This window comes from Gallinula chloropus, assembly GCF_964237585.1.
Source record: "Gallinula chloropus genome assembly, chromosome: 10".
Classification (NCBI taxonomy): domain Eukaryota; kingdom Metazoa; phylum Chordata; class Aves; order Gruiformes; family Rallidae; genus Gallinula; species Gallinula chloropus.
The window spans coordinates 13,887,933-14,028,069 of record NC_140095.1 but is presented as its reverse complement, the minus strand read 5'-3'; the positions used below and the strand labels follow the sequence as shown (position 1 = coordinate 14,028,069).

Genomic DNA, 140,137 nt, shown 5'->3' with positions numbered 1-140,137 from the left:
GAAGAGATGCCTGTTGCCTTCATCTACTTCCCATGCATGGCTGCACTGCACACATCTTTCACAGATCAGAGGTAAACCAGGAAAGCTGGGTGTAGTGTGGATGCTGAAGAGACATCGTATTTGCTGCCCAGTAATATATCCAGCCTTAGTCTCAAATGGCTGAGTGGATTCCTCATGCCCAGCTCACTGGGGAGGGATGTGCTTGCTGGACAGGGTGACAAGGGAAGGACCTTCACCAACCCTGACAAAATAGAAGGTTTGGCTCTGCAAAGGAGGCTGGGCAGATGCGTCACCCAAGGCAGCCCTTGGGTAGCCTGTATCTCCTGGTCCCACCAAACCTCCTAGTCCTCAGGCCCCTTCTCCATGCCTCTGCCCGCCTTCCACCACCTAATCCCTGTTTGGGATTAAATATTTCAAAGCACAGTCATACATATATGTGCCTCAGTTTCCCCACCAATGAGAAGGAGGCTGGCAGATTCCCTTCCTTCCCTTGCTTCCCTTGGAGGATGCAGGCACCAGAAGATGACAAACATCTGGGAGATGTCACAGGCCCAGGTCAACACCTTGAAGCTCTGCCTCTCCTGCTCTCTCTCACAAGCATTTCACCCTTCAACAAGGAGCCTGTCAGCCCCACAGATGTCCTCATGTCCCCACCCCAGCAACGATGGGAAGGAGCCTGGGACTGATAAAAACCAGCAGCACAAGTCCAAGGGGAAACCACTGGGACATTTCTCCAAACGCTTGGGCAAAGTTTCAAAGATGGGCACAGTCTTACCTGTAACTCCCACGGGCAGTTAGGAAACACTGCTCACCTGAAAGCAGGCAGTGGGTCACCAGTGAATCCCAAACACACCGTCCCGTCCCCGCTGGGCTGGATGTATCCCTCAGCACTCAGATTTGCTGCTGGGGCTGGGGAAATGCCTCTGCAATCCACAGTCCACTCACTTCTCGCTCTTTTTTTAAATTTTAACTTCTTCCTGTTTTGATCAAAATGCATTTCCTGACACAAAAAGGTCTTAGTAAATGTTCTCTGACTCAAACTGCCCAAACAGATCTTCTGCCTCCACGGAAACTGGACCATCCTGTTTGTGGGTGCAAAAGCCGCCCCCAGCTGTCTGCTGAGGGCTGAGAAAGGCTGTTCTCACTGGGAAACACCCCCTGCCAGATGTGGGCAAGCCTTCCCCCACATCTGGACAATAGTCAACCACTTTGATTTTCTCTCTCAGTTGTTTGTTGCCTTGTCCCAGAGCAGGACAAGCCTTGGAGATGACATTCTCGATCCATTTCTGCAGAGCAGTCTACTGTTTCTTTGTCTGTAGGACCAGTTTTGTAAACCCAGAAGGAAGGTAATAGCAGCCCCAGAAAAGTAGGTTCATTGTTGTGAAAGAAGTTTCTATCCCTTCCTGTGATACACCATGAGGAATCAGTGGGAGTTTGGACAGTGGATTTGTTCAGTAGCACAAGTTCACAGAGATTTGGGCTACTGGCACAGTGTCCATTGGTGGTCACCACCCTTAACAACACAGCTGAGATCCAACCTTTCTCCAAATCAAAGCACAAAGAGTGCTGCATAGGTTGCAAAACCTGCAGTGATCATGGCCAAGCTTAACAGTCAAAGCTGATGACCCTTCCTTGATTGCCCATTTCAGCCAAAGCAAACACTTTTCCCCTTGGGCTGCTGTGCAAGATACTTCAGAAATGAGGGAAACTGCTCCAACAATGTCCCTGGGAAATCTCAGGGACACACTATCCATCACTATTTAGCAGTCTGAGACAATAGCAACATCTCCTGCTACACTGGTACAAGCCCAGACACTGTGCCCTGGTTTCCTGTAAACAACAGTTGTTTAGCTCTAAATTCTTCTTTTGGCTCAGGCTCCTCTGGTTCAGTGAGGATGGTATCAAGATAATCATCATGGAGACTGTATTCCTGGTAGAAGGTTCCATTGCACAACGGCACCTCTTTATAAAGCCCTTGGAGCAAGGAAGTTCCAAACAGGCTTCTCTGCCAGGAGTGACTGGTCATCGGGTCTAGCACCAAGCAGAAGCAGAAGCAGCAGGCAGTGAGGACCTAAAAGGGGAGCAGGAAAATCTGGGGTGAGGCAACTGATTAATAGAGAAACATTTACAGGCTGCTGTATGCAAGGAAGAGGGGACAAAGAACCTGGGCTGGAGTAGAACAGAGCAGGTTTTTCCCCAAGGCAGGAGAGGAGTGGTCTTTCCTAGAGAAAAGTGTTGGAGGGGCCAGAATTTTTCAGGCCAGGCCAGCACAAACATGAGTTATTTCCCAACTGGAAAATTAACCTCCATTTTGAAAGGGTGTCTGCTTGAGCTGGACAAAGTGGAGACCTCTGAGTGAAGCAAGAGAGAGGGCAGTGTCCTGCTCTGCCCGTGCCTGACCTCCCAGTGCCTGTGCGATCCCCAGCATGTGCTCCAGTGCGCTGAACTAAAAGTTAAACATCCTGTCTAAGCTGGGTGTGATGGGGCAGTGAGGGACAGAGACATCTTCTGGGAACAGCTCATTGCCCTGGAACATACACATGAATTTACAGGGTTGTACTTAAACCTCTTTCCCCTAATCTACCCTTCAGATAAATTGCTGTCCTCTTTCCCCACCCCACAGTGAAGACCCAACCATTTCCCATGGTCTTCCTTCCACCCTTCTTCACAGCCACCCCCACCAACCTCTTTCTTCTGGTGATCCTTCCCCTCTACTCTGCCCTGGTCAGGCCCCACCTGAAGTGTTGTGTCCAGTTCTGGGTGCCGTGGTATAAAAAAGACAGGGATGTCCTGGAAAGAGTCCAGAGGAGGCTAAAAAGATGATTAAGGGCCTGGAGCATCTCCCTTACATGGAAAGGCTAAGTGAGCTGGGACTGTTCAGCCTAGAGAAAAGAAGACTGAGAGGGGATCTGATCAATGGTTATCAATATCTGAAGTGTGGGACACAAGGGGAGATAGCCAGGCTCTTTTCAGTGGTCTGTGGGGACAGGACAAGGGGCGATGGCTTCAAGTTGGAGCACAGGGAGTTCTGCACCAATATGTGTAAGAACTTCACGGTGAGGGTGACAGAACCCTGGGACAGGCTGCCCAGGGGGGTGTGGAGTCTCCTTCTCTGGAGATATTCAAGACCCATCTGGACGCCGACCTGTGAGACCTGTCCTAGGGACCCTGCTTTGGCAGGGGGGTTGGTCCCGATGATCTCTGGAGGTCCCTTCCAACCCCTACAATTCTGTGAAAGTTACCTGTGAAAGTTTCTCAGCCAGGACGATGGAAAGGCATGGCTGCATCCACCACAGCCCCAGTTCCTTCCTGAGCAACAGGGCCATGAGGAGGGACCCGCTGGCCCCTCCCTTGGTTGGAAGCCGCCATGCCTTGCATTGCACGGTGGGGAGAAGAGGTTCTTGTACAGCAATTTCAGAAAGACTTGTGCTGGCCTGGGACAGTCCTGGTGGCTGATAGCACAACCCAGTGAAGAGCACCACCTCCTTACCTAATTGAGCTGGGAGGGTCAAGGAGTCTGCGATACAGAGAGTGGCTGTGTAGCAGTCTGGGAATGTAAGGGAAGTGATACTGCCTCCAAAACTGAGAGGGAAACCTGCCAGATCTGGAAGTGAGAGGCTGTTCCCTGGTCACGCCAGCAAGGACTTCACCTCATTCCCCAGCACGCTGTGATGAAATCACCCGCTCAGGTCTGGTGGGCAGTTTTGCGTGAGGTCACTTCCCCGTGCCTCGCAGGGACGTGGTGGCTGCTCTCCCCACGCTGCCCCGCAGAGACTGCAGGCACACGCTGCTCCGGATTCAGCCACCGACGCCCCAGCCAACGATGAGATCAGCCATCCGGCACGCGGTGCAGACCGATTGGCTTGGGATGAGCTAATGCCTGCTCGGCGCAGACGGATGGGGGGGAGGAGGAGACATGCTGACTCGCTAGCTCATCCCATGACGAGAGCTGTGGTCCAGCCCGTGCTCTCCTAGAAGGACGGTGCGCAGGTCCTGCCTCCCAGTGGGGCTCCACTCCACACAAATGATGGAAGCAGGGCCATGGCACATCCTGGTACTCTCCGCCAGCAGGTCTTTGTGCTGTCCCTGCAACACCAAACCTTCTCCTGGGGTCTTGTACAGCATCTCACCCCGTCCCATCAGGATCCCATCTGTCTGTAGAGTGATGACATCCCCTCTGTGGGCTGGCATCCCAGCCTTCTGTTGTGCTGAGCTTCTGACTCTATGTCCTGGTGCCAGATGGCTTTGATGGCAGATGACTTCATCTCTTTTAAAGGGGCAAGGGATCTGTCAGCAACACACTGTAGGAATCAGTGTACATCATCCTTGGGGGGAAAGCCAATAGGGGGGAGCATGGCACAGCAGTGGTTATGAGCCCACAAAAGGCCCAAGAGAATTGGAGTCCAGTCCAACACTGTCAACAACCTCATGTCCTTCACTCTTAGAAATCCATTGTGTTTGATCCATGCAGCAGCCCTGTGGAACACCATAAAGAAAAGGGGCCTGATTCCTCTGTGGTGATGCTCTCCAGTGCATGTAAGGGCAGGTACTACCCAGAATTCAGCTTCAAAAGCCAAAGATGTCTTAGTGGAGCCTGCACTGGATGCTGGGGAGACCAGAGGGGGTGGTTTGCATTGCACCAGCTCCAAAACCACCCATCAACAGGTTCCTCTTGGACCTAAGGCCAGGATAGCCTTGAGCTGCTCTAAAGAAATCCCAGTTCAAATTTGTATTGGGGAAAAAAGGGTGAACCTCAGAATAAGAATCAGGTTTGCACACAGAGATGTGGTTCAGGGGCTTTGGTTACCACTCAGAGGGTCCACTGCAAAGGGAGAGATGGATCCACCCTGTGCAGCTCAGGAGGCTTCAAGAAGATGAGAGAGATGCAACCCACCTGTCCCTCTCTGCAGACAGCACCCACCAGCACCTCGCACGCCCCATGCTCTGCCTGGCTGGGAGCTGCACAGCGCTTTGCAGCTCCACAGGAATGACCCTGCCTCCTTGGAGCAGCTTGATGGAGGGTTGTTATCAGCGCTGGTCAACGAGGCTGCAGTGCACACACAAGCCCAGGGAGCCAATTCCTGCACAGGGCTGGATCCTCCCCTCCCCCAGCGCACACGCTCCCGCTTGTTGGGGAAAATGCTGCTGTTGTTCCAGGGAGATAATCGCCCCTTCCCTTGCAAGTCCCTGCACGCTGCCGTGCAAACATACCCACAGAGCAGTTGAGAGCAGCAGATGCTGCAGCTCAAAGGGCAGACCCACAGACCCGCTCTCCTTTTTGCAAAGGGGGAACAGAAGTCGTTTGTCCCTCTGGGAGGTAACACTGTCTGCCCCGACTCTGCCTTGGGGCCGTCAGAGCCCAGCACACCAGTGAGCGGGCGTTTGCTGCAGATTTGGAGGTGCTCTGATATATCTGGTCAGGCACCATGGGAGAGCAAGTGGAGCTGGGACTGCTTAAGGAAGTACCCACCATGAGACTGGCTGCCCACCCTCACTGCAACAGCCCAGGCATTTGAGTCCTCAGCTCACTTAAAGAGTGCCAGACCCCCAGCTGTGATGATAAAGGGTCTTGCACCATCGTGTCTGTTTCTGAGGGCAGGAGGGTTTGGGCAAACACCCCAGTGCCACATCTCAACAGCACTGCCCTGACCTCCAGGTCCACAGAGCAATGCTCCAGTGGGGACAGTTGCAAGTGTTGGCCAAGAAGGGAATGTGTTTGGGAGGATGAACAGCAAGACAGGCCTGCAGGCATGTGTTCAGGAGGCAGGCAGAGCTGGTCCCCAGGGCAGTGAGTAGGTATAGCCATTGGCAGTGAGGCCCCTGTTAAGTGTTTCTTGTCTGTCCAGAGAGGCTCGTGGTGATTTCCCTACCCGAGCCTGAACATGCTGCTTCTCTACAAAACTCCTTGTGTCTAGCTAACCCACAGCAGAACCTCAGCTTTATCAAATGGAGATCTTGGGCGGAACCGGGAAATGAAATCTCTCCCCATGATTAGGGAGAAAGGAGCGTCCTTGCCAGGCAAGTGATGGAGCTCTGACATTCCCCACGCCCTGAAAAAGGGCCCATTGCATCTGACAGGGTAAGATCCCAGCACGTGGCAGCATGAAATGTTGACACCAGCTTATGGAGCTTTTGTTGGCTTGCTTGATTGACTGAGTGGTGTGAAGCAGCACTCAGGGCAAAGCCAGGCATCGTGCACAGCTCCATCTTCTTTCTTTCCTTCTGGCTCCCCTCAGCCAAGCCAATCCCCTCTGCTTGCAACCACAGCTGATTCTGCAACTCACCCCTTTCTGCAGGAGTGAGAGTTGCTCCTTGGGACAAACATGACATTTTTCTTCTCAACCCAGCCTGACTTCAAGGTGAGTAGGAGATCTGAGAGGGCAGAGCCAGACAGTTCTCACCAGGCCCAGGCTCTCACCCACCCCTAAGAGAGAACTAACAGCCGGGCCTCAGGAAAAGTTCTCCCATGCTTCTTTCCACTCCTGATCACGGGGATAGTGACCAATCCAAATGGGCTCTAACAGCCCACTTTTGCCTTTGTATGGAAGGCAAGAGTCCATCTTAGTGTGCTAGCTAACTATAATCTGAGGGTTTGGGGGGTATCTTCTCCACAGCTAGAGTGCTGCTCACCCCAATGCCACGATTTAACTAGGAAAAGCAGTATTTCTTGTTTAACCATCTGGTGCATTTTGAAAGACAGACAGAGCTTTGGACAACCAAGTCCTCCTTCACTTGTGTCCCCAAAAAGCTTATTTGTTTTTTCCCCAACTACACCTGTTTGGCTACTATGTTCCTCTGCTCCATATCTAGGAAGAAAAGTCTTCTCTGAGACCTGAAACTAATTTCCCTGCAGCCAACAAGACCAGTACCATGCTCTGCCACTGCTATGGAAAGGAAGACCCAGTGTGGTGCCACCAATCTGCTGGCAACAAGGTGCCAAATTATCAGCAGCTTTTGTACTCACTGGGCAAGTGTATGTGATTTTTAAGGGGGACAGGTAATAACCACTCCTAGCTTACCTTTCTGCAGGCTCTGCCTGATACATGGCTCTTCCATGAGCACCAGCTTCCTCAAACGACAAAGCACTGCAAGGAAAACGGACTGAAGGATGGTCTGTGGCACCACCTGGAACAGCAATGAGACAATACAGAAGGACATCAGCACTGCTGGCCTTTCTAGCTGAGGGTTCACACCTTGCTGCTCTGGGTGAGACCAAGTCCCCAAGTCCCCACTGCTCCAGATGCAGGCAAAAGGAGCAAGGCACCTGGCCGGCTGTGAGAAGCTCCAAACACAGGGAAATGCTGGTTCTTGTAGCAATCAGCTGATGCCCTGAAGCCAGAGGTTTGCTCACTTGTACCTTGGTATGTCTAAATATAATACAAGCATTGTTCTGAGCCCTGCCTCAGCCCCATTGAAACCCAGCCACCAATACCTGATTTTCTCGCCTTCCGCGGCTGCGAGATGCAGCTGCGTGAAGGAACTTTTCCTTTCATTCCTCCCATTGCCATTACTGACTCATCACCTGGCCTCCTCTCATGAGGCGTCTTAAATAGGACCCAGTTTGCAATTTCAAGGTACTATTACTTCTACTATCACTTTTATATTCCTCAAAACTTCCCTGCAAGTTCCCTTACAAACAATCTCACTGGACCAGCTGGAAAAATGGACAAGCTGCACAAGCTGCACGTGTAAGTCCAACTGGTTGCACACCATCTCATTCAGTAACAATTATTTCTGAAAGGCCATGACAAGCTTGAAATCAAAGCAATTATCCAAGTGGATGCTGTGAGGAGAGCATCCAACATGAACATTTGCAGTTCCTAACTCATCACTGTCTGAAGGTCACCCTGGGGAGACAACTCAGTCTCACCACGCCAAGCAAACTTCTTCTCTCATACTTCAGTTGATCCATGATCCAAATTTGGTCTAGATTTAGCCTAAAATGCTGAACAATTTTGATTCCCTCAAAACTTCATTTTCTGATGAATTTACCAGTTTACTCTCAATCACCTCCACTGACAACCCCAAATAGTCCAATATATATCATGGGTCAACCTCCTCACATCTTTTTAGATTTGCACCATGAAATCACAGGGATTTTTCCATGGACTACTGTCTTGTGATTTAATTCATCAGCAACTAGTTTGAGAGACAAGGTGCAGTCAAAGCTGGCTAGAGGATTCATAACCCGCTGTCCTGGAGCAGTTGCTGGTGACTAGTTAGGTACCAGTTTGCACCAACCACTCCTCCTCAAATGGGATGTTAATAGGGTCTGTCTCTCTCCTCTACCCACTTCTATGCTCACTTCCATCACTGTCCCCTATGGAACCTTAAAAGAAGCAGGGAGGTACCTAGTTAGACTGTTTCAATTTAAAATTGTCCAGCTTATGTATTCTTCACTTGGTTTTGTTTTCCTAAAAACACACAGAAAGATTTCTGGTAATTTCCTCTGCAAAAACACACCACAGGAGGAAAAAAAAACCCAAACACCCAACATTCATCTAAACCTGAACATGCATCTCCCTCACTGAGAATCATAGAATGGTCTAGGTTGGAAGGCACCTCAAGGATCATAGAGATCCAACCCCCTGTCACAGTTAGAGAACTACCCCTGTTCAAACCTCACTGCAATTTAAAGGGAGTGTGTTAGTACTTACTGAGGTTTGGGGGGGAAGGAGGAGGAAGGGGCAAAGAGGACTGAAGCTACCCACAGACCACCCAAGCTCTAGCCAACATGACAAGGAACACCCACAGAAGGGTCTGTGCCCCATCCCCTCAGTTCAACCCTGAACAACATCCCCAGATTTGGGATGCTGCTTCTTTAGCAAGAGAAATCCCCCAAAGCTCTGGTGCGACATTTAGTCTCCCTGTACTGCTGCATCTACTCACTACCTCCTTCTTCTTCTTTTCCCCACCTCCTGCCTTTTCAGGACAAGGACCACCTTTTCATCCTCTGCCTATACAGCACCGAGCACCCCAGGGCTTTTTGGCTGCAGCTGGGGTTTCTGGGGGCTCCCCCAACACAAACAACAACAACCTTCAAAGTGCCTCTCCGCACGCAGCTGCTCTGAGGGCAGATTCAGGTTTCCCCCACCCTCTTCTCCCCATCTCTCCTTGCAACACCCACCTGGCAGCTAGTTAAAAACAATCTTTGGGTTTCTCAGGTGTGTTGGAGGGACTTACCTGGCATATTCTGCACACACTACCCCCACCCCCTTTCCCCCTGCAGTGAGGACCTGGATTTCATGGCACTACTAGTTAATCTAACAGTAAAAAGCTCTGCAATTATTTGGCTCTAAGGCTTGGGTCCTTGCCCAGCTCTGACACACGCACAAGTTCACTTCTTCAGTGAGGGAGCGGGCGATGCCTCTCCTCTTCCTCCTCCTCCAGCCCGTCACGGAAGGGCTGGCTCTTCAGCGAGGGAGTTCCACCTCCTCCAACTTTCTCCCTCGCTGCTCTCAACCTGTGCTGCCGGAGTTTCAGCCAGCAAAATCCCTTCTTGCAGGAATTTGTCTGAGCCCTCTCATCTGATTTGCAAGCGCCATGGACACCCGGCAGCCAGCGAGGGGCTGCTGCTGGAGAGGATTCCTCGCAAGGAGAGCGGAGAGGCAGTAAACTTCAGGAGAGGTCTCTCTCCTGTTGCAACAGGTAAGGCACGCTGCTGGCTGGTGTGGGGAGCTGAAATGAGTCAGGGAGCAGCCTGTAGAGCATGGATGGAAGAAGGTGTGGAGGATGGAGAGATTTAGCCATGAAACTGCTTTTGCATGTGAGTAGCTTTTACTGGAAACAGCCTTATCCCAAAGGTAGGGTTTGGGGATGCCTTTTGTCTTTTCCTCCCTTCTGGCAGCCCTAGCTTGGTGGGATGGGGGGGTGTTATGCAAGGAGAAGCTTCAGCTGTGTTTGTTTGGAGTTTGTATCTGGTCTTAGCAAAGAAACTTAATCGCTCTGCAGCCAGTGTGAGCAGGTGGGCTCTGCGTAGCAAATGCTGATGCCAGCGTGCTGAGCTCGGCTGGTGAGGAGGGACTGAGCAGAGAAGCGCTCCAGGTGTCTGCATGGGGCAGGGTTCCCGCGAGGAGCACGCCTGTGCTGGAATAAATGGATGTGCTGCTGCAGGAGCAGTGATGGCGTCTGGCTGTAGGCTCACTTGTTGGCTGTATTTAACCTCAATAACCGGGACAAGGTGGTACCGTACCGATCACTGCCTGCGTGTTGCCCATTAAACCGCTCCCATTGTCAGCTCAAACTCAGCAGTGCCTTGGGGATCCCTGTATGTAGATGCAGCGCTGGTGTTTCCCAGCTCCTTACCTGCCCTGGTCCTTCTCATGGCAGGCAGCAGAGCTGGGGCGTTGAATTGGGAGCCACCATCCCCACTTCACACCAGAGCAGGTATGTGAGTCTATGCGTGTTCCCTCCGATGCAGCTTTGTTCATTATCAGGTGCCGATGGCAAAACTAATATCAAATCCCAGAGCAAATCCAGTTCAGGGCACGCAGGAATTATTTCTCCTGTACAGAAGCAGTGCTGAGAAAAAGAGGCAAAAATACAGGGAGGGGGGCCTGGGCACTAGAAGCAAACGGGCCCTTCCAAACAGCAGTTATCAGCTAATCAGCCTCCCCGGGGGAATTAAAGGCGATGCTGAGAAGGGCAAAGATCAGCTGTCACAAGACAGGGGTTGCTTTGGACAAAACTCTTTTAAAAAGCTGGTGCTCAGTGGGGTTTGCTGCTGTGAAGGGCTGTGGGCTTCCAGGACTCATGGAAACTCAGGCGGTGCGGTGGCGGAGCCGGGCAGGCTTTGCCAGGGCAGGCAGGGCTGCGGGCGATGGGCTCCTGCTTCACCCAGGGTGCCCTGGATCCGGGCAGGAGGGCACGGAGCCCACTGCATCCTCTGCCCTAGCACTTGATGGGGACAAAGAGCGGGCATGGGACACCGCAGGGAGCAGCCGCGGCTCTCCAGGCTGTCGGCTAGAGAGACCCAAGAGGTTATCGGAGCCTCAGAACGGAAAGCAAATAGTCTGTATCGGGCTCCTGAGGAAGGTTGGGCTGTCTTGGTATTCGGGGAAGGCAAAATCACTGGGCTTGGCATTGTGTGCCCTTATCATCTCCTAATATGCAGCACACCTCACCTTATCGGGACCAGTTCAGAGACATCCGCCAGCCTGATAAGTGGTTGGGGTTCCTGAGGGCCTGAGCAGGCTAGAGGCTTCTGACCCAGCCAGGGGCTTCAGTCTGGGCTTCTCCCTGTCTGCTTGCCGTGCTCTAACGTGCTCCAAGCCCATCTGCCCTGCCCGCAGAGAGGAGAGCGCAGAGGGTTTGCTCCTCTCCTGAGCCTTCCCCTTAGCTGCAGCTTGCACCATAGATGCATTTCAAATCCCAGTGCTCTCAGAAACCAGTGTGTCTCCCAGCTCTCCAAACAAACAAGCATCATTCATGTACGAAGGGAGAGTTCAAAGGAGGCGTAACACCTGGAATCAAACATCTGTTAGAAATTAACGCATTTTGCATCCTACGCTCCTGCCAACTGCTCCAAGGCAAGTCCTAGAGGATGGTTCCAGCTCCCTCCATGCTACAGGAACAGCGTTCCCTGCTCCACACACCTCGCTTTGGTTTTTGCCACGTGTGGAGTATGCAAGTGCAGCTGCACCACGAAGCAGTGGGCTTTCTTCTGTATCATGCATAGGCATAAGAGGATTAAATACCCTCAGCCTTTTTCTTTTTTAAACTGGGTTGGCAGCCCCGATGTTCTATTGTCTATTAGCAAGGTGATTTGCTGAGCAAGTGATTTTTCCTCTCAACCACGCTTTTTTCCTTGGCAGTGGGGCAGGTACTGGTTTATTATAGCAAAGAAACTTTATTTCCTAATTCTTGGTTTGCAGCTCAGAACTGAGCAAGCAGCAGGTTTGAAACAAACCAAAGGAAGTAGTATTTCTTTTTTCCCCCCTGCACAGAAGTCCTAATGAAATTCTGGAACACATTGCCACAGGATATTGCAGAGGCCAACAGTGTGCTTGGCTTTAAACAAGGTTTCGATCCATTTGGGATGGATGGCTGTAGTGGAGGCTGTTAAATGCAACAGCCCAAAGAGAACTATGTCCTTGCACTGATGCTGGGAAGAGGGAAAAGGAGCATGCTACATGCATCTTCTTATGCTCCTTCACTAAGCAATCAAATCTAGCCATTTTGGGACAGATGGCTCTCTAGATGTTTTTATGTTGTGGGACTGTATCAGACTGACCAGGTTGTACCTTGGGTCAGTGCTGTGACTGCAGCAGCCCAGGATGGGCTGGTTATGCCATGTATAGATGCTCCATATGGCTCAGGATGACAGGGACACTGTGTGCCCAGCCTGTTCTCTGGTTGTCACAGGTGCTGTGAGCAGTGTCTGTGCAGGGCTGCCTGTCCCATGGAGGTGTTGCAATGGCAAGAGCTGTCAGAAACGTGTTCCCAGCACAGTCCAGAACGGGAGGTAGTGCCCTGTCAAGGACACACTGTGGCAATGAGAATAGCCTGGGCAAACAGGCCTGTCTCAGGGGTTAATCTTTTCTCTACTAAAACCCTGAGCTCCCCAGGCTGGGGTAGGCTTTGCATCAGCTTGTGCAGCTCTGTGGATACAGGAGAGGAGGTGGGCTGCTGCAGGCAGGTTTCCCCGAGGGCAGGCAGGTCTGGGAGCTGAAAGTTTTCTATCAGCATGCAGGTAATCTCCTTGGAATCAATAAATGTCTGCTGCAGGGAATTTCTGTGGCACAGCTACTGGCATCCCAGCCAGCCATCCTTTTAAGAGGGAAGATCATGCCCCGATCATCTCGTTCGTTCTCTGTCCTCTGTGTCCTCACCTGTCTCGGAACACAGGAGAGGGGTGGGAAGGAGCAGCGCAAGGCAGACAGATGGCAACAGAGTGGAAGAGGCTGCAGGCAGAGCAGAAAGCTGCTCTCCATGCTCATCTTCAGGCACCAGAAGGGAAAGAGCAGCAGGGTTCTGGGCAAGGAAATGAGAGGATCTTCATATCAGTGCAGGCACAGGTCTGTGGGTGAATGAGAGTTGCCTGGCAGGAGAGGGAAGGTGAGGCAGGGTGGCCAGGGCTGTGCTGCAGGGCGGAGAAGTCCAGCGGTCCATGTCCTGCTGAGCACCGGGTCTCCTCACCTGCATCCAGCAGGACATGGGATGCCTTGCCTAGCTCTTCATACCAAGATGCTCTTGGAGTCCTTTCCTACAAATTTTACTGCTCATCAGATGTATGTTCCCCACAGGGAACCCCAGAAAGGGCACTGCAGAGCTACCAGCACTCGGGTGATGCAGCCAGCATCCTTGTTGCATATATCCAGGTAGAGCTGAGGTGTGGATGAGGACTAGGAGGTTGTAACAGCTCAGGGTTAGAGCCCCCTAAAACACTGGGCAGAGCTGCTCCTCTCTCCAGGCTGGGGTGGGAGCTGAGCCCAGTCCTGGTTTACAGCTCTGGTGGGTCAGATGGGTTTTGTGTGCTGGGATCCCAGGAAGGATCTCACAGCTCTGCAGCACCTAAATAAACAGCTGTTTTGTGAGCAGCAGAATTCATGAAGCTTGGTTGCCCGGGGCACTCTCTCTTGTGTGGATTCTCTGATGTCTAATAATCAGGTTGGGCTCACATTAGAGCCTTTTCTTCCAGCTGGGAGTCGTAATTTGGATTTCTCTCCTCTCTCCTGCTGCTCTTCACAAGCTTGTGCAAACTTAAAGCATTTCAGATCTTTACCTATCTGATTAAATGTGGCTGAAATGGGCCAGTGAATCCAAAAGGTAGCAGTGAGGACTGACAGCGTGGTCCCACACAGCAGCTTCCCCCAGTGGTCTGGAGACACATGAGTGATTATCAGTGGAAGATAACTTGCATCCCAAGCATGAAGAAAATGTGAAGGGCTCAAGTATGAGCTTTGGCAGGACACAGGAATCAAGAAAGAGCCTGGGATCCCCCATGGGCTCTGGCAGCCTGTGCTGATGGCCATGGCATGGCTGCTGGGCCAGCAAGTCTGCAGCCCTTGGAACTAACAGCATCCATGGGACCTAAATCCCAGGGAGGGAGGTGCACACTCCCAGCAGCAGGGTTGGGACACTCTAGCGTGAGCAGCTGGCTCATGTGCCCACAAATTTGGGCTGCTGCACCATGGTGCCCAACCCCTGGGCCCCTTGCACCCTGCCTGATGAGCAGCTCCCACCCAGTCCCATTCCCACTGGCACTACCCATTGCCAGCCGCAGGCAACAGGTACCACACTCCCATCAGAGCCACCACTGGGATCTGCTGCTTCCTCCCTGTCTCCTGGCTGTCCTAGCTGCCATTCTTGTCCAAGGGGACAGGCACCATCATCCCCAACACCTGATTATCTGGGCCATGGCAGCTTCTGGACCACAGGCAGGAGTTACCCACTGCTGCCAATAACTGGGGAAGGCAGGAAGCGAGCAGGAAAGAGCAAAAAGCAGCTGATCTTTTCAGGGGAGAGGAGAGGGATTAGGAATAATGCATAAGGATACTTCCCCCTGCCCTTGGCACAAGCAAGTCATCTTCCCTGATGTGACACTTTCTCTGGGACAGGAGCCAGCAGCAAGGCAGTTGTCACTGCAAGGCTCCTTCCCCACCGGCTCCTCCAGTGACCCCAGGCTCCTACTGAGGGTCTCACAGCTATGGAACTGCATGATTAACTCTTGCTCTAGAATGATGCTGCAATGCCAAGACAGATAAAGATCACTGACCCTTGTAACTCTGTGGGGAGCTCAAATCTGCTCAAGTTTTTCTGTGCCATAACAGAGAAAGCTCAGCTCTGTGAGGGGGCTCTCTGAGCCAGGTTTAGGTGTTGGCAGCAGGACAAAACCAGGCTGCCCCTTGGTTCCTCACAGAGCATTGGACAGAAGTGTTCAGAGGTGGAAAGGCAACAAGAGAAAGCCTTCAGCTTCATGCACAGGGTGATGCTTTGCCCATGGACAGAGGATGGTTTGGAGGCCAATTCACATAGTCATCCATTGGAGAAGGGGATAGGGAGCAGGGCACAGACAAAGCCATGGGGACAGGGCAATGGGTGAGATGTCTGAGGGGGGAGAGGGTGAGTGGCTGGCTGGAGAAGGTCACAGTAAGGTATCGTGGAGGAAGGTGTCTTTAGAGCCAGTCTGGATCTGAGCATCCAACTTGTCAACAACTGGCACAGTGACACTGGCAGCAAAAGCATCCAGCTTTATGGGGGAAAGGAGGAGTCAGGCATCAGAGTAACCAAACACTTCCCAGGCACCCTTCCCACGTGGAAGACCATCCTAGACTCTCCTCTCCTGCACAGCTACCCCATGCCTTGCACATCTGCCTTTACTGCTCTAGGGACAGCATCCCACCAAGCTCCCACTGTCAGCCCTGAACAATGGTCCTAGACCCCTCACAGGCTCACTGGCTACAGCAGACTAGACTCAGGGAAGTCAGCACTGTCCCAGATCAAAGCACATTTCACCAACCCCTGCAGCAATACAGCTTGGCTAGAGGAAAAGGGTGCCCAGCACCATGCTGGGTTTACCGACCTGGGGCCCAGATTGACCCACACAAGTCAATGATTCATACTCCTAAGTTCCTTCAAGAGAGTCTCTGTTCCCTTAGAGGCTTCCCACTTGAGAGTCCCCAGGCTCCCCAGGGTGCAAGCCCCTGCCTGGCCCAGCTGGCAGACAATGGGAGGAACATCTGCATGGTGCTTGCAGGACTATACTGTCCTGCTCAGCAGAGCAGTCCAAGCAAGAGTCACTGCTCCACACTCCCTAATCCCATGGCTTTCCATGGCTCTGCAGCAGAGGAGTTGCTGGTACAGCCCACCCTGTCAGCATGCAGCCACTTTACTGCCAGGAACAGAGCTGAACCCTGACATTGTTACAGCACAGGGTCTCAGCACTGCCCACGGGCCACTCGCTGTGCAAGAACAGCATTTCACAGGTCACTCTGAGCAAGGGCAGACCTCACCTGTGAAAGGTTTTAAACACTGCCTTGCTCCAGCCTGTCTAGCAATCTGGAAACAACTTCCAAAGTTCTATCCAAACTATTCAGAGATGGGAAAGTTGGGATGGGGAAGGAACAGTCCGACTGTGCCCTGGTGGAATCTGCAAGTCCAGCAAAAAGCTGTACCCACGCTAACACAACCCCCAAACAGGCTGTGCAAAACAGCTCTGCAAACATCAGCCCTAAGAAAACCATCCACAGGCACTGGAAAACCCCGAGATATGTTGAGGAAGGAAACACCATAACTTCAGGGGCTCTTTTCATTAGTTTTCTGGCTTGGTGCAGTACCTCCAGGATGTATTTCTTCTGCTTCGCTGCAAAACCAAGCAGAGACTGCACAACTGAATGCAGAAGCAGGCTCTCCAAAGACAGCACCAGCCACTAGCCTGGATTCAGCATCCCATTCAGAGAACCACTGACAAGATCATGGCTCCACGCCATGGCTTGGGATAGGGATGGGTTGGTTTGTTTTCAAAGTCCAAGACAACAGTTTGAAACATACCTGTCTCCTCACAGAATTCAAACCCCACAGGCCCAGCTTCGCAAGCTAACTCACCAAAACCCAGCAAGGCACCACATGGAAAAGGATCTAATTCCCACCAGCATCGCTGCAGCAGAGGAGAGGGCAAACATGAACCAAGCAGCCTATCCCCTGTGCAGGGAATAAAGGGATCTCACAGACACAGCTCAATACCTGTACAAGAAGCACAGCTTTTAAACTGTGACCTTCCAATGTTAAAAATCCAGGGACTGCTTTCTGGTTGATCCTATTTGGCAAGCAGCTGTGAGGACACTGCCCCAACTGTAGCTGAACCTCATTAGCTCAGCTACCATTCAATCCGGGAGAAGAGTCCCAACTCCTATTCACTTTCCCAAAGCCTTGTGCTCACCATCTCACATGATTTATTTACTTGCTGTTTCCCAATGACCACTGAATTTCAGAGCCACTGTTAAACAGCCCTATTATTGATTAATTGAAAAACCAAGTGCATCTCCCTTCTTCCCTCCGCTCCCTAGTGCTTGTAGCCTCCAACAAAGACCCTGATGTGACTGGGGATGGTTTTGATCAGTACCTATCCTGAGGGAGAGAGAGTTTCCTTTAGTGAAGAAAAGAAAAGGGAACTGGGGGGGAAGACAAAGTAAAAGAAAGTGAGTTTGGGATGTGTGCTGGTAGAAGACATGAAAGAGTTTTCCCCCTTTTTCCCATAAAAAAGATGATTTTCCTCTAATCTTCTGATCTCAAAACCGTGGGCCAAGCCCCCACCGCAGCGAGCAGGGGGAATGCTGCTCCTGGTGCACTCAGCACTCACCCTGTTTGGTGTTTTGGGTCTTTATAGCTTTTAAATGCTTCTCTTGAAGGGAATCAAAAGGTGGGGCTGGGGCCACACCTGCTTCCTAGCAGTCTGCAGCACTTCTCTGCAGTACAGCCAACAGACACAGCAGCCTGCACACCGCAGGAGACCCCCAGCAGGACCCCTCAGAGGACCTCCCCCAGGCCATGCCCCAACCGCTCACCCCAGCCATCCAGAGTAGCCATGCCCTACACACATCCCCCCCAAACACCCATCCCCACAGCCTCCCCACGCACACACTTTGAACCTTAGTGCTGTGTTTGTTCCTTCGCTCTGAACCAACAGATTTGGGCATGCCTTTGAGAGAGCATCACAATTTGGATGGTAAATTTAGACGCGCGCTGAGGCTCTGATTAGAGATACACCGAGTGTTTACTGGCTCTGCTGGCAGTTTGCATCTAGAGGGCTGAGGGCGAAGCCCCTCAAGGCTCCCTGATCCTCATCTGCTGATTAGGAAAAGAGGCTGAATCACTACATAATGAAGCCTTGGTATTTCCCTCAGTCAGGGGTACACTTTACCTTCCTCACTCTGTCCCATCCATGGGGTTTCTCCAACACATTCGCTCTCTCATGTGCAACCAGCTCCAGGGGGGCATCTGTGCCTAGGGAAAGCCATGAAGGAGAGAAACAGAGCTTTCAGGAGTAGAAATAACTGAGCCCATGAGATGAGGGACCAGGGGCAGGTGAGGTGATTTAAGCATTTAGTGCTTGCAGCTGATCTGGCAGCCCTGAACTGGATATGGCTCTTGCTGCAGGCCCATGGGTCACAGAATCCTAGGAGCTGGAAGGGACCTCAAGAGCTCATCGAGTCCAACCCCCCTGCCAAAGCAGGGTCCCTAGGACAGGTCGGTGTCCAGACAGGTCTTGAATATCTCCAGAGAAGGAGACTCCACACGCCCCTGGGTCACACACTAATTACTGTCAGTACAAGGACATTGTATGACACAAGGACATGGTGTGTCACAGCTCAGAAAAACAGGAAAAATATTTATCCCAATCTACAGGAAAACCTGCCACAGGCACAGTTGATTTCACCCAGTTCCAACATGGACATCCTTGAGCTCTGTTGCAGGGACCCTTGAGCTTGGCAGTGCTGCCCTCTTTGGCAGCCACCAAGGGTTTTTAAGGCTAGTAAATCGACTTTATGGCACTTACACATTATGCACAGCTCCCCCACCCACAGAATGAGAGTCACAGAGACCCACATCTCTGCTAGTTCATTACCAACACTGTCCAGGGGTGGTTCCAGGGGGCCTTTCCCCAGAGCTGAGACAAGGCAGTAGTTAGCCAGACTGGCCCTCTATTCAGAGCACTGTGCCACATTTTTTCTGTTGAGCTTCACCATGGCCTTTGGAAATGTCCCAGCCCTGCTTCTGGATGGTCTTGCATTGTGAATGGGGTGTAAATGATCCCAGAAGCAAGAGACAGTGCAGGGTCTGCACATTTATCTCCTGGGAGATCTATTCCTCTTCAAATGATATTATAACCATGCCAGAGAAACAGGACATCCAGTGCACTAGTGTTTCCCTTAGTTTCTACTAAGGAAGAAACAAGGATACCAGTAGTAGGTGATGGTTTCCAGTGCCAGGGTGGGAAGTTGCAAGCACTCCTGGAAGCTCCAGGACACTCATCTGGAAAAGGCCAACTCTTGAAGGACACTAGGTTCACCAACCCTCTCCATCTCATTCTTTTACCAAGGGATAAACTAAGAGGGAAAACACAGGCTTGTGTGAACTGCATCAACAGTGGTGAGAATTCCCAGTAGTACTGATAGAGAGATTGTCCAAGCAGATGCACATGAACTAATAAAGGGGATAAAACAGCACAGCTCAGAGCACAGACGTTTGCTGTCAGGGGACACAACAGGGTCTCTGTGTTAATGTTGGGGCTTTGGATATGGGTCCTGCAACAAAGAGCATATATTAGAGTTCAAAAGCTGATAGTGATGCTGCCTACAAAATTATCCCCAAATTTTAGCTGTGCCTTTCAATGTTTCAGATCGTTTCCAGTGGAAATGAGGCTTCTGCCTCATGGCCCACGTGGTTAGTCACTCTCCAACCCTCATAATAACTGCTGAAGCCATTGATTGCTTTCAGCCCAGCTTGTAATTGAGACCAAAGCTCTCAGAAATATGAGGTCATGACAGGTTTTGCAAAATAATTAGCTGGACAGAGGAGTAAAACCCTGCTAATGCCCCCACAGAGGAAAAAACATCAATCTAAGTGAAGCTCTTAGATGTCAGGAAATCTACAGGCAAGAGTGAGGTTAAGGACATTCCAGGAGAGATTCAGAAGAAAGTTTGCATCTTGCTAAGTGCCAGAAAACCGACTCCTTGCTCAAGGTTATCCTCACATATTGAGTTGCTGGTGCCCGAGAAGGCATGTGCTCTAGCTCCAGCTTTTCTTGTGGTTGTGGAGTTCATAACGTCTCCGACTTGTGGGTTCTCTGATGTCTTATAAGAGATGAGTTCACATTGCCATTTCAGTACAATTCAATTAAAAAGTCAATTAGCCCAGATACAAAGCGATTGTCTTCATTAATCCTGCTGTTCATGGAGCAGCTCTGGTGTTTGCTGCTGTTTCATTCTGCTGTCTTACTCTATCCTGAATTGTATGTGACTTTTCCTGCTCCGCAGTCCTCGCAGACACACGGCACGCCGCATGCATACATCTCGCCAGGTTCAGCAGTTGAAACTGTTGGAAGGGAGCAGCTCCAGGCAAGCCCTTACATGCTGCAGAACTCTTAAACGCTGTTAAGTAACAAGCAGAGCTTTTAAGAACATGGTTTTCAACTTCTGAGAAGGAACCGCGTGCCTTTCTGGATCACCTAGCCCTGTCCTTCAAGGTTTTCTTTCATTTGCTCTGCATTTAAGACTACATTTGACTTCCTAGAAGTGAAATGACATCATAAAAAATGAGTCTGAATTTCATCAGTTATGGGAAATTCACACTGTGCTTTGCTTCTCTGCAAATTCTGGTGGTTTCACTTCCCAGTGACTTAGGCTGCAATTCTGCTTCGGACCATGTGTTTCAAAAGAGAATGACCAGAGCAGGCAGGTTCCTGGTTTAGTGGCATCTGTTTACCAAGGAAAATGGATTTGAAGGAACTATCAATTTTACAGCTTTGTATTTATCAGTAATTAAGCATCTCAGTGAGACAATATGACACATGTTGTTAGCTAGGCTCCAATAATTTGTTCCTAACATTCAACTTGACTTATAAATTGAACTACTTCTGGCTTTTAAAGAGATGAGTCTTGAAAAAGTGTCTGGAAAAACAAGTCTTCCCTGTTTAAATTAGGAATGTGCCAAATGACTGGCAGGTACTTGATATATAATTTAAATTTAAAAGAGGAAGAAACAGTTCTAGATAAAGATCTCCAGGGATATCTAGGGGAAATATATGCACCTATATTTAGCTTATCCCTGGTTTCAACCCCTAAATGCACACACAGCAGCACGCACCTAGCTTTTGAAAAGAACAGGCCTTGATCCTTTAACAAGCTCCACAAAGCTCACTAATAAAGCTACATCCTTGAAGTTACATCCTTGTTAATCACATACATGCTCCCCAGTTCCTTCTTTGATACACCAGGCTCGCACAGGTACATCATTGAGCTGCAAATGTTCAGGAGTCCTTCGAGAAGGAAGCCAATGGCGGGTGGTCAGTGGCAGATCCTCCACAAGAATCATGACCCTGGGGCTTTGTGGTGAGAAGGGAGGAACCAGAGATGTTACTCAATGGCTGAGGGTGACATGGTCAAAGTGTCTTGCTAGAAATGTGCTCTTTCAAGCAACACAGAAGAGGCAGACAGGGTCGGACCTGTGAGTTAGAAGAATGTCACGGTAACTGGTATACAACTTGACTAGGACCTGGACTAAAGCTGTCACAGAGCATCTGTGGTGGGGACAAACAGATTGTTGTAGGAGGGGGCAAGGAAAGTCATGGGGAGAGACATCAAATTCCAGTTTGCATACTGACTCTTAAAAATGCTTTGCAAGAACTTGTGTGGAGAGAGAGGTTAAGATGGAGAAGGGAGGATGGAGAAACAAAACAGAAGTGAGGTTTGTCTTGGAGGTGGAGAGTCCATATATGCTGTTTGACTAGGGAGAAGGTGGAATAAAGGGAGGGAGAGATTGCTTGAAGAATAGGAAGTCAGCCTGATCAGAGCACTTTTCATGGCTTTTCACATTTTGCCCTCTGTGAGGGCAAAAGCTGAAGGCGTGAAAATGAATGGATCTGAGCCACATGTGGATGTGGGAGGACAGGTCTCTCGCTGGGACAGAAGGAAGAAGACCTGAGCTAACACCCCCATTAGCAAAGGTTGGGGTAGAGAGAACAGGGGGGTGAGGCTGTGCCTATGGGGATTCTTTTTTAAACACACTGGCCTTAATAAAAATGTCTTCCTTTGACTCCTGTAGGACCCAAGGAGACACCACACCATGGAAGTCACTATCAAGAGGCAATTCCTAAGTTTTGCTGTTTTCCTGATGCACTGTGTGGTCCACAAGGCAAGCTGTGAGAAAAGCAATGCCTCCCCCCTGCACTTCACTCACTACTTCTACAATGCCACCATCTACGAGAATTCAGCCCCCAAGACCTACGTGGAGAGCTACGTCAAAATGGGTATTTACAAGACAGACCCTGAGTGGGACATCAGGTACAGAATAGCCTCTGGAGACAACACTGGTCTCTTTAAAACAGAGGAACATGTGGTTGGGGATTTCTGCTTCTTGAGGATAAGAACCAGGAGCAGCAACACAGCACTTTTAAACCGGGAGGTCAAAGACAGTTATATGTTAATAATCAAGGCCACAGAGAGCACATTTGCCTATGAAGCCTGGGCCAAAGTCTTGATCCATATTCTGGATAGAAATGACTTGAAACCTCTCTTTTCACCCCCTTCCTACAAAGTCTCCATCAAAGAAGACACTCCTCTGAAAACAGTGGTCAGCACACTCAGTGCCACTGATGCTGATGCTGGACAAAACGCTGAGTTCTACTACACCCTCAACACCAAGTCCGACCTATTCACCGTCCACCCCACCACAGGAGCAGTTATGACAAAGAGTAGGCTGAACAGTACCCATCGAGGCAGGCACCACCTCCAGGTTTTGGCTATGGACAGAGTAGGAAAGATCACGGAGAGGAACGACTTTGGGAACCTGGCTGATCTCGTGATCCAAGTGGAGTCATCTGCTAGGAAACCCCCCTCTATCTCCTCCGTGAAAGTGACACCGCCTGACTCAGCTGAAGACTTTCTCTATGCAACTCTCTCTGTAGAAAGTGGTGACTCAGAAGCAGGGATAGATTTGATTGACATTGTGGATGGAGATCCGGGAAGGCATTTCAAAGCCATCAATTCCTACTTTGGGAGCACTGAGTTCATGATTGTGTCAACCAAAGAGATCAACTGGCTTCTTTATCCCTTTGGTTTCAACCTCAGTCTGCAAGCCAAGGACAAGAGCAAGCCACCACTGTTCTCTCCTATTAGAGTTATCCATATACCTCCCTCCAAGTATGTCTCTGCCAAGTTTGAAAAAGAAGTGTATTGGGTCCAGATCAGTGAATTTTCCCCAGCTGGAAGCCAAGTTGTTATGGTGAAGCTCACACCAGCCTTCCCAAAGCTTAAATACATTTTGCGACCTACTTCTGACAGCACAAGCTTTAAAATCAATCCTCACACCGGACTGATAACTACAGCCAGAGCAATGGACTTCCGTGAGCAGTCTCGTTTTGAGCTTGAAGTTACAACCAACAAGAGTCACACATTCACCACTGTTGTCATTGAAATCACTGACTGCAACAACCACGCTCCGAGTTTTAGTCACACTTCATACCGTGGGGCCTTTGATGAAAATGTTCCTCCTGGTACCAGTGTCTTAACAGTAAGGGCTACAGATGAAGATGTAGGAGACAATGGCTTTGTCACCTACACCATAGCCAACCAGAAATCGGTTCCCTTTGTCATTGACCCCTATTCTGGTGTCATTTCCACCTCCAAGTCAATGGACTACGAGTTGATGCAGAGATGGTACCATCTACGAGTGTGGGCATCAGACTGGGGCTCACCTTTCCGTCATGAAACGGAGGTGTACGTCTCCCTCATGCTGAGCAATGTCAATGACAACGCTCCTGTGTTTGAAAAGGCAAGCTGCAGTGGCACCATCCCACGGGACTTCCCTGTTGGGAACCCCGTGGCCACAGTCTCTGCAATCGACAGCGACGAGCTGCAGCGGATCAAATACGAAATGGTGTCTGGCAATGAGTTACGGCACTTTGAACTGAACCCCATCTCTGGAGTTATATCCCTCAGGATATCCCTGAGAGATCTTCCTTCTGAGCAGCCTCTTTTCTACTCTTTGAAAATAACTGCAACAGATGGAGAGAACTACGCTTTGCCAACATCTGTGAACATCACCGTGGTCGGGCCAGGTCTCCCCATCAAAATGCAGTGTGAGGAAACAGGAGTCTTGAAGCAGCTGACAGAAACTATCATACACTCCATGGAATCTCAGTCTCAAGGCATCGGGCAGGATGCTGAAACATCTCTGAACTTGCACCTAATAAACCATAACACTCCAAAGTTTGATGACAGCTTTCCACGATCTATTGATATCATAGAGACTGTTCCCATCAACTCAACTGTTGCTGACCTTTCAGCTATTGATCCTGATACCGGTTTTAATGGAAAACTGGTCTATGTGATCTCAAATGGAAATGACGACAGTTGCTTTACCATTGACATGGAACTGGGTCTCCTTCAAATCCTTTCTCCTCTAGATCATGAACGAACCAGCTTCTACATTCTTAACATTACTGTGTACGACCTTGGCACACCACAAAAATCATCTTGGAAACTCTTGGCTGTGAATGTGTTGGATACCAATGATAACACTCCTAAATTCCCACAAGGTGCCTACTGGGTGGCAATACCGGAATATGTAGCAATAGGGACAACAATAGCTCAACTGAAAGCAGAAGATGCTGATACAGATGACAACGGGAGAGTAAAATATTCCCTCCTAACCCCAACCGATAAGTTTGTCATTAACAGTGTCACTGGAGAAGTGACAGTTACAGGTCCCCTGGATAGAGAATTGTGGCCTTGCTATGTGCTGAAAATAGAAGCTAGGGACCAGCCCAAAACAGGCTACCAGCTGTTCTCTGTAACAGATCTCATTGTCACTCTGGAGGATGCAAATGACAACACCCCACAATGCCTCCCAGCCCTTAACAGCGTGAAGGTCCCAGAGGACCTGCCCGTGGGGACCATTCTCCTGTTTCTAGAGGCTTTTGACCCAGACTCTGGCTCTGGAGGTGAGGTGAGATACAGCCTCATTAATGATGAGGAGCTGATGTTTCATGTGGATAAGCTGACCGGGGCACTCCGGTTGGAAAAGGAGCTGGACTATGAGAAGAAGGACTCTTACAATCTAACCGTGCAGGTCAGTGACGGTGGGAAGCCCTTGTCTCGCTCCTCCCTCTGCCACCTAGAAGTGAACATCCTTGATGTCAACGAGAACTTGCACCCACCACGCTTTGCCTCCTTTGTCTTCAAAGGCTGGGTGCAGGAGAACAGCCCTGAGGGCACATCAGTGATGATGGTGACAGCAAAAGATACCGACAAGGGGAAAGACGGAGAGGTTCAATATTTCCTCCGAGAGGGCACTGGCCTGTCTGTCTTCCGCATTGAAAAGGACACAGGTAATGACAGCTTAGTTCTGTGGGGTACAGTAAAGGCTTAAACTACATGGTGTGTTTGGCCTGATTTTAGAGCCAACAGGACATTTCTATGTTGTCTCTGTTTACCAAGTTCCACGCATCCAAATCTTTCTTGCTTGTGCAGTGATATGCAATGTGCATCCCTGTATCTGTGGTAGAGCAAGCAGGGTTTGTCCCCTTAAAATAATGGAAAATCAATGTCTCACTCCCCGCCCTCCCAAAGTCTTCCCTTTCACTTGTTTACCTAGGTCTTCCCTTTCACTTTTGTACCAAATTACCCTCAGCACAAGCAAGCCCTCACCTTCCACACAGTCTCACAGGCATACAAGGTTGGTGCCAGAGTTTATATCTGCAGCAAAGACCAGAACACAGACCAGAGGCACAAACTGGTCTGGCATTAAGGACAAAGTGGTTTGAGTTCCTTAAATCCCTCACAAGCACTTTCTGTCACTCTTCTAGGCACCATCAGAACTATAGGACCACTGGACCGGGAAGGAACGTCTCACTACTGGCTGACAGTGCTAGCTCTTGACCTGGGAACAATTCCACTGTCTTCTGTGACTGAAATTTATATTGAAGTCACCGACACCAATGACAACCCACCTCAGATGTCCAGACCTGTCTTCTATGCCTCTGTGATAGAGAATTCCCCACCAAACACGTCTGTCCTTCAGCTTGATGCCTTGGATCCAGACTCCAGCTCAGAGGGAAAACTTACTTTTCACATCCTAACCGGAAATCCTCAAGGGCTCTTCACCATCAACCTCATTACAGGTAAGAAAGACTGACCCGACTCAGCATCTGTTTTTGAGGCTTCCAAGCGCCCAGAGGTTGTTACATATTCAATAGGAACAGCCCACACAGCTGCCTTTGTCACACCTCCCTCCTGCAGAAGTCCCAGTCTCCATACGGACTCTGCAGGGAGGGTAAGGATTGAAACCCTCAACCTGAGGGCTGCTATTTGCATCCAGGCAGCTCTCAGAATGACACAAATGTTCTCCTTTCAAACCCCTGAACAGAAGCAAGCAGTTGCTTCTAATCTTCCCCCTTATAAGTACCTGCCTGGTTGCAGAGCCTGAGCCAGGAAACACCCTTCTGGAGGTGACTATCTGTTCACAGACCAAGGAAGGATTAATGAAAATGAATCCCTCTGCATTTAAAGGCTCCACCCATTCTCCAGCACTGTTAATGTAGTAAGTGTAGTAAGCCTCTTCTGCCATCTTCCTGGACTGTATCTTTCATCTGAGGATTAATTACCAGATCTTTTAGAGCCATCAAAAACCTGCTGATGTTTTGTGTAAACAGCTTCCTCAAACTATCCCAGCAGAGCTGACATTGGGCCAGTCTGGCAAGGAAAGTGGTGCCGAGCCCTTCACACCATCAGCTCCTGGGAGAAGAGGGAAGGGAGGGCACAGAGCCCGAGTATGGGAGAGGATTAATTGCATGACTTTGATCTCCTGCAGATGATAAAAGCAGTTCACCTACTGCAGTGGGATAGAAGCCTGCTCTCAGCTAAGAAGGGAGCTGGATGCAATGCAAAGGCTAGTGCAGCCCTCACTTACATGTTACTGCTGATGTGATGGCTCTCTGGCAGTCCTCTACAGCTGGCTAGGAGGGGAGTGTTTAGAAAGAAATCCTTATGCTGGAACACTGAAATCCTTCTGGTTGCAACAGATTCATAGGGTGCCTCTACATGGTACTACAGAGATACACCTGGAGATGTCAGCTAGCTGTAACCACTGCTACCTCCAGTTGTACCTGTTGCCACTGTCAGGAGCTTTTCTGGCAGGTCAGGGCATTGCTCTGCGTCCAACTTTCCCACCGAATCCAAACATCCATGCACAACTCAGCCACATAGGGAGCTTGCACAAATGACAGCTTCCATGGAGAGGTGCCCTCAGAGACCCTATTTGAGAAGACCCCTGTCTTTTCAGTGAGATGTGGACCAGAATTGGCTATTGGGACACCAGGCTAGCTCCCCTCAATCTGCTGAGCTCCACCTTGCACCCATGTACCCTGTGGCAAACTCAGCCTTCCCTGTGCTGCAGGCAGCAGGCAAAACTTCCACCCCAGTGTGGCTGCAGCCCTACAAAGCCACTGCTGGCTGCCCTGTTTTAAGGTAAAATAAGCCACACTGATCATTCTATAAGGAGCCACCTCTAAGCCAACCCTTTAATTCTCATCTTAGACAAAAAAAACCTCCCTGAGGTCTGAGTCATGTCCTACCCACCTCTCTGCAGTCAGGGGATTTGCATGTGAGGAGTGATAAGTTTGTCAGTCCCATAAGAAACCCATGAGCCGATCTTATCTCTTGGACAGTTGCTTGAGGTCTCTTCTTTAAACCCTGAGCTTGGAGGTCATTTAAGGACCTGTTTCCAAGCCTGGTGAGAATTCAGTTATCTAATGCTTTACTTGCATGTAACTCAAAAGAGCAAATAATTACCCACAAACATTGGCAAAAACTGGGCAGTTTATATCCTCCTGATTCCAGTATCCAGAGAGAATTAATCTGCTACTACTGCCAGAGAGAATATCACAGCCTGTCCAAACTTCAGTGCTGTAGGCAGCTTATTGCAAACCCTGTGGTGTTTTCACTCTGCAGACAAGGGCATGCTAGTTGCTCCGTTAAGTAGAATAAAAAATACAATCTTTGGTCTCAGCCTGGTAGTGCAGCATTGGAAGATGAACTTCTTGTCTTTCAGTTCCTGGTCATTCACATCAGTGCAAGGTTGTATGCAAAAAAATAGGGCAGTGTAAATCAAATTCCTTATATCTGAAGAGAGGAAACACTGCAAGTATCTGAGCTCCACAGTACTACTAGACCACTAATAATTATTCTGGATTTTTAGTTAGGACATATCCTTTGGTTTTCAAGTGCAATAATTGCATCTTTTCTCTCACTACCCAGAGAAAATGATCACAAAAAGACCCTGAAACAATTCAGTTCTTGAAGTGTGGGGGTCTGTGAGTTCCAGATTGCCAATACTCCTTCTGTGGTCAATCCCAAATCCTACAACAGCAAAAGAGTTTGATTAGGCAGAACTGCTTATCAGTGATGCAGCTGAATATCTGACACATTATTCGTTATTCTCATGATTTGAGCATGGATAATCTGTGTGTGCCAGGAGGTCCTGGATCAGGAGGCTTCTACACGTAGAGAAGACTGTGAGCAAGACCTCATCCCCTATCCCATGCTGTCGTAGAAGGACAAATAAGCCACATCAGAACCAAAATAAGGCACAGCACAAAAGGGCCAGAGGTCTGTGACAAGCTCCCCGGGTCTCTCCTAGGCAGGGAACTCCTGGTAGGAGCCCCTTGGCAGAGGGAGAAGAGGAAGAAGCTTGTTCTCATCCTGTGTTTTAATAGAAATGAAGGTCCTGATTTACTGTTACAACAGGCACATCTACACAGGATAACCCTGCAGAGTAGCCCTGGATAATTATTCAGGGCACAGTGCCACACTATTGCAGGTAACCTGTTTCTGATTCTGCAGTGAGCTTGTTCTACTATCTTGACACAAGGGTGGGTTGGCCAGTGGAGACATACCCAGCAAGGCCCCTTGACTTCTCCTGCAGCTTTGCAAGGAGACAGGAACGGCCATCCTAAGTGTCCCTCAGCAGAGCTTGGCTCCTCCAGCATCCCTGAACTACCACAGAAGGGCTCTAAGCTTTTCCAGCTCTCAGTTCCCTAAAGAGGGTGGAGAAAAAGAGAGGGAAAATAAATGAAAGACTAATGAGAAGAGGGAGTAAAACTGTGCAGTGAGATGAAAGCTTTCTGCCATTGGCGATGGAATCTCTCCAGCCCAGCTTGGCAGCTGGTGCAGAGCAGTGTTTGTGGGAGACAGAGAGGAGGTAGGTACGTAAGGAGGCAGATAGAAAGGGAGAGAGACAAATAGTGTTTGGGGTATTCTTTCTTTCACTGGAAAGATTTTGGGCTTGTTTTGTACAGGGTTCACAGTCCCTGGTGTAAAGTGGGTTCCAGTCCAGAAAGGACTCGGAGAAATGGGGAGGCTGTGGCAAGAAGAGTCAGGATGAAGCCATTCATCCTGGTGGAAGGGAGAATCCTTGGACTATTCATCTCCAGCTCTTATCTAGTGCTTGTTTTCCTGGAGCTTCTGTCCACGGGCTTCCCCAGGATGCCTGTGGTCCCCTGTGTTTCTGTGCACGGAAGGATGTCCAGCCTCAGCCTTCTCTTTACATGTGAAGGATTGTTGCACTGCTGCTCCCTAGGCCAGTGTACCACCACCTCCAGCTGAGCACGGAGTAGCGCAAAGCAGGGTCAGAACAAGAGGGGAGGAGGTAGGAGAAGAAAAGAGAAGATGAAATGGAAGCAACAATAGAAAAACAGAAAGAGGACTCCAAGAGAGCAATCTTTCCCCTTCTCAGGTTCTTTTGAAAGCCCCAGTGCCAGCAAACCTGATTCTGGCTATTTTAACTATCTTAGATTTTCCTCCCCGCAGCAAGGGCAGGGGGCCAGCAACCTCCACCCCAGCCCTGCTCTTGCCAGCAGAAGTTATTATTATTTTTTTGTTCCCTGACAACAATGCACTGTTAATTTTGCTGCTCCTGTTCCAACACGACCAGCTTTCCTCTCTCCCTTCTCCAGGCAGAGAGCGGGAGAATTGCAGGCAATCCTTTCCCATTGCCGCGTGTAGACAGGCTGCAGGAGCAGAGCTTGTGCCTGTCTGCATGCAAAGAGCAGAAGGGATCATTTCTGGACCTTCAGGGGAGTGCAGAGCTTGGCTAATAGGCCACGTGCAATTAGGATCTTCAACAGTTTTGTTCAGTCTCTGTAGGGCTCAGCAGAAGACTTCAGGGCCACATACAAGTAGGCAAATAAAAGACACCCACTCAATCACAGGTCCTGGGAGATGGGGTTTTCCAAAGAGATGGGGACTGCGCTGATGATTGGCACACACAAAACACTCCAGTTAAAAAAAGAAAAGCTGAACATGAACTTCACAGGTCCCTGTTGGGGGGCAGCAAAAAGAACCGAGGAACTGTTTCCCTAGGCCACGAAAGTTGATGGCAGTTCCCCTTTAATAAGAGCTTCCACTTCCATTTTAGCCCTCTGGCTTCACAGGGTGTATAACCAAGTAGCAACAAATACCAACACGCATTAATTCCAGCTGGCTTCTCCCGAGCACCGCGTCCGATCCCCGTCTCCCTGTCTCTGGGTGCTCAGCCGCCGTGTGAACACTGCTGGCAGCCTGTGCACCTTGGCAGCCACTCAGCACCCCGGCTCCGTATGGGAATTACAGTCATTAACCGTTAACCACAGGAGTTTTCTGATCTCAAGGCAGAGCGGTAACTGGCTTCGGAGAGGGGAGTTGTGGGAGCTGTGATTGAGCCCAGGGTGAGGGACAGAGGGAGTTTGGCTGGGGTCAGGAGGAGAAGCCAACCCTTTGACTTGTGACTCACAGGTATGGAGCTAAACCCAAAAATGCCATCTGTTAAGCCTCCCAGCTGGAGCCTGGTACAGGGCTGTGACAGAGAGTCGAGTCAGCTCTTGCTGCACAGGAGATCTGAGCATCTTCACTGGTGCGGACATTCAAGATAGGCATTAAGTTCCAGTTCACCTGCTTTCACTGCAGTCCCTCTTCTCCACCTCTAGAAAGCTCAGCTGTGGTCAAGTTTTCTTACATTTTTATCATTAGGTCATGAAAGAATTTGAGGGTGTGGCTGGGCAAATCCAAATAATCACTGCAGGGTGGTTTAGGTTACCTTCCATCAGCTGGCAGGCAGTAACCAAGTACAAAGAAGGTACTGGTCTGTGGTAACTGAATTTTGCAATCCAATAGCCTAGGAATATCCCCAGTGTGCACAGAGGTATTGGGTGGCTCCACTGTCAATATCTAAACTATGTGTCCTATGGGCTTGTTAGACCAAAATTATCAATCATCCCCTGGAGCTTTAGGCTTTGTCTCCTGTCCCATCCAGCCTGTTGGCAATGAGGACAGGAGCATTGGAAACCTCAGTGAACCACAGCTGCGATTCCTTCCTCAGACCCCCATTGAGAGAGCATTTCCATGAACACCAAGAGTTCTGCTGCTCCTGGAGCCCTACAGCTCCCCATGAGCCAGGGAGGGATTCAAAAGCTCCTCAGCCGGTGTGCTCTCAGGCCACTGCTGAGATCTCTTCACCAGCTGAGAGGGGCAAGAGGAAGATTTGGGAGAAAGAAAAGAAACCCCCATGACTTACATGCAGAGTCTTTCAAATCTACTTGTCATAACACATTAAGGACCATTAATTTACGATTGTAAAGGCATCAAATAAATGTTTAGCGCAGCAGCTGATGCCAAATATGAATAATCCCAGAGAACAAGTGGAAACAATTAACAATAGGCTTGTTTCAAGCAGCTGCTCTGTGCTCCCTCCTTCAGCTGCCCAATGTTTCCTGCAGACATTTCAAATTTTCTCCTGCCTATCATGCTCAGGCAGCAATAAACCAAGGTAGTATGATACAACTGAAAACAATACAATTAATTAAAACTTTCTGGCTTAGGACCAGAAGTGAGAGTTGAGATGGGTTCATGCAAAACTGATTGAGAAATCTATCAGGATGCACAAGAACTCACAGAACTGCAAGTGTATCCTGCCTCCCATGCAAAGCGTTTCCCAGAGTGGCACGAGCTTGTGGTGGTCAGGAAAATTCACCCTGCCTTTCATTCATGTGAGGAAGCAGGAGTTCCCTTCACAAGGAATAAACACCATGGTAATGGTGACCACTGGGAGGAGGAGATGGGGGGGAATGGGCAAAAACACAATGTCAAGCTGGAGATTGACAAAATCGTGCATCATATTACAATTTCCATCATCTGTTAAGCAGTTGTGAAAATGGATGAGAGCTGTTTTATCCCCAAAGGTGAAGGGTCAAGGTGCCTGATGAGGACTATTATCAAACCAGACATGGAAACAAAGGTCTCAGCTCCATCCTTTCCACACTTGCACATCAGCTTAGTCATTGACCAGCCAAAAAGAGGCAATTATGATGATTTTGTTTAAATTAGTTTATTATAACCATAATTCCTCCCTCCTGCATCCAACCTATTCCCTGTGGTTAAACTAGTGTGTATTTTTTAGAAATCCCTGAAATCCTGCATTAGTTAGAGGCTTCACCCTGTCTCTCAGCAAGCCAACATCATTATCAACTGTGTACCTTGCTTTTAGCCTGAATGTGCTTGTTCTAGCAGCAGAGGGTATTTCCCAAGACAGGAGACAAACCCTTTGTCAAAACACTGTACATTACAAAGAGCAAGGTTCAATAGGAGTCCAAACTTCTGCCAGCACACCCAGAATGTTTCTTACTTAGATACATAAGGAAAGTTTTGTGTTTGAGGCCCTGCAGCCTTCCTCATCAAATGCCTTGCCACATGGCTCAGACAACCCCCAGCTGAGGTAGGCGGCTGGTAAGGGTCTCCCCCTCTTCCTCCATGGTCCCTGCAATCAGAGGAGCGAGAACAGCACCTCTGCACAGGGATTCACGCTGGAAGTGGACAACTTGCCCTCTGGAGGTATCTGTCTTTCTCCTCTGATCACAAAAGGATCCTGAAACCAGGCAGGCAGGCTGGCATGGGGCACACAGGGATGTGATCTGCCCGCGCTTTGGACACCCAGTCTCAGAGCTCAAGTTTCTTTCTTGGCAGGTCTGATTTCTACAACTTCACGGCAGCTGGATCGAGAATACAAGGCTGAACATATCCTAGAGGTGGGTAATGATTGCAATTAGCTTTATTTACCTACAAGTGTATTAAGTCCTCAAAGAGCTTTCCTTGCAAGTTGGAGCACAGAGAAAGAATCTCATCCCATCAGCTCCCAACTTCTGGGAAACTTAATTAAACAGTGTGCGTTGCCCTAAGAGACAGCTGCAGCAGCACTGCGGGGTTTATTATTTCCTTACTGAAGACTGAGCAAAAGGCCATTCTGGAAGCTGTGGGAATGCAGGAAGAGGACTGGAATTGTCCTCTAACAGGACAATTATGGGGGGATAGCAGGACAGTTATGGGGGAAAGAACAAGCCAGGGAAATCCACCCTCGCTTATCTCGTTGTATCAGACATCGCTGTGTAGCTGTTACCTGCCCCCATCCTCAGCTGCTCCGAGCTATGTGTGTTTGTGTCAGAGGGTTCTCGATGTGCTGCAGTCTGCTCAGGTGTTTGAGGGTAATATGTTTCTTTCTGCAACACAACATGCTGGGAGCATGCATGGGCAGAGCAAGGGGAGGATGGGTGAGAACTTGCTGAGCCACTGCAGTACAAACGTTTTCAGTTGTGTGACCCCATAGACCAACAGTCTGACCTAGTAGTGGGGTCTGACCCACTGCCCGGGGCAACTGCAAGCAGGAGCCCTGCAGACACATCTCCCTGTGCCTGCACCAGCCTTGCACAATGCCAGCTACAGCCCCCACGTTTTACCCTACAGAGAGATGCAATGTCTCTAAAGATGTTTTTTACAGGGAGAGTGGTGAGGGGCTGGAACAGGCTGCCCAGAGAGGTGGTGGATGCCCCATCCCTGGGGATGTTCAAGGCCAGGTTGGATGGAGCCCTGGGCAACCTTGTGTAGCTCCAGGCCTGGAGGTTGGTGGCCCTGCCTGTGGCAGGGGGGCTGGACCTCAATGATCCTTGGGGTCCCTTCCAACCCAGACCAGTCTGTGATTCTATGGTTCTATGATTCCATGTTGAGCTACAAACACAGATCCACATGAAGACCCAAGTTTAGTCATTGCCCATCAGGATGAACGCTGGCTGCTCCTGTCCCAGGCCACAAGCTCTGTCACCTACTCCCTTTGCTTGCTGGCAGGTGGCTGTTTCTGACAATGGAGACCCAGCCCTGAAGTCTACCAGCAGAGTCGTGATACAAGTCCTGGATGCCAACGACAGTCCTCCTAGTTTCCCCCACAAGCTCTTCATGGTGCAGCTCCCCGAGAGAGAGGCCTCGGAGATGCCGCTGCCAGTCTACAGGCTGATCGCTTCAGACCGTGACCAGGGTCAGAACAGCCAGATCACCTACACCATTGAGGAGGAGGAGGAAGGAATATTCACCATCAACCCCACAACTGGCATGGTGTTCTCAAGGAAAGCTTTTCCTGCCTCTGAATACAACATACTTACGGTGAGATGAGAGAGCAACTGAGAGCACCAATGGGAAGAGATGGGTGGAGAGGGAAAGAGAGGAAAGGCTGCAGAAACAGAAAATATAAAAGCAGTAAAGAGATGGAGAAAATGCAGCAGGGGGAGGGGAGATTGAACAAGACAGACTTGGGTTACAGGGGACAAACTGGGAGGGAATGATGGGAAAGGCAGAAGGTAAGAAGTTATTAAAAATAGAGGATAAATTTCAATTCAACTGTCCAGCCCACTCTCAGAGACGAACACAGTGATCCACAATCCCACATGGATGTGGACCTGAACCTATCCAGTCTTTGGGTTTCTTTGGTTTTGGCACTTTGATCAGGCCATGGTGCTTGGATACAGATTTAAAGGGCCTCCATGCTATGTGGGTCCTTGCAACAAGGCTTGTGATCCAGCTCTCTGCTGTGGATTGATCCTGGCAGATTTACTTGATGATCATGGGGAATTTGGGTTGCACACCTCTACCTCAGAAGCAGCCTGAGCATGTGCCTCTGGGTCAAGATGTGTTTTGTGGGATTATGGGCACACTCGGACCCGAAACTCCTGTTGGGTGGGAGAAGTGGCTTCCCATTGGGGCTCCCATGGGGCTAACCCAGCCTTCTCCCTGACTGTATGTGCATTTCCTGGCAGGTCAAGGCAACAGATGGCGGCAGCCCACCACTTTCCTCCCATGTGCGGCTTCACATCAGCTGGGTCACCCGGCCCGGCCCTTCCTCGGAGCCACTAGCTTTTGATGAACCCCATTTTAACTTTGCCGTGATGGAAACAGATCCTGTAAACCACATGGTGGGAGTGATCGGCATCGAGATGGGCCCCAGCCAAGTGTGGTTTAATATCACAGGTGAGACACAGAAATTAAAGCAGGGCAGTGGTGTCTGGGAGCACTTGCCCCAGCTCCTTCGGCTTTCATCACCCGCATGCCCGAGCTAATGAAGTTGTTTGCTTTAGGTGTAGGTGAGCTACAGGCAAAGCTTTCTCACAGACACTGAAAGGCTCAAACAGCAACAGGCAAAGCTGCCAGTCCAAGGGCTCCGGTGCCAAGTGCAATTATCTAACACGCTTTTTTAATGACATTCTGAGACTTGCCAGTGTTTGAGGAGTTCTCCGATGTCGCGTGAAAGGCAGGGCATGCCAACACCAGCTCCTCCTGGGAATCCAGTTTCACTGTCAGTTGTGGTAAAACAGCCTGAGAGGATCCAGGTGCCTGGCTGTGTCTTGCAGACACCCGCTGTCTCCCGTCTCTGCCGAGCCCATAGTCCCCACAGGGAGCAGAGAGGGAAGGAATCCTCATGGAGCTGGTCTGACCTAACTGGTGAGGCATCTGTGACATCCCAGGGATGACTTAGACATGAAACGTGAAGAAGATCTAGGGCCTCCTCTGAGACACATGATGTTAGGGCAGAGGGGATGTGGGCTGTCACCCCAGGGGACTCGCCAGCCAGCGCGTGTGCAGAACTGGTACTACACAGGAGGGCCAATTGTGCTCATGTAATTTGTTGTTTTGAAGTGGTGCTCCAATCTGCCTTGCACAGCCTTTCCCTGACACTGCCTGCAGGGCTTGCCCTCGTCAGACAAAGCCTTAATTGGGAGAGTGAAGAGTTTTTCCTGTTACTACGTTAGGGCAGGGATAATGGTGTATAAATACAATTAAGCAACAAGGGATACAACGCTACAAGGAGCAGACAACATCAGTGCAAGGCTTTTCTGCCATTAGCAGTGTCATTAGCAGTGCCTGCTTGGGTTTGCAGAGTTAAGGGTATATTCCTCCAAATGGTATCCCATCATTTCCCTGCCAAGAGCTTGCCCGCATCCTTGACCTCATCTTTACCAGGTTCCAGTGCACCAAGTTCTACTCAGGGCTTCCTTGGTTTCTATACTGGTGGAAGAGGACAGGATTTCATTTTCACTGCTAGGGAAGCAAAGCATCACAGTAGCTGGCAACCAAGCAGGTGATGCAGAGATCCAGGAGCCTTCAGCACCTCATTCAAAAACCTGCCTTTCCCAGTTCATAAAGGCTCCATCACTGGGGTTGATGGTGTCTGCAAAAACTCTGACAAAGCAGCATCTTTCTTCATCTCTTCCCTTTCCTGGGCTTCCTCTTTCCCTCTGGTACTATGCAAAGCAAGCCCTTCTGTCTTTTCTTAGGGAAAAGGCATCCATGGATCTCTCTTTGTCTCTGCTTCTCTCTCCTTCCCAGCAGGAAAGTGGTGGTCCAGATGGCTGGTGGCCACTACATTTCTGGCACAAAGCACGATGTGTAATTTAGCCACCAGCCAAGATTTTCCCAGCTGCTAAGAGAGCAAAGCAGAACCCAGAGTATTCAGTACCTGGGAAGGGAGAAGTTGAGACAAATCACAGAAAACTGCTTCTCCCTGTCCATGTCTCAGAACAACACGTGGAACCAACAGGCCACCAGCAAGTGAAGCATGAGAAAGGAGCAGCCATGCCAGGGCTGAACATCAATAGCATGAGGGACAGCCTTCTGCTGCTGAGCTGCTCAGGCCTGCGGTTCCCTGCGCTACGCAGCCATCTGGGTTGGAGGCAACAGGCTCTGCTCACCCTGGAAGCGCCGTCTGCCTCCCCAACTGTTCAAGCATTGGGCTTCTTCAGGTAGCTCACAGGCTCCCAACTGTGGCAACGAAGCCCATCACTGATATGCCCACAGTGCGACCTTGAATTGGAAGCCATCAGGAACATTGTCCAGCCCTGCAGGTCCCTGAGCCATGCTAAGCCTATGATGCTGCATAGCTGGAGACCTTTTGCAAACAGATGAATGCTCACATGTGACTGCATATGTGCATCCTTTCCCCTTCTCCCCTCCCTCTCATTTTCTCTAACTCTCTTGCCTCTTGCACTCCCTTGTCGCCATCTGTGACTACCTTTTTGTCCAACATTTCCATGTCCTCCCGGTCTCCTCTCTCCATCTACTACATTTTGTATTTAGTTTCCAGATTGAGGGGAAGCCTAACCTATGGCACTGTCCCCACCCTAGCTGTGGCCACAGAGGTACAGCTAGAGTGTGTGCCTGCATGTCCCCATTCAAGGTACGTTGCCTGGCAGGCCACATATCTGTGGCTGGGCATGTGCCCCTTGCATGGTTTGTGTATGGTATCTGGACAGGAGATCCTCAGGATCTCCAGGCAGCTCCTAGAGTTGTTTGCCCTGCAGAGGCTGCCAGCACCTTCAGCTTGCTGCAGACACAAATCTAACCATAACTGCCCCTTCATTTCCTCCTCCCATCTGCCCCTTATCCCAGGTGGTGACGATGACATGGATTTTGACATTGAAAAGAGCACAGGCAGCATGGTCATTGCAAGACCCCTTGACGCAAGGAAGAAGTCAAGTTATAACCTGACAGTAGAAGTCACCGACGGGTCCACTACCATCAAAACCCAGGTAATGCTTTTTTCTTTAGTAGAGACCTCATCTAGAGTGGGTACATGCCAAGGGGAATCTTTCTTCTGACTCCACTGAGCTCTGGATCAGGTGCCAGGCACAAGAATCTCCTTACACTGTGATCTTACATCACACAGTGACTCAGGGCTCTACAAAGTACCAACCTAAGATTTCATCTTATGTTGTTGGAAACGTAAATGGCCTTGGAAAGCCCGGGCCTTTCCTGTGGATCACAGCCAGCACACAAGGACACCTCTACATCACCAGCCAAGCTGTGGCAGTAGTTCACACTCTCAGACTCAACTTGCTCTCAGCTGCTCAGGCTGAACTACAGCATGGCTGGGACAACAAGCTAAGAGGTGAAGGAAATGCATACGCTGTGAGATCTATCTTGGGACCATGGAACCATGCCAAGGGGTGTCAGCACTGAGGTCCAGGGGGCTGAGTGGGGCAGCTGCAGACATGCTCTGTCCTCTGAGTTGCCACATGAAAAGCAAGTGCTGGCAAAAGGAGGCCCTTTGCACTCAGGCATGTCCCTGAGCCTCAGTTAAACTAGCTGCTGAGACTTTCCCATCTTTACCTACCCTCAGGAGGGGTATTCAGGCCTTGGTCTTTCACCAACTGTTTTCTCTGCACATAAGAAGCAGGCAAAAATCCAGCCATCACTACACAAGAAGACCTGGGATGTGAGTCACCCGGCAGTGATGCTTATGGTGGGGCAATTCACTGCGGAGGTTTGCAGGGGGTGATGAGTGAGGAACACTACCGTTCCTGTGAAGCAGAATGCTAACAGACAGCTAGCTCAACTGTCTCCCAGTATTGTTCCAAATAAACAAACAGAGCCCCACCTTGCCTGGTGTGCATTCTCTGCCACCTCGCATCTCATCCCTACATTTATTTTGGCACCCAAGCCTGCTAGCAGATGTCAAAAAGAACCTGCTTGTACAAAACACCCGTGGCATGTTCAGGTTTGCTAGAGGAAGCAAATCATTACACTTGGTTGGGACTTCCTAAGATTCAGTCAACACATCAGCAGGGGGGTCAGGACAGTAGAGACCAAACAGAACCAGGTGACTTTGCAGGCAGGGTTCAGGCAGGCCATTCACAGGGGAGTTGCCTTTAAATGCAGAGAAGAGCTGTCTGAATAGTGTAGACCAGCAGCTTTACTTCTGCATACCTTCTCCATACACGTGCTGCTCTTGGACAGACCTGCCCTTCCCTCCCTTTACCAAACATCTCCCCTCTCCCTCAGCTTTCTGGTGTGTAATTAATGAGTGCTGCTTGGGAGGCATCAGCCAGCAAAGCTGGCACCACAGCTGAGAGACTGCTACTTCTCACAGCAGACCGTGGCGGTTCCCCCTGTGCCAAGTGCAGGCACGCTCAGCCTGAGCAGCTTGCCAGGCTGGAGAGATTTAAAAGGATGGAAGGAAGCAAAGTGACAGTCACTAAGGGAAGATTGTTCCTTGTGGAGAAGGACAAAGGGTTCCCAGTCACCATGGATGGCAAAGCCTCTGGAGCTGGAGAGCTGTCACAGGGCTCAGCTACCATCCCTCTAAGAGGGGATGGTAGCTGGGACTTTACGTGGCTGCAGAAGGCAGGTTGTTCCCACAACTCTGCTGCCCTCACTGTGCTGTCTCTTCCACAGGCCTTTATCCATGTGATTGATATCAACCAGCACCGTCCCCAGTTCCTGGAGAGCCATTATGAGGTGGTGATTCCTGAAGATACTCCCTCGGGGAGGGAAATCCTTCGAGTCAGTGCAACAGACAAAGACAAAGGCAAGGGACTCATCTACACCATCCATGGCAGCATGGACCCCAAAAGCACAAGACTTTTCCAGTTGGATCCAAGCAGCGGGGCGCTCACAACAGCAGAAGGCTTCAGCTCCCAGCCCATGCCACAACACATCCTAACAGTGATGGTGAGTCCTAGCCAGACCCTGCTGAGTCCATCAGCTTCTCGGGGATATATGGGTCACTGGAGAAATTCAGACTGGTTCTAGTCTTTGAGGGAGGATTTGTCTAGAACAGGGAAGAGGAAAGTAGGGTCTTAACCTTTACTCTGTAAGCGTCCCGGAGAAATCTAGATAACAGTCTGCTTTCCTGTAACCATGTGCTGAGCTCATCACCTGCTCGTTTCATTGGGAGGCCACAGTGTATAATTATTGATGTTTGGTTTCAAGTCCAAGGCTGAGCTTTGGCACTGAAACTTGCAGGCTCAAACCCACCTGAGGAGCTGGTACCACAGATTCTGTAAGGCTCCTGAAGGGCTCCCTGCTGAAAGCCTGGTGCAGGAAAGGCTGCATACTCCCTGATGTGACCATACCTGTTCTTCCTCTGTCATTCAGGTACGGGACCAGGAGGTCCCCATCAAGAGGAATTTCGTTCGGGTCATCATTCATGTGGAGAGCTGCAACCTGCACCCTCCACAGTTCAGCAGCATCCATTACGATGCAGAAGTACTGGACTCAGCAGCAGTGAGCACAGAGGTTCTACAAGTCCGAGCCCTTGATCAGGACCAAGGAGCCAATGCTGAAATCCACTATTCCCTTCAGGCAGGTGAGAGCCATGCAACAAGGCAGTTTTGGCTGTGAACATGCCTGCATTTCATCCTCTAGCTGCTGGCCAAAGAGTTGACTAGCTTTCTCCAGCTGTTGCAAAGAACAATAAAAGCTGCACATTGCTAAAATGGGGAGTGTGGGGGTGGTGTTTATCCAGAGAAAATCTAGAGCAAGCAGCTAAGGTCTGTATTGTGAAATTTTCCATATTATTGAAGAAGCATGCTTCCCAAAGAAGATACTATATTATCAGCTGTAAGAAAAAAATGTGACTGGACAAGTTAGATCAACTTCAAATCTGCTCTTCCCATTTATGGCAAATGGGGGGGGGGGGGATCCCTGTCCAGATGTTAGGCAAAAATTCTCCCATTCCTACAGCAATCCATATCACTTCCACCAGTTCTACTGAGAAATGCATCCTTGGGGAGAGGTGAGCACCCTCTCAGCACTGGTTAATGGGTTTTTTTGGGTCATACGAGCTCAGTGGGCAAATATTTTATAGTTCACTTTAAAGGGTAGAACTTAAAATATTTATGGCTGTGCCATGGCCTATTAAGCAGGTAAATACTTTGCAGGAGACAAGCCATCCTTTGCTCCATCTTTCTCACTGCAATTTAGATCAAGGACTAAGGAATTTAATTGCTTCTGAAGTATTGGTAATTATAAGCATGACAGGGCTTGAAGCAAATAGTACAGTCTGTGCTACCGTGCTCTGGGCACGGGGCAAAAGCTTCCAGCAGATGCTCTGCCACCACTAAATATGCTCAAATTAGAAGGGTATTTATCTCTAATTTAAATTTTAATTGATTTGAAAGTTAGCTTGCAGATCTCAATGAGTTCATTGTTCGCAGAATGAAAATTATTTAGAAATAAATGAAGATTGCTGTCTCCCAGAGAAAGAAATAGATGTTAATTGGGCCTGAAATCAAGAGCATCTGTGGAAAAGAGGATCAGAAAACCAAAATTAAGAGGGTGTCTGCATTCTTCACACTGTAATTTTTCTCCTTGCAGGTAATGGGGAAGGTTTCTTCAGCATCGACCCATATTCTGGAATCATTACAGTTGCCCAGAAACTGGACCCATCGAGGCAGGAGCGGTTTACTCTTATTGTAAAGGCAGAAGATCAGGGGTTCCCCCAGCTTAAAGATTCTGCTACAGTACATGTTCGCATTAGACCCTCTGATCGAACACCTCCAAAATTTCCAGAGGCTGAATACATCACAGAGATCAGTGAATCCACTGCTGTTGGCTCTCCTCTGATCCAGGTTTCAGCCACAAGCTTGTCACCAGTCAGCTATGAAATAAAATATGGAAATGGAGATGGAGTGTTCTCCATGAATTATCAATCAGGCCTTATTTCCACCCAGAAGAGCTTAGATTTTGAGCAGGTATCTTTTTACCAGCTGAAAGTCCGTGCCACCAACATGGCTGGAGCGTTTATGGACACAATGGTGCTTATCTATGTCATAGATGAGAATGACAATGCACCCATCTTCATTAAACCTTCCTTCGTTGGCTGGATCATGGAGAATGCTCCATCACAAAGCATGGTTCTGGATGACAGCAATGCTCCCCTCGTGACCCACGCAACAGATGCTGATCAAGACTCCAATGGTCTGCTGGTCTATGAGATTTTAGAAACAGAGGCACTGAAATATTTTGCAGTAGATCCCAGCACAGGGACACTTACCAGTCGTGCTGATATAGACTATGAGCTCACCCCAGTTTTCCACTTCAGTGTACACGTGCACGACAGTGGAAGCCCCAGCTTATTTGCACCCAAGCCAGCCAAGGTCACAATCCACGTTAAAGATGTGAATGATTCCCCTCCAGTCTTTCTCAAAGACACTTACGAGCTTTCTGTCTTGCTACCTGCCCACCCAGGGATGGAGCTTGTGTCAGTGCAGGCAAAAGATGCAGATTCAGAGGTGACCTACAGCATCGTGGAAGGGAACCTTGATAATGCTTTCTATATTCATCCTCTCACAGGTCTCATCTCCATTCTAAATGCTACCGGCCTGGGAAGCTATCGTGAACTCACAGTCCGAGCTGGTGATGGCTTATATAAGAGTACTGCTCTGGTTAAGCTAAATTTAACTCAAGCACGAGGTACTGGCTTAAAATTTGATCAAGATTTGTATACAGCAACTGTGATTGAGAATTCCACAGATGAGAAGACTCTCACTGTTCTTGGGGTGAAGGGGTACCAGCTAAATGAACCGCTTTTCTATTCACTTCTGAATGGGAAGGAAAGGTTCAAAATGATCCAGGCATCTGGAGTACTCCAGACCAAGGGTGTGAAATTTGACCGTGAAACACAAGACGTGCACGAGGTAGCTGTGGAAGTGAAGGACAGTAGGAAACCACCACGAGTGTCTCAAGCCACGGTCAGGGTTTATGTTGAGGATGTCAATGACAATCCTCCACAGTTTGAGAACCTGCCGTATTACACCTCGGTGCAGGATGGCACAGAGCCTGGTGATGTACTTTTCCAGGTGTCAGCCACAGACAAAGACATAGGGGATAACGGAGCTGTTACCTACTCCTTTGCAGAGGACTACAAATATTTTTGGATTGACCCCTACTTAGGAGACATCTCACTTAAGAAGCCTCTTGATCACGAAGCTTTAAATAAATACAACCTCCGAGTCATTGCTAAGGACAAAGGTGAGCCTCCCCTCAGTGCTGAAGAGGAGGTTGTGATCAGTGTGAGGAACAAATCCAACCCTCTGTTCCAAAATCTGTATTACCGAGTGAAGGTGCCAGAAAACATCCCCCTGTACACATCTATCCTCCACATACAGGCACGCAGCCCTGAGGGCTTGCGCCTCATCTACAACGTCGTGGAAGAAGACTCCCTGAAGCTGTTCAACACTGACTTCAAAACTGGTGTCCTCACTGTCACGGGCCAGCTGGACTATGAGGTAGAGACAAAACACACGTTCACCGTTCGAGCCACAGACACAGCACTAGGATCCTTTTCAGAAGCCAGAGTAGAGGTGGAGGTAGAGGACATTAATGACAACCCCCCCATATTTTCTCAGATGATCTACACGGCATCTGTCTCAGAGAGTTTGCCAGCGCAGACCCCTGTTGTCCAGCTCTCTGCTTCTGATAAGGATTCAGGCAGAAACAAAGTGGTCTCCTATCAAATCTTGGATGACGGTTCAGATGCTACCAAGTTCTTTAGCATTGATGCCAGCACGGGGCAAATAACAACAGCTCAGGCACTTGATTATGAAAAAACTCAACAGTTCCGCATGAAAGTAAGAGCTGCAGATCATGGGATACCCCCGCTTAGCAGCGATGCCCTGGTGATTGTGGATGTGACAGACATCAATGACAACCCCCCTGAGTTCAGCCAGCTTCAGTATGAAGCCAAGATAAGTGAAATGGCTACATGTGGGCACATCGTGATCAAAGTCCAAGCCCTGGACCCCGACAGCGGAGACACCACCCGACTGGAATACGTGATACTCTCAGGCAATGACAACAGGCATTTCACTATCAACAGCACTTCTGGAATAATCTCCATGTTCAACCGCTGCCAGAAGGACCTGGAGTCATCTTACAATCTCAGAGTTTCTGCTTCAGATGGGGTTTTCCAGAGCACAGTGCCTGTGTATATCAATACCACCAATGCCAACAAATACAGCCCCGCTTTTGAGCAGAACGTGTACGAGGCGGAGCTGGCAGAAAATGCTGAGGTAGGTACCAAAGTGATTGAGCTACTGGCTATTGACCCAGATGGTGGTCCATATGGTACCATAGACTATACCATCATAAACAAACTTGCCCATGAGAAGTTCTCCATAGACAATAAAGGCCGTATTGCCACCCTGCAAAAACTGGACAGGGAAAATTCAACAGAGAGAGTCATTGCCATTAAAGTCATGGCCAAGGATGGTGGTGGGAAGGTGGCATTCTGCACTGTCAAAATAATCCTTACAGATGAGAATGACAACCCACCTCAGTTCAAAGCCTCTGAATATACACTGTCCATACAGTCCAACGTAAGCAAAGGCTCCCCCGTCATCCAGGTACTGGCTTATGATGCTGATGAAGGTGCAAATGCAGATGTCATTTACTCTGTTGACTCTGTGGAAGATGTAACAGAAGATCTTGTCGAGATCAATGCTGCCACTGGGGTTGTTAAGGTCAAAGAGAGCCTTGTTGGTTTAGAAAACAGAGCCTTTAACTTCAAGGTGAAAGCTGAAGATGGCAGACCCCCTCATTGGAACTCCCTTGTCCCAGTGAATCTTCAGATTGTTCCCAGAGAGGTGACATTGCCGAGATTTTCTGAGCCCCTTTATACTTTCTCTGCATCTGAGGATCTTCCAGAGGGATCAGAAATAGGGTCAGTCAAAGCTTTTGCAGAGGATCCCATCATATACAGCCTGGTGAAGGGAACCACTACAGAAAGTAACAAGGACGAGGTGTTCACACTGGATGAACAAACAGGGGCTTTGAAAATCAAAAAGGCTGTGGATCATGAGACCACCAAGTGGTACCAGATTGATGTTATGGCTCTCTGCTCACATCAGGAGACTGAGCTGGTCTCCCTGGTCTCTGTGAACATACAAGTGCAGGATGTCAATGACAACAGACCTGTTTTTGAGGCAGATCCCTACAAAGCTTTTGTCATGGAGAACATGCCATCAGGAACCACTGTCATTCAAGTGACAGCAAATGACCAGGACACGGGAAGTGACGGGCAGGTGACCTACAGCCTGGAAGCAGAATCTGGCAATCTCCGAGGACTCTTCACCATTGATGGTGAGAGTGGGTGGATCACCACATTAAAAGAGCTGGACTGTGAAGCTCAGGAGACTTACAGGTTTTATGTGGTAGCCACTGACCATGGCAGGAAAGTCCAGCTCTCTTCCCAAACACTGGTGGAGGTCACTGTCTCTGATGAAAACGATAATGCTCCACAGTTCACCTCGGATTTCTATAAAGGATCAGTAATTGAGAACGCAGAGCCAGGGCAGGTTGTTGTCACACTGAGCACCATCGATGCAGACATCTCTGAGCAGAACCGGCGGGTCACCTGCTACATAACTGGTGAGTTTTTCCTGACTTTAAATCTCCTGTGGGCAAGAGCAGACTCTCATCTCAAAGGGAGGATTTGATACCTTGTCTCATAGAAGATTAATCCAGACATAGAGCTATCCTGACAGTCCTATCAGAGGCAGGAGATGAATGCTGAGCTCTGTCATGAGCTGGATTCTCCAGTTAAATGAGTCTGGGGTGTCTAAAACTCTCCAGTAACTAACTGCAGGAGTTGGAATTATTATAATAATTATCCCACCACTTACTCATCCAATTTATTTGGAAATAAATAAATATTATATACATATAAGTAATCACACAGTACTTTAGATATATTTATTTACACCTTCTTAATAGAGAAATAATTAAGATGGTGTAATTGTAATATTGGAAGGAGAGAAAATTATGTACAGAGGGAAGGAAAGGTTTTCTCATGTAGATAGTGTGATCTGTATTTAAGGCCTTTGACCCATTTTTTTTTCCCTGTGAAGTGTGGTCCGTTTACACATCACACAATGAGTAGCCTGCCTGTATTTTTTAATAACTATATATATGCACATAGGATCCATGTAACTTTCCAGTGTTCAATGTGTTTCCTACCACCTTGAGTTAAATCATTAGACCTCACAAGGCTGCAGTTGACCACCCTGGTGTGTATTTGAGACTGTCATATCCAAACTTAGTGAGGCTTTTGGCTAACAACAGGTACTAAAGGTGACTCCTGCATCCCTGAAACATCAGTTGTGCCAACTAAAATGAGCCACGTCTGCAAAACAACAAAAAGTTACACAGGAATGTTTGTTGTGCATCTGCACAAGTAGAGGCTTGATTGTAAAGGTTCTTTTTGACCCCAAAGGGTCTTTCTCAGACCAGATATGTCAAATTAAAATGTTTGTTCATACTCAAATAAGGACCCTTCAGGGCCAAAACATTTAGCTGGCTCATGCTGCAGCCTGCTAACTATTACTGCAACCATCCAAAACAGGGGAGGAATGCAAGTACTATCAACTGGTTTATGGCATGCCTGGGTATTTGCAAGCCTTTGGGAGCAAAGATTAAATCCATTTATGTATTGGCATTTCTGCCATATTGAAGGTAGTAGTAACTTCCAACTGCATTAAACCTGAGGGAATACACACTTATGTTAGTGGGGAACACATATGTTCTCTCTGCTTGTACTTAACAAATACAGGTCCAACTCTACCCATAAACATCTAAACAGAGCTGCAGTATGATGCTGCAGTGGGAGAAGGGAGGAGGTGAATGCAGAGCCAAGCTTCCTGCTGTCCATGTTCAATCTGATTTCAAACACACCTGAACACAGGCTGGAGTCTTCCAGCATCAGAAGAAGGGCTACAGGTCTCATCATGACTACAGATTCACAACTGCATCCACCACAGAATGAAAAGAGAAGGAGAGTGAATTTCATTTGCCTGGCTGTGCAATGCCCTTCAGAGCCCAACACAAACAAGCCCTATATCCAGCTCTCTCCATGGCCTCCCATTTCCTAAAGTTCTCCCTCCTCCTGCCCAACAGCATGGGTCCAGCAGAGGACACCAGCCAGGAGAGAGGGGTTCTCCACGGACAGGCTTTTTAATGTTAAGAAAAGGAGGCTGGGAACTTATCGCTCTCTCCAGCTACCTTCAAGGAGGGTGTGGAGAGGTGGGGGTTGGTCTCTTCTCTCAGGTAGCAAACAATAGGATGAGAGGAAATGGTTTCAAATCACACCAGGGGAGATTCAGGTCGGATACCAGGAAGAATTTCTCTACTGAAAGGTTTGTCAGGCATTGGAACAGGCTGCCCAGGGAGGTGGTGGAGTCACCATCTCTGGAAGTATTTTAAAGGCATGTAGATATTGTGCTTAAGGACATGATCTAGAGGTGGACTAGGCAGGGTTATGCTGTGGTTGGACTGAGTGATCTTGAAGGTCTCTTCCAACCCAAGTGATTCTACGACCTGCCCCATTTAAAATCTGTACAGCATCAGCAGGAGTGGCATGAATCTGGTGGAGCAGAGAGCCTACCTGGTCTGAATTTACCCAGGTCTCACTGTTTGACTCCACAGAATCAAAAAGCAGCCCCAGAAAGCATAGTTATATGTTAAATACATCTAGAGTCTAAAAGGAAATACAACTGTAAGAACCAACCAATGTCTGCAGGGTATTTGCAGCTCTGGGAGCCCTTTAGGAACATGCACCAAGACAGACTGACAGGCTTTAGGAAGGTGAGAAAATGTGGTTTTGAGGCAATGAATATGCACATCGCAGAGCATTACCCAGACATTTTTGCAATCAGGAGTTGTTTCCTCCTCCCAGGGTAATACACAGGCAGTGAGTAAGAGAAACAGGCAGGGTACTCCCCAGCTGTGCAGTGAGGCAGACCCAATGCTTCTCACTGGCCTGATAGGACACCAATGTCCTCTCTGCATCACCACAGCACGTCCTTCAGCCTTCCTAAGGGACTGGCACTGGACAAACCTATATCCCCACCCCTTCTCATTTCTTACTTTCAGAACTCAGTAAATGCCATTTTTCCTTCCCTTTTTTCCTTGCCTCCTGCCCCCTTCTAGAAGGGGACGTACTAGGACAGTTCACAGTTAACCAAATTGAAGGAGAATGGACCATTTCCTCCAAGAAGCCTCTGGACAGAGAAGATACAGAGAAATATCTCCTCAAGGTTATGGCCTCCGATGGGAAATTTCAGGCTACCACTGAAGTGGAAATCTTTGTTCTGGATATCAATGACAACAGCCCTGAGTGCGGCCAGGTAAGAAGTCTGTCCTGGGACACCAGGGGCATGAGGGGAGTGTCTGGGAAGAAGAACACAATAGCAAGGAAGAAAGAACAGAAAGAGCATGTTAAGAGGGTTTGGCTTGTCATAATTCTTCTCACACGATCCTGTTGCTTTGATTGTGCTTAGCAATTTTAATTAAGCTGCATGTCAAACAAGAACATTAAATCTAGCCTCCAAGCATGTTTGCCAGCAGTAAGTGAGAACCTAAGCGTTATGAAGGGTAATTTTTGGAGATAAACAATGCCAGGAAGCCTCCTGGGTAGGGGCATGTAAATTCCCAAGTTTTATATCCTGCTAAGATGAGAGATTCCCATCGGGAGGTTTGTTGCTGTGAAGAGCTGATCGCTGGTATGGATGTTACCCGGGGTGAGAAAGAACAGAGTTGGCTGCTTCCCAAACAAGAAATTTGTGTGAATCGTGTGAAATGAGCTCACTGGTCCCAGTCCACACTCCAGCACCCAGCAACATGAGGCATGCTGTTTTCCCCTGTAAACCATGTGGTTTAACCTTCTCCACAAGGCTTCTGCTAGACCATTCCTCCCCAAACAAGGTGAAGGTATTTTGGAGACAGCTCAGTTGCCAATGACACCTTCTGTCCTTGCCAGATATTCTACACTGGGAGAGTGTCTGAAGATGCTCTGCCGGGTCTTTTCATTCTGAAAATAACAGCAACTGACCCTGATGTTGGCAGCAACGCCCAGATAACCTACAGCCTGCACGGCCCTGGGGCAGAGGAGTTCCGTCTGGGCCCACACACAGGTGAGAGCTGGGCAATGGGATGCTTTTATCCTCTTCCTCACCCACTCCTGAGAAATGCCAGCTCCTGGCATGACTCAGCACTTATCTCCTCTTGAGCAAATGAAAGGACTCTTCATTCCAGCTCTCCCAAGCTAGGAGGGAACGTCAAACAGGCAGGTTTATTGCAGTCTGGTACAGAGGAGAGTGAGCCCTGCATCTTCCTGCTATAAATCACAAATATCCCTTTACAAATATTGGCATTAGTGTTGTTAAAATGAAGGGCAGACACTATTGCAAACAGCCAAGTCTCAAGGAGGAGACATCAGCAAGTATTTGGTTTGAGCCAAAGATCCAAGTTCTAAACTCTAAAAATTGTCTTATGAGGTCTTGGGCAGTAGTTTTGCCCAGACAGACAGAGTGATCATTCTAGAGATCACTTGGGGTTCGTTACATCACAGAAAGCTTAATGCAGCAGGGTTTCCAAAGCTGTTTAGAAGTACAATGAGCATGTCTGTCCATGACAGCACCCCTCACGTGAGGTTCAGCCCGACCCGCAGGACTCCCCATGCCAAGCCCTGCCAGAACAGCCCTGAGCAATGTGGCGTGGACACATCACCACCATTAGCTGGATTACAAAGGGTGTTGAGACCCAGTCTGTTGTCTCCCACGGTCCATCCAGGAAGGCAGGGTGCTTGAATCCCTCTGAGCTCTCCTAGTCTGCAGACGACAAGACCATCCCCTGTTCTTTCCAACAGGGGAACTGACCACATCCGCACCTCTGGACCGCGAGCAGAAACCCACGTACCATCTCGTTGCCAAAGCAACTGATGGTGGAGGCCGTTCCTGCCAGGCAGACATAACCCTGATCGTAGAGGACACGAATGACAACGCACCACGGTTCTTCCCTAGTCACTGCGCCGTGGCCGTTTTTGACAACACCACAACAAAGACACCCATTGCCGTGGTTGCTGCCAGGGACCTTGATGAAGGTGAGTCAGAATGGGATTTAGTCTTTAGCAGAGTTCATCTTTCATCCTGAATAGAAACCTTTGAAACCCAGGGAAGGGCTGCAGCAATGGGCATAGATGACTGAATCTTGGCGGAGATGTGCCTGGATCTCATCGCTGACGTGTTTCTGACTAGCAGGCTGGCATCAGCAGTTTTGTGACCCAGCAGGAAGCGCAGTATCTTTAGAAACATGCAGAGACAGACTTTGAGGATGCACTCAGTAACTGTAACCATGATGCCCAGCACAAACTGTGACACATGGCTTGTCTGAGATCCAAACTGGGCAGAAATCTTACTAAAGATAGAGATCAAGAATGAGCATAATAAGGAAGCAAGGATCTCCAGCTCTGGATGGGGTACATCCTTTGGATGGAGAGGTCCTTCTGGAGACAAAAAGATTCTCAAAAATACTTTTGCAAGGCTGCTTAGAAAAGAGCTTTCAATAAACCTCTCCAGCAAAGACTGAATTTACAGAGACAGAGGGGCAAGCCCACATTTGTTTGCCTTGGAAACACATACGAAGGGAAATTATGTTTAAAAACCAGGGAATTAAAAATGGGAAGCCCTGGTCAATACAGACAGGTGATGCTGATGGATGATAGTGAAGGTGGCTAGATGTCTGAGGCTGCAGATGGAAAGGGGCACACCTGATGTTCATACAGCCTCATTTTCCCTGGAAATTTAAGGTCATTTAGGGACACATAATCCTAATGGATTAAAAATGGAATGAAATAAAATCAGCAGCATTCCTACCCATGAATTAATGCAGCCTGTACCTTGTCCTTCCAGGTCTCAACGCTGAGGTGGTCTATTCTCTCTCTGACTCTGCCAATGGACACTTTTCAATTGAGGAAACCACGGGGGTGATCCGCCTGGAGAAGCCTCTGAAGGATTCACAGCATTCAGCCTTTGAGCTGACAGTCTGTGCTTCAGACCGGGGCACCCCAGAGTCCCTCTCTGCCCTTGGCACTGTCACTGTCTCTGTTGTGGATCTCAGTGAGTATCTGCCTGTTTTCCTGGCCCCTGAATATGTGGCCATGGTAAAAGAAGATGTGGCTGTGGGTACAGAGGTCCTCAACTTGTCAGCCCTGACAAGGGATAATGCAGAAAACACAGAGATCAAGTATGAAATTGTGAATGGCAACGACCACGGGAAATTCCAGCTCAACTCAAACACAGGTAAGACAGTCTTGTGCCCAAATAGGTCCACGTTGACCCAGCATCAAAGGCTGTCCTTGTAGGCTGCTTCTCCAGTTCTTCATTTGGCTTGCACTTCTGCTCTCCTCTGGCTTTAGCCAGCACAAGGGCAGGCAATACAGTCTTCTCTTCCACTCTGAATTTTGACAGCCAAACCACGTAAAGAGTGATCCAAATCTCACTGAAATTAATGGGAAGATTTATGGGACCTGGGACAGGTCCATGGAATAAGGTATACATGAAGAATATAACGGGGAAATTTTTTCCACTTCAAAACACAGGAATTAGTTTCATTTTAAAAAAGCATTTTCATCCTTAGCCCGGGGTAGCAGACAGCTTTATTCAGTAGCACTCAATGGATGCAGGGGTAATACCAGTCTATTAACCACAAGCAGGGCTTGAGCCAGGTTTACTGGCCAAATAAAGCACTGCTCTGTTTGCACAGCAATCTGATAAGAGCTGTTATTGGATGGTCAATGTTCACTCCCTGAAATGAGCTTTGGCTGCATCTGCCCTTGGTTGTAAACTCTTCATTCACAGTTCCTTCCACAGCTTCTCTGTCCCTAAGGCTAATTTTTCTGCACCAATCTGAGTTTGTATGTCTTAAAAGACACAGAGCAGTGCCATTTCCAGCGAATAATTTTGTGACAGTCCCAGAGCTGAACCCAGGAAAGCGCTGAAGCACACAGGCACATTCTGTCCTTTTTTTCCCGCCCTTCCTTTCATTTTATGTCCTCAGTCCCTGTTCCTCCAGTGTTTGTTTGAGATGAACAGCCTCCTCTTTCTTTATATCCCAAGCCTCACTTACAGATTGCAAATGAGAGTTTATTTCATCTCTTCAAGCCCTTGGCACCAGAATGAGGCAGGTTATGGCAAAATCAGTTCCATTTGGTTTTATTTTGTGTAATGCCATGACTTTCAATATTCTGATTTAACCAGAGCTGGTCAAAGCTAGGTCAGCAGCACCTTCTCAGGGAGGAGTTTGGCAATCATCTCAACATACCTCCAGTACTGCAAGAACCATCATGTGGCAGTCATGCAAAGTGTCTCCTCTCTATCCATCTGCCAATGCAGGTGCCTTATACATAAACGGCAGCTTGGACTTCGAAGCAAGCCATGAGTATTACCTATCCATCGAGGGCACACGAAAGGGCTCGGCCTCTCTCAGCGATGTCACCATGGTGGTGATCAACATAACCGACATCAATGACCACGCACCAGAGTTCATTCAAGACCCTTACTTCGCTGACATCCGGGAGGATGCCGCGGTCGGAGAAATCATCCTCACGGTATGAGCATGAGCTGGCAAGCTGGCTTTATTCCCTTACTTGGGATACACATTATTTACTCTTCCTTTGCACATTACTCTTCCTTGGACATAGCCACCTCAGTGACATTCAACACCTAAGACTTAAAAACACCCACGGCTTAAAAAAAGAATGATTGCCAGAATTCCTGACAGTCCATAGACAGGGAGAACACTTTGTCTTAGAAGACATCTTTGAGTGAGAGCTTGAGGTACCTAAGAGGGGCTCAGAAGATTTGAGGACCTCCCAAAAGGGTTAAAATGCCTGCAGAAGGCCAAAACCCTTGTGACCTGGGAAAGGCAGAGGCTTCCCTGGGCAAAATAGTGGATCCTAAGGTATACCCATGTGGAATTTCCTGCCCAGACAGTGCTATCCTCCCAGGGGTGGTAAACTCAGGAAAGAGATAAGGAGAAAGCCATTCTTGTAGATTTGTTGAGTTTTATCTTGAGAGAAATAATGGGTAACACTGATGAAAACCACCTCTCTTGTTTTTCATTTGAGCCATGCTCAAAGCAATGTTGTTAAATGACAAGGAGGTCCTGCTCCCGTTTCTCCATGGTAAGGCCTCCTTGGGCCAGGGGTCCTAGCTTTTCTTTTCTCCTAACAGGTGTCAGCTGATGATCTGGATGGAGCAATGAACAATCAGATCACTTATTCAATTGTGGGTGGGAACCCACTGGGACACTTCACCATTCAGCCCAAAAGTGGGCAGATCAGCATCGCCAAGCATCTGGACAGGGAGGAGGTGAGTGCAAGAAAATGGGAACAGGAAGGCTAAAACAGTTATGCCCCAAAAGACTGAATGAGAGTAGTATATTCCGCTACCTCCTGTTTTCTGAGTGATCTACTCATAATACTGTAAGCAGAAGGCAAGTCCTTCATTCATTCACTCTCTAGACTCACAGGTACTGCTGTGGAAAGGCTGGGCTTTGAGCAGGGCAATACAACATTCAGTGGTCCCAGCTCTGGGCTGTGTTTTGCTCCACTGGTGCTTCAAGCAGGAAGAGAGCCAGCCCCAAACTGGTGACCAACATGGTTGGTTTCTGCTTCTCTTCACTACAGCATTATAGAAAACAGGTACAGGGAAGAGATGGAAAGATTGTCTGGACAATCTCTCATTCATGAAGCAGTAGCAGCTCAAACCATGATTGACTGATGTTTGCCCAGCTTGGTCTCCTTCACAAGTTATTTCCCTTCTCTTCAACTGTTGTGAGGCCAATTTTCTTCAGCAATGTGATTTGAGATTTATGGATGGAGAGCCTTAGCCAACAGCAAAGCTGCTGTTGTGGTGCAATGCATGGCCTCCAGCATTTTAACAAGCTGCAGCAGAGCAACACATCAATGTGAAACAGCCCCCATTCCCCTATGTCTCCAAGTAATCTTGCACCATAAATCCTGCAGATCCCCAGCTATTCCCTGACAGTTCGAGCCACAGACAATGGTCACCCTGCCCAGTTCAATGATGTTGCTGTGCGTGTCTACGTGTCTGATGTCAATGACAACCCTCCTCGGTTCTTCCAGCTCAACTACAGCGTGGTGGTGCAGGTAAGCCAGGATGCTGTTTGCTCTGCCACTCTGTCTAGGGTGTTAAGGTAGTCATGCATGGGTTGTTGTTGGAGCAGAGGGGTGAGACAGCGATGAAGCATGCTGTTGCTTCATGCTCATTGCCCCAAAGAGCTGGTAGCATCTGCAGGGGCAGATATTCTGCCAACAATTGCCATTTCCTCCTTCCACTAGCTTCAGGCACCTCCTGCCCTTTCAGTACAGAGACTTCACACTTCCCAAGCCTGACTTGCAGCCCTTTTCTCCCTTGCAATTGTCCACGTCCACACCACAATCTAAAGAGCAGACCCAAGCACATGGTCAAGCATAATGTCTGCTGGACTCAACCCAGTTATGACTTGGACTCACAACACCTGTAGGTACTCAGAAAGAAACACAAAACATGCTTTAACCTGCTCTACTGCTGACACGACAAGGGGGAAGCAACAGCATCAGCTCAACTGTCTGCACTCACCTGTCACTCATGTAATGCCACGAAAGGGAATCCCTTGCTGGCCCAGGAGTCCATCATCGCTAGCAAGAGCCTTGGTCTGTGTCTACCAGAGAGATGCATGTGGGGTGTGGGATTTGTTTCCCTGTTCCTGGCTGAGCAGCTCCAGGGTCAGCATGGGTTCCCCTGCGCCTTTTCTCTTTGCTTGCCTTTCTCCACTAGCATCTTTCCCCATTTCAGGAGAACGCTCCCGTGGGTACGAGTGTCCTGGAGCTGATCATGAGCGACAGAGACTCCCCAGAAAACGGACCTCCATATTCATTCCACATCATCCAGGGCAACGATGGGAATGCTTTTGATGTCACCCAAAATGGTCTGCTGGTGACATCATCCATCCTGAACAGAAGAATGAAAGAACAGTACCTATTACAAGTCCAGGTAGAGCCTGCCTTACTGTCCCGCTATCTGACCTCCCCATCCAGGCTAAGTAGCAACAAGACGAGATAAGGATGGCACAGCTGATTAGAAACATCTCTGCCTTTGGAGAAATCCAATCCAGACACAAACTGTGGATATTGGAGCCAGCTGCAGAGCTCACTTCTCTGCACTGTGTGCTCACAAGAAGCTGGGGTCCAGCTTCCACATTGGTAAAATCAGAGAAGGTGATAATCAGAAACACAAATGCTTTTCCCCAACATCATTCTAGTGACTTCCAGTTAAAAATGAGACCTGGATCTGGTCCTACAAACTCCTCCAAGTATGTCTGTCATTTTTGAAGTGGTTTAAACTCCTCTTCAAAGAGGATTTCTACTGCTGTAGAGTGAATTCACTTTCAATGTTATCAGTAAGGATAGTCCTTCACAAAGAACAGGATAACAACATGCAAAGTACATACCTCTTCAGTAATAACAGTTGTTATAAAAGCTAGGTACTTATAAACTTATGAGGTTATAAACCTCAATCACAACTGCCTAAGCCTGGGGAGAAATTTCCAGTGTAATCTGATTATTCACATTTTTCTATTTTGACTCATGCTAGACAGACTTTATCAGAGGTGGCACATGGGCTCAAACAGTCCGGAAGGGGAGCAAAGGGGTTGATGTGTGTAACTGCTTTGTATCTTTGTACACTCGGTTACACATGGAACCACAAAGATTGGCAACATCTCTGAAGATGCTTAATCCTCAGGAAATCAGAGCTGCTCAGATGCGCCTCAGCTGCTGATGAGAGCACACGGAAATGAGCACAAACCCCACGGCTAACAGGAGGTCTCAATCAGTCCCCGTGCTGGAAGGCATGCTGCCATTGCCCTGAGGCCATCTCCAGGCAGAGATCCAGCACTGCTGCTATTTTTTTCCCATTCCTTCTTCACTCCCAACCCGCTGCCTGAGAGCTTCCACCGATTGCTACCTGCAAGGCACTCTCCATCTCTAGTCCTTATCAGCCCATCCAGTCAGGTGAGGTTATAGTAAGCCAACACGTGCCTATAACAGATCTTTCTGTTTTCCTTGACAGGTCTCTGACAGTGGGATCCCTCCCCTGTCCTCATCTGCATTTATAAATATCCAAGTGACTGAGCAGAGCCAGTATGCCCCCTCGGCCCTCCCCCTGGAAATATTCATCACCACCAACGAGGAAGCCTTTCGAGGTGGCGTTCTGGGCAAGATCCATGCCACAGACCGAGACCCCCACGACACACTGGCATACACTTTGGTGGCACAAGTGCCCCAGGAAGGGCTTTTCTCTGTTGGAGCTGCGGATGGGAAGATTATTGCTGGGAACAAGCTTCCCCACGGCCACTACCTTCTGAACGTGACAGTCAGCGATGGCACGTTCACAGCCACCACCAGCGTCAACATCCACGTGTGGTGCTTCACACAGGAGGCCTTGGACAAGGCTGTGGTGCTCCACTTCCGCCACCTCTCCCCTGAGGAGTTTGTGGGGGACCACTGGCGCAACCTGCAGAGATTCCTGGGAAACATCCTTGTCACCCAGCGCCAAAACATCCACATGGCCAGCTTACAGCCTGCAGCTACCTCTGACGGTGTGGACCTGCTCTTGGCTGTTGGAGAGCCGCATGGCTCCTTGTATGAGCCTCGGGTCCTGGCAAATAAGATCACTGTTTCAGCTGGGGAGATGGACCAACTTGTCGGTCTCCGGATGAAGAAAGTGATTCATGTGCCGTGCCATGGGTCAGACTGTGCCCACCGGGTCTGCAAGGAAACTATTCAGCTGGACCCAGGCATGATGTCTACTTACAGCACTGCCCGACTCAGCGTCCTCACCCCACGGCACAGCCTGGAGCAAATCTGTTCCTGCAATGGTGAGCAACCCTTCCTGCTAGCGTCCCACCCTATAAACCTGGGCATGCCGTGGTTTTCTTCAGTATGCTGTAAAGCACCTGGACTTTCCATGGAATTAGATTGCCCAATGACCAAGAACTCTGCCTGCAATTTCAAAGCCAAATCTGGACTCTTAGAGCTTGAAAGTTTCACATAGGTTGTGGGTTGGTTTGTTGGGGTTTGTTTTTACTTTAATGAGTCTCCTGAAGCATTAGGAGCAGCAACATCTATCTATCTCATTGGAAAATGTCACTCTCATCTCCCAGGTATTGCAGCTCGGTGATCAGAATTTCAATCTCTGAGCTCCTGTGTTGATCCTAAACTCAGCAAAGCACAACTTGATGCATTTGAAGACAGCCAAATACCATATATCTGCTATACTGACTCTAGAACACCTCAACAAATGGAGAGAGCGGGATAGGGGTTAGCATCACTAGGCAGGAATGATGGGGGGATACCATAGAATAATATAAAGACTTCCTATGGATGAAGAAATTCAAGGGTGTTATGGACCACACCTTTCAGGTGCCACAGGACAGAAACAGCCAGGCTGCCTATGCAGGATTGAATATGTAGAACTATTGGGAGCACCAAATGGCAGCTGTGGGTGATGCAGTGCAGCAGGACATGGGTTGCTATGTACATGTTCCTGGACAGCTATGGTGTCAAGCTGGGAGAGGAGGCAAGGCTTGATGCTGTCCATAGTCTGAAAGTGGGGCAGAAATGAGACTTTTCCCTCATTCTCTTTCCAGGAACAGCAGTGAGGTTTGGAGGCCACAGCTACATTTGGTACCAGCACTCACAGACCGGCTCCTGGCACATGCACTTTCGCCTGAAGACCCACCAGCTGCACGCTGTCGTGTTCTACGCTAACGGGACTGACCACGCCACGCTGGAGGTACGTACTGCAACACACAGGGGTTTCTTCCTGGTGTAAAACACCCTCAACTCTTTTTGGGAAAGGAATCACAGAAAGAAGACGCAATAGTATGTACCCTTAGTAATTCATCTAGCTAAATTAAGACTTGGGGGGACAAGGGGAGAGCCAAGCACACTCTGGCAACTGCTGCAACCACAACTGGTGAATCTTTTTTACTAGTGTCTGGTGTGAAGGCAGCACACACCTGTATCATAAACCTACATTATCTTCTTTCCTTACAACTTGCTTCTCCCTCATTTATGTCACACCTTTTAGGGCAAAGAATTTCCCATGTGGGATTCTCCCCAGACCAGCCTGCTTCCACTGTAGCAAAAGTCAAACTTTCCCCCAGCCCTCAGGAGTGGTGTCAGACTCCCACTGACCACAACATGCCTCAATCCAACACAGAGGTGCAAGCTGGAGCAGAGGAAGTTCTGTGTGAATATAAGGAGGAACTTTATTCCTGTGAGGGTGACAGAGCCCTGGGACAGGCTGCCCAGAGAGGCTGTGGAGTCTCCTTCTCTGGAGACATTCAAACCTGCCTGGATGTGTTCCCGTGTGATTTAGTCTGGGTGATCATGCTCTGGCAGGGGGGTTGGACTAGATGATCTTTCAAGGTCCCTTCCAACTCCTAACGTTCTGTGATTCTGTGACATAGCAGATATTTGTCCCTGAGACTGATCACAGAGATCTACCCACTCTAGCCTACCTGGAAGTGTCCACCTGTCCCTAAATTCTCTCATCCTTTCTTGTGGTGTCACAACCCCATCTTCCTATTTTGAAATATTTTTCTTCCTGATGTCATAGAAGACCCACACAGACAGGGGGTTGGCACAGCAGCCAACACCCAGAGACCTGCTCCTACTGTCACAGCCACTGCTCCTGAAGAGCGAGAGCAGGGAAACATCATCCACACATCCTGTACCCACCTCAGAGAGTGACTGTGAGCTGCATCTTAAAGGGCTGATGAGAAAAACTTCTCAAGAAGGGTCTCTGACTTTCTGCCCTCTCTCTGGGAAGAAGAGTCAGTAAATAGTTCAGCAGAAGTCCAGCACTCCTGATGGTACTCAGAAAGGATGAGAGGGCAGGAAGCTTTATTGAGCCAGGCCTAACACAGAGTCAAGGGAGAAAAGACTCATTATTGATGGAGCTCAATGTGCCCATGATCTCCTGCACCCAAATGTTTCCAAAGCTTTTCAACAGGAAACGTTCATAAAGCCTCCACCACAAAGTTGCCTGTGAATCATTTCATCTGTGGCCCACAGATTAACAGTATCTCAGGGATCAAACCTTTCCTGGCTTGAAAAAAACACACATTTAAGGTTTTGTGGGCTGCAGTATTCTGGGTATGAACCAAAGCTTTGAAACTGATTAGTTTATAGATCTGGTGAAAAGGATGATTTCTCCCAAGAACAAGCATATCATCACCCTTCCAATTACTAAGCTCTCCTGATGTTCAGAAATAGGGTGCAGGAGGAGGATGGCAAACCAGGCAAACTGGGAAAGACTTGGCAGTCTGTCAGCTCTTGCTCCAGGGAACTGAGTTCTCAGCTGTCTCCCAGCCCCAGAAATTGATAAGCCCAATCTACAGACCCATCTGAAGTGAAATCATGTTCCTGCAGACAAAGTGACAAAGTTCTCTGGTGTGCCTGCCAATTGTGCAAAGGGATTTACACACACGCTGCCCTGAGGCCCTTCCGTGGTATATGCCAGCTGCATCTTGTTCTTCCTCCCTTCAGCAGTTGCTCTCTCCTCCCACTGGGATTTATTTACGTACTGGGATTTATTCCACACGAGTTAGTTAACTGTTGTCCTGCTCTGCTTTTGGCCCCTGCAGAGTAGCCCCTCATATCATATGTATGTTCCTCTAGAGCTCAGTGTATCACTCATAATTGCTTCTTTTCTTGCCTCTTCCAAGCATCACCAGTCCTCACTGTCTCTAATGTCCCTCATGGAGATCTCTTCCCTGGGATGAATTGCCTGACATTATAGTTAGCTCTGCAGTTTTCCTGTTCCATCTATTTCTTCCTCTTCCACAGGCTCTTGGCTTCTATGAGAGAGAGGTTTTATCAACAAAGCACTGGGAGAAGAGGTGAAAGAGGGTTTTACCCCCACCTTCACCCTGAAACAGCACATCTAACCTTTCATTTCTCCTTCCACCATATGATTTTAAAGATGGATTTGGGTCCCAAATAGGCTTTCCTGGTGTTCCAGTTTAACACAAAGATACTAGTGTGATTTGCTTTTAGAAACTCAATAACTTCACTTGTCTCCCTCCCATCAATAGAGGACTGACTTGCAACACCTATCAGCAGCTTTGGCCTGGCTGGTTAGGAGCTGGGTACAACAGCACTTCCTTTCTCTGCCTCCCAACTTTTTGCCTCCTCCAGAGACAGCTACCAGTGCTCCTCCTCACCAAGGTCTTTTTGGCACCTTCACCCCTGCCAAGGGGGGGAACTGCTCCAGCACCTTCCCCATCACCAGTGAGACAGTGAGAACAGAATGACATCTATGCAACACAGAACAAGGGTCCACCTGTGACTGGTGATGGAGTTTGGATAGTCTGAATACCAGGGCTCTGGTTAGGCTCAGGAAGCAGGGGAGAAGAGGGGAGCAGCTGCAGGAGTACAGTCACATGGCTCTGCACCCTGTTCTGTGGAAAGATGACTTCTCTCCCTGAGCACTGGTCAAAGGTGACGGGCAGGGAAGGACCACGGAAGTAGTTGCAGGAGAGATGATGTTTTGCAAAATAAAAGAGCTTGCAGTCAAACAGCTCTAATTGGTCCATGCAAAGGGGTGAAAGGCTGAACTTGCCTGAAAGCTGGGATTTATCTTGACTCTGAGTGTTTAGGCAGGGAGATGAGAGAAGGGAACAAGCAGCAGTAGAAATGTTGAAAGCCTCCATGAACAGCAGCCACCTGTATCACAGCTAACTGTGACTCCTGGGACATGTTTTGCAGATGGTTAATGGAGTCCCTCAACTTGGGTACAGCTGCCGGGGGAACTACGCTGGGAACCTCTCCTCCTCGCGTTTCGTGAGCGATGGAGAGTGGCACTCAGTCTTCCTGGAGGTGAAGAACACCTCTGTCCGCTTGCTCATCGATGGCCTGGGAAATGCCTCTCTCCAGCTGCCAGCGACCTGTAGCATCTCCCAGGGCAGACGAGACCTGCTTTTTGGGGGCCTCCGGCAGTTGCTCCAGCCCCAGAGAGTCACACGGGGGTTCAGAGGCTGCCTGGATGTGGTTGCCATCAATGGCAGAGAAGTGGTTCTCCTACCCGGGAAAGGGCAATCGAAGGAAGTCCTGGAGGAGGTGGGGATAAAGCAGTGTTGCTCCCCCACCGGTGCCTGCAGCAGTAACCCATGCCTCAACAACGGGATGTGCTCCGAAACTCACGGAGGAGGTACGTGAATATCCCAGGCAGAGCAAAAAGCTGTAAGGGGAGGGAAAGGTGCAACCTCCTCATCTGTCCCTATGTGAGGGGCTGCACCAGAGGAGAAGCCGAAGTCCCCTGTCCCAAGGAACCTCAAGTGACAACTCCGTGCAGCAGTAGCTGGGGGCAGGGTGAGATCATTGTCCTGGCTCTCACCAGCAGACCACAACCAGGAGGACAGGAGGGTGTTTCTGGGGAGTGTGCATGACGTAGGAGAGCGCAGCTTAGCCAAAAATCTTAAATGCAAATGGAAATTCCACCCACCCCTCTGCATCCTCTTTGCTTAAGGAGCCATTAGCAAGGCTAGAACCAGGCAAGATGGGATCATGCAGCGATGGTATCTGGGCAGAAACAAGCCAAGATTTTAGTTTATTCCCACTGCAGTCAGTGACTCCCTGGGGCTATGGGAAGGGATATGGGAAAACCATACACTCAAATCCAAGAGGCTCAGGCTAACACAGGGTGCGTGTGCTCAACAGAGGTTTGGTACCAGGTTTTGACCAAGGGAGCCTCACCGGTACCCCGTTCCTCCCATCACAGCGTCTCCCCACAGCAAGCTGCAGCGCAGGAACAGGGCTAGTTTGTGGTTTTAGGGAATTGGACCGCTCCTGCAACATTCACCCTTGTGTCACTGCCCTATACACATCCCAGCTTCCAGCATGGTGGGGCTGCTCCCCATAATACCCCATCTACCGAGACAGATCGCCCTTCCTTGGGGCAGAGGGGTGCCTTCCTGGCTGCCATATGGGGTAGGAGCTCATCCCACAGGCCTGTGCACTCCAGGGCTGCTGCCAAACCCTGCCCAGAGAGCAAGGACGGAGGAGGGAGCACCGCTCCTCCTGCCCTGCCTGCAGCCTCTGGGAACAAGATTCCCAGCCCTGTCGACTCAGCAGCTGCCTGGTTCAGGTGAACTTGTTTGACACAAGGTGCGTTTGTACCAAACAGTTCTCCTGGCTGGTACTCACGCCTCAGCCTTACCCTCAAGACCCTCCACACAGAAACCCGTCTGGCTGGTCTGGAAGGGGCTTGAGACCCAAGAAGTGAAAACTCATCTCTAGCCGAATCAAAAGCAGCACCCCCTTGCTTTGCAATGACGAGACGAGGAAGGGAAAGAAATAGTCACTCCCTCATTAATAATTATCCAGTGCCCTTCCCATCGTTTCCTTCCAAGGTGATCAACTTCCCCTGCAAATGACCCAGCTGCCCAGGACAAAGCCGGTGGGACACGGTCCCGTACAGAGACACTGAACACCGCTGTGGTCAGGGATCGCTCCAGGGGTGTGCAGTCTGTGAGGTTACCCTGGGTGTTTGGCTTCCCTGAGCACTGCGGGCTGGGTCCTGGAGACCACGGGCATGCAGCGCGAGCGTAGGCAAAGCTCTGCCCAGGGATACCAGGCGTGGGATTACGTGCGCAGGCAAAGGCACGCCTGTGCAGGTAGGCCCGGGTAGGCCGCGTGAGAACACATCAGTGTGGAGAGGGTCAAAGCCAGACCGGCCACCACAACAACCACGGTGCTGGGGACCACATGTGCAGACACTTGTGAGCCCCCGTGTCCAGGAACATGTGTGTTTGGGCACAGGCAGGCCTACAGGCAATGTCCAGCACCTGCTGCACGAGCCTCAGCGCATCCTTGCTGGATAACTCCCGACACGCGTGTGGAAACAGGCCTGCGTCTGTTCGCTCCAAAGCAGGGATGTTTAGCTTGTGGATGAGTAGCAAAGGCTTTTCAAGCCTGCTCCAAGGAGGAAACTCTGAGCTTCCTGCATGGTACCACCCAGCCAAGGGACCAGCAGGAGCTCAGCACAGCCAGGGACATTCCCACGCTTAGGGCTATATTAAAGAGCAGCCAAAAACACGAGCAGCAGCAGCCCCCTCCGAGTCCCCAGGTATGCCAGGTTTCTCTCTGGCTGCAACCAGACACCTGTAGGCAAGAGAAACCGAACGTGTTGAGACAGGCATGTCATACCACGAGAACTCGCAGGAGCAAAGACTGCACAAAACAACAGGTTACAGGGTACTGCACTCAGAGTCAGGAACTCTGAATCAGCCAGCCAGGCTCCCCTTCCAGCTTCGTCCCCCAGCTTCTCTGTGCAATAAAGCTGTGCCTTGAATACACCCCTGACAGGAGAGGGTCTCTGTCAGGAGAGAACAGGCCTGGCTTGTTGCTTAAATAGCTCTTCAGTGCCATTGCATTGCCCCAGAGCAGCCAGCCAGCCTCCATCAACTGCTCCAGGTCCTGTAATACACCCACCAGCCCTTCACTGGTGCCCCAGAGCACCTCCAGCAGCAAGCACATGTCTACATGTAGGTAGCCAGATTAAGCCCTCTGCGTGTGCCATCAGTACTGGGTACTGTTCCTCCCTGACCTCACAAGTTCTTCCATTCAGATACAGTCTGTCTACAGCACTCTCTCATCCTTTCCAGGTTACACCTGCATCTGCCCTGGGCTGTTTTCTGGTGAGCGCTGTGAGCTAGGGGACAGTCCCTGCGAGTCCAAGCCCTGCCTGCACGGGGGAACCTGCACCCTTTCCGCCACTGGCTACTCCTGCCACTGCCCTGACTGGTACATGGGTGAAAGGTATGGTCTGGGAAGGCTTTGAGCCGGGTCATCTCCCACAGTGGGCTGAAAACACAAACTCTACCAACAGGCATTGCACATTTCTGGAGCTCACCAGATCCAGATGCTCTGGGATTGACTGCAAACTGCATGCACCCGAACATTGCAGCCAGGAAGTGTCTGAAGGCAGAGCGAAGCAGACCATAATAGCTCTGCCATCACATGTCTGTTGTCCCTCTGTGCCCATCTCCTCTGAGCAGGAAGGAGATTTTTTTAAAAAAACCCTCCTGTCTTCACGGATGCTGTGAATGCCTGCAGATGCTGTGCATGGTGCAGGTCCAAAGCCTCTCCTTGCAAGGGGAGAGTCCTTCATCACATGCTGCTCATCCCTGTGACGTGAGCTGGGCTGGGCTGTGACAGGGGCACCCTGGCAGCAGGGTGTAGGAGGATGCCCTGGGGCTGGGGCAGGCTGGCTGTGAGCTGCGCTCTCCTTCAGTAGCTGGGACACCCACCCTGGGTGCTAAAGGGGCTGTTCCTGCCCAGGACCAGCTCTGCCAGGCTCACCCCAAAGGAATTTCTTTCCCAGGTCACAGCCACGATTCATCCCATTCAAAGCTCAGCTCAGGGTAGTGGGATCTGCTGAAAAGCAGGTGCAGGATGCCATTTCCCCTCTCCTGTCAGATAACCTACTGAACCCCACTATCAGGAGGCATCAGTGTTTGGCTGTGGCCATGAACCCCAAATTCATATCCCTTTGAAGTTGCTGCCATCAGCACTGCAGCTCAGATACATTTCCCATAGATATGTCTGTGCACACCTGCCAAATACCTGCAGCCAGAGAATGAACCCAGGCCCAGAGGCTGCTCTGCTGCTCAGCATTACCCACCACAGCCACACACCCACTACAAGCCCCCTGCCCTGCCTCTAGCCCAGCCTGATGAGAGATGCCCAGCACAGGCTCAGACAGCATCACCCCCAGTTCATCCTCCTGCTGGGATGAACACAGGTCTTTTGAATCATCACAAAGGCAGGAATCATTTGCACAGCTCCTGGAATAAAGTATGTGGCTGTGCATTAGGTGGCAGTGTGATATTTTAAATCACCAGTCACAGAATCACAGAGCTGTAGAGGTTGGAAGGGACCTACAGAGATTATCGAGTCCAACCCCCCTGCCAAAGCAGGGTCCCTAGGACAGGTCACACAGGTCGGCATCCAGACAGGGCTTTAATATCTCCAGAGAAGGAGACTCCACACCCCCCCCTGGGCAGCCTGTCCCAGTGCTCTGTCACACTCACTGTGAAGAAGTTCTTCTGCATATTGGTGTGGAACTCCCTGTGTTCCAACCTGAAGCCATTGTCCTTTGTCATGTCCCCACAGACCATAGAAAAGAGGCTGGCTATTTCCCCCTGTGACCCACACTTGAGATATTTATAAACATTAATAAGATCCCCTCTTAGCCTTCTTTCCTCAAGGCTGAACAGCCCCAGTTCTTTCAGCTTATCCTCACAGGGGAGATGCTTCAGCCCAGCCGGAGCCTGTGGATGCTCGTTGCATGCTCACACATCCTAAAACACTGATGAGGAATCAAGAGGAGCCCATACCACACAGAGCTTGTTCAGTAACAAGGAACAAAAGGAAGGCAAGCCAACAAAGCACTGCATATCCCCCCTAGCATAGGGAGATCATTAATGTTGGAGGGTCCCTTGTGCTTTCAGGGAATGTTTAGGTTGTGTGGGGTGGAGCAGGCCAGAGAATAAGAAATTCGGTCTCAGTTTTGCAGATACTTCAGGAAATGCCAAAAAAAGCTCTTCAACAAAGATGCCCATTCACCACTTTTCAGGTTAGATGATCCCCAAACATTTGCTGCAACTTGCAGATATCTACAGATCATACCGAGACCCCTCAGAGCCTGAAGGACATATGAGACTTCATTAGAAGCTAAGACACGTTAGAGTGACCCTGAGCTCCCAAATTTAACAGGATGAGAGCATCTCTCTATGCAGCACTAGCCCTAGAAACTCCAAATGCTCCTCTGAGGCAGTAAACCCCCCATTTTAATTTGTTATATATGACTGAAAAATAGGACCACCCTGTAAAACACACTCTCCTAAGAAGCATCATTTCATACTCAAGGATCATGGAGATACCTGCCAGGAGATGCAGGTAGCACAAGCCTAGCAAAGAATGGAGAGCAGATCAGAATGGAGCATCCCTGGCTGGTGTAAATCAGAGCCCTGAATAGGATGACATGGGTTTAACCGCTTCCCCAGGCTAATGGTGGTTGTCTCCATCCTTTCCTCCCCACAGATGCGAGAAGCTGGCTGAGGAGTGCCAAGACAACCCGTGCCGAAACGCTGGGCGCTGCGTGAGCAACCAGGGCTCCATCCACTGCATCTGCCCATCGGATTACCAGGGGGACTACTGCACCCAGCCCATCATCACCCCTGCCATCGTGCCCACGCAGTGGGCAGTGGGCCCCGAGGAGATCGCGGAGATCGTCGCCGGCGTGCTGGGCGTGGCTATTCTGGTCGTGGCCTTCGTGCTCATCCGCAAGCGCTACCAGAAGCGAGCCAAAGCACACAAGCCCGTGGCAAGGGAGGACCCTGACCTGCTGTCCAAGAGCGAGTTCTCCAAGAGCGTGGGTGTGGGCACCCAAGCCGTGCCACCCATCGAGCTCAACATCCTCAGTGATGCAGCACACAACAACCTGGACCGGGCCACACCGGAGCAGCGCAAACCCACCGGCACCCCTGAGTTTGTCACCTTCAACTCAGCCAACGCCCCAAAGCACCGGGGCACCATCGTGTGCAGCGTGGCACCCAACCTGCCCCCCGCTGCACCCCCTTCCAACTCCGACAACGAGTCCTTCATCAAGTGCACTTGGGCCAGGGAGGAGATGGGTCAGTAGCTGCAGCTTTTTCTAGCTCTTACACATCCCTCTGCTCCTCTGAGGTGGGACCAAAAGTTTGCAAACTTGAGGGACCAGCAGCATTGGTTAAAGCCAAGCAAGCCACAGGCAAATGCCCCCCAAGCTCTGTGACAGTTCCTTCACTGGCTCTTCCCTCCTTGCTCACAAGTACACCCCAGTTTTCAGCTTTAACCTGCCCATCTCGTGTGCAGCCAGCAGGGAAACCATTAATGCATGGCCTGGGTTCCCACCCGTCCTGGGTGAAAAGATCCTATAAAAAAGAATAATGAAGCTGGGGGTGAGGGGGTGGGAAATTAAGAACCTAAAAGCCAGTGTGAGCTTACATGGGGGTGTTTGCATCAGTGCCCCAAGGCAGAGGGATCACACCCTCAGGCTTGCATGGCTCTGGACCGGAAGCTTACTGAGTTCAGAGTACACTGTTAGTCACTCACAAGAGTAACTCCAGGGAAAGAGAGAGATTGAGCAGATCATTTGCTCTGCCCTTGTCCCTTCACCATGCAAGCTTTTGGCATCCAAACAGCGTGAAGTGTGTCTTTTGGGTGCTAGAGCAGGGATGTGCCAGCAGGAGCACTGTCCCAGCACAGCAAGGGGTGCCCTCGGGTCTCCTCAATACCCAAAGCAGCAATCACAACTCCCCTGACCTCATGCCTCCCCTTCCCTGGTCTGCCATGTCTCCTCAGGGTCTATGGAAGGAATTAGCAGGAGGGCAAGAGGGGGAAAACAATCTTGAACCACAGCTAACACAACTCTGTTCTATTCCAGTCTACCCAGCAGAAACAACCTACTGGCCCCCCAGGTACCTGTCATCAGACGTCCAGGAATATTCCCACTACGAGATCATTCAAGGCCCCCCTGCATCCTCCTCCCACCCTCCTCTCCCTCTGCCACCCCCTCCGCCAGTCGACACAGAGCCGGTCGCTCTTTACGGGGGCTTTCCCTTCCCGCTGGACCAGAGCAACAAGCGGGCCCCCATCCCACCCCGCTACAGCAACCAGAACCTGGAGGACTTCTTGCCACTCAGCCCCGTGGACGTGGGAGCCTCCCAGTGCCAGAACGAATACACAGCCATCAGCTACTACCCAGCCCAGCTGGTGCAGGGCGAGGGTGTCCCGTACCAGCCCGACCCTGGCTACAAGCGGGTGAGCATGCGCCTGAGCGTGGCCCAGCCCTCCTATGCAGACTGTGAGGTGGGCCACCAGCCAAGCATCCGAGCCCAGCCCCTTCCACCCCCCAACTACGAGGGCTCTGACATGGTGGAGAGTGACTATGGGAGCTGTGAGGAGGTGATGTTTTAGCGGAGGGCTCGTCCTTGAGAAGAGAAGCGTTTCTCCATGCAGAACAGTGTGCAGGGGGCTGGCACACGCCACCGAAGGGAGGCTTCCACGTGTGTGTCCCAGCTTGTGGCACCTCCCCCTGTGCAGCCAGGCTGTAATTTGGCTGGAACTTTCCCCCTGTTGCCCACCACGGTGCTCCTGCTGCAGAGGGGAAACGCTCCAGCCACTGCCAGGACACGGAGGATTCTCCTGGGATGCCAATGACTAACCTGCCTCCTTGCCAAGGGGATGCCCTCCAACACCACATGGGACCACAGCGTGCCACCTCCTCCCACCCCAGGCGCCCTGGCCACAGGGATGATAAGGAGGAGGAGGACAAGCACTGCAGGCCTGGCAGCGGTTGTGGAGAAGTTGAGAGAGGACTATGGATGCACAGCCTGGGAGTGCCCCAGGTGGGATAGCAGAGGCTCACTGCTCCCAGCTCTGGCCCCAAGGGCTTGCATCAAGCCAATAGTTTGCCCAGCAGAATGGATCAGCTGGTGCAAACCCTCTTCCATGTCTGCTCCCCGACACAGGGAGAGGGATGAGGGAAGGCAGCTGCTTCACCAGCACATCCCTCACTTGGCCAACAGAAGTCCAAGGACACAAAAAAAAAATTTTTAAATGTTCATTTCTGTAGAAAAACCAAGCAACAAGTTCTGTCACACCAGGAACCACCCACAGACTCAAACCAGTGCAGCAACCAGCAAAGCAAGACCCCTGCCCAGCCAGGCAGTAAGGGAGACCCTGCCCCAAGGATGTGAGCACGGACACGTCCTTGTGGCTGAACACAGCAGCACATGGTGCTGGCACCCAGCTGGGGCTCCACGGTGTGTCCCAGAAAGCCTGGCCATGTCCTGCCCGAGGTGGGGCACCGAGTGTGGGTTTGCCTGTACGTCCTTGTGCTTGGAAATGTATCGTTTCTTCGTGAGAGTTTTTCTTTGGTTCATTGTTTGATGTAATTTTTTTTGTTGTTGATTTTTGGAAAGCATTAAAAGAGTTTGGATTTTTGTTTTTTTTTATTATTATGATTTTATTTGGTGACTCCAAGATTCCCTTGTAACAGGACATCCCTGCTTCATGCCAGCCAAGGGCACCCCAGGGAATCAAAGCTTATTTTTTCTCCAGTCTCCCAAGCCCTCAGACAAGTTCCAAGACAGCAAGTTCAGCACATCCTTGAGGATCCCATAAGGGTCCAAGGAAGGATGCAGACTCTCAGCAGCCTGCCTCGCTTCAGGAAGGCACAAGCTTCCCATATCTATCAGCTCGGGAGCAAAGGGATGGAAAACAGTGGCAAACAGCAGAGAGATCCCCAAAATACCCAGCACAGGCTCTGTGGGATGTGGCAGCCAGCCCAGCTCTCAAACCTGCCCGAGCATCCGCTCAGCATCAGGGGCACTTGCCAGCCTTGCAGCACCCCACAGCCCCCCCTGCAGCTCCCAGCGCGCTGCCCAGTTCACAGCTCAAAACCCTCACGCACTTTGATGGGGTTTTGCTACCAGCTCAGGTATCAGTGAGGCGCATAGAGAAACGCAGGAGAGACCTCGGGGTACACAGGAGAACAGGAAGAGCTTTCTTTGTAATTCCAAGAGCTGCTTCAGGCTGGGGTAGGCTGGAGAAGAGACCTCCCAGGGTCCCCGCTGGCCTCAATTACCCCCCAACCCGAAAGCACTCTGAAGGGAGAGTACAGCCCCACCTCTGCCAGGAACCGGGCTGCCTCTGGCTGGGGCAGGAGGAGGAAAACCCACCGGTACATCCCACAGCACACTGCTCCAAACCCCGGGCCCGACCACACAACAGCTGCGCTGCAAATCCTCCACCAGCTCCACATCCCAAACCAGGGCCTCACCCTGCTCCCCAAAACACCCCAGGGATACCACAGCATCCTACCTGCTGGCTCCGGGGGGGTCCGTTATGCAGAGACCAAGAAGGGAACAGCAGAGTGACCTCCCATCCTGCCTCAACTGCCAGGCAGAACCCAAGCACCACACGGCAGAACCGACCCCCAGCCCAGCCCCTCACCCACCCCAGCTGGGGCCAATCTCAAATTAAAGCCGGGGAGGGAGCACCTGGCTGCAGCGGCCAGGTCCCCCCAGCTGGGCTCTCCTCTCCTGGCCTTGGGAGCTCTGCAGCTCCCTCGGGCTGTTTTTAATAGGACTCTAAGAGCAGCCCAGCCCCCACAGCAGGTTTATCCCCTTGCGTGCTGATGGGACATTATGAAGAGTAAATTGTCCCCCCTCCACCCCGGGCTTGCTGGGGGAAGCAGCATTTTCTTCTGGTGAAAGGAAAAAGGGATTCACCTGCTCTGGTCCTGTGTCCTGCTCATGAACTCCGGTTCCAGCCCAGGGTTTGGAGCAGAGTGGGATGGCACAAAGGGTACTGCAGCAGGGACACGCTGTTACTGCTGGTTTGGGGTCTGGCCGGGCTGTCACCCCAACATCTTCCCACCTCACTCCAGGAGTCCCACAGCCCCCAGCAACATGGACCACTTTTTCCTCCATAAGGTAAAGCCAGGTTACTCTTCTCAGCATCAAAAGCAGCCAAATAACAGCGATGATATTTTCCTTTAGACTCTTTTGACTTCTAACTCCCTGGGATCACCTTGGCTGGTGGCCTCGGGACAGGGGAGGGCAATGAGATGATGCTCTGCCGACCACCACCTGGGAAGAGCAGCCTCAGTAAAACCATCTCCTGGGATCTGTGCAGCCCTGCAGCGCTCAGCCCTCGGAAGAAAGGATGGCCTTGGATCACAGTGATCCCCCATGGTCAGAAAGACCCACACCACGAGGAGCTGCTTGTGCCAGCTGCTCCTCCCACCCTGGGACCTGACCACCCTCATCCCCCCTCCCAGGACCACACTCCCCCACCAGCCTGCACACTTTTCTGCCACAGTTTCACGAGATTACCTTATTTTAGCAGCATCTCCCGCCCAGCCCTGCTCATGACACACCGCAGGGGTATGAATTATTCAGCAGCGAGAGGGTAAGTGGAGCAGCAGCGATGCTGGCGTGGCGCCCGGCTGTCTCCCAGCGTGGGCTGACTTCTGCTCCTTTGATCCCTCAGGTGGATCAGCAGCAGCTCAGCATCCACCACGCTGCTGCCATCCCATCGGCACACACCAGCCTCTTTTTTTCCAGCTGCAGCCCCACTTTGGGCACAAACCAGGCTGTGGGGGTGCAGCCAAGCTTTGGTGTCTCTCCTCTGCCCACAACCTGCTCGCATAACTTCGTTCAGAAGAAAAATTCATGTTAAGAGCAGCAAAGGTGGAACATTTTTACTTGAAACCTGCTGAAGGAGGGGGTGGGGAAAGCACAGGGTCTGGGCCTGGCTGCCTGCTGGGCTCCAGGTCTCCGGCTGTCCCATGGCATAGAGTGATCCCAAACCCTTGTATTACAGAATCCCAGACTGCTTTGGGGTGGAAGGGAACTCAAAGCCCATCCCATTCCAAGCCCTGTGCCACAGGCAGGGGGACACCCTCTGCTAGACCAAGTTGCCCAAAGGCCCATCCAGGTAAAAAAGAATGGAAAAAGAAGAGGTAGGAAAAACAAACAAACAAAGCAACAACCTCAGAGCAGCAGCCTGCAACATGTCCATGGGCATTATAGCCACATCAACCCCCTAAGAGCCTTTTCACATAAAAAATAGATCGCATTTATTGATTAAAGTAAGATACATGATTGATGTGCAGGACACCAGCTCTTCCAGTGGGCAGCTACACACACTGTACGCTGACAAAATCCATAGGCATGAGACACAGACATTAATCATTCCTCTATTTACACAATTTCCATGGTTACAGAGCAGCCTACAACACATGAGTGTCAAGTTTGCGTTCAACCATCGGGTTCCCTGGCAGGTCCTGGCTCGGCCAAACCACTCATGCTGTGTGCTCCCCCCCAAACCTGCCCCCATCTCCGAACGCCCCCGTTCACCCCAATAAAGTGAAGAACCGCAGAAAAAGTTTAATGCCACAGTGATACCCCAAGCTCCTCACAAATGAGGTCTTCACCCTTGATTGCAAAGTGACTTTGCATGCTGCTCCTCAGCAGCAAACCCACCACCACCCTGTGCCAGGCTGGGGACATGCCCTGGCAAACAGCTGCCCCCCCAAAACGTGGTTGGCTGTCTCACTAGGAGCTGAGAGAGCTGGGGGCATGCACAGCACGTCCCCTGCTCCTCACATGATGCCCTCCAAGGGTGAGCAGCGATGGCCAGGAATATTGCACTTTTCCCACCTGCAGACCCCAGGTTTTGCTCTCTACCCTCCCCAGCCTCCTCCAGATGAAGGATTTAACTTAAAGCTTCCCTGCTCATAGAATCATAGAATGGTCTGGGTTGGAAGGGACCCCAAGGATCACAGAGTTCCAACCCCCTGTCACAGCTGATAACCAAGTAATGCCAGAGCGTACCGGAACCTTCCCCAGCACAGCCTTGTTGGGGACGAGGTGAGGAGCCCCGAGAGACGCAGCGAGCGGACGAGGGGCTGGAACAGAGCAGTGAGGTGGCACAGACCCACCCCACACTGGGCCGTGGCATGGGGCACCCAACGCAAAGGGGGCACAGCGTGAGACACTGAAGCACCGCGCGCCAAGGCGGGCTGCAGGGACACCGCTCTGCTCAGCCTTCTCCTCGCAGAAGCGGGTCAGACACCAAGACTAATCCCAAGCCTCACTCATCCTCCATCAAAGATGAGAGTGCAGCCCACCAGCATGATACCAGCAACCCCTTCCCACCGCTGCCAGCAGCCCGTGCTCACCCACAGGGAGACCCGGCTGCGGTGGGATACAGGGGTAACAGCTCTCCAAAGGAAGCCACTGTGCTGCTGGGAGATGCTGCATTAGCAGGGAGGAGTTTGGCCCAGAGAGGGACTTGCTTTCACACCGCTCAGAAAAGACATCCCACAGAGGGTGCAGTTGCTCTCTTAAAATAAAATTAAATTAAAAAGTCCAGCAGAAAGTCAAGGAAGCTCCATGGGGAAGAAGCAGAGCTCACTGAGAGGAAAGCAGCAGCATGGCAGGGACCATCCCTGCCAGGCATGCACCAGCCACAACGCAAGAAGCAACAGCTCAGGGAGAAGCACCAAAGAGCTGCCTCCTACCAGGGGATGCGGGGCTGGGGCACAGGATGCCATCAGGGAGAGAGCAGGATAAGGAAAGAAAGGGGAAAGGAAGAAAATAGAATAAAATAAATGGGGGGGTTTGTGTGATCTGACATTCAGTGATGGGCTGCAGACGCAGCTGCAGCGTGCCGGGGCCAGCTCGGGCACTGTAAACAAGGCGATGGGTGTTTGCAGCGTGAGGGTGGCACATGGTGACCCCAGGGACACCCCAACACACGCAGGGAGAGGGTCCCAGCTGAAGGCATCTAGCTCAGCCCTTCAGTATGGCAGAGCCCATTTGCTCTCTGTATGCCTCGGTTCCTAATGCTCCTGAAAGCCACACATTAGGTGTGTGCTAGACGGGGGTAAAACAAAAGTGTTCCTACTGAAAGCATCAGCCAGGGTTCAGCAAACCCTCCCAGGGCTGGGAGGTGCTGTGCCCAGTACCCACTCAGCCCCACAAGGCAGAAGAACCAGTGCCCATGTCTGGGGATGCCACTGCAGGAGAGCTGGGGGCCCTGGGATGCTCCACACCTTGGGGCTGCCATCCCCACAGTACCAGGGTGAGGAGGCAGCTCCATGCTCTCCAACCTGAGCTGAGGTTTCTCTGTTCCTGTAAAAATAAAGTGCTGATAGGGGATGGGATGGGGTGTAAAATAAACTGGCACAAAATAGAGCAGTCCCTGTTCCCCGCCCGGGCTGACGGGACGGGGGAATACGGAAAGGATTTAAAATAATAAAATAAAATCAAAATCTACATCCCCAGGATTCCTCACCTCTCCAAGTGTCTATTTACAGAGGTGCCCAGGGGGGTGGTTTTGCTGTATCACCTGCCCAAAAAGCTCTGGAGGAAGAAGGCACTGGGCTGGATCCCACCTCCCCAAGCAGAGCCCAGCCCGGGACCTTGCCGCATCCAGAGGTGGGTGGCCACAGCGTGGGGCAGCCCCATCCTCTTGCAGACCAACCCCACTGTCTTTCCCAAGAGGAGAGGGGAGACTGTCCCCAGGAGGCCAGCAGTGCCCAGTGCCCCCCAGCACAGCATCTGGAAGGGCCGGGGCGCAGAGGGACCGTCACTGCATCATGACGCTGGTGCTGTTCACAGGGGTGGCAGCGGGTGCGATCAGCTCCACCAGCGCCTCGTACGTCCCCACCACGAAGCCCACGAAGCCGAAGAGGCTGATGGCGATGTCCTTGGCGACGACCAGGGGGTGTATGCCTTCTGTGTAGTAGGTGGCGATCTCCAGCAGCGGGGGGAAGATGAGAGCCAGGGCACTGCTGCTGACAGAGCCCACCAGCGAGATGACAATGTCCAGGCGCGGGATGAGGATGGCCAGGACGCCTGGAGAAGGAGTGGACACCATGTTAGTGCTGCTGGCTCCTGGACAGCAGACCCCTCCTTCCCAGAGGCAAACCAAGCAGAAACCCACAGCAGAGATGCCATCTGCTTGAATCCTACCTCTGACCCTTTCCTTGGCACAAGAGCTTTGAAGAGGTGGCCACGTGTTTTCCAGCAACTCCTCCCCACCGAGCAATGAAACCATTGCACAAACAAAGCCCAGCACAGAGCCAACTATCTCTGTCATGCTGGACATCCCCACAATGAGCTCAAGGGCTGAGCAGGATTGGTGCTGCAACAAACACATGCTAAGAGCAGCTGCTCACACCCCAGCACTCCTGCTCCCCACACCTGGGGAGCTGTAAAGCCTCAAAACCCCCACAAAAGCAAGGGGGAAAAGCCATCTCCCCACCACCACCCCGAATATCTCTGTGTGGTTTGCATGCCTTTGAGCTGCTCCAGCAGCAGAGCGCCTGGGGCACAGCCCGGAGGAGAACATTTGTTAGGTAAAAAGTGCAGCCAAGGAAAGCCCCCTCCCCCAGGAGACTTCTGACAGTTCACACATAGAGGCTGCAAACTCCAGCATATTCCTGCTTCCCTCTTCCTGCTCGGGTCTGCGGGAGGATGGAGGGATGCTGCCTTCTCCTTCCAACCAGCCTCCAGCTCCCAGTGCCTCTGGGCTCCTCTCAGGCACAGCAGTGTCAGGGTTTGGGAGCAGATTTAAAATCACCAGTCACAGAGCTGTAGGGGTTGGAAGGGACCTCCAGAGATCACCAAGTCCAACCCCACTGCCAAAGCAGGGTCCCTAGGACAGGTTGTACAGGTTGGTATCCAGAAGGGTCTTGAATATCTCCAGAGAAAGAGACTCCACACCCCCTGGGCAGCCTGTCCCAGGGCTCTGTCACCCTCACTGGGAAGAAGTTCTTCTGCATATTGACATGGAACTCCCTGTGCTCCAACTTGAGGCCAATGCCCCTTGTTCTGTCCCCACAGACACTGAGAAGTGGCTGGCTATTTCCCTCTGTGTCCCACCCTTCAAATATTGATAAACACTGATCAGATCCCCTCTCAGGCTTCTTCTCTCAAGGCTGAACAGCCCCAGCTCACTCAGCCTTTCAAAATAAAGGATCATCAAGGTCCTGTTTTGTGACCAAGAGTGGTGCCCTCAGCACACTGGTGCACTAAGCAAGCTCCCCATCCATGGCAGCCGTAGCTGGAGAGCATCACTGCTGCTTTTTGGTCCAACAAAGCCTGAGGAAAAGGCAACCAGAGTTTTGTATGAGAGAAGAGCATCCTCTTCAAGCAAAGCACACTTCACTGCTTAATCAAAGCAACCAAGAGAAATCAATTGGTTTATTGCTTTGAAAGCTCTGCTTAAAAATAGGAGACACCTAGAACCATGGGAGCTACAGCCTCAGGGGAGAAGGGATGTCTCAGAGTTCCTTTACTGGAGGAATCTCTTCACTCTCTGGTAATCAGTGACATGCAGGAAGGGCTGCTGGAGCCACCCTGAGCCAGAGATCACCCTCAGGAGTGGAAGGAGATGGAAGGCTTGGAAGGCTCCAGTGGGCAAAGACACAAACAAGAGATGCTCCTGCACACTGCCACCACTCCAGCCCTGCTGGGTAAGCCTAGAGATAGACCATCCCTCCCCACAGGGAACTGCAGCAAAGGTCCTCCCTGAGCTGATGTGGAGGAAGATTGTCCCTGTGCAGAGCTCTGCCAGGTCTCTGCTGCAAGGAGAGCAGAGCAGCCGACTGCCAACAGCATCCTCAGCCCACCCCAAACAGCTCTTCGGGTTCAAACTTCACAAAATTATCACATACACACGCCTCCCCCCTCCAAAACAAGCAGGGCTGGAGCGCCAGCTGCAGTCCTCAGCCTCCAGAGGACACGTAGTGCTTTCCTCCCTCCGGTTCAAAGGGAGTTTAATCCTGCTGGGTTTGAAGTCTAAGCTTAAAAGACACCCATGCACCAAATTGCATCCTGTCTTTGGAAGACAAAGCCACAACAGGAGCTTGTTCTTCACCCCACAATCATCTGATGAATATTCATGCTGCCCCTCCCCCAATTGCTTTTATCCTCACCAACAGCCACAGGATCTCTCATGGAAGAGAAGGGGAGGAGGTACAAAGGAAGCAGCATCCTTCCACCAACGCCTCTGTTGCCTCCCTACCCCCAAAACGGAGGGTACAGCCACTGCTGGCACCCAAAGCCATCCCACCGCTCTGAGCCTTCAGTCCCCTGGCCAGGCTGGCTCCCATCCCACAGGCAGGCTCCAAGACCAGAGCACCGGGGTGGCCAGAGGCAGGACTCCATCCCTGCACTGCTCCTTCAGCCATGGGCAGAGGCAGAACATGCTTCAGGAACTCATCATGGAGGAGACAGGGCTTTGCCCACCCCCGTTAATGCAGCCCACCATTAGCCACAGCCCAGGACACGGCAGCACCCTGCACTCAGCCACCTTCACCGCCCTCAAGTTGCCACCACACTCCTCACACCCCAGTCAAAGCCAGCTGGGACACAGGCCAGGCCCCTGATGCGCTCTGGTGCATCAGCAGCATCCAGGCACACAGAAAAGCTCTTCTCCAGCAGATGACACCCAGGAATTCAGCCAAGCACCTCAGCTGCACTAACCGCAAGGATTTACTCTTCAGGAATCAAAGCCAGACAGAATCAGATATTTCTGCATCTGATTTGCCCCACACCCTTCCCAAAGGTCCACCCTGCTCCAGCCCAGCAGCCTGCGCCTCCAGAGCCTCAAACACCCTTATGAGAAAGGGTTCACTTGGGGCTGAGCCAGCCAGACCTGCCCTGTGCCCACAGCCACCCTGGGGCTTTGGCTGTGGGCTGTGTAACAGCAGAATCAGTTGTGTTCTGCTGTGCTATAAGCTACAGTGGATGTATGTGCACAAGGACCCTCATTCCCTCACAGCCAGAGGCCCCTCTCACAGGCACAAGCAGCCAGCTGCCCGTGAAGAACAGGACTGCAGGAGAGTCCCTGCTGCCAGGGCTTCAGTAGTGGGGTGAGGCAAGTGAGGGCACTCAGCACCACCAGCCCAAGGCAGGAATAGGGGAACCCTGACAAGCTGTTTTCTACTCACAGGTCACGCTGACCAGGGCCACCCTGAGGAGCAGGTTGACCAGCCAGCCCCAGCGCTCCGACACCCGGGCGACGAGGGGAGGGATGATGATCTCGGCGGGCACGTAGAACTGCACGGCGTAGGTGAAGAAGATCCCGATGGAGAAGAGCAGCTTGACAGCTTGGTACAGCCTGCAGACCAGAAGATGACACAGTGAGACACAGCAGAAGGGGCACACACTCTGCCAGCACCCTCCCAAGTGCTGCTTCCCTTTGAGAAACCTCTTGTGCACAAACATTGAGAGCTACTTGGAAAAAGACCCAACACATACTGTCCTGCTCCTGCCCAGTGACCACAAGAAAGCTGCAGTGTCCCTGGCCAAGGCACCAGGAGCCTGATCTGTTCTCAACAATCTACAGCACCCACCTACATCTCTGGATGCTGGCGTACGTCATGCTGCCCTTGGCTGCACAAAGTGTGGAGCCCTCAGGCACCTCGCTCCCTACAGAGGCACACGGGCTCCACACCGCCCTCTGCTTGACCAGACTGGCCTCTGCAAGGTCTGCAGGGCCAGAAGTGGCCTTCCTCATGATTGGCCCCAACAGACAACACTGAACTATCCCCAGGCACTGGTACTGCCAGGAGCTTGCAGTCCAGACTTTGGCCCGTGACCCACAATGAATCTGCCTCCACCACCCATCCCAGAGGCTCTTCACCGTGATCTTCACTAATGAAATCCAGCCTCTGAGATAAAGGAAGAAAAAAACCCCTCTCCTTTTCTCCTACCAGCTGGATGATACTCTATTATATCTTACAATAGGAAATGAAGGATGCCTTCAAAGAAGCTTATCAGCTGCAGCCATCAGTATTTCACAGATTAGGATTACTATTTGGCTTCAAGGTTGTGGCCAGTATCAGCTTGAGGCCACTTTATCGTCATTAAAAGGGCAGTGTGATCAGGGAGAGGTCCCACTGCCTGGGAAGGCGTCTACCTTCAATGACGAGGGAAGGTCCAGGCTAATTAGTCTCACCTTGATCACCAGAAAAGCATGAGCTGTATCCTCCTGAGATCCGTTTCCAGGAACATACTGGTCAGGGTGCACAGCCAGTGAGAATTTGCCAAGGGTCATGGGAATATCATCACTGGTGACCTGGGTGAGCTCCCAGCGACCCAGAGGACGTTCACAGCAAGTTCACAACAGGGCTGAATCAGAGAGAATGCCTGCCAAGCCTTGGAGCAGGACCCTGTGGTGGCACAGACAGTGAACACACAGGATGCCATGCGTGGGAAGGGCTGGGGGCTGGCTTTCCACCTGGCCAGAATGGGACCTGAAGCTCTTGGTGGGCAGCCAATTGACCATGAGGCAGCAACAGGGCTGAAGTCAGTCCCACCCTGGGCTGTTACCAAAAGCACAGCCAGCACGTCAAGGGTAGGGATCATTCCACTTGTGAAGCTGCATCTTGAGTACTGTGTCCTGTCTGGGGCTCCCAGAACAAGACAGAGATTGACCAACCAGAGCCAATTCAGTGGAGGCTACTAAGACAGTGGGGGTTCAGCACAAAACATACAAGGAGACACTGCAAGACCTGGGCTTGTTCAGCACGAGAAGCTTAAGGGGGATGTGATCACTGTCTTCAGGCACCTAGTAGGAGGGCATGGAGAAGACAGAGACAGGCTGTTCTTGGAGTTGCACGGCAGAAGAACCAGGGGCAACAAGACAGCTGCATTTCAAAAGGTTAGTTAAGCACCAGAACAAGGGTCTGGAGAGGTCAGACCCCTTTTTACTCTCATTTACTGAGAGTAAAAATTTAAGTTGGCCCTGCTTTGAGCAGGTGGGGGGACCCAATGGTCTCCCAACACGCTCTCCAACCTAAACTACCCTGTGATTCCCCAGGCAAAGTAAAGCCAAAGCTATCAGAGTCCAGAGTGCACCCACTCAGTCGCATATGACTTCAGTGCATGGTTACCTTGAGTCACCCACCCCGTGGCCTGGGTATCTTATCATTTCATTTTCAGTTAAGCGATGCTGTAAAGCCATAAAGTGCTCCAAGGCAACCCATGAGTGAGAGATGTTGCTAAAAAAAGTACAGAACAAGGTTGGGTACCAAACTCTGCACCGGTCAGCAGCGAAGGCAACAAGCTCAAAGGGCAGTTTAAATATCAAGAAGAGGAAGAGCTCACGGGCTAGACTTGACCCACAGAAGATATGTGTCCATACAGGGCCCTGGAGAGGCATTGCTCTGCCAACCACAGGAGCCACCTGCTTCACCTGAAGAGCTACACCAGGCCATTCCAAAAAGCTGCAAGAAGTGGCATAGCCCTGACCCTAAGCTCCCTCATTAACGACCCCCTACCAGCCACATGCAACCAAACGTCTTCCCCCTCGCTACAGCATTTCTTCACCCTTCAGATGGTGGGGTGAAGCAACCCCCCCTGAGGATGCAAGGAGGGATTTCAGCACAGCAGTGAGGTATTTCAGAGGCCGTGGTTAGACCTGAGCACTGGGAACCAACAAGCTCCTTGCTTGAGGAAGCTGTGGTTACAGTGAAACGAGGCTGGGAAAGTCCTTAGTCACCCTCTAACTCAACGATTCCCAACACGTTCACTGAATCTCTCCTAGAGACCACTGGGTGATGACTACAGCCAAGGAAGGATGCAGCATCTCCACCACAACCCTCACCTTGCCTCCCCTGCTGCAGGCAAACCCCATGACTTCTCACCCGAAGACCTGATGACCAATTTCTGCAGCCCAACACTTCTGACCAAGCAGGGCGGTCAAGGCTTCAGCCCATGTACCTCAGCCCTTGCTTTAGATAACCCAAGTCCAGCATTTACAGCTTCCATGGAATGTGCTGCTAAGAAGAAACACGCAAACCTCAGAGTGCTTCACGTGCTGAGTCATAACACAGAGACAGCCTACAGGTGCCCTGCCACATGCCCAGGCTTCCAAAGGGCTACTTCTCTTCTCCCTGACTGACAGAATCCTACAACATTTTCCCCCTGGAGAAGTACCTTGACAGAAAGCATGGATACACCTAGAACCGTGCATCTGAAATGGGGTTTTTCTATAGCCCAGTGAGTCACAGAAATCCCACTCTCTCCTTCTAGGGAAAGGTCATACTTCAGAGCAAACAGAGCTGAGATTTCCCACTGAAGCGCCCAGGGAGCTGTAAGGACCAGCCTTACAGGTCAGCGGGCATCTTAGAGGCTGTGGCACAACCTGGTGCCCTGCAGAGCTCAACACCTGGATCTGAACTGCTTTCCACCTTCAGGAGCAGCAGCATTTCATCCTCTCCACACCTCACTTCAGCTTGCTGAGCACATGGGATTCACACCCACTGCACTCCACAGGGAGGGATTCAGACCTCCACACCACACAGCACGTGGTTTGCATCCAACCAGTCCCATCCCTCCTGGCTGAGAGCAAGGACCTGGCAGGGCTCACTGCAAGGATCTCAGCAGGGGCAGAACCTTCTACCACACCAATACCCAGCAGTTCAGTCACAACACAGATACAGCATGAAAGAAAGTCAAAGTGAAACCCACACAGCCAGTAACTGAAGCAAAACCAGGATCTGTTCTGTGCTTTCTCCAGACCCTGAGCTGCACAGCTCCACAAGGTCAGCATGTGGAAGCCCAGGAGGAACTTGCAATTTGAGTCCTGCCCAAATCCACTCCAACAGCAGGGAAGAGGCAGCAAGTCAGGCTGCGGTGTTGGGCAGATGCTAAGAGCAGAGAGGATGGGTTGGGGAGGGGACAGGCACCCTCCAGCCCCATTTCTCATTCTGGTCTCTTGCAGGGTTTTAAGCCAGCAGAGACATCGAAAAGGAGCTGCTGAACTCCAGAGTGCTCCTCAGCTAACCCTGGAGCTCTTCTCAAACAATCCCCAGTGCAGCAAGCTGGAAAGGGACTTGTTTGCAACATTTGTGTGCCCCACACCTTGTGTCCCAAGAGAAACTGTTTGCATTTCTCCTTCAGGAGAAATATGGAGCCAGGACAGTGAGGAACCACTCACCTCTGGGACAGACCAGCAGCTGCCACAGCCCCCAGTCCCAGCAAGAGGAGAGCTAACCCCTTTGGGTACCAAGGTCCAGGTCAGGCCATGTGTATTTCCACAGGGCTCCAGCCAGAGACCACAGTGTCTCAAGAGACCCCACCAGATTCCAGAGGACAGCCAGGTTTGGGGAGCTGCAGGGCTCAGCCCCCACAGGAAGGAAGGGGTATCCTCATGGCATCAGTGCTCACAGGCAAAGTGCTGGCTCAAGACAAGCTGCATCCAGGCAAAACACACACATAGCCCAGGAGTGGGAGTTGGAGCTCCAGGGCTGCAAACAAGGAACAGAGCCTGTGCGTGGAGACATCCCATTTCACACCCTCTGAGATGGGAGCTCCGAGCTTTGGGTTACTCTGTGTGCTTCGTTTGGGGAAGAGAAGCAGTTCTGTGCTGTTCAGTGATCACCCCACAGGGGTTGTGTCCAACATCCCATGGCCACAAGCCACAGGTACCACAGCCAGAGCACTGCCTAGTCCCCAAAGAGAAGCCACAAGGCTCCAAGAAAGGCAGGAGCAGCACCTGCCCGGGCAGGGACCACCAGGCCCTGAGCAGCAGAGCCAAGACAAAGCTCCAACCTCACAGCAACAAGTCCCTCTCCACCCTGTACATCAGACAACCCTTGACAAGCTCAGCCCCTCTCATGCCTCCCCAGCCAGGACCCTCTGCCCTGGCCCCAGGACTCACCAGCAGTTGGGCAGGTTGAGCGTTATGCTGGCCTGAATGTCGGCCCCGAAGCGCAGGTACCCCAGAACGCTCAGGCTGATGTACAGGATGGTGACAATCGTCATCCCCACGTAGAGGATGACTGGGAACTGCTGGGGGTTCTTCATCTTGTTTTCCAGAGGCAGCACCTAGGAGAAGAGGAGGAGGAGGAGGAGGATGACAGAGCAACAGGTTGCCCCTGTTCCTCTATGGCCCTGGCAGCAGAAGGGGCAGTCTGGTGGCTAAACACACACCACACACCCCCCACCCCATGACAGAGGGATGCTCACATATGGAGACCCAATTTCTACACTCCCATTTGAGACCTTTGGACTTGGCATGGCAAGAGCCCAGCAGGGTCACTCCAGCCCTTGCTGTAATGAAGAGACCCCCTCCCTCCCTTGGCAGGAGTCGTGCCCATCAGAGCCTGGAGCTTTGGGGTGACACTGTCCACCTATATATTGGCTGCATTACAGTCTGCACCCCAAAAACACAGCCACACTCACTGGGCTGGGCCCATCATGAGATATTATTCCCAAGCAGACCCTGGAAAGAACAAGATACTTTCTCCCCTCCCATCAAGTTCATCGAGGTTTCAACCAGGCAGGACAATAAAAAAGGAGGAAGGACGGGGCAAGTCCCTCACCTCTACACTACTAACACTTTGCTTCCAAATATAAAACTTTTATAGGCATCCTTGGGCGATGGGGATTCAAGGAAACACTGTGGCAGGGCTGCTGAGGAGGCAAGACCAGAGAAGTCTTAATTTGCTTCCCCACCTCCAAGTCATGCGAAGAAGAGAAGCATTTGTGCCTCAGTGCCAGCAAGAGCCTCCTGCCCTGGGCAGAGCATTCAGTAAACACTCCTCCTGTGAGGGATTTGGCCCTCTCCAGCCCTGTGTTTACAGAGCCAGCTTATAATAAGAGATGAAAACGTTTTTTTCCTCCTTTGAAGGGAGCTCCTGGAAACAACCCACAGCATCTCAGCAAGCCATTAAGCTCTCCACCCACCCACCTTCTTTCACAGACACAGTGAGTCTATTTACAGCATCCAGTATGAGAGGCACAGGCAAACCCAGCCCCACAGCAGGCTGGGGCCAGGCAGCTGCTGGAGGGAGCTCTCAGTGCCTCCCCAGCAGAACGGGAAGGAACAGATCACTTTTGGGGTTTTGTGATGTCATTTTTGGCCTCCCACTTCAGCAGATTCAGGATCCAGCCTGGTAACAAGAGTCAGGGTGATTCCTCATCCATAGGTCAGCTAGTAGAGCCAAAGGCAGCTGCCAGCACAGCCACCTTCAAAGCTGCACCAAACCTCCTGAGGTCTGGCGCCTGTGCTCCTCAAGCCTCACTTGGAAGCAAGGGGGTTTGACCCCGGAGGCAGCCTGGAGGCTAAAGCTAACAGCATCATCCAGAATTCGGGCTGTAGTCAGAGAGGTTCCTCTGCAAATGCAGCTGCAGCACGGAGCAGGTGCTGCAAGGCTGAGCAGGGGCTGAGCAGCCCCTCTGCCACACGCCAACTCACCACCCCGATGCCTTCGAACGCGAAGATCGCCGTGCCAAAAAACAGAGGGTAGGTCTTCCAGGCTGCTGCTAGAGGCAGCTCACTGGGATCAGGAATGTCCTGGAAGAAAGCCCATGCAGAGTTCAGATGTGAGGATGGATGGGAAGGACCTGGCCTGGTCCCACCGCTCCCTGTCGCAGCCCCACAGCACAGGGAAAGCCCTGCAGAGCAGAGGGCAACCACTGAGCCCCTGGGAGCGAGCAGCACCCCACAGCAGGCAAACAGCCCTTTGCTGAGCTTCCCCTGCCTGCCCAAGCATGGGACATCACTGAAGCTGTGCACACATACCCTCACGATGTACTGGTAGATCACCACAAGGCTGACAAACATGGCCACGTTGGCCAGCATGGAGAAGATGGACAGGACCTTGAGGTTCTGGATGAACGTGAGCAGCACCACGAAAGGTAGCAGGGAGAGCATGTACAGCCGTGAGTCCATGGTGGGGGTCATCTCCACTGTCCTGTTTGGGTTGCAGTCATTGGTGGTCCCGTTCGCTGCAGATATGACCTGGGGGAGGCACAGGAAGGCTTGCTGAACCCCATCACATGGGTCTGACAGCCATGGATCTCAGCAGCCTGTCCCAGGTGGGTCACAACACTACCCCATCAACTCCCTTCCAGACACCCCTTTGGTCACTCAAAACCCTGTTCCCATACAAGGACATCTGGAAGCTACTGCTGCCCCCCAACTTCACTCTCTTCATAAGAAACCATCCTTTCCTTAAGGTCTTTAATCACAGAGGCACAGCCAAGCCATGTGCTGGCCTCCAGAGACAGTTCTGCCCCAGGAACCACATGGCTGAACCATCCCTCCCACAGGCACAGAACACTGAGGAGCTCCAACACAACCATACACAAGCTGGTCTGGGTACAGGTGCCATCTGGCCATGGCAGCCAAGGGCTGCCTGCAAACTCATTTAACCTACTCCAGAGCAAGCCCTGCCCCAGAGGACAGGCTAAAAGCTTCTGCACAAATCAGCATCCTTGGTGGGATATGCAGAGCCCCACACCTAACAGCAGTGTTCCTCTGAGCCTGCCCTGCCTCTCCAAAGCCATTTTCCAAACCAAACCAAAGCCCTGCCCCACGCAGCAACACCTCACCTGAGGTACCATCTGCACCATCACTCCCCATGAAACAAGCAACACTCCCCTCTCCCCACCCAAAAAATTCCCAAACTGAAGCCAAGGGGTTTCCCAGCTGTGGCCTGAATTGGGTTGGGTTTGCTGGTTTTTGCAAATTCCCTTGAGTCAGCCTTCAGTCTCCACTTCAAGGGGCTGAGCAGATGGAAGCCCACCATGAAACAGCAGCAGGGGTAACGTGAAACAGAGCAGGGGGCCAGCAGCAGCTCAGACCCATGCACACACCCTGCTCACTCCTGCTCTTGGGGCTGTTGGAGGCTGAGAACAGGGACTCGTTATTCCCAGTTTCTTACAGCACAGGAGCCAGCCAAGCAGTTCAGGGCTCCTGTTTATTTCCTCCTGACACCTGGCAGAAGGAAACTCTTTCCCTAAAGACGTAATTAAGCTGCAGAGCCATGGGATGAGGCAAGAAACTGGAATGCAAACAGGACCAAGAAGAGAGGTTCAGGGCAGGTCCCAGGACCCATTGTTTGTTACCATCCACACAGAGTATCTATACAGTTATTAACCAAGGTGGGCAGGATATCAAAAGCACAATCCCGCTGCTGCCACCCACCTCCTCTCACTAGGACCAGCCCACACATGATACAGATGCCTCCAGCACCTCTTTACACAACTCTCAGAAAAACCTGCCCTGCTTGAATGGTAAAATCAATCCTCCAAAATGCCCAGGCAGAGCAGCAGTACCTTCCTGAGCAGCACCAGCTACAGAAACCAGACCTTTGGTGATGAATGGGGCCGTGACACAGGAGCTAAGATCAACCCAAGTGCCTCCACATCCCCTCCCACCTTCCCCTTGCCCACAAAGGAGGGAGTAAGTCTAACCTGTTTCAGGTTGTCAGCCAGAAAGACGAAGTACACGCAGCAGAAACCCAGCTGAGTGATGATCAGGAAGAGCCCCACTATACGCCTAGAGAGGGAAAGAGACCATTTGTCAGCCAGGTCACACAGAAGTGAGCCTGCCTGGGCTGCTTGGGGCTGCTCTCCCCAGGGGTGAAGATGGATGAGCGGGTTGGAGCATACCCAGCTCACTTCTCCTCGATGCACAGGGCAGAGGACTACACTTCCATCTAACCCTGCAGACCTCAGGCTCTCTGATCTCCCCCTCCCAACCCCTCCTTAGGGTCAGGACCAGCCTCAGGAGGAAAGTCACCCCCTTGGGTTCAGCCTTGCCAGTCTCCCACTGAATTGTCACAGCTGAAGATGACACATCCCCTTAGAGACAAGGGGATGTTCCCAGCATCTGATGTGCAATGTGACCTGTGGGCAACATCTGTGTGACGCGGGACACCCATGGGGCTGGTAGCATCCCTGGGAGCTCAGTGCCTAGCAAGAGGGGCCAGCACTGCTATGCATCCTATTCACCCCTCTGTTACACTGCAGGGACTCTTCTCCCACCCCTTTAGTGGAAGTCACATTGGCTGGGGCCAGGCCTGAGTCAAAGACCTCAACATTACCCCTGGGGGGACATTGAGCACTCAGGGTGAGCCAAGTAACATTTAATGTCACTTGTGATCATCTGCTAACACAGCTCAGAGACCAGTCGGTTCTTCTGCAGCACAGAGAGGGCTTCAAGACAAGTCCTGCCTGGCAGGGGGCAGAGGTACCTTCCCCAGACGGCGTGTGTCCGCAGCCAGGCGCTGGGAGTCGACTCCAGCCCATACATCACCGCCCCCCCATAATCCAAAAACTGCTTCTGGAACCTGCCCAGAGAAGACAGAGAGAAGGGACATCACATCAGCCTCACTGCTGGTTCCCAAGGTGAAGGATGAGAAAAGAACACAGCTCCTGTGACAAAGCCCAGAAGCAAATCCCAGTCGTGGCCACAACACGGGCAGCTTGTTGCTGGGAGGCTTGGAGGGACTGTAGGAGCAGCAGTGCCCAGAAGGGGAGTCGCTTCTTACCTGTAGCAGAAGTGATGGGCACATCTCACCAGGATGCCCATGCAGTGCACAGCCACGACTCCCATCACCAGCAGGCTCACGGGACCCAGCTGCAGGGGAAGAGAGGACAAGGCTGCACTCTGACAGAGCTGCACGATGGGCTTTACTCCCAGAAGAAACCCCACAGGCTCAGCGAGCCGAAACACTGCTGGAGGCTGAACTGGAGCTCAGGTGCTGCTTCAGGGAACCAACCCCCCCGCCCCAGGACCCAGTAACTCCAGAGAGAGCCACAAGCTTGGCAGGGATGATGCAAAAGAAGCAAGTCAGGGCAGTCTGGGTGTAGCAAAGCGCTTCCAGGACTGTTTTTCAAACTACCTTGCACATCCCTATTACATAAGGGATGGAGAGGTCACGGCCTGGACAAAAGAAGGAAGTTTGCTTATTGAATTCCTTTTTTCAATCTGAGCACTGGGATCACTGCATCTCTGGGTGAGGAAGCCTGGAGCAGGGCAGCGAGACACCCCCACCTCTCACAGGGATGCCAGATGCTGGGGCTTGATACACAGAGGAGCTGAGCGTTGGGACAGAAGTGGGGGGGGACACAGCAGTGGCCCAGGGCTGCTGTTGGACCTCCAACCCTCAGGCAGCAAAGTGGCATCACATCCAGAGCTGCCAGGCCAGGTGAAACCACACACCATCACCTCCCATCCCCAGCCCCAAGTGCTGACAGGGGTCATTACACACATGCTGGGCCCACAGGAGCCCCAGGAGGCACACAGTGTGCCCAGCACACACCAGCTTGGACAAACCGAGGTGGAGGCTGTGCTGAACCTGCCATGACCAGGGTGAGGAGATGCCACCTGAGCGCAGCACAGAGTGTTTTTGGAGAAAGGGGCTGATGCTGCAGGAGCCAGGGAAGTACCAGTCAGCAGGGACCCAGCACCCTGCCTGACCCCAGCAGAGGAAACCGCAGCCCTGACTCACACGCCGAACTCCTCGAGAACATCCAGCACAGCACAGGAGCAGCAAGAACAGTCTCAGCAGCAAAGGAACCAAGCCACAAAGCCCAGGGCACAAAAAACTCACAATCAGACAATTAGCAGGAGGTATCTAGGCAGGGAGTCAAGCCCCAACAGTGCCCATGCAGGCTGCTCAATGCCCTGAAGTCACTCTGCCCCAGGAGCTCCCCCAGAGCAGAGCTGAGAGACGCCTTACCAGGATGCCAGCATTCTTTACAGCCAGAGGCAGCCCCAGCAGCCCCGTGCCAATGTTGCCCTTCAGGAGGTGGATCAGGGTCTGGTACCACCTGAGGGAGAGAAGAAGATACAGAGACAACCATCAGCAGCCACCCGCACCCAGACCACACACAGTCTCAATCCACAGGTCATCCTGCTCAGGGTCCCCATGTCACCCTGAGCTGCTGTGGGAAATGCAGGTGGAGGTCTGGATCCTGTTCCCTGAACCCAGTTCAGCAAAGACTCAAACAGATTTTGGGTAGAAATTGGGAAAATTGGCTTCAAGGCAAAACCCAGCACGAGCACAACTCAGCGCGGGGCTGCATAACAAGAAAGCCTTGGAGTTGAAGGGATCAGTGTCCCTCAGGCAGAGGGCCAGCATCCTCTGCCCACCTGGGTGAAAAAGGCATAAGGAAGCTCCCAGGGCACAGCTGCAACATGCCCACATACCCTCTGAACCTGGACACGCCATTTGCTCATCGCAACCCTGCATCAAACCAAGCTGGAGAGGAAGAATATGGGGGAAAAGCATCAAACGCTGCCTGAGGCAGGCAATCCCAGCTTCACCGGCGTGCAGAGCCATGCTGGGGCAGCTGCTTGCTTGCTGCCAGCACCCCACAGTGGCAGGACCGCTGCTCTGCCCTCACCACCCCGAGGAGACACTCCCCACAAAACCACAGCTCCACCATCCCCCCAGCAAAGCCAGCAGGCAGCTACTATCTTCTCTACCTTCCCCAGGTGTGGGGTCAGCCCCAGAAGGAGGGAAGTATCACTCACGTTGTCCCATTGGACTCCCCAAAACGCTGGTAGGACTCGGGGTGGGCGAAGCCGTTCATGCCACCGGGCGGGCTCCCCTCCGGCGTGACGTCGGTGGAGCTGTAGTCATTGTAGTCCTCGCTGCGGAGGCGCCGGGTGGACATGGTCCCTGTGGAGGGAGCAGCATTAGGGGTGCCCAGCTCCACAGCCCCCTTCTCGGGCTCCTTGGGGTCAGCCATCGCGCAAGAGAGACCGTCTGGCACTGCAGAGCAAGGTCTCCTCTGGGGATTTTATACCGCAGCGTGCGCCCGCCCAAGCAATCAAAGGAGCTGGCACGTCCTAAGGTCAAAGTTGCAGGGCACAGCACGTTCCCACCAGCTCTTCCTACAGGCTCAGGTGCCTGTTTCGGGCACACCCAGGTTGGACAGGCTCAGGAACCCACAGATAGGACCTAGATGTGACCTACTTCACGCTGGGTGAAGGGCCCACGCACCCCTGAGTGGGGGCAGCGAGCGTGGCAGACACTGGCAATGTCCCCAGCCCTGCCGTTCAGGACTGGGGCTGTCAAAAAGAAGGGCCAAGACAGAGCAGCCACCCAACAGCGTGCTGCAAGGGAACAGCCTGTTCATGCCAGGGAAGGGAAAGTTTCCCAACTTCTCCTTTTTTTTAAATGGATGATTTTATTTTTATTTAAAAGAATAAAATTGATTGTGCTCCATCAGACAGGAGAAACAGCCCTGTGCTGGCAGCCAACCACCCACCCCAGAGGCTTCACACCTAAAGGCTTGGGATTCATCCTGGGATGAGGCACCCACACCACCCACAGCTCTTCTTGCTCCAGCAGAGACCCCAGCAAGGTCCCACAAGCCAGCGGCATGGGCAGGGAGGCCTCGGCAAGGACACGAGGTTCCTGCCGTGGGATGGAAAGCAGCCACCCAGTGTAATTCCCACACGTGCCCTGAAAAGCTCCTGCTGCTCCCGAGCTGCCTGCCCCTCCCTTCCAAAAACAGATAAATATTAATAAATAAATGATTGCTTCCCGCCCCGGCGGCGCCCAGCACCCCGCGGGAAGGAGCGCCAGAGGCAGGGCAATTACCTGTCAGCCTCCTGCCACACAGCCTGGCCACTGGGTCCCTGCCCCAAGGCTCTTTTGGGGTGTCACCGCCTCAAGCATCAGCCCCGCCAGCAATCCCAGTCCTCCCCATCCTACCCCTCAGTGCTGGTGGGGAGCCAGCCCGTGGCTGAGCGGAAGCAGCAGAGCAACATCGATACCACAAACGGGCTCGTTTCCTGCCACGGGGCTCCTCGGGCACCCGCTGGGTCACACGAGTGCCCACAGGGTGACACGGGCACCCACAAGATGCGGCCCCAGCGCAGACCTGGATGTCTGGTCTACACAGGAAAAAGCTCAGCCCAGGCTGCTTGGGTCCTGCTCCATGCCCAGACCCCAGAGGCACCTCCCCCAGCACCACTCCGCAAGCCCAGGCGCTATGTGCAATAAAACCCCCAGAGCTGTAATCACTGGCAGGGTCCAGCCTCGCAGTCAGAAGGGAAACAAGGAGTAAGGGACTTTGCTCAACTCTTAGGATGCTTGCTCCAAACCCTGCTGCTCAGGAGCAGTTACCCAGACCGCAACAACGCTGCTTTATTTCCTGCAGCACCCAGCAACAGAAAGCAGGGCAGGTCCATCCTGCACAATACCAGCCTCCAGAGCAGCTGCATGACCAGCCTTGGCCAGCAGGGATGCAGAGAGGTGCTCCAGGGCTGAAGGCAGCACCTCCATCACTCCTGCCCAGCTTCCTCCCTCGCAGCCAGGCCACGTAATCATGCCCTGAACAAGCAGGATGATCCGGAGAGACAGGGACCAGGAAGAGCAGTGGCGTTAGTTTACACAAGGAAAAGCGTTAGAAGCTGTTTGTCATCATTCACAGACTCAGGAGGCTTGGGCAAGCACCACGGGCTGGTAGTGGGCATGGATGGCAGGCTGAAGGGGTGCCAGGGTTGGGTCAGGCAGGGACAGCCCCCTCAGAGATGAGCAGCACATAATCTGAAGTGCCCAACAGCGGTGTCCTCCGGATACCAGATAAAACAACACAGTTACATCAGCCTGCCTGATTGCTCCCCGTGATTCTTCATTTGTTTTCCCCGAGCAGGCCCGGCTGCTTTTTGCTTTGAAGAGCCAGGGAAAGGCGTTCATCGTGACTTGCCTTCTTTGTGTCCTGATTAAAGGTTGCATAGCAGCAGGGAGCAGGCACCCAGCTCCCCCGCAAGCAGCAAGAAGCTGCAAAACTTGTCTCATCCCCCAAAACGAAGACTGCAAACCAAAGCAAAACCCCATTACATCATTTCCTCATTATCAGAAAGAGCAAAGACAATTCAGTTGTCACATTAAACCCAACTCTTCAGCCACTTTCACGTGAATATTTCTCTACACACGCAAGCAGCCTCATCACATGGAAATAAGCACCTAGAAAACCTGGGAGGGGAGGGAGTGAGGAGGGTGCATGTGACAGCAATTTGTCCTTCAGAGTGACAGCCCCACGCCAGCAGTCGAAAGCAAGATGCAACTTGCTGCTGACCCCAACAGCTCTCCCCAGCTGAGCCGGGGCCGCGTGCAGAAGGGCTGCCACTAAATCCTCCAGAAAAGCGAGCCACACAGCAAAACTCACCACTGCTTCCCATCAGGCGTGCTGCAGCCTTTATTTCGAAAGCACCACTTGTAACCCACCCCGGCGTGACACAATGGAAAGCTGGCACCACCAGATCACCCCACACACACACCCCTTACCCCACTCCCCTGCCCGCAGGGAGGTTGTAGCCAAGCCCTGTCCCCAGAGCACCATGCCCACACCGGCACGACACCTCCCAGACACAACAGCCACACCAACGGCACCCTCAGAGCATGGGATGGCTCATCCCTCTGCGACCCGGTGCTCCCGCGACCCCACGTCACCCCCAGACTCACTTTTCTGGCAGCACCCACCGCCCAGCTTCTTCCCCATGGGGATGCTGCTCAGAAGCCCCCCCCCAAATCCCCGCAGCTCCCACCCTGGCCACGCTGTCCTGCAGCACGGCTGTACCCCCGAAGCGCAGGGAGGGGACCCCTGTGCTCAATGCGGCACCAAACAGCACCCCACATGCTGGCGCAGGCCAAGGCCGGCTGCAACCCCCACACCGCACCCCCAGACCCTCTGACAGCAGCCCCCAGCACCCACCCCCGCGGGCAGCACGGCCACGCACCCCTGGGTGCCCGCGCAGGGCCTAGGGGGACCCGTACGCTCACCCGGGCTCTGGGCACCCTGCGGCACTGCCGCCGGGACCCCCAGGGGCCGCCGGGCAGCCCTCCGACCCGCCGGCACCCCCAAGCTCCCCCACGCACCCACGCGAGGCGCCGGCACCCCCGGGGACCTCCGGGCGGCCTCGCCAGCTGCCCGCGCCCCCCGCTCCGAGCGGCCCGACTACGTACGTGAGCTGCCGCGGACCCCCGAGCACCCACGCGGGCTGCCAGCACGGCCCCGCAGCCCGCAGCGCCCACGCCGGGGGACGGCACCAGCACCGGCCGCCCCACCGGGCTGCCAGCACCCCCGGGACCCCGCGCACCCCGCCGAGCTGCCGGCACCCCTGCATGCCACCGGCTGGCCGCAGGCCCCTCCCGCACCCCCATGGGGGCGCGGCCCGGCGCCGCCTCGCCCCGCCCGGTCGCGTCCCGTCCCGCCCCGTCCCGGTCCCGTCCCGGTCCCGCACCTCGCCGCCGCCCCGCGCAGCCCCGCCGGGCCCGCTCCCTCGGCCGCGCCGTCACGTGACGGCCAGCTCAGCTGACCGCGGCGCCCGCGCCTGCGCACTGGGAGCGGTGAAGACGCGGGGCGGGGCGAGGAGCCGTAGGGTGAGGCCAGGCGAGGCGGGGAGGGGAGGGGGAGCAGAGCGCGGGGCGGCACTGCAGCGCCGCCTGGCGGGCGCGGCGGTAACTGCGGGCGGGCTGCGGAGCAGGGCGGGGGCCGGGGGGCTCGGTGCGGGACCCCCCCGCCCGTGGGATGCTGCCCCTCGGGCGAGGCCTTCAGAGCACGGCCGGGTGGCGGGTGCCGAGGCGATACACGGCCCTTGGGATGACAGACGCCCCCCCAACCCCCTTCTCCCACCCCCCAGCGTGTGCTGTGCCCCCCGGGGCGGGGGTCGAGCAGCCCCTGCACATCCCCGCCGCGCCCCTCACGCAGGAGCCGGGCTCGGGGCTGCTCGCACTCAGCCTCTCTGGCTGTAGCATCCTCCGCCGCTGCCCCCACGCCAGCCCCGACACCGCTTCTGCTTCCCCCCAGCCCCACACCACATCCCCGCTACTTCAAGGGAACCAAAAGCCACCCCCAGGCCACCCCCGGCACCGAGAGGCTCCGAATTCTCGGTAAAAAGATTTATTAAGAACCTGCAGTACGTGCCCCAAAGGAGGATGCTGCCCTTGCACGGGCGCTGCACGGCGGCAGGGAGCGGCAGGGGGGAGCAGGGGGGTTGTTAGTGCTTCTCCAGGCAAAACGCACCCGGCAGCGGGATGAGACGGAGCAAGGAGGGCGCAGAAAGGCGGTGGGAGCGCGGCCGCGCAGCAGGAGGCCACCCGCCGGGGCTGTCCGTCAGTAGTTAAGGCGTTTAAAGTGCGTGCTCGGAGGAACACCAGCCCTACGGAGGGTTAAACAACGCGAGCAGGCAGGGACAGTGAGGGAGCAGGGGATGCGGGTGGCTGGGGAGTCACCTGCACCTCTGCCCGGCGAGGACCTGGCACTGGCAGGTGATGTGTGCCCACATCTCAGCACCCAGCCACAGCCAGCTGATGGGCTGCAGAACCCCGGGTAGGACCCCAGGCTGCTGGTCTTCATGGTCATCTTCCAGCATGTCCTATGTCCGGGATGCTGTTTCACATTGCAGAGGTGCCAGCGCACAGGTAGGATGGTTCCAGCGCAGCATCCTGCCTTGTCTTGGTCCCACTGGCAAAATGAGATGAGTGGGACTTGTCCTCGGGCAGGCTGTGTCCCACCTGCCCATCACAGCCACATGTCCCCCCCCTTCAGCGAGCACAGCTGGCGTCTGACCACCTCTCCTGCTGCTGGGAGCAGCACCAGCTGCTTGGTCCCTTGTGTGCAGGAAGGTCCGTTGGGGGTTTGGATGGTTTCAGTCTCGTTGTACTTGGGCTGTGTCACAGGAAGTGCACGGCACAGGGAGGTGCCCTCACAGATGCCTCCTGTGGCTGTGCTGGTCCCATTCTCAGCACAGGGATGCACCAGGCGTAGACCCAGAGCTGCCACGGGGGGGGGACAGGTCTCCTGCGGGCACTTTGGGGATACTCCTGCAAAACAGCCCCATGCTCTGACCAGAGGTGGTGGGGGCAAGTGGGGACACTCACCACAGCTAATCCTGTGTCCCTCCAGCCTGCCCCCAGCACTCCCAAACGCTCCCATGGACTGCTCCAAGAAGTATTGCTTTGCCCTGGAATGTTGTCTAAAATTATCCTGATGAGATTAAAGGGGGAAAATAAAAAGAGAAGCTGGGTAAAAGAGAACTGACCCCAGGTAGGGCCGAAAGGCTGGGCTTGCCTCCAAGGCCACCCTATCCAGGGCAGGGGACACCCTGGTCAAGGGGTTGGGGACATCAGGACAGCCAGAGGGGTCTTTCTATGTGTAGCAGAGAGCAGGGGTGTGGGGTGTGTGCATGGAGCAGGGGGGATGCGGGCGCTGCCTCCTCCAGGAGGGATGCACCTCACAGGGACGGGTTGGGATGGGAGGGGATGCAACTGAATAGGATGGGACGGGAGACCAAGGTGGTGGGGAGAGGAGGGATGGTGCCCTGCCCCTCACTGGGACTGCAGGGAGAAGGCCAGCTTGACGCAGGCGAGCTCACTCCCGCCATTGCTGACAACCGCCCGGACGCGGTAGTTGCCGTTGGTCATCCAGGAAGGGAGCTCCACGTCGGGCAGGAGGAAGTCGCTGGCTGGCAGGGAGTAGGAGCCCTGTGGAGAGAGGGGACACGTGGGGCGAGGTGCCAGCCAAACCCCTCCAGCCCCCAACACCGAAAGGCACCGTGGTACCCAGCCGCGCCGCCAGCATCACACCGGCGTCCCGCCCAGGCGTACCGCTTTGAAGGGGCAGTGGCAGGGGATGCCGTAGGTGAGCAGAGGCTCCGGGCAGGTCGTGCCGGGCGGGATGAGGTTGTCAAGGATGGTGCAGACATCGTTGTAGGTGCAGCTGCCCATCTGGTCGATGCAGGGCAGCTGGATCCAGAGGTCCCCAAGTGCCTTCTCCACCACCAGCACTGCCTGAAGGGAAGGTGTCCAGCATGGATGCCCACAGCTCCTCCAGCCTGCCCCAGCCCCCCCTCACAAGTCATCTCAAAGAATCATCAAATCATACATTGGTTTGGATGGGAAGGGAAATCAAAATCTGCCCAGTCCCACACCCCTGCCACGGGCAGGGACACCCTCCACTAGCCCAGGGTGCCCAAAGCCCCATCCAGCCTGGCCCTGAACCCTGCTAGGGATCCAGAGGCAACCACAGCTTCTCTGGGCAGCCCATGCCAGGGCCTCCCTATCCTCACAGGGAAGCATGTTTTCCTTATATCTAATCTAAATCTCCCTCCTTCAGCTTAAGGCCATTCCACCTTGTCCCATCACCCCCTGCCCTTGTAACCAGCCCCTCTCCAGCTTTCCTGTGGCCCCTTCAGGGACTGGCAGGCTGCTCTAAGTTCTCCCCAGAGCCTTCTCATCTCCAAGTTGAACAACTCTCACAGCCTATCCCCACAGGAGAGGTGCTCCAGCCCTCGAAACCCTTGGTTCCTGCTTGTGCAACTCTTTAGGGTGTCCATAGGGCCGCCACACATGCTCCTACCTCCCCTTCCTGCTTTCAGTTCCTCTCTGCCTGCGGGTTTCTCTTCCTCCAACTTGACCCCTTGAGCAAACACCTCCAAGCACCCCATGCTCCCTTCCCTCTCCTTGGTACCCCCTACCAAAACCACCCCACAGGTCCTAACCCACAGCTCTCCACACTTCCCCAGCACGCTCACTGCAGCCCCAGACCCAAATGGGCACTATGGCATTGCTCAAGTCAGCCCATTGCACCTTGGCCACAGAGATTCGTTTGGTCTCATCCCAAGAAGTCCTCAAAAAGTGGTGCAGGGCCAGCCCAGAGCTCCAGCAGCATCATGGCACATCCCTTGAGGGAACAGCCAGGTCTTGCTGCTGCAGCAAATGACCAGGAACACCCAAGGCACTGGGATTGCATTTTCCTCCCTGAGTCATTAGTCTCCAGGGCACAGCACAGCTCAGGTGGTTTCTCCCACTGGAACAAGGTTAGGAGGTTCCCACTGCATGGTCTGCTCCCACCACAGGTCTCCCTCCCCATGCCCATCACCACATCCTGGCTTACAGAGCCCCACACTGCTCCGTGCCTCATTCCCCAACGTGTACCCGTTCCCATACTGCTGGGCATTTCCCAGCTGCTGGTGGTTTTGGGAAGCTCTGCCCTCCCTCATCATGCAGAGGCACCTCCAGCACGTACCTTCAGAGGGGAGGCCATGGTCTTGCTGCTCTTGACGGCCGCACTGACGCGCAGGCTCCCTGGGATGGTGATGGGGTCGGGTGCCACGGAGAGGCTCTGCAGCACCACGGGGTCCTTCCCATCACCACAGTTCTCCCAGGCAAAGCCACCAACCTGCAACAGGAGGAGCTGAAGCCAGGGCAAGCTTTGCCCTGAGTTTGTAGGCAGTTTCCCCAGCACTGGGCACCCAAACCACCTGACACATTTCCTCACAAACACAGCCAGAAAAAGACCTTCAGCCTCCCCACAAATGCCAAATAACTATTTATATCTACAATTCTCACACTCCCAGCTCTCTGAGCCTGAGGATGTTGCAGAAATGTCTAACAGCAGTTGCCACAACCCACTTTCACCTACATCTCACCCAAAGAGGGTACTCAGGCTGCAGTTTCTAAACTTGCCTCAGCCCAGCCTCCAGATGCTTTGCATGCGAGAGAGGCGAGAGTATCCCTCACACCCAGCAAGCTGTGTCAGTGTGAAGGCCTTGAGAGAGCCTTGGGGGTTGGACTCAATCTCTTGAGGTCCCTTCCAACTCCTGCAATTCTGTGAACTGAGGCAGGGAGGTGCTGGCCAGGATGGACATGGGGATGCTGTTCTCTAGGTTGGAGGGTAGCTGTGGAGCTGGCACAGCCTCCCAGCTTGGCCATGACCAGCTCAGCCACTGAAAACCCTCAGCAGCTGGCTCCAGACACCTGGTCCCACACAGGAGCAGGAACTGCACCCACTTTTTGTGTTTTAAACACAGCTTAACGTTGCCATCTCTGATCCCTGAGGGGCAGACAAGCCGGGCTCATCCCCAAGGGCCTGATGCTCAGCTGGTTCAGTCCAAATGAGCTGGGGAAGCAGCGTTGTCCCACAGGATAATGAAAATCTATGCACAGGGGATGTCACCCAGGCAGGGGGACATCACTTGTGTGTCCTGGCTGGAAGTCACACTGGGCATCATCCCCTGTTTCCTCCAAGTCCCACCAGCCTCCCAAGTCACCACCAGCAAATCCACGAGCTGGCAACAGCATGAGAGCCCTTTGCTCCCAGATCCCAAGGTCTCAGCCAGAAGAAGGGCAGCACTTCCCTCCCACAGCCACCCCTGAGCCCGACACATGCCGGTGGCAAGAGCCCAGCCCCAGCTCCTTCCTCAAACAGGCTCCAGCCTAATTGCAGGTCTTTTCCCAGGCGACAGGACGCCAGGGCTGTGCACCCCGAGCAGGTTTGGCCGGGGCAGCCCGTGTCCCCATGCCACGGGCTCGGGGCTGTCCCTGCCTGCTCAGCAGCCGCAGAACCGGTGGAGGCTGTATTACCTGGTGCCAGGCAACAGCCCGTCGGGCAGCGCTGCCCACGCAGGAGAGCAGAGCCCATCCCGCCGTCCTGCTCACAGCCCGGAGCAGCCCAAGGGCTGCGGGGCAGGACGTGGGGCTCAGGACAAGCCAGGGCAAGGGGCAGGACGTGGGGCTCAGGACAAGCCAGGGCAAGGGGCAGGCTGCGCCTCGACGTTTAGCAAGAGCTGGGAGTCCCTCGCCCGAGGGTCTGCAGGTTCCAGGAGGTGGACGTGGGCTGCGTGTTGGCTGTGTTGTAGACCCTCCCGAGCCCCCTCCGGCCTTCTTAAACCGGCTTACCCCCTTACTCAGGGCAACACCAGGTTTCCTGGAGAATAAATAGGGATGTCTCCCTGGGCACCGCGTGAGAGTCATGCATCTTAATCAGCTGCATCGTAATCAGCGCATGTTGATGAGCCTGGCCCAGCGCTGCGTGGGAACGAGGAGGCACTATCCTGGGCTGGAAAACGCTCAGGAAGAGGAGGAAGGCACGGCGGCAGGGAAAGCTCTCGGGAAGGGAGGTGGGCTGGGAAGAACTGAAATCCCCTCCTGCTCAGGGGGCAGAGCCCAAACCTGCAGCTGGGTTTGTGGGACCCCCACCTCACCCCCAGCCCAGCTGCAGACACGCACCCGGAGGAAGGTTTTGCACTGTGCAATAAACACTTCTGATCTCTCGCTAAAACCCAGCAGGATGGGGAAAGCTTCCCCCCACACACCCCCCACCGGCTCCCTCCGCCGAGCCCCCAGCATCTTCCCCCCACCCCACCCCCCACCCACCCCCTTCCCTGCCCAGCGGGGAGCGGGGTGCCGGGTTGGGATCCCCTCACCTTGCTGAGCCTGCGGGAGCCGCTCCGCTCCACCAGCAGCTGCGGGTGCGACCCGCCGAGCGCGGCCGGGCAGAGCTGCAGGGCGCAGAGCGCCAGCGCCAGCCCCGCTCCCAGCATCCCTCCGGCACCGAGGCGACGATCCGGGCAGAAAACTAGGACGGTCGGCGGAGAAAGACTCCGGGGAGAGAAAAAGAGAGATGCGATGGAAGCAGCGAAGCGGCCGCGGGCTTCCTGAGCGGGGCTTCCCCGCAGCGCGGTGCCGCCGGGACCGGGCTGGCAGCTGCGGGACCGGGACGCTGTGCGCGGCGGGACTGCGCGCTGCTTGCTGCGAGCCCGGCCCAGCTCCAGATTCCCCTCCCTCCCCGTGTGTACGCTCAGAGATTTTCCCATCCTCTCGCCCACCCTCCCTCCCCGCCCAGTTTCCAAGAGCAGGACTGGATTGGCCGGGATGCTGGGACGGGAAGCTGCGCCTTCCCAGGCAGCCAGGGCCTGCCCCTTGCCCGGGGAGGGGGAGGATACACACACCCCCCAGCTTCGGTGGGTAAGACCAGACCACCTCCCCACCGCCCGCTCGCCCCCCGCCCGGGCTGCTGGCCGAGCCGTCTGCGGGGTGCAAAGTGTCAGTCCCCCCCGTGCCCACCCCGCACCCGGCACGGGACAGGCGGCAGATGGAGAGCAAAGATAATTTGAGACCCTGAACCCGATGCTCTGTGCTGCGGAGGGGGAGTGGGGGGGGGTGGGGGCACCCGGGGGTCGGGCAGTCCCTAACTGGGCTGTTTGCAGCACCCCACTAACCCACCACCCACCTATCCACCATTTTCAGGCTTCATACCCCCTCTCCCACCCTTTGGGTGCCCAATTTCCATCCAGAACTGCCCCAAGCCCCACCCCCCCATCATGCTGGAATGTCCCCGTGGTACCCCACCATCACAGATGGCACAGGAATGTGGGTTTTCCCATATATTTTGCTGAACAGATTTTTTTTTACCCCCCTGTGAAAAGCTGGAAAGGGCTGAGCCACCTGAGCACACAGGACATGAGTGTGGCAGGTCTCAGACCTTCCCCCACCCTGCAGCAGAGGTAGGACCCTTCCGCACAGGCAGCTCATCCCTCCCTCACACACTGACACTGGCCGGCCTCCTTGTATCGCTCCCCCAGCGCTGGGAAGAGTTGCCTGGCTTGTCCAAACCCCTGCCTTGGCTCTATTTTTAGCATTTCATCCTTATTTAGCAGCGAGGCCGACTGGGAGCAGGCAGGCAGGACACAGGAGCAGGCAGGGGCTGTGATGGACGCTGCTGCCCACCCCACATCACCAGCGACAACTGCATCGCTGATCCACCACGGAGGCTTAAGGGCAAGGAATAAATAGCCCGGTTCCTCCCACCAGTGACTGGGATGGAAAGTTATCCACCAGGATTAGCTTTCATCTTGAGGCCCTGGAGCAGCCGGGAGACAGGGATGGGGACAAGGATGTGTGGGGAGAGGCACGGGCACGGCCAGAGCATCGTGTTTGGGACTGGGAGAGCACAGCCCCTCGCCTCAAGCGCCCAGCACCATGTGCTTTCCTGCCTCTCCCAACCAGTGCAGGTGAAGGTGTCACTGGGAAGATGCCCTGTTCCCATCTTTTCCCCTTCCATTTTGCCACGGGGGAAAATGAAGAGAACAAAAGACTGTAAGAACAGCCAAACCCACATCATTTTGCTTGGGAAAACACACGCACAGGGGAAGAAATGACTTGAAATTGTGGCTCTACTTCAAGGCAGAAGCATGTGTGACCTAGATCCCCACCAAAAGAACCCACAGCCTCCTTGGGGGCTCCAACACATGCAACATCCTCTGCAGTTCAAACGGTTTTTCTGAGCTATCTCACCCATGCACAGCCAGAGTCACGAGGCCTCAGCAGATCTGGCTCAACATCTTTGATTTGCATTGAAAAAAAGCAGCCGGCACAGATGGGTGACAACCTTGAGGACTTCACTAGGTCTCATTTACAAAAGCAAACATTGCAAACAATAGACCAAAGGGTGCAGCCACAGACCACCCTCCCTCTACTGCCCATGCCACCAGCTCTGCTAGGACCTACCAGGCATTACCACCATAGGCCAGCTCATTGCCTAGAAACCTTCCAGGAAAACTTTCTCCCCTTTTTTCTTCCTTTTACCCTTTGTTCTTTTTTTTTTCCTTTTTTTTTCTTTTTTCTTCCCCCCAGCATGAGCTTCTGAAAATAAAATAAAATAAAAATAATTAATGACCCCATCTGTGCTCATGGGACCACCTTGCAGACAAACCATGCAGGGCTGGGTCCCAGATGGAAATCCCATGCACTGGCACTGACACCACCTTGTATGCACTTCATCCTGCCCAGTCCTTACCAGCTGGAACTGGAAAGAGAACTGAGACACTCTAACAGCTTGCAAAAATACTTCTCTTATCCATAAGCTTTGGCAAACACTCTCAATGACCATTGGTACAAATTAACTCATGTTGAGCCAGCTGTTACCCATTTAGGGCAATTCAGCTGAGCAGCAGATTAGGGACTTCTCCAGCCTCCATCATTCTGGGGACAGATAATGATAACGCTGAAAAAGACACTGGGGGCAAACGATGAAACAAGCTGGAGCTGTGGGTCTGCCCCACGCTGCCTCTGCCTTCCTGCCTTTGCACAGGCAGAAATCCCCTCGCTGCCACAGTCCCCATCATCCCCAGTCTTCTCCAAGTAGCCTCCAGCAGCCCCAGCCTGTGTGCTCCCTGGGGTTCCCAAGCTCCCCTGGTTGGGAAGAGTGGGGTACGTTGTTGCAGCCGTGAATCCCATCCCAGGGGTGCTGTGGAAAGCCCCTGCTTTGCTGGAAAGCAGCTGCACTGGAAAGTTTCTGGCTGTTTAAGTGCTGTTCTGGAAAGGGAGGGAATTATTGGTGTGTTGGGGCAGAGGAAGATGAAGCAGGGCTGTGATAGGAGATCCCTCCCACAGGGAGACTGCAACCTGCACAGGAAAGACTGGAAAAAACAAGAGATTGGTAAAATCAAGCTAAAATAAGTGACCTTTGGGGCAGCACGGGCAGGGCCTCCAACCCACAGCCTGCAGATGTGCCCCTGGGCTGAAGGAAGGATGTTTACTTGATCTGGTCCTCCCCCTGCTCTGCAAGTTAGTGATCTGTGCAAGTGAGGGCTGTGGATGGCTAACAGCACCCCTGAGCCTGCAGCATCTGCCTTGGTGCCTCAGCCTGGTGTGACCAAACCCTGTGGTATTTGTCCATCATTCACAAGACAAACCCCACTCAGAGCCCCGCTTTGTGGCACGGGGACATCCCAGTGCACCCCCAGTAAAGCCAGAAATTATCACCAGCACACGTGCAAACTGCTGGAGCTCCATGAGCCAGCAAAATGGGATGGTAACTGGGCAGGCTCAGCTGTCCATGTAGCTGCTCCTGTTCCCAGCTACAGCACCAGCCATGCAAACTCAGCCTGGAAATAGGCGTTTGCTTTTGTGTTCATCCCCGTATGCCTTCAGTCTCTAAAGTCTGGACCAGGACTTGTAACTAACCCTGGAGAAGTGGAGACCAGCACCTTGGACTGGCGGAGCTTTTTATCCAGCAAATGATCTCCTCAGCTCAGCCCAAATAAGTACTCTCAGGCAGGGGAGGAGACTCGCCCCATGTATGAAGTGCTGGGGAAGATAAGAACAAAGACACTCGTGAGAGCTGATGCCAGGAAACTGCGTGTGACTCACCGAATTTCACCCAAGTTAAGCAGCACCTACCCAAGAGGACATGCAACTGGTCCCACCAGTCCCTGGGGAGACTGAGGGCAGCCATGAGCTTGCCCCTCACCTTCCCCACCCCTCTTACCCAGGTGGTGTTTCACAATTTCCTCTGTCCCAAGGTCACCAGAGGCAGGCAAAAACCCACCTCCAAGCCACACACCTCAGTTCCCTTCCCAGTACCAGAGCAGCAGCAAAACACCAGGGTGCTGGCAGCCCCCAAGCCACAGGCTGCTTGGACTTCTCCCAGGGGATATTTGGAAAATGTCAGGATAGAAAGGTGTTGACTAAAACTGGCAGTGTTTCCATGTGGGCACAGCCTCGTGACCAGGTTGAAACACTATTTCAGCGGTGCTGGGTGGTGGTGACTGAGTTTTCCTCTCAGTGTGTGTGTTCTAAAGTAATGGGTTTTTCTAAAAAAAAAAAAAAAACAACCAAAAAACCCACCCCATCATTAAACCCAAAACGTTTTGAGGAACTTGTGTTTCCTCCCATTAATTTTTAGATGGGACACTTTCAAAGCCATGTGGTTCCCCACCTCTTCAGGACCCATTCCCAAAGTGCAGGACTTCCTCCTGGAAAAAAGGGCACACTGCCTCCAGGCTTGGCATTTGGGGTGTTTGGGATGCTCAAGATGGATGTTGTCAGGATGCAGTCCCCCAGGCAGTATGGACCACACTGAAAGTCCCCTCCAGTCATCACAGCTACCCCCAGAACAGAGCTCTTGCCAGAAAAAAACACCCCAAACCCACCACATTTACACAACTACCTCAGTGCGAGGTGAAACTTCATGGGGTGAAGCCAGTAGCCTGGATTGATCCTGCTTTTGCCCTTCTCCCAGGGGAATGGGGTGGGTTCACCACCGGCATCCCCCTGAAGCAGCTCAGCTCCAGCTGCACCCCAGCCCCGGTGAAGGGCTTCCACTCCCCTTTCCCCTCCACCAAGGATGGAGCATTCCCGGGGCGGGGGGATGCCTCTACCCTGCTTGGGACAAAGCATCCCGAGCCTAGGGCGGGGACACCCCGGGGTGGCGGGGCCCTAGGGCCGGAGCAGCCCCGCCGGGAGCCCAGGGCCAGCCCCGGGGGCGGGCAGGCTGCGGCCGGGGGCCGTGCCCGCGGCTCGGGGGTGCAGAGCACCCTCTCCCGGCGCTGCCTGTCAGCAGCTGCGGGAACTTTTACTTTGCTTTTTTTTTTTTCTCATTTCTGCCTGCCATCCCCAGCTGGGGCGGCTCGTCCCGTCCCATCCCGTCCCATCCCGTCCCGTCCCGTCCCGCGGAGCAGCGGGAGCCTCTCGCCGGGGGATGCAGCGCTCCGCGCCCCGCGGCTGAGCGGGCTCCCGGACGGGGCTCCATGGGCTGCACCGGCAGCGCCCTGCGCTGCTGCCCCGCCGGAGGCAAGGTAACGGCTCTGGGGGTTTGCTGGGCCGGGCTTGCGTGGGGTCGGGGCTTGCGTGGGGCTGGAGTGTGCGGGGAACTGGGGTTCGCGGCGGGCAGGGGGTTGCGTGGAGCCCTGCCTGCGCTGCGGGGGGGAAACGCGCTTTGGGGACCCCTCCCCCCCCGCCCGGGGGAGCGGGGCGGTGGGGCTGGGCAGTGGGGCTGACCCCCGTGGCCCGGTACCCCTCCGGTGGCCCGGTACCCCACCCGTGGCCCGGTACCCCACCGGTAGTGCGGCGAGGGAGCTGCACCAGGCACAGAGGGAGTAAGCAGCCACCTGCCCTGCTGAGCGCTCCTGCTCCCTTCCGGGCACAGGGGCAGAGCCCCCACATCGGGGAGAAGCCCATAGCAAAGGGGGGTGCAGCATGGGGGGGGTACGTGCCTGTAGGAAGTGCTCTGTAGGAGAAGGATGGGTTCCCCTAGTTAGATCTCTGCCGTACTCCCACAGCATCCCCTTCCCTGTCCCAAAAGTTGGGTCCCCTCCTTGCACCGGCTCCCCCTTTGCACCAGGTCCCCCAATGTGCCAAAGGCAATGCTTTTGTCAGGGAGCGCTCGGGATCCCCGGCAGATCTGGGTGCAGAGAAGTTCTCCGCTGCTAATGACTACTTTGTGATGCGCTTGTGCTGCTCTCTCACACCTCCCCATCAGCCTGGGAGCGGTTTGGGGAGGTGGGATGTGCTGTGTGTACCCGTGTTGGCAGGCCGGGGTCGTTGGGAGGGTGTCGAGGGCAGGAGGCACGCTGGAAATGCCGCACGGTGCTGGCACACACCCCGACACGGGCAGCAGCCCTTGTGCAGAGGCAGCTGCGAGAGCTCGGCCACCCCGCACCACGCGGCTGAAGCACAACCCGCTGCTGGGACGGGGCGGGGGGGCGGGGGGGGGTGGGGGGTATGGGGGGTGGTGGGGCGGGGGGGAGCAGGCGTGGAGCTTGCACAGCCCCTGAGCCAGCGAGTGCCTTTATTTACAGCACTTGCAGGCTTGGCTGCTTCTCAGGGAAGAAAAAAACACCCCATGTCATAAGATCTGACACTTCTGGGCCAGTTTGTGATTCCAAGAGCTCACAAGAAGGGGCTTGGGAGAGGGACAAACAGACCCCCCCAGGCCCCAGGTCTTGTGAGCTGCACACTTTTAGTCAGAGTCATTTGCCCACAGACACCTCCCTTCCTGCACTTGCCCGTGCTGCCCCTGCTCAGCCTCCCAGCACTGCTCTCCACCAGTCGTGCCCCGTACAACAGCCCTGCTGCTCTGACTAAGGCACAAGTTCATCCTGAAAGCAGCACCGAAAATCCCCTTTATGACAAAAAAGGGGTGAGGGCAGGCGCAGAGCCACTTCTGCCTACGCTCTCCTGTCCCTGGTACCAAAAAGCAGGGTGGGACACCTTCATCTTCCTGCTGCTGATAGGTGGACTTTGAGAGCTGGTCCCTTGGCATTGCTTGAGGGTGGGGAGAGCCCTCAAACCCCAGGGGAGAGCCTATGTGGACCTGGAGTGCATGTCATGGAGGGTTATCACAAGGCTGGGTGCTGTGGAGGCTTTTGGGGCTGGTGCTGGGTTGGAGGTGACCTTGGGGAGCCTGAGCCGGGCTGCGTGTGGTGGGTGGATGGCATACCAGGCACCGCTGCGTGCCCTGGGGGAGGTGGCTTGGCAGCCTTTGCTCCCCATCACTGGTCTGCGGTAGATAAGGAGGCACAGACTAAGCTGTGGGCACCATCCCTGGGGTTTTTATCCTGTCTCAGCTCTGCTGGTCCCCTCACCATCACTGCTTGCTGTTCAGCCATGCTCCTGGCGTGAGAAAGGCCAAAACGCCTTCCCAAAAGACAAGGGCTGAGGCTTGGCCGCCTTCCAGGGCTGGGTTGGATTTATTTTTGAGATATAGGAACTATATGTAGCAGCAGGAGCCAGGGAAAGGTCAGAACGCAAAGCACAGGGCTGCTGGTGCTGTGAAGGATGTGTGAATGGTCTGTGGCCCAGCTCTGACTGTGTGAGAGGTGATAGTCATCTCGTAACACCCTCAAGCAGAGGAAAAACAGCAGCTGCCTCAAAAACAGGTCTCACAGAGCTGCACCAGTGTTGTGCTGGCACCACTGAGCATCCGCTGCAGGCCCCGAGGAGGTTTTGGGGCCGTTGGCCCAATCCTGTCTCCCTTTTCCAGGGCCACAGAGCTAAACCTGGTCCCCAGGAGCAGCCTTGGGATTTAAATGGGATTTAAATGCTCGTTTCCTGCCTTATTGTGATTTCATTTGCTGACTGTAATGTTGCACGGTTTCGTTGCTTCACACACTTGTAAAACAGGAAAAGAGGAAGAAAAATAGAGTTCTAAACCCCACCTCAGGCTAAAAGCTGCAGCAGAGCCTGCAGCAACTGGGGCACTGTGCCTGCTGCCTCCAAGCAGGTGCTCCCCTCCTCTGGCACCTTTTGAGGTGCCTCAGGTTCTGCTGGGAACCTGCAATCCATCCATGAGGAGTTTTGCTCCAGACCACTAGAAATATTTAGTGCTAAGAACATGGATTTATGTTATTTATTTTTGGTTTAGAGCTAGAAGGTATTTTTTTGGCATGAGCCTCTTCAAAGCCAAGGCCAGAGGTCTCCATTCTGAGACCTCACAGGAGAAGCAGCGCTGCTGGTGACCTGGCACCTGTGGGACATTTCGGGCTGCTTCTTGCCTGGGCCAAAGCCATTCCAGCCCCAGCCCGCTCCCTGTGCATGCTACAGACACTGGGACCCTCTCCTGGCCCTGCAGAATGCACTGGGCAATCCCAGGGATGTGGGTACCACTCTGGAAGTGGCAGCAGAAGGTGCCTCTGCATCTGTTTTCGGCTATATTTTGCTTTTCACCCCTGTTTTTGATGGTGGAGATCTCATCCCAGAGAGCAACTGAGTGCTCAGGAGTAAAATGAGCTCCAGACACTGTTTTAGTTGCTCCTGGAAGTAGGAAAGGTGCCTCACTCGTAGCCTCAGGGCAGGGATTTAGCTTTGTATACCAGGTACCTCTTGCTCCCTTGAGCCATTTCTGAGTTATCTCCAACCATCCTTCCCTGAGTGGCCCCATCCCGCTGGGTTTGGGGCATGGGGGAGAGGTGGAAGTGCCCTAGATCCGCGCTGGGGTCAATTCCCTGCTGTGGGGGGGAATCAGGGGTGACCCACCCTGAGCTCTCTGTCCTTGGGCATCGTGGTGGAGGTGGGTGGGTTTGGGCAGGTGAGGTTTGGGGGTTGTTTCTGGAGATGGTACCAGCATCCTGCTCCCGGCAAGGCCCATGTTATCCAAAACCCTTGGGGGCTGTGCACCCCTGCCATGGCAGGATGGGCCCCTTGCACAGCCTTTCCTTTGTCGCAGTAAAATGAGGGGTGGGGTGGGGGTATGTGTGTACTTCTGAAGTTCCTGTGATGCCTTGACTCTCACCCACCCGCCCATCACCAGGCTCCAAATCCCATCACGGGACACATGAAATAGCTGGGGGATGAGGTGGGCTGGGGGGGCAGCAGCCTGGGGACCCTTTGCAGGCAGGGCTGCTGGGGCTCAGCAGCACCCCAGGGCACCCCGTGTCTGCAGGGTGAACCGTGTCAACAAGGAGAACAAGCCCCGTGGATCCCGCCTGCCTGGTGCCGACTCGCCCCGCCGCCTGCGCCGCGTTGAGCGCCACAGCCGCTCTCGCCATAGAAGGGAAGATAAAGCTGGGGCTTCCCAGAGGCTCCGAGTTATCCTGCTCTCTGGCAACCGCTTCCCTCCAGCTTCAGAAGGGGGGCTGCAAGGGAGGCGGAGGCAGGGATGCCTGTTTGCTTTGCTTTGCTTTCTTCCCAAGCCAGGCTCCCTAATCTGGCCTGTGTTTGGCCACGCTGCTGTGACAGCGGGGCCGGGATGGGGAGCAGCCGGCACAACGGGGTGCCTGGCTCCCCACAGGCTGCAGGGATGGTTTTGTTAGGGACTGGTATTTTTAGGGGTAGCTTTTCTGGGGGCTGGAGAGCAGCAACGTGTCTACAGGTGGATTCCCTCACCCGCACTACATCCGCATCACTGCCCAGAAGCACATCCTGGTGATGGGCATCAGGGGCAAGGTTTGCTTTACCCTGGGGAGCTGGAGCTGTGAGAGCAGGCGAGCTCTGCTCCTACCTTTCAGCGACAGATAAAAATACAGCCATATATCCATGTGGTTTTTTTTCTTTTCCCTCCTCCCCTCCAAGAGACTAAATTAAACTCACGCAGGGCTGGAAGGCATCCCGCCGAGCTGTGTTGCTGAAGGCAGCTCCCGGCTCTGGGTTATATCACCCCCGCGGCAGCAGTGGGAGCATGCGGGAGTGCGCGGGGCTGAGCAGCACATTCCTGCGCTCCTGAGGTCATCGCTTGCGCCGCCGCCAGCCCGCGCCTCCCGCCAGCCCTGCACGGGGTCGGCATCGCCTCTGATTTATGGCTGTTTTTCATTTCTCACCCCTGCCCCCGGCACGGGCTGCATCCCACCGCAGCTGTGTGAAGCAGCAGTGGGGGATGCTGCAAGGTGCCAGGGATCAGACTGACCCTGAGCATCCCTGGGGACAGGGCAGGAGGAGGGTGGTAATGAAGTGCCACAGCCAGGGCCCTGCAAAGTGCTGCCCGCTCTCCCCCAACAAAGATTTTGCTGCCAGAGTTTATTTTGCACCAGTACCAGTGTCTGGGGTGCAGGGAAGCAGCGAGAGCTCTGGGCTGCCTGCCAGCACGCACCCGTGGGTGCTTGGGGCTGCCAGAGGGGCAGCGGCTGGGGAGGGACCACTGCTGCTCCAGCACCTGTGGTTTAGCAGGGCTGAAGGACAGGGTGCCTGGGGCAAGGGTGTCCTCTGCCTGCAGCCACCTGCTCCCCCTTTTATCCCCCCCCTGCTCCAGCCCCCTCTTCTCTCTGCCAGAGACAGCTGAAAGCCCAGCAGCAGAGCGGACCAGCTTCCCAGGAGCTCACAGCCTTGAACACAAAGAATGGTGAGCAGAAAATGTGTGTCTGTCCCCTCACTGCACTTCCTCAGTGTGATGTTAAGCAAGCAGTGGGACAGACCCCAGAGGATGGGGATGATGGCTGCAGCCTCTGCATGGCACTGATGTGGGTGGGCAGGCACCATGGCATCCCAGAGACCATGGCATCCCATCCACTTAAGCAGACAGGTTGTCCCCAGGGCAGGACACCTAAGGTGCTGTGTCCTCTCCAAGCGTGCCAGCACCATCCCAATTAGTGCAAATTTGCACCAGAGAGGTGGGGGGGGGCAGGTATTTGTCTGGTGGGCTGAGGACAGGGGCTGAACCGTGGCCACGGCGCTGGCAGAGCAGCTGCCCAGGACATCCAGGCAGCCCTGTTAGCAGGGTGTTTCAGCCGTGTTTGTGTTGCAGCCAACGCTGTCCTGTCACCTGAGGATGGGAAGGAGAAGGCAGACAAGCGGACAGAGGGCACGAGACTCCTCCAAGGCCAGGAGGAGGAGGAGGAGCGGCTGCGGGATGCCAGCCGGGCAGGCACTGCGAGTATCACCCAGGATGTTACCAACCAGGTGGGTGCTGCTGGGATTCCCAGGCAGCAGTCACAGACCTGGCACACGCTGGGCTGGGCTCTCCCATTTTCAGGAGAAGGAAGGTGTAAGGAAGGGGTTGGGAAGGGGTGAGGAAGCCTGGAGTGGTGTGGGTCTGGCAGTGAGTTACGGGTGATGGGGAGGGCCAGAGCATCCCTTACTTCTGGGTCAGACATGGGGGGGTTCATCATCTCCCTGCTTTCCAGGTGGAAAAGGGAAAAGAGCTGGAGGAGCAGTTCAAGGCCCTGAGGAGGGAGCACACAGCGACCCTGCAAGGTGTGTGCCAGGGCAGTTGGGCTCGCTGCAGCCCCCCCACCCAGTCACCCCCACCACCCCATGCCAGCCGGCTTGGGGGATGCTGCCCTCTGCTCAGTGGCACTGAAGGCCTCAGATGGGGCTCCCTGCCTCAGTGTCCCTGCATCGGTGATGCTCAGTTCTCATCTCTTGCAGAGCTCCAGAGAGCACATGAGCGGGAGAAGCTGCTGCTGGCAGAATCCCACCACAGGTCCCAGGCAGCCTTACAGGTACCCATGGGGAAATACCTGGGGGAGGGTGCTCATGAGGGGCTTGAGGACTGTTTGCTGGCTCTGTCACAGTGCCCTGAGCTCTTCAGTGGCCACTTTGGTCCCTGGTGTGCCCAGGGACCACGCACACCACGGACTACACAAGCTCCTCTGGCCCTGGGGTTATCTGGGTGCTGTAGCTCAGCAGTACCCCTGCTCAGGAAGAAATCTGACACATCCCATCCTGCTTCTTCCCTGGCTGCCCTAGGAGACAATCCAAGCACTAAATTCCCAGCTGAAGTCCTTTCAGGAGAGGATGAAGCGTGTGGAGGAGTCACTTCTGAGCACAGACTACAAGAGGCACATCCAGGTAGAGGGAGATGCGGGACTGGTGGCCTCTGCAGAGGGGTGTCAGTGAGGGAGCCTGCTCTGGGGTGCTGCCCAAAGCCAGGGGTGCTTCTCTCATGGACATGGAGAGCAGGGGGCTGGGGCTGGAGCTGGGGGGTGGGGAGCAGCGCACAGGACAGCTGAAGGGGAGAGCAAAGCCCCATCCCTGGGAGGTGCACAGGCTGCCAGGCTGTCTTGAACACAACCAGTGAGCAAAACACGGTGGCTAGTGTGTACAAACCTACCCCGGGCCATGCAGGGCCCCAGCTGAGACCGCGCGTTTTGGGGAGCGGGAAAGTGAACTGTCAGATGCCTCAAGCACCCACCCCGCTGCAGCTGCCACATCCCCTGTGCCCCACAGGAGCACGGGAGCCCCAGCCCCTTCTGGGAGCAGGAGCTCGAGAGCCTGCACTTCGTCATCGAGATGAAGAACGAGCACATCCACAGCCTGGACAGGAAGCTGCTGAACCTGGAGACTGTGGTGGGTTGGAATGGGGTTCAGGGTGTCACAGTTGGGCTGGGGGTGTCACAGTTGGGCTTTCCTCTGCCCATCTTTTCTTCCTGCCCGAATCATGTCCAGAAATTGCAGCTGGAGGGAACCCAGTTCCTCTCTTGGGGTGGGGAGGGGACATGGGTACAATGCCACCGTGCTCCCATCAAACCAAGATGGGGGGGTAGGGATTCAGAGGGACTTCCCAGCTTCCTCCTCACACTCGTGTTCCCCTTCTAGGCAGAGAGGAACCTTCTGCTGGAGGAGAAGGTGAAGACGCTGCAGCAGGAGAACGAGGACCTGCAGGTTCGCACCCAGAACCACTTGGTCATGGCGAGGTAAGTGCCACTCCCATGGTGCCCTCCAGCTTCCTAGGGCAGAGGTGGCATCTCCAGCGGGGAGAGAGGTGGCAGCCAGTGCCACCAGCAGCTTTGCAGGGAGCAGAAGGGGCTTGCAGGAGCACTGCCCAGCAGCTCCATCAGCACGTGCTGTTCTCCCACAGGCAGCTGTCGGAGGAGCTCCTGGCCACCCGCGGGGCACTGGAGAAGGAGGCACAGCTGCGGGAACAGGCTCACCACGAGAAGGAGGAGCTGCTGTACCGAGTGCTCAACGGGGGGGACGGCTCCCCCTTCCCCATCGCTGCCGGCGAGGTGCCCCTCATCGCTACGTAGCGTGCTGCTGACCGGCACCGTGCGCGGCCGGCGGGAGCTGAGGGGGGTCTCCTCTGGGTACCGGAGCCCAGGGCTGCACTCACAAGTGGCCCCCGCTGCCAGGACAGGCCCCCAGGCTGGCCAAGCCCTCAGGGTGGCCCCGTCCAACCAGGGCGATGGAGCATTTCACAGGACACTCGCACCTGCCTTTCCCCAGCCCGCACAGGGCTGCAGGAGCACCCTGACTGCCCCCCTCCCCATGCCATCCCTGCACCCCTTCCCCTGGTGGGAGGCTGTGGGGGGGCTTTCCAGGGGTAAAAGGAGTCAGCCAGGACACGCAGACATGCATTGGGCTGGATCCGACCCAGCGCTTGGCTCTGAGCATGACCTGCATCAGTGCTGCCCAGGGGTGGGAGGCCAGGAAGATGGGACACTCCCTGGGACAGGTTGGGGACAAGCACCAGGAGGATGAGGAGGGCACTGGGCACGTGATGGGATTGAGGCAGGTAGCCAAGCTCAGGGCTGAGCTGTGGAGGCTTCCACAGGGCAGCAGCAATGGGCAGGAGGGATGGATGCAGCTGGGTATACCTGCCACCTCAGCAGTGCTCTCATTATAGACCATATAAGCTCATCCTGTTTCAGGGGTGGCCTCCTGCTCAGGCTGATCCAAGCCGCTGCCACCCACTCCAGAGAAAGCAGGGCTTCCCCTGCCAGGCCCTGCCTCGCTCCCTGGGGAGGGGGCCCAGGCAGGAGTCCCACCTACTCCCTCCTCTCCCTTCACCTCCTCCATCACAAACGCCTCCCAGGGTTTGCTCCTGCAGCCCAGGTGTGCCCCTCCTCACTGCCACACAGACACCCATCCCTGCTGTCCATCAGCAGCACCACCAGCCCCATCCTCTCCCCACAAAGCCCAGCAGATGTTGCACGCCTGGATGCGTGCACTCAGGCACCAGAGCATCCTCCCAACGGGAAGCAGCCTGCAGTAGTGGCTGCCAGCAAATCACATCCCTCCCTGCCCCAAGCCAGTACATCCTTGCTGGGGAAGATGCTGCCAGCACAGCCACAGGTCGGGGCTGGATGCAAACAAGCACTTTCCACTGGGTACACATGCGTGATGGGACTGTCACTGGCCTGTGCCCTCCCCAGGACTGCTTAGTTGGGAGGTGTGTGGGTACCAGGCCAACGTGCTACTGGCTGTAACAATTACAAGGAGCTGTAGGCAGCAGCAGCAGCCTCGAGGATCCTGTGTCTCTTTTTGGGGAGGGGCACAGGAGCATCTCGCAGTGAGAGCATGCGGTGCCTTGGGCAGGGGGAGGACAGTGAAGGGGGGAGCATGAAGCCCCAACGAGGGAGCCCCAAACGAGGCCCCTGCTGCCAGTGTTGTGTGTCCATCCCCGTCCCCCCCCTTCCCTGGCTCCTTCCCACACTTCATTCATCTCAATGGGCTTCCCCTACCCTCCTCATGCAAGAGCTGCTTCCGTCCTTTGTGCCAGTCCTTATCTGGAAAATACCAGCTCAGCAAGGCAGCCAGGGAGGCAGCGGGGGTTCGGGTCTGCACAGGGTCCAGCTCCTAACCAAGCACCTCCATGGGATGCCTAGAGTGGGAAACCCATGGGATGCTCAGTATGTCAGACCAGCATCCCCCCCCCCCACCCCGGAGCACCCACTGCTCCATCCTTCCCTGCAGCTCTGAGGAGCAGCAGTGGGGCAGCTTCCAGCTTTGCACAGCAGCCATGGGGCTGTGGGGGTGCACGAGGTGCTACAGCACCAAAGCAGGGGGGGTCCTGCTTCACTGGGCTTGCAGGGGGCAGGATGGTTCAAGCAGAGGGAGATGGGGCTGACAAAGTGCAGGCTCTCAAGCTCCTGCTCTGGGCACCTGGCACTGCATCCTTACCCCCAGAGACAGATCCTGCGTGGGACCCAGAGGAATGTGCCCATCTTTGGGAAAGAGGAGGGGGAGGAGGAGGAATAAATGAGTCCAGAAAAAGGACTTGTCTGCAGGAAGGAAGAAAAAAGCCCAGCCCAGGCAGTGCCTTGGCAGTCGTGGTGGGGGACAGGCAGGTCAGCTCTGCCTGTCTCAGGGCACGGAGGGTTAGGGCAGCTGAGGGGCGAGTTGGGATGCTGCAGGGAGAGGTTCCAAAGGCAAAAGAAAGAAAACCCCACAACCCAGTAACAGCAGCAACTCTGCTTTATCCTCTCCAGACTCCTTCAGCAAAGGGATCGCTGCGAGGATTCGGGGTCCTCAGGGAGGTTCAGACTCAGGAGAAAAACAGCTCCTGGGGCCTGAGTGTGGTACTGCAGCCAGGCAGCCACGCTGAGCCAGACCATCAGGATGCTGTTGATGGTGATGCTGAGAAGTGGCAGGAATGGCAGGCAGGGAACCTGCAGGGACAAAGCACAAGACAACAGGGTCAGGTCTTAACCCAGAGCTACTGGACAGCCCCCAGGGAGGGGTTTCACAGCCCACTTGGGCTCTTTGCTGCTTTGGCTAGTTGCCACCCAGGCTGGCTGTGAGGCTCAGAGACCTGAGCTGGGACTGGAGCTGGAGAGAGGTGACTGGAAGGTGGATTGGTTGACAGGTCCTGCACCAGGACAGAAGGTGCAGTGGGATTTAAGAGGGAGGGAGTAGACCACTAAATCCAGGGTGTCAGGACTGGGTTTCTTTTTACTGAAAGAGCAGCTCCAATTTGTGCAGCAGGTGCTGGGCTCAGGAGATGCCCCTTTTGCCTGCGAGAGACAGGGAGGAAAGCCAGGCAGCCCTCCATCCCTAAGGAAACCCTGTGAGCTGCCCGATTCCTCCAGCAGCATTGTTCAACATGTTCAACACGGATGCAGCCAAGGTCTGCCTGACCTGAAGCAGAAGGAACACCTCCCCAACACCTCCCCTTTATTTACCCCCGGGGCTGGGGCACTCCCCTCTTCCCCATCCCCCAGGTCCTTCTCCCTGGGGTCAGTCCCCAAGAGCCAAGCCTCGTGCTCACCATAAAGGATGCTCTCTGCCGGTTCTGAGGCTGCCTCCAGATGAGCAGAGCTGCTGCCAGGATCCCCAGGAGAGGCAGGGCCAGAGCAGCGATGCACCAGGCACCCCCAGCCCGGAGGCACAGCAGCCCGGCACTGCTCAGCCAGCGCACGGCACAGAGCAGGGCGGCTGCGGAGGGACCCACGGCAGGGCAGCCCCATCCCTCTCCCGGCTTCAGCGCCCAGGCTGCCGCGGTGGGAGGGACACTGGACATCCAGGGGACAGAGGGTTGGGTAACTCGTCGTGGTGGGTGCGTGCATCCCTTCTCTCCAGCCTGGGAAGTGGAGGGAGCAGGAGCTTCCCGGGGTCCCGCTGGCGGTCAGGAGAGGGCAGGAGGGAGCCGGGCAGACCCTGCCTGTGTCCCGCGGCTGGGTGGCTTCCAGTGAGCAGGAGCCTACAGCAGCAATGCTCCCCAGGGGTGTCCCCACGCCAGCTCCCAGTAAAGCCCACCCCTCGCTCCTGGGCGTACCTACAGCTGCCAGAGCCCAGGCCACCGCAGCAGAGGAGCGTGGGGTGGGCTGGTGGGGTGGCTGTTTGGGACGGTCCCACCAGAGCTGCCTGGCCAGGGGCTTCTCCACAGGAACATCCCGAGTGCTGAGGAGCCAAGATACCTGAGTGTGCACCTGCAGTGCAGCAAGGCTAGGGCCTTGCCCTGGGCACTGCCCACCTCAGAGGCTGGGTGAGCCCTGTCCCATGTCCCCAGCGGTCTCACCTGAGCAGCAGCACACAGCCAGCCACCAGTGAGCAGCCCAGCAGCGTGCCAATGGACATCGTGTCAACCAGGGCTTTGAGGTCGAAGAGGAGGGCCAGGAGGGCTGCAGGGACAAGAAGTCCTTTCAGGTTCCCAGCAGGGCTGGCAGCACTGCTGCTGCACTCAGCCATGCTCTCTCTAGCTCCCCCAACATCCACTGCAAGAGGACCCAAACACCTCAATAAGCTGGTGATGCTTTGGTCAGTAGTGCACAGCATCCCACCACCTCCAGCCTGGCAGCTCAGAGGGGCTGAACTAGTGCCTGGGGCAGCATCAAGGCCACATGGTCCTCACCCACAGTGAGGGGACCTCGCTCTAGGTGGAGAGATGCTGCTCAGAGCGATGCTGGCAAACCAGGAGGTCTGTATTTTGCTGCTGAAAGAGGACATCAACCAAGCCCCACTCAAGGTTAAGGGGTAACCCAATCGCTCACGCACCTGCCACTCCTCCAGACACCAGTGTGGCCACCCTGAGCACTGACAGTGACTAACTTTGGCCAGAGGTTTGAAGAGGAGCCCATCTCGAGCCATTGTATACAGGATCCACGGCATGGGGAACACAGACCTCAGGAGGCTGCAGAGCAAGGAGACTGGGGAGAAGGCAAGAACCCAGAAGGTGCCATCCTGCCTTGTGCTCCTCTTTGGGTGCCAGGGGAGCTCCCTCCCAGCCCATGACCTTCTCAAGATAGTCACCTCCCTCACCATCAGATGAGGGTATCGGTGATGTCCATGCTCACCCAGAGTCCTGTGCACGCTGAGACACCCCAGCCTGCTATCCTGTGGTCACAGTGCCACCAAAGACCCAGCCACTTCCTCCAGCTTTGGGCTGTCAGTGGCATGCCAAGGGGCTTGGTTGCTCTCCTCAATCAGAGGGAGCCAAGCAGGGAGCAACAGGGTTTGCAAGGAAGTGCTGAGAGATTTTGGCCAAGCAGGGCAATCAGGAGGAAGGGGTTGGGGGTGGCTCCTACTTGTCTTATAGCTCCAGTATAACCTTGTTCTGAGGCAAGGGGAGGTGGTGTTACCCCCAGGTTACCCCACAGGAAAGCAATGCTTCCAAATCCCATAACCTGCTACTGGGAATCCCCAGAAATCCCATCATCTGCTACTTCCCAAGGCTGGGAAGCCTCACCCACAGCACATCCCAGCAGCACCAAGGATCAGAGTGCCACACGGTCCCTGCTGTGGTACAGAGCCTGGGGCAGCACCCAGCACAGGATGAGGTGCTGTAACCCCTCATGGCACAGGGAGCCCCAACTTCCAGGAGAAATACTGTGTCGCCTGGGGGCCAGAGAGCCACAGGCAGAGGCTGGGCTGGCTAGGCTGCCCTCACCCCCCAACACTGCACAGCACCAGTCCCACCCAGGGCATCATGCCCTGATAACTTTCCCCTTCTGCAAACAAACTACTCACTCCAGCCATCCCTTGGGGAAGCTGCTCCAGCTCCAGCTGATGGGCAGGACAAGCACCAGGCAGCTCCCAGTGCACTCTCCCCCTCTTAAACCCTCTTTGGCCCTTCTCCAGTGACCACCACTCAGGGATTCACAATGGGAAATCTATGCAGAAAGGTTTTTCCCACAACACCTTCCAGACCTCCTTAAATAGGGCCCAGGGCTGCGTGGGTGGGGGTCCCAGGTGAGGCTGCTCAGGGCCAGTAAAGCATATAAGTGCCCACAGGCCCCATACCAACTGGTTTGTAGTGCTGTTCCTACTAGGGAGGGGAGCTGGGGAAGCCATAGTGGGAGCTGGCTGACACTCAGTACCCTGGGAAGAAAGCAAGTCCAGGCTCTGAAGAGAGTTGGTGCTTTGGGATGAGAAGGTAACTGTAATTTTATTGTAGATAGTGCTCAGGTTGAGTCAGCTGACAGGGCAAAAGCCTCCTGGACTGCAATGTAGTTTGGCACATCCTTTATCCTGCAAGAAGGGGAGGAAGGGGACACCAGCTATGCAGGACCAAAGAAGGGAGCATAGCTGTGTGCTCCAGCTGTAAGGCTCCCCTGGCTGTTTGGGGCAGCCCCACATCTTGGTGCACCCCATGAGCTGGACTTTGCACTACCCCTCTGGGGTAGGGGGGCTCAGCACACCATCACACAGCCAGGGACACCAGGAGAACAGGGCTGTTGTCCTGCAGTGCAGGGGAAACAAAGCCCTACTTGTCACCCACGTTGCCTCACATGAGCGAGGTCTCCAGACACCAACGCCTGCCCAAGAGAACATTGCCCTGAGGAAACAACAGGGCATGAAGGAGCAGCCTGTGCTAGCTGGCCCCAAGGGTCTCTTCCTCCCAGGGTGCCCCCAGCCCCCTGGGGTGTGGGGGTGAACACAGCTGCATACCAACCCCTGAGTGTTTCAAACCCAGCCTAGGGTCCCCACTGCCCAGGACAGGTGAGGCTGAGCGGAGAGATGCTCCAGGCAGGGGGGTACCACCAGGGTTTGGATGCCTGAGAAGTTACATGCCAGCAGCCTTCAACATCTTGAGGGGACCCTTGGTTTTATCTGTTCCTGCTGGTATCACCCAGAGCACAGATGCTGCTCCCTGCAGCTCCTGGGGAGCCCTGCCAGCTCCTCCAGCCCTTCTGCAGCGTCTGCACCCGCCGCAGAGGGTGGAGGTGAAGCAGGAGAGGGGGAGGAAGCGGCCCCGGTGCGCTGCAGGCAGCGTGCAGCTTGCCAGGAGCATCGCGCCTGCATCTCTGCTCAGGTTGAGCTGCAAGGTCTCCTCATCCCCGTGTCTGCAGCACGGGAGGGCAGGCTGGGTGGGCAGTGAGCTGCCTCCCCCCGGCTCTGTGCCAGCACAAATGTTCCTTGCAGAGCCCCAGTCAGGACTTTCCCACCTTAAGCAGGTTTGGGGGGCTGTTCCCCCCACACACACACCCCATGTTGGCTTTGCAGAGAGTCAGGGAAGAACATTTCCCATCCACGCCCAGGGAAGGGGGTGATGATGAAGGTTTGGTGCCGGCAGAGGCAGCGGGGTACCCTGCACCCCAACATTCACCAGGAAACCGGGGGGAAGGGGGGGGGAGGGTGACGGAAGGGGGTGAGACTTCCGCAGCCACCAATGTCGCTGTGCTGTGCATGTCACTGCTGCTGGCACCCAGCCCTGCAACACACCGGTGGGGCTTTTCCACCCAGAGACCGCCCTTCCCCACACCCCGGCAGGAGAGGTGGGGGGGGGGGGCGCACAGCGGGTCCTCCTGCACCGTCTGCACCCCAAAATCAAGCAGCGGAGGGTCCAAGCGCGGTGAGGAGGGTGTGAGCGCGGCCCTGACCCCTGTGCCACGCAGGCGGGGACTGGAGGGCTGGCGAGCGGTGACGTCTCTCCTCTGGGTGAGGAAACAGCTGCACGCCAAGGACGAGCGCACGGCCAGGAGCGCTCAGCGAGCCCCGGCGGCCGGCTCCCCCCGGCACCGCGCCCCGACAGGCCTCGGCGCCGCTCGTAAGTGTGCGCTGGCGGGGAGGGGACCTGCGCAGCCCCCGCGGCGGCGCGGCCTGGCCGGGCAGCGAGCCGTGCGAGCGGCTCGCCCCGAGGGCTGGCTGCAGGGACGAGCCTTCCTTTAGCTTGCCTTTTTTGATGAAAAACGCTTCTTTTTTTAATAAGCCCCCTTTTTTTGGGGGGGGGGGGGTGGATGGGGGGGGTGCATGGCGGGACGGTGCTTTTTCGGGTGGGGTGCACGCATCACCACGGGTCCCATGGGTGTGTCCCAGCCGGGATGCGCCTTTTGTCTGTGCCCCGGTGCTGCGGCGGCCGCAGAAACGCCCGTCCCTCTGCGCTGGGCTCCGAGCTGGGCTTGGTGGGGACAGTTGGGGTGTTTCCTCCCCGTCCCCCAACCCCGGTTTGGTACCGGCGGAGCTTTGCACAGGACAACGCCCCGTGCCACATCGCCGAGCTCTGCAAGGGCAGAGGGGCTTTGGGGCACGGGGAGGGGCAGGGCGCTTTGGGAGCGCCCCTGCCTTCTGGGGAAGGCGGATGCTGCTTTCTTTGAGCTAGAGAAGCTCTTTTTTCCGGCCCGTGGGCAGCAGAGTGAGCTGTGGGGCGCTGGCTGTGTCCTGTGGGGCCTTCACGGCGTTGGGTTGTGCTGGGAGAGCCCGGACAGGCAGCAGAAATAGCTGTTGGGCTCCTGGGGTGAAACCCCTGAGCTCTAAGGCACAGTGGGGCTGTGGAGAGGTCGTCGGGGTGTGTGCTGCTGGGGGGGGGGACATGCACTTTTTGGCAAGGGTGATTCGTTCTGCAAAGGGGTTGTGAGCATCATTTGGGATTTTTCATGGCACTTTCTGTCCAGGGATCCCCAAAACCCACACCTCCCCATCATTTCAGGGGGGGCGGTACATCCCTGTGCCTGGATTCTGCAGCCTGCAGGTTTTGTCACCCGCCCCATGGATATGTGGGGCATCCTCCCCAGATCTTCCTGCTGGCAGAGGAAAAGCTGGGGCTGCTCCCCCAGTCTCTGTAGAGGCAGCAGCAGCAGTGGGAGACAGGGATGGGGCACTGCAGGGACAGGCTGGGGACTGGGTGTGGCCAGGGATTCTCTTCCACTGTTGAGATGAGTTGTGCAGTCTCAGCCTGGCTATCACAGGCATGGAGTGAGGTGAAAGGAGTGGGGAGGCTTCACCATACAGGGCTTTTTATATTCCTTGGAGGATATGGGATACAGCATCATGTACGGGCTCCTCAGTGGCGTTAGAAGGCTGTGTGGGTGGGGGGCTAAGATCCTTTGGTGCTCACCCAGCACCCAGCCGCAGTGCAGCGTTGCAGGGGGTCTCCCCAGCCAGTAGCAGTGGGGAAGGGCAGTGGGGGAGGGCAGCTGAGGCTTGTAGCCTCCCCAGCTGAAACGGGAAGGGGAGGCAAAGGCAGCTCTGGCTTTCTGCAAAACTTCCTTCCCTTAGCAAGGGTGCCTGTGGGTGCTAGAAAGCTGCACCTGAATGGGGTGACCCAGCCCCACTGACGGCTGCAGGGTTGGGTCTCCCCCTCCATAGGTGCTCTTGCAGGGATATGGGGCCGAGCAAGGAAAATCCATGTGATTTCCCCTGCTCTCTCCACAGCGTGAAATCGAGCTCAGCTGGCTGGAGGCAGAAATCCCCCCGGATGGCCCCAGCAAGCCTTGAGCTTTCCTGCAGTGTGTCTCGGAGGGAGCCGTGCCTCATGGCTGGAGTTCAGTGGTTCATTCATGGCCACGCTCCATTTTCCAGCTGTTTCTCTCTCTCCCTCCCTCAGCTTTCTCAGAGCAAACAGCACTGTCTGGGGACTTTCTCCTGGGGGGAGGGTGGGTGGGGAGAGAGCGCCCGTGCCGCAGCGCTTTGCAGCTATAAATGGTGCTGGTGTTAGAAAGCAACCTCAGAGTTACCCTGGAAACCCATCTGCATTTCCTGGGCTCTGCTGAGTGCTGCTGATGGCCTTGATTCTGTGGGTAGAAACTCAGATATCTCGGGTGAGGCTTGGCAGGGGCTGCCCAGCACCGTGCAGCAACCAGGCGGCTGCTGAGGCTGGGGTGGTGCCAGGGCTTGGGGGGCTGCGGGGACAGCATTGCGGGGTCAGCCCCATGGAGGATGCTGGGGCCATTTCCACCTATTCAGGGCTTTCCTCCCCTCCCAGTTTCTCTCAGCACTGGGAGGAAGAAGTGTGGGAGCCTGTCTCTGTTCTGCCCAGCCCATGTAGTCACCAACTTGGTGCCAGATACCTGTGAAGCAGCACCCGGCCATCACCCACCCGTGGGTACCACACCTGCAGCGATGGCTGGCAGCAGCACCCAAGGGAGGGAGCAAAGCTTTCCCAAACTAACCCAGCCCACAGAGAGGGGATTTCAGCTCACGTCAGCTTTTCTGTTGCCTCCTGCAGCTCCTCCTTGTCCTCGCTCTGGTGATTTCCAGCTCAGGAAGCCATGGCACCCAAAGGAAAGGTAAGGGTGAAACACATGTGGTGGGGATGGGTACCGGGGGTGCTGGAGTACAGCATCTCCATGTCCATCACTGGGTTCATTCCTGGAGATACTTGCTGGGTCAGGGATGCTGGCAGCATCTCCACGGTGCAGCAAGGGTGGTGGTGACGTGCACGGGGTACGATGCTGCCCAGACCTTGTTTCCATTCCTGCCTGTCCCGCCAGCACTGTCTGGATTTGATGCAGATGGGGGAAGCAGGAACAACAAGGAGCAAAAATCCTTTCGGGACCGCAGTGGGACAGGGGAAAGAAGCAGGACTGTGGGAAGGGGAGGAGAAGTGACGTTGCACTGGGGATTTGGGTTTTGGCTGGAGAGAAATCCCGCCTGAGCCCACTGCAAGGCGTGCAGCCCTGCTTTGGCCTCTCCCAGCCTGGATTCCTCTCCCCTGGGAGTCAGGGCTGGTGCAAGGTGGCAGCTGGGTGAGCAGGTGCTCCCCCGCAGCCAGGAAAACATCTCGGTGTGGGTGGCAAACCCCGCCTCGGGGGGGCAGCTGTGGCTGCGGGTACAGCCTGCACTGTGCTAGGCAGGGGAGGAGTTAAGTCCAGAGCCTCCCTTTTCCACTGCTCGGGGCCAGGCTCCGCTTTCCCTTCCCTCCAGAAGCCGAGGAATCATTGCCTCGAGCCCAATTATTTACGGCTTCCTGCTCGGCCCAGGGGGTGGCTGCTTCTGGGTGGGGAAACTGAGGCACGGCATGGGTGAGCATCACCCCTGGGGTGGACTAGGACCCCGAGCAGCCATGCAGTGGGAGACAGCAAAGCCATGCTGGGAATTTTGTATCCGCCCTCCCGGCCCCAGCCTGGCTTATTTTTAGCTGGGAGGTCCTAGGCAGGCCAGGATGACTCAGAGGCTGGAGGAGGGGAGCCAGGGGGCCCCGGCAGCTGAAGCAGGGATGGAAAAGGGGATGGGGGCACGAAGAGGGCACAGCAGGCAGGGTGCAGTGTCTTGTTTCCAAGCGAGTGAAGGGAGCCTGCAGTGATGCACAGCGCTGAGCTCCTGCCTCAGTTTCCCTTGCTTGTGGCAAGGCAGGTGGGATCCCAGCCCTGCTCCTCTTCCCCGTTTCACCATCACCACCTGTGCAACCCCAGCACCTCCCAGATTCCTTCAGCTCTTCCTGCTGCCTTCAGGCACCTATTTTTGCCCCACAGCTCCTTATTTATCTCCCTGCAAGGCATGTGTGTGGGCAGGAGCTTGCACAGAGCCAGGAGGGTCCGGGAGCTGCCGGGAAGCAGGGCTAAATCCAGCTCTCCCAATGAATCACCTGCAATACGATCTGTCCCTGTGTCACCGGGCTCCCTGGCAGGGCAGTGTCTCCTCTTGGCTGACCTGGTCCCCACCACATGGGACACCAGAGCCAGCAGCTCCTCCTGCCAGGGCCCATGGGATGTGCCCAGCCTGAACTGGTTTCTCTCTGGAAAATGGGGGGACAGAGAGAAGCTCTGCAAGATACACAGTGATGTAGCTGTGCCCCCGTGGTGGGATGGGGTCCAGGGGAGTGATGGTTGTGGGGCTGCCCCATGTCCATCATTCCTGGAGGTACTTGCTGGGTCAGGGATGCTGGCAGCGGTGCTGCCTGCCCGAGGCCCAGCTTCTCTGGGGATACATCAGGTTTAGATGCCCACACTGGCAACAGCCCTGGGCACTCATACAGCTCTCGGGGATTTTAAAGGAGCCCTGCAGCAGATCCTGAGTGAGCAGGCATGGGGAGGGGCACACACATCACTGGCATGTGGTACAAGCCAAGGGACGATGCTCAGGGCTCCCCAGAGTGCTGGCCCAGCTGAGACCCCCGGCTCAGCCCCACTCCCAGCCCTCCTGCTCCCTGCTAAGGAAATGCTGCTGCTCAGCTCTTCCCACTCCCTGCCTCCAGCAGAGATGTGTGCCCATCCCTTCTGTAGGGCTGGGTTGGTTTCACATCTGCTTCCACCCAGGGTTTGTGCTGATCTCGCTCAAAGTTTGGTCCCAGGCTTCCCCAGGGTGAATTACCCTGGGTAAAGCTGACCTGGGGAGGGGAAGCCCGGTCCCCGATTCCTCCTGCTTAGGGACATTGCTCCTGGGCTTCCTCTTATGCAGCCTGGAGGGGCAGAAGAGCAGACAGAGGTCGGTCAGGCCAATGTCCAGGGTTCCTCAGTCTCCTACGAAGGTCTTTCCCTGTGACTGGTATCTCTGCTCTGACCCCTCAGACCAGGCTGGGTCCTGCAGGAGCAAGTGCCGGAGCAGGAGAAGCTGCTGGCAGCTCTGGGACTCCTCAGTGCTTTCCACTTAGCAGCCCACAAGGATTTTGTGCCTGTAGATGTGTCTCTTCACTTGGAAGCCATGCAGAGCTTGGGCATCCTCAGCTTCCAGTGGGTTTCCCTGCTCACAGCAGGCAGGAGGAAAATTACTTCCTCCGTCATTCCCAATCCACCCCCGTAACTCCCTTCAGCCCGGCTGTGTTGCTGGGAGAAACCCTCCCATGGGGTCTCCTCTCTTCCTGCTGAACCCCCTCAGATGGAGCTAGAATCCCAAATGTGCTCCAAGAAACCTTCCTTCAAACCACCAGCTCGTACTGGGAGGGTTTTGTCCAGCTTAAACACGGGCACAAGCCACAAACAGAGAGCAAAGCCAGAGAGATATGTGAGGGAGGACTCTGTGCTCCAGTGTGTAAACAATTCACACAGCAGGGAGAGCAAACAGGAGAGGAAACAGCTGAGAACAACAAATGTTCACGTCTGGGGCTGAGTTTGCCTTCGGGCAGCATGAGCAGGAATGAATCTTGCCCTGGTCCTCCTGGCTCAGCTTCAACTTCTCCTTCCCCCATCCCACTGGGGGCTGTTCCTTCCCCTTTCACCCTCTCACCTCCTTTCTCCTAGGTCTACAGGGGGTCAGTGAAGGATTTCCCAGGCTTTGATGCCAGCCAGGATGCAGAGGCCCTGTACAATGCCATGAAGGGATTTGGTATGGATGCTCCTCTGGACTGCCACCCCGGGGCCACCCTGATGTCTCCTGTTCCTTCCACTGACCCTTGCATGGCCTCACACCCTGCACAGCCTCCCCTCTCAGCTGCCCGTCTGCTTTAGCAGTGTGCCAGGACCTCTCCTGACACCCTTTTCCTCCCTGGAGCTCCCTTAGCTCTGCTTCTCCTCCCAGCCCTGAGCCAGAAGCAGCTTTGGCCATGGCAGGATGGGTATAGTAAGCCCAGCCATGGGCCCTGTCTCTCCTCTCAGGCAGTGACAAGGAGGCCATCCTCGACCTTATCACATCCAGAAGCAACAAGCAGCGAGTGGAGATCTGCCAAGCCTACAAGTCCCAATATGGGAAGGTAACAGCAGAAACCCTCCCTGGCCCCTGCCCCTGCTGCAGATGGCTGTGGCTGCCACCAACCAGCCCACGCAGGGACCCACCGCTCCCTGCACCCGCTCAATGCTGTGGAGCAGAGGGTCCCCCAGCCCCCTTCTCCCCCTCCACCAGGACCTCATCGCAGACCTCAAGTACGAGCTGACAGGGAAGTTTGAGCGGCTGATCGTGAGCCTGATGCGGCCCCCGGCCTACAGTGACGCCAAGGAGATCAAAGATGCCATCGCGGTAAGGGGTGGGCAGCCCCCCCTGGAGCCCCTCTGAGGACACCCCAGCTGCCCCCACTGCTCACGAGGCTGTGTCTCTGCCCGCAGGGCATCGGCACGGATGAGAAGTGCCTCATTGAGATCCTCGCCTCCCGCACCAACCAGGAGATCCACAACCTGGTGGCCGCATACAAAGATGGTGAGGGCTGGGGACAGGCAAGGGCTGCCCTGTGTCCCCTTTGGCTGTGATGAGGGGCAGAGGTGAGGGGATCCAGCTCTCCAGGCTCTCACCTCTCCCTCTCCTACAGCCTATGAGAGAGATCTGGAGGCTGACGTCGTTGGTGACACATCAGGCCACTTCAAGAAGATGCTTGTTGTTCTGCTGCAGGTATGTCTGTCTGTCCAGTGTCTGTAGGTGGTCAGTGTCTATGCCTGGCAGGGCTGAGCCCATTTCTGTTCCACAGGGTACTAGGGAGGAGGATGATGTGGTGAGCGAAGACCTGGTGGAGCAGGATGCCAAGGTGAGGCTTGGCAGGTCACTGGGATGGGTGGCATCCGAGCAGGGATGGGGCTGGTGGCACTGGGGTTGTCTGGACTTAGGCATGCAAAGGGCGCATGGGCACCAAGGGTGCCTGTGCTTAGGCAGAGCCCCACATGAGTAACACTCTGAGTTGGGCTCTGCCACCTTCCCCATCCCACAAGGACCTGCTGGAAGCCGGGGAACTGAAATGGGGCACAGATGAAGCCCAGTTCATCTACATCCTTGGCCGGCGCAGCAAGCAGCACCTCCGCTTGGGTGAGCATCTCCTGTGAGCTCTGGGTCGGGCTTGAAGGTATCTTGGCAGCTTCTCCAGGCATCATCTTGCTCTCATCCCGCAGTCTTTGATGAGTACCTGAAGATTTCTGGGAAGCCAATTGAGAGGAGCATCCGAGCAGAGCTCTCTGGTGACTTTGAGAAGCTGATGCTGGCCGTGGGTAAGTCAGCCCCTGCACGGGGAGTGCTGCCAAAGCAGCAGCTCAGTGGGAGGGCTCAGTGCAGGAGCCATCAGAGTGGAGGCTGTACCTGGTCTCAGGGAGGCTCCTTCAGGGTGGAGCTGAATGTGGTCCTGAGGGGTGCTCAAAGGCTGGGGAGCTGGTGAAGCTGGGTGCTGGCATCCCTCACCATGCCTCAATTTCCCCACAGTGAAGTGTGTCAGAAGCACGGCGGAGTATTTCGCTGAAAGGCTCTACAAGGCCATGAAGGTGAGTGGATCACTCCTGCTCCAGGGGGTCCCCCACAGCATTGCAGGGAGCCAGACACTTCTTCTTGCCATGGGGTGCTGCTGGAGGGCAGGGTGATACAGGACTGATGTGATTTTGGGGTCTCTGCTCTTCCCTCTGAAGGAGTTACTGCTTCAGGCCTGGGACTGGGTACAAATCTGAGAGAGGGTTCCCAAGTGCGATGGGCTGAGCAGGGCTGCTTGGCCATCCCAGGCTTGCTGAGGGGGCTTCTCTGTTGCAGGGGCTGGGCACAAGAGACAACACGCTGATCCGCATCATGGTGTCCCGCAGCGAGATCGACATGCTGGACATCCGGGAAGTGTTCAGGACCAAGTATGACAAATCTCTCTACAACATGATAAAGGTAAGTGCTGGAGGCCCCTGGGCAGCTCTGAGCACAGATGCCAGTGCCCGTGGGAGGGCTGAGCCCCCTCCCAAGCCCCTCTGTGTCCACCTCTGAGGACAAGGCTCAGGGGCATCACGCTCCACGTGCCCATCCCATGGCACTGCCTTGACCCTCCCTGCTGCAAGATGCTCCATCTCCATCTGTCTTTCCAGGAGGACACCTCTGGGGAGTACAAGAAGGCCCTGCTGAAGCTGTGTGGAGGGGATGATGAGTAAGACCACCTGTCACCCTGTTTGTCCCTCATCATGCCCTTGGTGCTGGGTACCAACCTGGTCAGAGCCTGGTGGAGCATCTAGACCCAGTAACAGCGGCTCAGTATGGGGGGGCCTTGTGGCCCCCCTGCTTGGCCACCCACGATGCCACGGTCACTCTGTGGCATGGGGCAGCCCCGAAAGGGCAGAGACAAACACCTCATCCCAAACACGGAGGGAGGATGCTCCGGCAGGATTTACCACCCGCTTCCCCCCTTTCTCACCCGCCTCCTGCCCCCCTGCCCAGCACCCGTGAGGGGGCAGGATGGGGTGTGGGGTCCCCACGACTCACTGCAGGGTCCCCACGGCTCACTGTCCCCTGTCCTTGCCCTCCCGTTGCAGTGCCGCAGGTGAGTTCTTCCCCGAGGCGGCGCAGGTGGCCTATCGGATGTGGGAACTTAGTGCGGTGGCCAAAGTAGAGGTCAGCACCCCCCAGCCCCCTCCTCTGTACTCCCCCTCTGCTCCCTGCCAGCTTGGGACCCCCGGCTGCTCCTCTCTGCCGTGGGCACAGCCAGCCCCCCACCTCTGCTCTGCCTCTCGCTCCGGGGCTTCTCTCGATGCCAGTCTCCAGTGTTTGGGTCACGAGGTCGGCAGGATGTAACCCTGGCAGGGCTGGCCACCCCCCGCAGGCTTCACTAATCCCCTCCTCTCTCTGAAGCCCCCCTCCTTCCCTCCCTCCCTTGGGACAGCGGGCCCTGCATGTCTGTGCAATGCATCACATGCTCAGGTACCCACCAGAGACCTCCTGCTCCCCAGGGCAGCCCACCCTGGCCATGGGGAGCTGGGACACTGCATGCAGCCAGAGACACCCACAAAAGGGGGATTTGGGATGTGCAGGAAAGGCATCTTGAGCCCTGAGTGCATGGGGAGAATAGAGAGATGCTGGGAGCTGTAAGGTCACAAGAAAGAATTAGAGGGCAGGAGCGGGCACCCTCTGGGTGACTCTTCTGGCTCTCAGCTGATGCACCCAGCTCCAGCTGAGGTATCCCAGCACTAGGGAGGCAGGCATGACACTGAGCAGGACACCCAGATTCCAGGGACTGTCTGTTGCTGTCTTCTCACTGCTCTTTGCTGGCCTGGCTATGGTTTACCCTTTGATGGAAGGGGTGACAGTGGCAGGGACAATACTCACTGAGCCCCAGGTGCTTGCACTAACACACGACCTGCTTTGGCCTCGGCTTGCCGGGTGGCACCTTCCTCCTCTCTCCATCCCCCCTCTCTCCATCCCCCCTCTCTCCATGCTCCCTCTCTCCATGCCCCCTCTCTCCATGCCCCCTCCCTCCATCCCCCCTCCCTCCATGCCCCCTCCCTCCATGCCCCCCAGCACAGGGATGAACCCAAACCCCTCTGTGCCTCCACAGCTGCGAGGAACCGTGCAGCCCGCAGGAAGCTTCAATGATGATGGGGACGCGCAGGTGCTGAGGAAGGCGATGAAGGGCCTGGGTAGGTGGGGACAATGACCTGGCCCCTTTCTGCTGCTCTTCAACAGCTCTTGGGGCAGAAGACCCACCCTGGCCAATGCAGGGCTGCATGAAAGCCCCATGGAGGGGGGGGAAAGAGACAGTTTTGGAGCCATGTGAGCTCCCCTGTCAAGGTCTCCCATTTATGGGGGGGCAGCAATGTCCCCGCAGTTAGGGGTGGCATGGTGTGGCTCTGCTGCCCCCCTTGGCTCTGCCCAGCATCACTGCTGCTGTTGTAGGCACGGACGAGGCGGCCATCATCGACGTGGTGACACAGAGGAGCAACGCCCAGAGGCAGCAGATCCTAAAGGCTTACAAGGCTCACTATGGCAGGGTACTGCTGGTCCCACTCCCACCCCGCTCCTTCCCTCTGCCTGCATCCTGCCCCCTTCCCACATGGAGACCTGCCCCTCACCTAGGGAGCAGTGGGCAGCCACAGCACTCCTCTTTGCTCTGTTGTGACTCCTCCACGGAAGACCAAGCTGTGGAACAGCCCCCCGTTGTGGGGAGGGCATCTCTTCCCCTTTGCTTGCCCTCATCCTCAGTCCCACACAGAGGTCTCCAGAGGATCTCCCCAGGGCCACCCCCAAAATGTCACCTCAAGCCACCCCAAGGGTCTTCCCAGATATCTCCCACCTCCACACTCTCCTCCCCTGTTTCCTCCCCTGTGTTGCCTCTGCTGATCCATCCCCAAGGGAAGAGCCAGGGCCTGACCCTCAAATGCTTTTGCAGGACCTGATGGCAGACCTGAAATCCGAGCTGTCGGGCAGCCTGGCAAAGCTGATCCTCGGGCTCATGCTGACGCCGGCGCAGTACGATGCCAAGCAGCTGAGGAAGGCTGTGGAGGTACCTGCCACGCTGGCAGTATCGGCCCCGGCACGTGTGGGCAAGGCGGTTCCCACTGCGGTTGTACCCGTGTGGCCAGGGGGCTGTGAGAGCACCCCCTGTGAGACCACCCCTGTGAGACCACCCCCTGTGAGACCACCCCCTGTGAGAGCACCCCAGCTTCATGCACCCCCAGGCTCTCATCCCCTATACTGAAGGAAAGCAGAGCAGAAAGCACCAGGACAGAGGTTTGCTCAAGACCTGCTGGGAGCCCAGTCTGGCCCCTTGGCAGCAGGGCACGCTCTGTGCAGCTCGCACACAAGCCCTCCCACTGCTTTACAGACCATCCCTGCTTTTGGGGGGAGCAGTGCCCTTCCACCCTGCCAGGTACAGGCAGCCCCAGGGTAGGGGCAAACCAGTGGTGTGCACCACTATCCACCAGTCACACCAGTTGGGACCCCACTAGCAGCACGCATGAAGAGTTTTGTGCTGGTTCCTACCAGCTGCTGGAGCTGGCTGTGGACTTTGGGAACGTGGCAGCCCTGGGGTTGGAACAGCCCCTCCGTGCCTGGTGCTGGCAGGGTGATGCTGCTGTGGCCCCTCCAGCACCCACAGCACCCCATCTTGCTGTTCTCTTCCAGGGGGCTGGCACAGATGAGAGTGTCCTCATCGAAATCATGGCCACGAGGAACAACCAGGAGATCGTGGCTATCAACGAGGCCTATCAGGAAGGTATGGCACAGGAGGGACACCAGGAGAACCCAGGTCCCGGGCATGGGCTGTGTTTAATACTGTAAAAGGCCCTTTCCAAAGCCCAGGGGGTAATTTTTGCCTCTGGGTTGGGGCTGTGGCTTGGGGCTGTGAAGGTCCATTAGTCCTTCCAGGCAGAGCAGCTCTTCCATAGGTCCAGCACTTTACTAAAGGGTAGAAACCTGGGATGAGGCAGGCAGGGAGTCCTCAAATCCACCCTGTGATTCTTCACATCCCCAGATCCTGTACTTCTCTCTCCCTTCCAACCCTGCCCCCTTCTCCCTAGGGAACAAGAGCTAGAACCTCCAGGTTAAATCCCCAGACTCTCCTCTCTGGAGAGCCCATGGTTTTAAACAAGGAGCTCTGTGGCTGGTCACCCCCAGCAGAACACAGGTCCTGGCCCCTCTCCATTTCATGGTAACATGCCCCAGCTTCACCACCAATATCCCCTCCCCTGAGAGCTCTTTCACAAAGATCCTTTTCCCTCTGGAGCACCTGGAGCAAGAGTCTGTGCTTGTGCCCATGATACCAGAGCTGCTGGGGTGATTCCTTCCTCCTTGGGCCTGGGAATTGCAGATGGAGGCACCTGCTTCAGCCATGCAAAGGCTCGAGGATGGCCACCATCATCATAGCACAACAGGCTATGGGATGCAGAGCTGCAGGCAGGGTGCAGGGCTCAGCTGTCCCCCTCTCCACAGCCTACCACAAGCGCCTGGAAGATGACCTGAGCTCCGACACATCAGGGCATTTCAAGAGGATTCTCGTCTCCCTGGCTCTGGTAAGGGAGGCTTTCTCCATGGGAATTGTCCCCTCCCTACCACAGGCAGCAGTGGGGGTCTGCATGGATGAAGGCAGAACATCACTGCCTGGCTGGGCAGCGCTGCTGGACCTTGCCTGCCACCCCCTTGCTCGGGGCTATCCTGGGAGACATCATCTTCCAAGCTCCATCATTTTTGTGTTGAACCACAGGGCAACCGGGATGAAGGACCAGAGAACCTCACGCAGGCACATGAAGATGCCAAGGTAAGAACTGTACTGGTGGTGCTGTTACAGGCTCTGCATGGAAAAAAAAAACCCAAAATGGGAAACAAACAAGAGAGGATGTTGCATCCCCTGGTCTGGAAGTGGGATCCTCAGGGAAGGAGATGCTGCTGGGGCAGGGTCTCTGTAAGCTGTAGGGGAGATGCCAGGTGAAATGATGCCTTTGCAGGTAAAGCTCCCAGGCTTGATGCCTTGGGCTACACTGCCCCAAGCACCAGGAAGCTGCAAAACAGGAGAGGAGCCCCAGGGAGCTCCCAGCTGGGGACCACACCATTTCTTGTGCAGAGCTGCCACTTAGGGGTCCAGCAGCATGTACTGATGCAGAAATCCGGTGCTTGAGCTTCAAAGGCACCTCTGGGCTGGGCTGCAGGAGCCACCCAGCTCTGTCCTGTGCACGGGGAAGCCCTGAAGCCTAAGCTGCTTTTCGCTGTGCCAGCGTGCTGGGATGCCAGCCCCCAAACCATTGCCCCATCTTCACTGGGCTGTGGTCAGCCAGGACTGGAGGGGGAAGGCTGAGCAGCCAGAATCGGTGCTGCGGGATGCTGTGCCCCCACTAGCTGGCTCTGCTCCTGGTTCCAGGAGACCCTCAGGCTGTGCACCTTGCCGTCCTGCTGCTTCAGGCCAAGACTCTTCCAAAAGGGGCTGGGAAGCTCGGCGCAGGGCCAAACCTGAGCTCTCGCTTGGCTGTCCCGCCCCAGCCCTGCTTGCCCCAGCCCTGCTCGCTCCAGCGCACGGCGGCTGCGTGTGGCTGCGCAGCAATCCCAGGGCCGCTGCCGGCAGAGGGAGCGGCTGCTGCGCTGCCCGCATCCTGCTGCGTGCACCGCTGCGACCCGCTGCAGAGAAAGAGAGAGCCGGGGATGACAAAACACGGGGACGAAGCAGCCGGGTGGCCGCTGGCCCCACGCTGTATTGCGTCAGCAGAGCTGCCCTTCCCCTTCTCTCGCTCCCTGTGCCTGGCAGAGCTGGTGTGGGGCAGCCCGGGGCCTGCCAAGGATGCTCGGCAGGGAGCAGCAGGCTGGTACCCAAAGCCCAGGGGTGGGAGTCTTGCTGTCTTTGGCCAAAAAACACTCCCCACCCCTTCCTGGCTAGCCCTACTGGGGCCAAACTAGAGGGAGGACGCAGGTCCTAAGATGAGGCCCACTCTTAGGGGAGCTGAGACAGGTCATTTAAGGGGATTTAAGCGGCTCCTTCTGACCCTGATGTCTTCCTGTCTCTCTCTTTCTCTCCACCAGGTTGTTGCTGAGACCCTGGTGAGTGCCTGCCCTTTTGCTCCTCAGCCTTCTGCATGCCTGAGGGGATGCTTGGGTGCTCGGATGCAGGGCTGGGGCTGGGAGGAGCAGCCCCATGTGCCAGGACTCCTTTGGCCATGCAGGCTGTGCTTGCTTGCTCGGGGCTCCAGGGTCCCTGCACGAGGACAGGGTGGCGAGGGGATGGGAGATGGGACCTGCATCTGGGCATTTCCTTGTAGCGCTGGGCAGGGAAAGGGCAGGAGGGCAGCAAAGCCACCTTCATGCCCTTGGGAGGGCTGGGGATCAATCCTGCCTGTTGCTTGCATGCAGAACCTGTGCTCCTGGTAGTGCCAGACTTGGGCCTGGCTTCCCTGTCTTGCCAAAAGCAGGACTTGGGGAAGGGGGGACTTTTTACTGCAACACCTAATGTTCATGATGCCTGCAGCCTCCCTGCCAAGCCCTGTAGCATGGGCAACCCCTCCCGTGGTGGTCACCCACAAAGCATCCTCCCCAAAGAACAAAGCGTCTCAACTGTGACCATTGCACAAACTGGAAAGCATCTCAGAGGCAGCATGCATGTGCAGCTGTGTACCTTCACACCCATGCACAGATAGTACCTTTTTTTGGCCAAACCTCCCCATTTTTTCTCCTTGCAAGAGGGTTTTGGGACTGGCTGTCCCCAGGAAGAGCTGCTTAACATTTCTGCCCCTCTCTGCTATGCCCATCTCCTGTCCTTCCTCCTGACTCTTGGTTGCTCTCCCAGAAACTCGCTGACGTCTCCAGCAACGACTCCAGTGACTCCCTGGAGACCCGCTTCCTCAGCATCCTCTGCACCCGCAGCTACCCTCACCTCCGCAGAGGTAGGACATGTTTCTCCATCGCTGTTGGACCCTCAGCTGCAACAAAGTGTTTTGACTTGGGCTGGGTGGGACTCCTGGGCAGTAGGAGGTTGGGGTGGCCCCGTTTCCTCAGCAATGGGATGAGATGGCATTTGGGGGATGGCTGGTGAGGTCACCCAAGCCTGCTCTGGTCTCCTCTGGTCCAGAAGTCTTCACAGCTGAGGTTCAGGCTGGGATGGAGCAGCTTGGCAATGACACATTCCTCTCCCTTCCCCATCCCCAGTGTTTCAGGAGTTCATCAAAATGACCAACCACGATGTGGAGCACGCCATCAGGAAGAGGATGTCAGGAGATGTGAGGGACGCTTTCTTGGCCATCGGTCAGTGCTTGGCAGGTGCTCCCTTGGGGTTGGGCTCCTCAGAGGGCAGGCAGCCCCTTTGCCCGCAACATGAGGACAGATTCCTGCTGCCTTTGGGCCATGGAGACCCCCCGAGTGGCACAGAGTTGGGGTATTTATAGGGCATCCTGTGGGGCTAAGCCTATGTCCTTGTACCAAGGAGGGTTTGCAGCTGACCCAGGGGGTGGCACAGCTTCTTGGTGTGATATGTCTCCTGGGGACAGTGAGCCAGGAGCCCACTTTCTCTCCCTTCTATGTGTTACAGTCCGGAGCGTGAAGAACAAGCCAGCCTTCTTCGCTGACAAGCTCTACAAGTCCATGAAGGTGCAGAGGGGCTTCCCTGGGGCTGGGCTGGGGGGATGGGGGCAATGGTGGGCAGAGACCCTCTGGGACACTCTGATGTAACCCCAGAGCAGCGATGGGGTTTGGACCCCGGCTGTCCCCAAAAGAACAGGGCAGGGCTGAGTTCAGGTACTGCATCAGCTTCTGGGGACATGGCAGGCTTGCGTCTTGCCAGCAGCAAGCCCAGCACGTGTCCAAGCGGAGATCAGCTGCTTGGACTGTGCTGGAGGTGCCGGGAGGGTCCCTGAGCTCGCCCCAGGGTTATTTGTTCAAGATCCCCCTTCGCAGGGTGCCGGCACTGATGAAAGGACCCTCACCCGCATCATGATTTCCCGGAGCGAGATCGACCTGCTCAACATCCGGGGCGAGTTCATGGACCTGTTCGACAAATCACTGCACCACATGATCGAGGTGAGGGGACCTGTCACCTTGCCTGGCTGAGCTCTGGCCACTGAGCCCCATGGGGACCCGAGCAGTGCCACGAGCATCACCCGGGGAGGGGGAACCTGCCCCAACCAGCCCCGGTGTTGGCAGTTCTGGCCGTAGAGGGGATGTGCTGACACCTTCCACTGCTGTTTGGGTGTCTGTGGGGTGACGAGCTGTGCCTTCCCAGTCCCCAGCGCCTTGAACTGGGCTTCCCTGGGGCGGGCAGTTCTCTGACACGAGTCTTCCTTTTGCAGAAGGACACCTCTGGTGACTACCGCAAGGCTCTGCTGGCCCTGTGCGGGGGGGAGGACTAGGCGGCCACGGGACCCCCTTCTTCGTGTCTGAGCCAGCACACGCACACCCACCACCTTGATGTCACTGCAGCCTCGGGGGGCTTTAGGGGGCGCTCGGTCCCCCTGCCGAGGACGACTCACTTTGCGCTGGAGAGCCGCACCACACTCGCAAGCAGGGGAATCTTGGGGAGGGGAGCGGAGGGGTCTGGGTTGGGGGATCATTGTCTGTCTCGGTGCAAAATAATTCATATCCAAACATGCCACTAACCCAGGAATTTACCCCGATAGTAAAGACAGTTTTAAATCTCATAAATAAAAACCTTACTGTTGCTGACCCTGGGGCAAGAGCGGCCGGTTTATTGGGGCAGGTTTGGGTGGGACTGAGCCACGCTGAGGAGTCTTGCTGTTTCCTTGCTCCTGCAGGCAAATGCAGGCAGGATCCCTGCCCCAACCCCAGGGTGGGGGGTCATTGAGACCCCAAATCCCCTCTGAGCCGCACAGCAGGGTACCCCCCACTGCTGAGAAAAGGGGTTGGAAGTGCATCTGGGGCTGGAAGCGGCGCAGGGATTTCACAGAGAGCTTCACGCTTCTGAAAAGCCCCGGCAGGATTTGTGCTGTTGTGTGGATGATGCTTCTAACAAAACACAGATACAAATCAGGCCTGATGGCATCTACCCGTCCTCGCACGCGGTTTGCTGTGCTTTCAAGCTGCTGAAGAAGCAGTTGAAAGGCACATGCCACAGAGGCTACACCCCCAAACAGTTTATGTTTGCACTTCCCCCCCCCTTCCCCTCCCCAAGCGCCCAGGAGAAAAGAACTGGAATTTCCAAAAGTGGGAAATTCCAGCACTTTCAATTGTTTCCAAGTGGGAACACAAAGTCTTGAATACCCCAGTCTTCCTCAGAACGGCCGGTTGAGGAAAGCTTCACCTCCAAAATATCAAAGCAGCAGTAGGAATAACACCACAATATTATTATAGCACTTCAAAACCAGCTGAGGTCGAGAGGCAGCAACGTGTAGAGACAAACCAGGGAAGCTGAGACAACTCTGCTGGCTGTTATTCCACTGAAAATTCCCTCAGTGCCTTCCTGCAAAACATCCCCTTGTAACAAAACCACCTCTCTCCAGGGAAAACAGCCTGGGCTCCTCTGTCTTGCCCCTGCATGTAAATGAGCATCTGAGTCCTGGTGGCACCAGGAGGGGCTGAGCCCACCCCAAATCCACAGCCCCCTCGTGGGGTCACCTGCTTGGCTGGGAACCTGCTGCAAAGGCTCTCAGCAGATGCTGAAGATGTTTTAGTGTTTTAACAGGAGGTTATAACCCTGATCTTCACCTGCCCGTCTTGTTCTGCAGCTCAGCACTGCAGCCCTCGCCGTGCAGCAGAGGGGTGAGGCTGCTGGAGAGCTGGGCACGCACAGCAACAGTGGGGAACTCAGCTGGCCACCTCCACACAGCTGGGAATGGGGCTCTCAGGGACCCAGCTGCAACATCCAAGGAAGTTTTGGGACTTGGGAGACAGCCCAGCACCCTTGGAGAACCAGATTTAGGACAGAGGAGCTCTGTTCCTCCAGAGCAGGGGGGAAATCTGTTCAGCATTAACACAGGCATGCAACTTGCAAGCTATCATCTTGTCTCCTTGTTGCTAAAACACACGCTTTTGGGGTGTGCACAGGGGTTGTATTCCCTGGGCACAGGCATAAACACTCCAGGGAAGTGTCTGGCTGCACCACGGCTGCTGTAAGCCTGTGACCAGTGACTGTTGCCCACAGCCCAGCTGCCTCGGGGCAGCACAGGACCACAAGCGAGACCAGTCCCCAGCCCGGTTTGGGATGCTGCTGCTGCCAGGAAGCCTGTCTGACCCCAGCACACTGATCCCAAGGCCAGGAATTTCCCTGGCACCCGCTGCCGGCTGCTCCTGCGATGAGGGCAAGATATGAGAGTCAGACAGTGTTTGGGGACAGGGAGGGAGAGCGAGATGGGATTTCCTCCTCGGGGCAACTCCCCCTCCTGGAAAGTCCTGCTGTCAAAAGAGTCTTCATCTTGCCCCAGTTCCATAATCAGCCATCTCCAGCAGCGATTGCTGTGGCATTTTAATCGCTGCAAATACTTAAGCACACTCAATATCCTATTTAAATGCAGGATATCTCAGCATCCCACCCCCCCAGGCTGCTGCCCAGCCAAGGGGCTGCCCTACAAGGGAGAACCATGAACTGGGCTGAGCCGAACAGAGCTGCCGACTCCGAGGGGGACACCAGGAGAGTGGTGACATCTTGGGAAGCTCAAGCATGGCCTCTGGGACTCTCTGCACCCAGGGCATTTTCTCCCTGTTTCTTATCCCAACGTTTTCTTGCTGAGGTTGAGGATTTTACAGCCAGCTCCTGTTGGGAGACCTGCTCCTGTTTGATGTCATGCATCACAGTAAATGCATCTCCCGCTGCCAACCGAATTAAATACCTGCGTGCTTCCCATGCTGGAGAGCCTGAGGACTCTGCACCAGGCCCAGATAAATGAAATGCCCTGATTAAAAGCAGCCAGGAGGAAAAAGGAGGCACTGGGTGTTGCTTTAGGACTCCAAGCAAAACAAGAGCAGACTGGGACCAGCAGGTTGTGGACCCTGGGGCATGGAGAAGTGCAGGAGAGTGAGAGGAACCCAGTCAGAAGCAGGGAGAAGTGGCAGCCAGGAGGTTACACGTGAACCTGTCACCTTGTCGAAGGATATGGGACTGAGTGGTGTAACCTGCAGTGAAACAAGAAACACTGACTCCAGAGAGGAAAAAGAATGTTTGGCCCAAGCCAGGCCGGGGGCAGGAAGACCACTCATTTGTTTATTTAATGCCCAAATCACTCACTAGCAATTCATGTTAACTGACAATAAAGGAAATAAAAATTCCCTGAGTGAGGACTGTTTTGCCCACGAATCCCTGTACAAGTGGCAGGTCATAGACCTCTCAGACAAAGCAGCTTGATCTCCTGTAGCATCCTGGTCTCTAGAGAAAATACACCTCATAGCCCCACTCTCCAGGAACACCTCGGCTCTATCCTCTGGCTCCCACCGGCTCAATCTGAGGGCAAGCAACAGCAAATCCCACGCCAAGCCTCTGTCATCAACAAGCAGGCAAGCAGCTCCAGGAAGGCTGGGAAAGGAAAGAGGAGAACAAATGATGGCCACAAAAAAGGGGAAGAGGTAGAAAGGCCGTGGGCAGGGTAAGGGCTGGAGGCAGGTCCACGCCGGCCACCCATGCTTCAGCCTTGGGGGCTGCCACAGAGAAGCTGAAGCCACATCTGGGATTTACACACCAGCACTAGGTGCTCCTGTTTAGCACACTTACCAGTAATGCTGGGGGCAAGGACTGGCTTCCAGGCAAAGCCAACCTCACGGTTCACAGGTTGCGACATCCAAAAAACCCCGCAGGCCTGAGATTGGTGCACAGAGGGTCCGACCTCTCCCTTCCCTCTGAGTCAGCTCCAGGGGACACTGCAGATCCTCTTTACCACCCTGGGAGGAGCTGCATCTGGTGCAGAGACACATGAGGACACTGGTCTTAGACGGTGACCCAACGCTGCAACCTCAGCAAGACACTTCCAGCCCACCTGCCATCCTCCCCTTTCCTCGGAGGGGAGAAACCCGGCCTTGGGAGCCAGTAGATTTCTTCTTCAGCTCTTCCTCTTCCCAAGCCGAAGGAGGAAGAAGCAGCCTTGCCCTTCACATCCATGTGCTGCTCACTGGGCAGCCTGTTCCCCACAGAGAGCTGAGGCTGGGGAAACGGCTGAGCTCACCATGGTCTATCTCTCCCCTCCATCATGCCTGGAGTGCCTTTCCAGGACATGATGACTGCTGCTGAGTCCTGTTCTCAGGCATTGCAGCTGGATGAGACATGGCCCGGGGAGACAGGAAGAGGGGAAAATCCCCTCCGTGTCTGTTGTTTATTTTGCAAATTTGGACTCCAAATAATTCAAAGCTTAAGGCATGCAAGGAAATCCTCTGAGCGCTGCCGGACCCAGCTGCCACAGGTCTTGGCTGTGGGAATGCACCAGGTCCCATCATGACCCATCCATCCCCTGCTGACTGTGGAGGAGAGAGGAGGCGGCTGGCAAGGCTGTGGAGGAAGGCAGGAGGTGGTGACCTCTTCCTGCAAAGAGGTGACACTGAGGCTCACCCCACAGATGTGAGGGTAAACCAAGCAGAGCAGAAGCAGCTTGGCATCCCTGGAAAGCCACGGCGTGACTCAAACATCCCCCCCAAGTGCCGCAGGAGGTCTGAGAGAGCGAGCACGTCCCTTCTCCATCCCTCTGCTGACCCCTCGCCCACCCTGGCACCTCTCCCGCGCTCCCTCCTTCCCTGTGCCCCCAGCCCACTCTCCCAGGCTCCCTCCCCTGCCTCTTCCTTGCCCTCCATCTCAGAGCACTCCCATCCTGCCAGGTTAATTTGAGTTCCTCATTTGCATAGGCAGCAGATCACAATGTTCTGGAAATCCCCTCTGTGGCCAGAGCTTCCTCCCTGCTCTCACAGCGTCACTGCCGACCTTCTGCTTCACTTCGCTTCCGGAGCACCGGGGACTCATCAGCACAGCACAAGCAGCAGCCCTCAGCAAAACCCACTGCTGATGACAAGAAGCACCCATGGGCAGCACCCTGTGGCCCCTGTAGAGATGAGCCCACAAGCAGCCCCAAGGTGCTGTGCCAAACCCCGACAGCCAGGCCCTGGCTGGCCCCACCAGGGGATTTATTGGGCACCTCGGGATGCTGGGTCACTTCCACTCTGGATTTGCATCACAGGATATGCACGAGGCTCCCCTTGCTCATGGGGTCTACATGGAGGAAGCTAGTTCTGAACTAACACAAGAAGGAACAGAGGGCAGGAGAGCTCCAGCACCCCCACCCTCACCTTGTTTCTCGCACTGAAGGTGCTAAACCCAACCCACATGATAAAAAAACAAACCCCAGTATGGTAAAAGTATCAGCTACGAACACACCTTCACAGCCAGGCAGGCGTGCTTGTGAATCACACCCGCTGTCAGGTGAGTTCTCACCCCTGTGAGAACAGTGGGGCACAAAGAATGAGGAAAGACCAACAGGACCGAGAGCTTTCGGTTTTCATAGTGAAATTTGTCTTGGCATTTGGGCCAGCCCGAGCTGGTGAGCTCAGGGAGAAACAAAAGAGCAGCTGGCTGGCACGAGAGGTAGAGAAGAGGTGGGCCAGAGTATGCCATCAAAGCAGCTTCCCTGAGTACCTGGGCTGTAGGTAGACCCCAGACCCTACAGCTCCTCACCTTCCTGCCAAGCACCCACATTCCTACTGCCCAAACCAGCCAGCTCAGAGCAGGGCACCTTTCAACGCTCGCAGCTGAGGCCTGGTGAGTGTGGACCAAACGCTCTGACAGGTAGAACTTTGTGCCTGCTGGAGAGGAGATGGAGTCAGCCTGTGAAATAGAAACACTTAAACCCTCGGTGTTTATTCCAGCACCAGCTGGCTCCAGCCTCGATGGATGGTTTGTAGGGCCCACTTGCAACCCTGGCACACCAACATCTGTCTGGCTCCACCAGCAGTGCCAGCTCTTTCCTGCTCCCCCTTAGGAGGGCTTATCCTGTTCCGCCTCCAGAGATGGCCAAGGATGGGATGGAAATGCCCACGGGACAATGATACCTCTTGCAACACCCAACAGGTTCCCTGGGGAGAAGCGCGACATGGTCACAAACCCAGTGAAGTCGCTCCAAAACCAGGCAAGGAGAATGATGTAACCAGGCTCTCCAGTTATCCAAAAAGTGAATCACAGCCTCCAAGACAGCACCCCCACCCCTGCTTTTGCTGACGAATACCTGACACAGCTCAGCGGCCCCTGGAAAGAACGGCATAGGAGAGCCCTTTAAGCAGTGCCTGGCTCCTTATCAAAACCACGCAGAGGCTGTCTGGGGCCTCCATCATGGGGAATTCCCCTTCTCCATGCCTAAAAGTAAGCTCAGCTGGGCTGGCCTTCCTGCATTTGGGGATCACAGCCGGAGCGTGCCCGTCCCAAAAGGCTCTCACCCCACCGAGCCCCTCCGTGACCCAGCTGGGTGAGTAGAGCCCTGCTTTTTTCGGTGTGAGCGTGCCCGTGATGGAGCGAGGGGAAGGCAGGGGGGCTTTTCAGCTCTCAGCCCGGAGCGCCGCAAAACCAAACCATGCCACGGAAATAGAGCAGAGCTTGGCTATTTTTTGCAGGATGAGACATTATCACATAAATGAGACGCTCTCTGGTTCTGTGGGATTGCATTTGGCTTGGGAACCAGGTTTCCCAAGAGTTTACAGGGTAGCACTGGGGCTCTGGGGTAAAACAAGCTCTTCGGGGAGCAAAAGGGAGGATGTTGCCTGTGCATGGGGTCTTGC

General features: G+C 54.2%; 5 protein-coding genes across 6 annotated transcripts; 3 read left to right on the top strand and 2 right to left on the bottom strand.

Annotated features, from left to right (window-relative positions):
• Positions 1–21,783: 21,783 nt before the first annotated feature.
• FAT2 (FAT atypical cadherin 2) lies at positions 21,784–67,918 on the top strand (the record flags this gene model as incomplete). Its single annotated transcript, XM_084268855.1, has 23 exons — positions 21,784–25,048; positions 25,526–25,840; positions 32,712–32,773; positions 33,864–34,175; positions 34,826–35,036; positions 37,452–37,591; positions 39,237–39,512; positions 39,939–40,149; positions 41,160–45,212; positions 47,769–47,965; positions 48,598–48,751; positions 49,486–49,719; positions 50,528–50,917; positions 52,010–52,224; positions 52,850–52,987; positions 53,644–53,787; positions 54,476–54,673; positions 55,751–56,558; positions 57,330–57,475; positions 60,457–60,898; positions 63,354–63,507; positions 65,794–66,386; positions 67,178–67,918. 23 exons carry the CDS (start codon positions 21,784–21,786, stop codon positions 67,708–67,710), a joined length of 13,191 nt encoding a protein of 4,396 aa, XP_084124981.1. The 3' UTR covers positions 67,711–67,918.
• A 5,904-nt stretch (positions 67,919–73,822) lies between these two features.
• Positions 73,823–88,739, bottom strand: LOC311195122 (proton-coupled amino acid transporter 1-like; the record flags this gene model as incomplete). Its single annotated transcript, XM_084268460.1, has 10 exons — positions 73,823–74,165; positions 77,267–77,436; positions 81,985–82,151; positions 83,524–83,622; positions 83,851–84,069; positions 85,527–85,611; positions 86,309–86,404; positions 86,606–86,694; positions 87,800–87,890; positions 88,597–88,739. 10 exons carry the CDS (start codon positions 88,737–88,739, stop codon positions 73,897–73,899), a joined length of 1,428 nt encoding a protein of 475 aa, XP_084124586.1. The 3' UTR covers positions 73,823–73,896.
• A 4,231-nt stretch (positions 88,740–92,970) lies between these two features.
• On the bottom strand, positions 92,971–98,578 carry GM2A (ganglioside GM2 activator). The gene is made up of 4 exons (XM_084268776.1): positions 98,284–98,578; positions 96,105–96,257; positions 94,685–94,867; positions 92,971–94,561 (listed from the first exon to the last, which is right to left on the bottom strand). Exons 1-4 carry the CDS (start codon positions 98,398–98,400, stop codon positions 94,406–94,408), a joined length of 609 nt encoding a protein of 202 aa, XP_084124902.1. The 5' UTR covers positions 98,401–98,578; the 3' UTR covers positions 92,971–94,405.
• A 4,811-nt stretch (positions 98,579–103,389) lies between these two features.
• Positions 103,390–112,157, top strand: CCDC69 (coiled-coil domain containing 69; the record flags this gene model as incomplete). The annotated part of the gene is made up of 9 exons (XM_084268770.1): positions 103,390–103,437; positions 108,344–108,413; positions 108,816–108,970; positions 109,195–109,264; positions 109,439–109,512; positions 109,760–109,861; positions 110,240–110,359; positions 110,609–110,706; positions 110,871–112,157. 9 exons carry the CDS (start codon positions 103,390–103,392, stop codon positions 111,037–111,039), a joined length of 906 nt encoding a protein of 301 aa, XP_084124896.1. The 3' UTR covers positions 111,040–112,157.
• A 5,971-nt stretch (positions 112,158–118,128) lies between these two features.
• Positions 118,129–133,974, top strand: ANXA6 (annexin A6). Of its 2 annotated transcripts, XM_084268409.1 has the most exons (26): positions 118,129–118,217; positions 120,615–120,675; positions 123,565–123,649; positions 123,919–124,013; positions 124,163–124,276; positions 124,363–124,453; positions 124,563–124,642; positions 124,719–124,775; positions 124,957–125,050; positions 125,134–125,229; positions 125,438–125,496; positions 125,756–125,878; positions 126,073–126,131; positions 126,514–126,592; positions 127,533–127,614; positions 127,871–127,965; positions 128,364–128,477; positions 129,098–129,188; positions 129,905–129,984; positions 130,176–130,229; positions 131,480–131,497; positions 132,240–132,336; positions 132,599–132,694; positions 132,978–133,036; positions 133,343–133,465; positions 133,735–133,974. In XM_084268409.1, exons 2-26 carry the CDS (start codon positions 120,658–120,660, stop codon positions 133,792–133,794), a joined length of 2,019 nt encoding a protein of 672 aa, XP_084124535.1. In that variant the 5' UTR covers positions 118,129–118,217; positions 120,615–120,657; the 3' UTR covers positions 133,795–133,974. The 2 variants fall into 2 exon arrangements, with proteins under 2 accessions (XP_084124535.1, XP_084124536.1); XM_084268410.1 differs by lacking the exon at positions 131,480–131,497.
• The last annotated feature ends 6,163 nt before the right edge of the window (positions 133,975–140,137 follow it).

What these genes read in the sequence shown, in the direction of transcription:
- GM2A (XM_084268776.1), bottom strand. Translation starts at nt 98,400, where the DNA reads ATGCTGGGAGCGGGGCTGGCGCTGGCGCTCTGCGCCCTGCAGCTCTGC. An exon ending in CCATGGCCTCCCCTCTGAAG is followed by an intron (nt 94,868 to 96,104) that starts GTACGTGCTGGA and finishes CCTTCCCTTCAG; the next exon opens with GCAGTGCTGGTGGTGGAGAA. An exon ending in GCCACTGCCCCTTCAAAGCG is followed by an intron (nt 94,562 to 94,684) that starts GTACGCCTGGGC and finishes CTCTCTCCACAG; the next exon opens with GGCTCCTACTCCCTGCCAGC.
- ANXA6 (XM_084268409.1), top strand. An exon ending in GGACGCTTTCTTGGCCATCG is followed by an intron (nt 132,695 to 132,977) that starts GTCAGTGCTTGG and finishes TATGTGTTACAG; the next exon opens with TCCGGAGCGTGAAGAACAAG. An exon ending in CACTGCACCACATGATCGAG is followed by an intron (nt 133,466 to 133,734) that starts GTGAGGGGACCT and finishes TTCCTTTTGCAG; the next exon opens with AAGGACACCTCTGGTGACTA.